Genomic DNA, 104,695 nt, shown 5'->3' with positions numbered 1-104,695 from the left:
CATACTGCTTGAGAATTTCATAATCCACTTTCAGTTGGATTTACAAATGCCATCCACCAATACCCTTTATAACATCGATTGGACTAATAGGTGCCAGCAAAACTATTACATATCCACGTATAACTTACAAGTGCCATCTCAGCCTTTCTTGTGTTGAATCCCTAAACACTTGAACATAGCTCATCTATAATCCCTTTACCCACTTGATAGTAACCACTCTCTTGCAAATACAAGGCAAACAAACAATAACAACATAGAAGCTCTTGCCTTTACAAGGCCAATATAACAATACAAATCAAACTATTCAATATGCAATAAAGGTTTGATGTAAAACCATGGCGTAAGAGAACTTGGGGCTCAATGCATTCACAATTTCTTTCTCTCAAGGCTCTCACACTAAAAATTTTATCTTACTCCCTATTTCCAACTCTTAGTCTATGGTTGGTTTGAAGGAAAATGTAGGGAAAGGAAGGCAAAGGTAGGGAAACCTTTACAAGCCTTGTATTGGTTTCCCTGTCTTTCCCTTCCTTTCCCTACCATTTCCTTCAAACCAAACATAGCCTTAGGGATCTCTCTAAATTTATCATTAGTTCCCTCGTTGTCATCTCTTTTTCATCATTCCCAATTGTTTTCCTTCTTTGTTAACCACGAAGTTGTTATATCAATGATTCAAATATCAAGTATTGTTACCGCTTGTTCCATTGAATCACCGATTTTCTTTGATTGGAGAAGTTCATAGATGATTTCTAAATTATTTTATGACATCCCAAAGAGGAAAGAGCCATTTGAGCTCTTAAATAACCAAAGAGGAAAGGCTTATTGTGCCATGAAGTAAACTAGTTACATTAACTATTAGTTCTTAATCGTTTGAAGCAATAATCCTCTAATAGGCTAAGCAAGTAGTCAACTTCAGGGTTATGAAGTAAACTTCTAGGCAAAGTCAAAATTTTTATAACTTGCCAATCAGCTGGTTGTCTTAACTAGTTAATTCCTTAGTCACTATTCACTAAGCCAATTATATATAGTTGTCTCATTGCCTCGAGCAATTGACTCTAAGTTCATAACTTCATAAAACTCATATTCCTTAACAAGTTGATTCATAACCTTTTGGATTTAACTTCTTAGTCCACAAGAATGCGTAAAACAAAGCTTTTTTATCAAGTTCTTGAGCACAACAAGGTTTGGAAAATGCCTAAGAGTCTAGCAAATTAACCATTGGTTTGTAGATTGTTTGTTTAACCAATGTTGGTATGAGATAAATCCATTTTGAGTTTTTTGAAAGTGATTACATCAAACTCCTAAATGATACAACTTTTAATCTTCACTAGAAATTGATTTTTCTTCATTTGAGATATGGAAGTTCAAGAAACATGAATTTATTGGCAATTTGAAAATAATCAAATAAGTAGCCCCAACAAGTTTATTATCATCATCTTTGAATACTATTTATTGAAAAATAGAATGCCATGTGTCTAAATGATAAGCTTTATAGTTTAAGAGTTTTCCTTTAATATATACTAGCAGGTGGGGCCCTTGCATTGGGGTTTGGTGATGGGAGCTAGTTGCATGTGGCAAATGCATATGAAATTAGAGCATATCAAAAGTGCATTGGCTAGTGGCAAATGTCAACATAAGCAATGGGAAATGATATAAGAAGCAAAGAGATATATGGTTTGGGCTCGCTCGTTTTTGGGAAATCCAAGGGGGAAAGTTGGTCAACATGATAGTGATTCTTATTGACCAACTTTACATTGTTAATTTTTTTTTTAAGTAGGTTATGGGCTCTATGGTAAAGTTGGTTTTCCTATGTACCACTTAACCGAATAAGTGATATCCATCTCCCAGGTGGGTAAGTAAATTTTTCACTTTGGGGGAAATTTTCAAAACATAATAGGACACATTTGCCCATTCTAACATTGTTTTATGGGTAAAAATGTAATTATAGAACTTGCATGGGTATCAAGATAACATGGGTAAGTGTTTCCCAATAAATGTTTACTTGGATAAATGCGCTTATACCTAAGTAAGTTCACTTACCGAGGTAAGTGTTTCCAATAAAACATTAGGAATGATTTATGATTTATAATGGTTATTTTCATCATTTTAATATTTATTACTATTGGTCCATGTAGGTTTGAATATATAATTTAGCTAGTGGCCCAAGGGCAAAGTGCTTGGATGTAGAAATATGGAGAGGGATCTTGTCACAAAACAAAGTTTTGGGGGTTAGTGCTTACCACCCTGAAGTATAAGGTGGTTATTTGTAATTTTATCATGTTTTTAGGGTAAAAGACTTAAGCATGCCCCGAGTTTTAAGAAATTTACTTATAGATACCTTGAAGTTTTAAAATGGACTCAAAATACTATATAACTCTTTTACCCTTTTTATTATTTCAATTCTTCCAAAGAGAACCAAAGAAAAACAAACAAAAAACTCCTTCAAACAAAGACCGTACTGATAGAGAATCACAATTTTGCTATGGGCTGAAAAAAGTGGTTTATTTGTTTTAAAGTAAAAACAAAACGTCTATCTTGGAATGGTGAATTATTGTTTAAGATACATCGAGGTTTTAAAATAAATCGGTGAATTATTGTTCAAACAAAGTGGAATATCCGCCCCATTCAGGGGCATTTTTGTTCATAAAACTATAAAAGACAGACTAACAGAAATTTACTACTTAAAAATGGCATTTTATGTGAATGGATCATCAATTTTTTTTTTCCATTAATACATTGGCATAAACACCTTTCAATGGGACATAGTGACCATTGATGGCTTAAGTTTTGGTTGTAGTTTCACCAATGAGCTTTTCATGAAAGAAAATTTAGTAGGGTTTAAAACAAAGAAAACTTATTGGTAAAGATTAAAAAACAAATAACTCACCAATAGAGAACACAAACCAGTGGAGAATCAATGAAAGAAATTCCAATTGTTTTGGCTTAGTTATATTGAACAACAACTCAACAGTTGAGAATCCAAGTGTTTGATCTAATCCAACTATTCCTTATCATTTTGTTTCCATATTCTCCCCCGATTTCTGCATATCTTCGATCCTTGTTAGAATAAGAATAATGTCACCGGTTGAGAATCTCATCGAAGAGCATATGAGTGTAAAATAGTATTTTAATTTTGTTTGTAAGTTCGCAATGTGACGATGGTATATTTAAAACTAGTGGGGTAAGGGCACAAGGCATGTTTAAGTTTATTTTAAAAACTTGGGGTATGTTTGAGTCAATTTATGAAAACTTGATGAATGCCTCCATCTTTATCCCTTTAAAATAATAAATATTAAATAACATGGTAAAAGACTTAAACATACCCTCATATTTCACAAGTTGACTTACCAATACATTGAGATTTTAAAATGGACTTAAATACACCTTGTGACTCTTTTATATGTCATCTTCTTTCCATTTTTAAAAATTCTACACTACTTTAAAAAGCAGGAATAGCCATAAAAATATTTATGGAATTTTCTCAAGACAAAATTTACCCCTTCATATTTAAATTTATTGATAAAACAAGAGGGCAATTAGGGTAATCAGTTATTAATATTAAATGAGTTGAAAAAGATAATATTAAGGTATTCAATGTATTGAATTCTCTCTCATTAAATCCAACATTTAAGTTATTAACTCGCATTTACCTTCATTGAATCATATATTTAAGGCTTTTTGTTTCTTTTTGTCATTAAATTCTATTAATTAAATCCATACATAATAAATTAATAATTTCAATAACATACAAACTTATATTTTAAAATATACCTAAAAATATAGTGTTATGTGGTGGTAAGAAATTAAACCATTTTGAGTCAAATGGGCCAATCCATGTTTCCACAATTAAATAATAAAATTTAAAAATAGATGAAATGCAAAAAAAAATATAGAAAATTTTGGGTACACTTTTATCATAATATATTCAACATATTAAACAATAATAAGTATGATAAATAAGAAATGTTTTAATTAATGATAGTGATGGAATATCAAATTTAAAATCAATTGGAAATAAAACTATTTTTCATATTATCTCTCACTAAATCTAATATTTAAGGTATATTCTCTCATTAGATCATATATTTAAGATCACATCATTAAATTCTACTAATTAAATCCAGAATATTAATTTTAATAGCATAAAAATAAATACTTTGAAAAGTAATTTGAAAACAAAACCATTTTCTTCCCTCTTGGTGATGGATAAACAATTTAACCATTTGAGTCAATGGGTTAACTAATAATGCCATAATTAAATAATAAATAATAAAAAAATAAAATATCAAAATATAAAAAAAGAATTGAGTATATTTCTAATATTATATATTCATTATACTAAATAAAATAATTATTATATTTAATAAGTAATTTTATTAATGATGAAAATGGAATCTCAAATCTAAAATCAACCCATAAATGAAATGATGTCATAAATAAAAAGTACAAAGAATCACAAAAATAAAGAACAAATTAGAAAAAAAATTGGGGCACTTTTTTTGTTATATATTTATAAAAGATAAAAATATTGGGTACATTTCTAATATTATATATTAATTATATTGAAAAAAATAAGTATTATACATAAGAAATAATTTTATCAATGATGGAAATGTAATACAAAATTTAGTATTGACCAAAATTTAGTGTTATTCCTATCAATAAATTCTTGTAATTAAATCCGGATTATTAATTTTAATAGTATAAAAATAAATATTTTGAAAAGTAATTTGAAAACAAAACCATTTTCTTCCCTCCCGGTGGTGGGTAAGCAATTTGACCATTTGGGGTCAAATGGATTAATAAATAATGTCATAATTAAATAATAAAAAAATAATAAATAACTATGAAATCTAAGAAGTATTTTTATTAATGATGAAAATAGAAAGCCAATTTCAAAACTCTACCTAGAAATTAAATGATGTCAGAGTCAAATAATACATTTTTTTAATAATAAAAAATACAAAGAATCGCAAAATAAAATAAAATAAAAAAGATAAGAGAAAATTTTGGGCACATGACAAATGGAATACAAAATTTAATAATAATAATAATAATAATAATAATAATAATAATAATAATAATAATAATAATAATAATAATAATAATAATAATAATAATAATTATGATGATGATGATGATAATAATAATAATTGTTATTGTAATTTAAAATTTCCACATGCAATGCACACACACATTACTACATGCATTTAAATTTATTTTTAATCATATTATTACTTTTGTTAATTTTCAATTTATATCTGTAAAATTCAAGTAATTAATATGAAGAAAATTATCTCATGTGAACGCACGTGGATAATTACTAGTAAACAAATAAAGAGACAAATTCATGCATTTGATTTTACTTGCTAAACCAAAAGAGGAAAAACTACCAACTCTCCCTAAGAGATTGAATATAACTAAGGATACTTGAAACATTACAAAATAGAGTAAAATACAACTAGTGATTGGCAAATCAATGTGAAAAGAATATGCTTCCAATGAAAATGTTGTCACTCGTAAACTATATTTCATTTCACTGTGCCAATTTTAAAGCATGGCTAGGCTGTTTTAGCTACTACAACGATCCAGTGAATTCCATAACCATATTGATCATTCGAGTGTCATCACCAGGGCCCTCCATTTGGAAGTGGCTTGCTCCTTTAATCAAATGAGTTTTCACATGCCCTGTTGCATATTTGAGCATGTTCTCTAATTGTTTGGGTTGTGTTTGGTTGCAATGCGAGTAAATCTGCACTTATGCAAAATCATGGTAATGCAAATGCCTATTTTTGTTTTAAGTTTTAGCTTATTTTGTTTGATTGGAGTACAGATGAAGTAAATTAAGGCATGAAGTAGAATAAAGTAAAACCCAAAACAAAATTAAATGAGAATTTGCATTTTTTTTCATTTGCACTCCCATGCATTTGCACTAGTGCAAATAAAATTGTACTTCAACCAAACACAACCTTCATGTTTGTAAATCCAACCCTAGTGCCCAAAACAAATAGTTTGGGTTTGGGTGACTATAAGATGGCTTTATGATGCTATCCAAAGAGGATGGCAGTGAAACTAGAAGGGCATCTAAGACTTGTTCTACCAAATCAATGGCATAGCCTAATATATGGGTGCACTTACAAAAGAATCAACCAATAAAATCCTATCAGTGGGCAAGTTCTCAGTTACCCATTTGTAGATAGAAAGAACATCACGGTTTTCAAAAAACAAAACGATGATAAAAGTTCTTTTGCTCAAGTTTTCGACCCCTCTCATAACTCTGTAGCCTCTCATTGATAATTCAATTGCCATTCCCTTCCATATGCATTGACAACTACCCAAAACATGTAGGGATGGATCGTGGACGTTTCACTCATAGAGGGTAAAATATGATTTTAAAATTCTTTAGGTTGCATTTAGAAACAATGCAAATAAGTGTGAATGCAAATATGTAAAGTGTAAAACAGTTCATATAAATTGCAAAATTGGGTTAGTTTTGCACTGACAAATTTACTTTCTTACCAAACAGACTTCTAGTTGTAATTGATGCAAACATGAATTACAATAAAGCATATGTTTTTTTATCAAAAGCCCATTTGAATGCAAATTTACTTCTTTTTTATTGATATATTTTTACATCTTATTATCAATGTAAATATGCATTGGTCTGCCATTTGTCAATGCATAAATGTAATGTTGCCAAACACAAAAAAAAAGTGAACCAAAGTGCAAATTTACCCTGAACTGGGATGTACACTCCATTTGCATCATTTTACAAACGCAACCTTAAGTTCGGTTTGGATGGAGTACAAATACAAATATGTAGAGTGCAAAACCTTGTATTTTGTATCATTCTATATGTATTTGTATTTGCACTCTTTCCAAACTAGCCTTATGAGTTTATATGTGATGATTAATGGAGGGTATGTTTTAAGTCTAATGAAATCAACTTACAAGGTATATTTAAGTCCATTTCAATAGGATATGTAAGTCACTTTTTGAAAACTCATGATACTTTTAAGCCTTTTATCTTAAGGGGGTGTTCGTTTTTTAGATTTTGAGAGAGGGATAAGTTGAATCTTATTGATTAGGAAATCCATATTCTTTTTTTTTTTCAAATTTGTGTGGGGACTAGAAAAAAATTATTTTTTTGGGTATCATTTACCCGGGCAAGTGATACTCATCTCTCAATCCCAGTGGGTAAATAAATTCCCCACGTACGGAAAATTTACCAACACTTGGATATGACAAAAATATTTGTTTTAATAATGAATTTGTATGACTAAAATGATCATTGTCTTAATTACTTGAAAAATATAAAAAAATATAGATAAGGTTACATTTGGCATTACTTATTTTAAGGACTTATCTCCTTTTTAAAGTTTTTTTTTAGATTATCCTCCTTTTTAAAGTTAACTAGTAGAATGGCCCTTGTGATGCATGGGTATTTAAACCAGTGAACAATTAACCATAACCAGGTATAGAATTTACCAATTTGTTTGACTATTGAATCTTTGACCCAAAACGAAACTAAACTTCAATTTGTTTAATCCTAATTGAGCAGGATTGGTAAGGTTAAGAAAACAAAACTGAATTAGAACATGATTAATTATTCCACTTGATATATAATGTAAATGTGCATATATATAAAACTATGCAAAAAGTATAAATAGGTACCGTAATTGATGCATCTGTATTTAGCTTGTGCCTACAGTTGTATATGCATAAGGAGGTAATAAATTAACAAAAGCTTAACAAACTACCACGTGCAGTAAAGGATCATGCTTGCCATATTCATAGGTAATTCCAATAAGATCAATCCTTCCACAATAATTTGTATGAACCGTGTGAATGTGTATTTGCGAAAGAAAAAAAAAAAAAACAAGACAATTGTATGATATGTTTCATTTAAATTAAGGAAAGCAAAAATAGTAAACAAAAGAAAATTAAACTTCAATGTATTTTTATATATCAAACAAAATCTTTAATGGAATTAATTTAACTTGATAGATAGTTCAACTAATGGAATTATATTCAAATAAAGAATTCAACCTTGAAGCATTGAAATTCATCTTTCTTGCATCTCCTTTCCAATCAATGTGGGCATAAGAGACTACTAATTATTTCAATACTATCAATTGAAAAGAGAAGATTATTGATCTTGCAACTCACACATGCAGGAAGCACTCTAACAAAATTATCATTTTAAGAAATCACTCGTTTACCAGGTCAAAAAAATGATGGAAAGTAGCCAATCAAAGAGCATTTGAATTGGAAGGCTAGTAGGCTATAGTTGCTAAGGTATGTCTCCTCTTTGTGTGACTGTCATATGCTTGAAAAAAACATAAACATCAAATTAGTTGAAGTTAGGCTAGGTGGTTATGATTTTTTTGATTCAAGAATAGCAAGAAGTAGATAGGCAAAAGTTTAACATTGAGATTAATGGTGATAACAACATGCAATAAATTAACCTTTTCTTCAACGGTAACCATTCTCAGTGTCTGAAGTACAATTTTCCAAAGGGATAAAATTCATTTAAAATCATATTAATCTTCTGGAATAGATCTCTAATGTAAGGAAATAACATTTAACTATGCTACATGAATATAGGCAACTATCAAAATAGGGCATTGTACAAGGTTAAACAAACAAAAAATGATAATACTATGTATCAAGTATAAAGGGGATTCAGGGGGGCTTTGAGTTAGAGCAGAGATAAGGAGGTTTGGAAGGGTTATGATGGTTTCATTTGATCATAAAGAACTAAAGTGGAGAGGCAAATCCAACTTTAAAAACTAATAGTAAAAAACAAGAAAATTATAAAATGGCTCACCTAAAGCAAGGTTGAGTATAGAAATGGAACCCACATAATTCCCTTTATTCCCTAGTAGAGTCGCTATTCCGTTATTGCAAATATGACTCACTTCATGGCTGGATTTTGGAGTCACCATCCATCATAGACATAGATTTAGAAATTGGGAGTGATGGACCTCTTGAATTTTACAATTAAAAACTGTTTTGAATTGTAGTGACTCCAATTCCTCAAATAATTAATCCTATTTAAATAAGTTGAAAAAAGGAAGGTGTTAGGAATCCCTTTCTTTTCAAAATCCAAAATTATCTAAATTCTATTGTATGTAAATTGAACACATTCATAAACAACCTCATACACCAAACCCAACAAGTAACACCTTTGCCTAAGCTTACAACTCCATTTATCTAGCTAAACTATAATTGATTCAAAATACCAATCTAATCCAATAGTTTTAGCATATAGAGAGCCCATCTGTGCTCCTAAAAAGATGCCATCATAATTGAAGGATAATGTATTTCAATAAAGTGGAATTCTTTTGGTAAAAGAACATACATGACTAGGGGTGTCAATTGGATTGGATTTGGTCCAATCCGGTCCAGTCCATTACAAATGGACCTGGTCCAATCCAGTCCAATGAATATTTTGGACTGGTCCAGAGACTACCCAATCTGTTCAAATTCCTGTTAATTTAGATTGGTTTCAACTCAGACCTGGTCCATTGACACCTATGTTCTTATCTTCTATCAATGGACCAGATATTGGCTCAATCCAATATAAATTCATTATGGACGGACCAGGTCCAATCCAATATGTCATATCGGTCCATCCAAATTCAATGTCTTATTGGTCCGTCCAATCCATCCAAATGGATTTTGATTTGGATAGAGTCCAACCCAAAACCGGTCCATTAACACCCCTATACATGACTAAATTGAAATATGAACAGTGGCTATAAGGAGCTAATGGCCTGAATGTCGATTGGTTTCAACAGTGTCTCTAAGGAGCTAATGGCCTAAATTGACTTAGTTTTATAAGTAGTAGGATCCATTTCATTGATCGGGAGAAAAACTTCAAGATGCTCACACAAGAGGGCAGTTAGCCCATAAGAACAACCATCTTTTAACAACAAAAGGTAGAACAAAACAACAATAAGAAAGAAGAATTGGAAGAATAGAAAAAGCTGTTACACATTACATCCCAACCCAAGGTAACCCCATTCAAGACCATCTCTTCCAACCCCCACTCTTCCCAAAGAATCTTCTAAGACATTGGCACTCCTTGTAACTCATTTGAACGAAATGTTCAAATCGACACTTAGGAAAAAGCCATTCTCACATGGGAAAAGAATCTGTTATAAACATAACTAAATTGACTTATGAACTTGTCAAGTAGTGGTTCTAGTAAACCTTAATAAACTAATGGCCTTAATGCCAATGGGTTCTAGAACGTCCCTTACTTTTAGAGAAAAATAAAATTAAAATTAGGTTGAACAACAATGCAGATACTTTACATTCAACAGAAGCCACTCATCAATGCACTCCAAATGAAAATTGTGAGCATAAGGGAGTCCATGAACCAGCTAAAAAGCTTCTAATGAGCACTTGAATGGAAGGGGCAACATCTAATAAAAAAACAAGTTTTATGGTATTATAAATGCTTCTTTCAACAATACAAATGACACATTTTCATAGTTTGTTAGGACTTAGGAAATGGACCACCACAGTTCCTCTTGGATGCAACCCAAAAGGCCAAACGTCCCCAAGGTAGAAAGCACAAAGTATGCTGGCTTTCCATATGAATTAGGTTATGATGAATGGTCGAGTACATAGAAAACTTGGCTAAATAATTCTTAATGTCATGATTTTTCTTGCTTCTACAATCTACAAGAAGGACATGCATCTATTACATGGATCATGTAAAAAAAAAAAAAAAAAAGAAAGAAAAATGGTGTACCATGGGCATAGTGCACAACAAGGAGGAATCTGTCCTTATCAGAATACAAAATCTGCTTATAAAACCCATAAATCTAAACCTAGAATTCATTCAATATATTGTTAAACCAGAACCCTAATTAAAATCAATAGAATAATAAAAACAAGGAAAATAGAGACCACAGTCAAGGAAAAACAAAAAATAAATACTTTAATTAGAACCCATGACATTTCCAATTAAAAACTAACTGATCATCAGAGAACAAGAATAAAAGAGATTAGAAATGACGTCTTGGACTGGGAAAAAACACAACGTTGTTGAGAATTCCGGCATCCATTCCAGTTCAATCTTCATGTTACTACAAAAAATTCAATAAAAATCTATTGTTAATCCAGAACAGTAACTGATTAAAATTAATTAAATCACAAAAAGAAAGAAGAGGAAACACAAAATACAAAATCTGCTTATAAAACCCATAAATCTAAACCTAGAATTCATTCAATATATTGTTAAACCAGAACCCTAATAAAATCAATAGAATAATAAAAACAAGGAAAATAGAGACCACAGTCAAGGAAAATCAGAAAATATTGTAATTAAAACCTGTGACTTCCAATTAAAAACTAACTGATTATCAGAGAACAAGAATAACAGAGACTAGAAATGACCTCTTGGACTGGGAAAAACACAACGTTGCTGAGAATTCCGGCATCCATTCCAGTTCAATCTTCATGTTACTACAAAAAGTTATATTATCACCGAAATCCAAGAAACTAAACACTTGGAAGGAGTATAAATGCAAATATGTAGAGTGCAAAATCTTATATTTTGTATGTATTTACACAGTACATATTTGCATTTCTATTGCTTTCAAACTGAGTCTTAGTTTCTGTGACTTCTAGTCTAGCACAAAATATATTCATCCAAATCCCACTATTTGTCAGGGGTAATATCGGAAAATCAAAACAAAAACCCGCTATTTGATAAGGGTAAAATAAAAAAAATTAGGATCTTCGACCATTCAACTTGTTCCATTCTCATTTTTATATATGGGTCAATAGAAATAGAAATACCTTTATGAACACTGATTTTATAACTAAAAAAAAAAGATAAATCGTAAAATAAGGAACGCCAAATGCATTTACCCGGTAACGGGCCTAAATAGTACATTGATGGCATACACTGACCCGTTGACACGCAGGGAAATCGGTTTAACCCCTGAACCGGGTTTTAAAACATTTTGGTATTTGGGAGTGAGAAGGTTAAATGCGTAATTTTGATAGCGAGAAAGCTAAAGACATTTGATATATCTTTCTCGTCTATCATAATCCTCCGATCAGTTGCGTCAACTTTACCTCTATCATGGTTGCCGACGTTTTTATCCGGATCTACGGTTAGGAGTCTTTTAGTTCATACATTTGTGGTAGCTCGGCTTACACGGTTGCTTTAACATTTCTCAATATTCCCACATCTCCGTCATTCCTGAGTAGACAGAGGGAGAGCGGGGGACTTCACCCGCAACCTAACGAGGTAAGCAATCTCTCTCTCTCTCTCTCTCTCTCTCTCTCTCTCTCTCTCTCCATCACGCACACACACGCACCATGCTAAATTTGATATTTATTACGAGCTTCGCGAATCGCTCAACCGGTTTGTTCTCACAAGTCACAACCAGAAAAGATAATTTGTTCAGAGAAGAGGCAAACAAGATAAAGCAATTGCATTTCTATCTAGTTATTTTTGATTTATTGTCATTTTTCATCCTGTTTTTTCCGAGAAGGAACTATTGCAATTTAATTCGCCTTGAGAAGAAATTCCAGGGTTTGTTGGGTTTGATTTTTAGGTTTCAAGTTTCACTTCTCATACAATTTTTAGGTTTCGAGTTTCACTTCCCATACAATTTTTAGGTTTCGAGTTTCATTTTTCTTACACCGACTGAGACCTTTTTTAATTTTGGTTATACTAGCGTGTTACGATTTCGGTTCTCTAACATGTTACAAGTTGAGTATCATTATATATCATGGAAATCTTAAACACGAGGACTTAGAAAACCTCAAATATATCATATCGAGATGCTCCAAAACCCTAAATCGTGTCGTTTCGTTTGAGCTGAAATGATACCTGCCTAGTGGCTAGTGCAGAAAAATTCGAGGTTGATATACTTCCATTTCCCGATCCTCATTTGATCTGGACTTGATATTTGTTATGAATTTGCATTGAAATGATCTTCGTTGCCGTCTTGTGTAGTTCTAATGAGATGGCGTCCTCGCATCATGTTGAAATGGAGGCAGCGAAGTTTCTTCACAAACTTATTCAGGAATCAAAAGATGAGCCTGCGAAGTTGGCAACTAAACTTTATGTGGTGCGTGCTACTGGGTCTTATATACTATAATGTTTCTAGGTTCTTTCAGTGGACTGCCTTTTTTTTTTTTTTGATAAGTCAGTGGAGTGTAGCTATATCATTTTTTGATTACTGTGTGTATCAGATATGCCAACACATGAAACTGAGCGGGAAAGAGCACTCTTTGCCATATCAAGTAATATCCAGGCAAGGAATGTCTAACTCAATTCACAATTATCATGACTATTTAAGCCCTTCCTATTAAATTGATGACTGTTACACAGCATTTGTTCCATCAACTTCCAACTCCATTAAATTTCACATTTTTTTTTTTTGGGTTGCTTTGCTTCTTTTTGGGCTAATTAGATTGAGTTCTGTGGTTCCAGAGTCCAGACTAGATAACATTTAGAGGGCATCTATTGATTGAATACTCTTTCCCCCCTCTCTCTGGTTATATGTTTTTAAATCTTAACTTATCATTACCTTCCCTTGGTTAACAAATTGAGAATCTAATTGGGGAAGAGTAGCACTTGGATTGGTTCTCATTTACACTATATTTTTGGTGTTTTTGTGCAATCATTGACTGTTGTTCCTACTATTTTCACAGTCTTTTAAATTCCATGATCAGTTATCCTTCAGAGGAAAAAAAAAGCAAACTGGGAATTCAATGCTATATATATATATATATCTTTTATTTATTTAATTTCGTCCATCTGGAGTTAGTAACTGAACCATTTAATTTTCTCTGTTATATGCTGCTATAGCTGAAACAGTTGATACTAAACAGCATGAGTCCCATCCACTTGCTTTTACCTAATGAAGATTAGTGTCCAACTGACCATCATACTGATCGTGGTGTAAAAGTACAATACAATAAAGGTATTCCTTGGGTAGGGTAGCAGTTACTACCATATCCCTAGAATGTTTACAGGCAAGCCCAAAACAATTGATTTCTTTTAATCCCTTGCTTGGCTAGAGCATTGCCCCATCCATTAGCAGATCATTGTTCCCATTGTATTTTTGCACTCATGCTCCCCACCACCACCATCAATTTAATCTGTTTTAGTTCATTTCTGCAGATCAACACTGTACTCTCACCATTTCCCAGCCATCCAGTTACAACCTTGGAGTCACCCTCTATCATTAGATTAGTGAGATTTAGTTCCTTGGCCTACTGTAATCCTTGAAGCACATCAGAAAGCTCAGCCCTTGTGGAGTCTCCAAAGCCAATGGGTCCTGAAAACATGGCTATGATATGCCCTTGTTTCTGAAAATACCTCCTACACATTATCTCTCTGTCTTTAGGATACCATCTAGGGAAGCGAAGAAGTTGGAAAAATTAATGAGAGATTTTCTGTGGGAACCGGGAGAAGGTAAAAAAGACCATTTAATTAAGTGGGGGGTTGTGGGTAGAAGCAAAGAGGAGGGAGGATTAGGGCTCGGGAATGTGCTTAAAAAGAACTCAACTTTGTTAGGGAAGTGGTTGTGGAGATGGCCTTTGGAGCGGGATAGACTCTGGCACGAAGTAGTGAAGAGTATTCATGGATGTTCAGAGAGTGGTTGGGATGCTGGTGCATCAAGGAGGGCTAACCTAGCCACACCTTGGAAAGCAATTCACAAAGTTCTTCCGCAGTTCCTTAGCTGTGTCAGGTATGATGCTTGTTCAGGTAATTCTATTCGGTTTTGGGAGGACATTTGGGTTGGAGATCTCCCTTTGAAAGACCTTTTTCCTTCATTGTACTCTTTTTCCTTGCATAAAAATGAGGTGATCTCAAAATTCCTTCCGTCGAATTTATCCTTACCAACTTTGTCTTGGGATTTTGGTTTCTGTAGAGGATTAAGGGACGAGGAAATTGAGTGTTTGTCTACTCTTCTATGTCTCCTTGATAAGGTTTTGTTGGATCCCTCGAAACCTGATAAAAGGATTTGGGCCATTCACCCCAAAGGGTCTTTTTCTTGTGGTTCCTTTTTCAAGTTCCTCTGCCAATCTCCCTCTCATCAGAGTTTCCCTTTCAAAGAAGTCTGGTGTAGGCCGGTCCCCCCCAAGGTTATGGCTTTGTGTTGCAGATCTCATGGTGAGGATTGTAATCCTCTATTTTTATCTTGTAGTGTCACTACAGAGCTCTGGGCTTGGCTTCTATCTTTGTTTGGGTCTAGTTGGGATATGCCAGCAGAAGTAAGCACAATCTTTAACCCTTCTTTCTTTTCTTGGCCCCATAAAAGAGGAAGGAAAATGTGGAGATGCTCACGAGCAGCATTGTTATGGACAGTATGGGAAGAAAGGAATGCCAAAATCTTCCAAGAAAAAGGAAGAAGCAGTCAAACCTTAAAGGACTGCATTTTGTCCAGGTCTTTACATTGGTTAAAGACTCTAGAATTATTTAACCATTTTACTTTTGCTGATTGTTGGAAGGATTGGAAGTTGGCAGCAAGTTGTTCCTTCTACAAGGGAAGGGCAGTGACTAGCTAGGTCCCCCCTCCTCTTGGTTCTTTGAAGCTGAATTTTGATGGGAGTAGCCAGGGTAACCTGGGTCCCTCTGGGATGGGAGGTGTACTGAGGAATGAGGCTGGAGAGGTTGTCTTAATCTACTCTGGCCCTTTAGGAGTTGGGAACTCTATCCAGACAGAACTTCTAGCTGGAATACAAGGAATACTTCTTGCAAAAGAAGTGGGTGTGGAGCAGCTTCTGATTGAAGGAGACTCCAAGACAGTGGTGGACTGGTTAAATAATCCGGAGGATGCCACTTGGGGCTACAAAAATGAGTTAAAGAAATTCAAATGGCTGACAAGAAATATGTCTATAACAGTACAATGGGTTGGGAGATCAGCTAATGCTTTTGCTGATGTCTTGGCAAAACAAGGGATAAATAGGGAAACATTGTTCTGGGCACAATTGTAACTATTGTTTTAATTTCAACATTCATGTTTTCTCTGTTGTAGTTTGTGTATTTGCTGTTTGGAGAGGCTGCTCCTCGCGCCTCTAAGGGGATCTTCTTGTATCTATTCATTATTTTAATGGAATTGATGTTATTTATCAAAAAAAAAAAACCTCCTACACTCAAGGGACCTGGATTTCCTACACTACTTCCATCAAAGTTTAGCTTAATGAAACCCTCCTCCAATAATGTCCATTGTTTATGGACTTTTGGTTTTTTTTTTGAAGATGCGGCCATGTATCCCCATTTTCTCTACAAGTCATCAGGTGAAAAAAATGAGATAGCTTCATCGATTTAAACTCAATGCACCACTCTAGCCATTATACAATTAGAATCTACTACATGGTTTCTTTCTTCCTCAAATATTGTCGCAAAGGTTCAGTTGCTTTGTTTATGGTGTACTGGAAAGTTAGGACTATTTTATTAGGGTAAGGTCCTGCAGTGGATTTTATCTCATTAGGTGGTTAAGCACAGTTTATGAGAGCATTATATGATCCTTTACCATGATATTCCTTGTGGTCCATCTTTATATTTAGAATAACCAATTAAAATATGAGCTTAAGTTGCTTAATGATAAGTTTGAAGTTCTATGCACCCTTTACTTACTTCTGGTCATCATGTTTTGATTTTTCTTGATGCCAGGGCCATGGAAACTGTTATCAATCAACATGGTATTGATATTGAGGCATTGAAATCATCACGCCTTCCTTTGGCTGGTGGAACTCAAATAGGGGACCCTGGAAATTCAAAGGTGATGGAAAAGGAAACAACTGATAATACACCATCTATAGGTGCCAGTGATGTATCTTTTAGAAGTGGAACTTCCAGTGCATGGCATCCTGGATCAAGTAGTAAAACCAAGGAAGTTGTTTATGGAGGATCTAGCCAGGGGGTTGGGGCTTTAAAAGACTCTAAAACAAGTTTAGTTGACAATGAGATTCCCAAGCATGAGGCAACTATTCTAAACAGGCCACCTGTTGGTCCAAGCAGGATGGAAAATGTTGGACATGATCTTCATCAGGGGTCTCTATCTCAGAGAAGTGCCAAGTTATTTGATCATGAAAGTCCATCCAGTATGGATACTAGATCAGGAAACTCACAGGAAAGGCGTGATACGGCAATGCTTGATAAACAAGGACTTCAGAAAGATACTAAAAAAGGCAGTTCTAAGAGGAAGAGAGCAGATTCAACATCATCTGTTGAAGCACATACAGATTACGCCCAGCAGCTAGATACTTCCAGTGCTGGATTCACTCCAAGGAAGGGGAAGCCTATGAACAAAGGTGATTTAGATCCTTCCCAGAACAGTAGTCACGGGGAACATCTCTCACCTTTATCTGGTGGCATGGGATCGGTGTTTAGAGCAAAGCAAGAAAATCAGAATTTACATGATATTCTCAGTTCTAGGGGTCTCTGGAATCAGAGTAAAGGGGGGTTACAATCTGAAAATTCTCATGGCTCTAGGATTTCTCCTAATGTTGTTCCAAGTTCAACAGGAGAAATTTCTATGTCCCACTTATCAACTCCATCTCTTGCAGGAAGCAAAGAAGCTGTTAATAGTAGAAATGAGCAGAAGCATAACATTTATGACTCCAAGCTGTCTGAAAACCAGACCTTTGACTATTCTGCCCAGTCTTCTGAACATGGGGGTCCTGGAAGACCCCCAGGACCAATAAATAGTAGTATCTTGCAGGGTGCGACTGCAATATCAGGTGGTTGTGGCAAGGTTCATGGAGGCATGCCTGGTGCTTTTAGTTCATATGCAATGGCAAAACAGGGTTTATCTCCTCCAATACAATTCAACAATTCCTCATTTGATGGTCATGATTTGGCCTCAAAGTTGCACAAGGAAAGAAGCATAGATACTGCATCCGTTTCACAGTTGGCACAAAGAAGCAACGATAGAATGTCTATTGAAACTTCCATGAAAGGTCCTGCAATGGATATCTCCTCTAAATATTTTGTTGATTCTGAACATAGAAAGCATGGGTTTATGAAAGATGAAATGCCAAGCACTTCTGAGAAAGGTGTGGAAGCACAATTGTTTTCAGCTACTCGAGGGGAGGAAACATCAACATCTTTATCAGCTGGAAAGGTTGTAGAGCAGGATGGAGGCATTTCACATACACCATCCAATATATCTAAGATGGTTCAGGTATTGTTTTTTTTTTTTTGCAATATTGTTATCTATTTTTAATCTCTATGTGACACCATAGTGATGTGTGCAAAATTAGTAGACTTCAGTATGTGGGTGATAATATTGTTCAGAAAAAAATAGGCAAATTTAATAATAATCTCAAATCTTTGTATGCTCTATTTTATAAAATACTTCAGTTTCTAAGGAGTTTGCTATTGCTTTGTGCAAGGTATTGTTAGAGGTTTCTCCTATTTTTTCATGCTTATTGCTCTTTGTTATTGATCAATTGGTGGATTTTCTGTTGCATTGCTCTATGGAGTATTCGGCACAACTCTTTCCGTTCACTCAATTTTCTGCTTTGTTTATTTCTTTGCTCATTTGATTGTTCTCTTTCATAGGGGCCATTACTTGGTGTAATGGTAAAATCTTGGGCAGGCAAGTATGAGAACATAGGTTTGAGTTTGAGGGTGGCCACTATTTGTGAAAAAAATGGCAAAGGTTAGGAGTTAGGCTGTGCTCATTCTACCACTCCCAAGATCTTAGATAGCTTAATTAGATGCACCTAGATGCAAAGGTAAGGCATATTTCAAGGTATGTGCCTTGCCTAGGTCTAGGTGCAACTTCTTTGAAAAGGTGTGTGCCTCAGCCCAATTGTGTGCCTTTCAAGCATAGTGGCTGGGCTAGGGGCTCTGCCCTTAGACACCCAACCAAGCCCTTTGAGGCAGGGTGAGTTCTTTGTTGTCCACTGTCATCTAAGATGTTGTGCTAGTGATCAATTGTTTTCGCATTGCTTGCATAATGTCCTTTAGGTGGTGCATAGATAACAACTAGTGGATTGAAAAGTTACTTTGTGAAATTCAGTGATTAGGCAGCAGCTTTATTGAAGAGCATTGGGATGGAAAATATGGAGTTTTCTCTCTAGCAACAAAATAGAGAAGAAATTTCCCACTGGAAATTAAATCTTTATCTTAGAAGAAACATCAGGGCATGACCAGTTGGTGCTCACGATTAGAGAGGGAGAGGAACTATGTTTCTAACTAGTGAAGGTGTTGGAGCTAGTGTTGTAAAAGTGCAAGGCGCAAAAGAGTGCAAGGGACAATTTGCGCTTGAGGTGCAAGGCGGGGCATGTGCCTTTTTAAGAAAGGCGCAAAACTACAAAAAAAGCTAAAAATAAAAAAGAAGTCAGAAAATTCAAAAAAATATTAAACATAATGTTAATAAAAAATATAAACATAAATTTTAAAATAAATGTTTTAAAAAACAATTATCTAAAATTAAAATACATAAAAATAACATGTAAAGCGTTTTCAAATGAAAATTTAAAAATAGAAGCAAACATATACAGCATTTTCAAGCATGTAAAACCCACAATCTCATTTTTTCCTTAATTGCATTGCTTCAAGTAGCTAATGTGATGTAAAACATATTGCATTCTTGATTCTATGAGTCGCCTTTGTAGCACGCCCCTCGAGGCAAACCCATACAAGTCTATGTTAGGCTTTGAAATTCTTATTTCTCACATGAAAAATCATGATTTCATAACTTTAATTGTCTTTTAAGAAGATATTTTATTGGAATGAATGAATGAATAGACTTGTTTGGGCTTGCCTTGAGGGTGTGGTTGGGGGTCCGGGGGCGGAGCCCCCGGCCCGGCCGTTAGATTCAAAAAAAGGCAAAAAGCGCAAAATTTTGAAAAGGCGCACGTCTGGGATGAGGCACAAGGCGCATCAGGCGCACGTCTAGGCGTGATCCTAGGACCTAGGCGAGGCGCGTACCCCAAAATGCGCCTTGCCTGTATGCCTATACGTGCCTTTTAAATCACTGGTTGGAGCATTGTTAAAAGTGATGCGTTGGGGATGTTTAAGGAATTTTGGAATGAAAAGTTGGTGGGAAGGTGCTTGTAAGGTTCAAGATTTATGACCAAGAAGCTTAATATCCAACTTATATAGAACAATTGCAGAAGTCCTTTCAAGAAGATTAAGATCATTGTTACATGACATAGTGGGGCCTATCAAATGGCTTTTGTTGAGGGGACACAAATCTTAGATGCGGTGATAATAGCAATTGGGTTTGTAAATGCAAGAATTAGAAGTGGAGAAGGGTTTTGGGGAATGGGGTCTCTTGGAGGAGGTGCTGGAAATGATGGGTTTTGGGGAGAGATGGAGGAGTTGTATGTTTGCTTGCATTTCCACAGCATCCTTTCCGATTTGGTTTAATGGTATTTCAACAGAGTTTTTTTTTTTTAGCTACAATGGGGCTGAGACAAGGAGATCTACTATCTCCATTATTGTTTGACATTGTAGCAGAAGTGTTAAGCATACTGGTAGGGAAAGACCCCCATTTTTTTGATAGGAAATGGTAACTTTCGTTAAACTTAAAAGAAATTTAATACAACTATCACCTTCCAAAAGAAGGTAATCCCTCAATCCACAAGTCTTACAAATGGCAACTTTTCTTTTCTTTTTTTTTTTTTTGTTTGCTTTATTTGGGAATGGTTTTCTTCTCTTTTTGATTGTAGGTGGAACCCTCCTGGCTCCTGCCTGTTTGGATGGACTGTTCAGCCCTTCTGTTTTGAGAAACACAAAATTAAAAGAGGTAGGATTTTGTGTAGATGTACAAGGGCAGTGGTAATTTGGACAGTGTGGGAAGAAAGAAATACAATAATCTTTTAGGAGGAGAGGAGGTCGGAGAAGGTAATTGAATGTATTATTCTTAAAATTGCACATTGGTCATTGTGTTAAAACCCTGAAACTTTTTTATTCAGACTTTAAAGCAGAGGGGTTTTTTCTTTTGTTTTGTTTTCTGGGAATTGGGGGGCAATTGCTGGCTCTTTCTCTAGGAAACAAAAACCTCTAGAGGTTTGGTCATCCCCAGTGTCTGGTTGGAAGAAGTTGAACTTTTTTTTTGATACTGTAAGGTAATCTCATTAATAATCTTAAAACCATACAACTATGCAAATCCATGTACAAAGAGAATCTGTACAAGAGGAAAGAACCAGTATACCTGATACAACCAGCCCCAAACTGAAAAGACTATAAGCTCCTCGCAAAGAGGAAATCTTGATCAGAAAAAGAACATGAGTGCCTGTTTTTGAACAATGGGTGATTTGCCAACCAGGAATGCACCATTCCCAAAATCCTTCTATGCACCTTGTATGTGCCGTTTTAGAAATAAGGAGTATGTAGCCTTCTTCCCACAAAGGGGTGCTTGGCAGTATTCTTCTAGTCCATTTTTTTTACGTAAATTAGTAAGACCCTTTTGATTGTTACCTATAAAAAATGATATATTGTATGTGAACTTCTATGGATATTTACAGTCATTTTGGTTGGCCTTGATATACTTGCTTCTATGATAACCTTGTTCTGTTCTGAAGTTATTTTTTTTTCCTGTATTTGTTCTGCACTTTTCCCTTATTTCTAGCTTATGATGATCATTGTAAATAAATAATTTTTAAATTAGGGTGCCGAGTCAAACAGTAATGTGGAAATGATCTCAGTTCGAAGTGGAGCTCCTAGGAATACGGGAAAAATTCTGGTACATGAATCTCCTGCTAGCTCTTCCATGCCCTTTAAGGAACAACATTTGAAACAACTCAGAGCTCAGTGCCTTGTTTTTCTGGCATTCAGGTATGTCATATCCCCAATTAGCTATCCCTAGCTTGTTTAAATCACCATTTATCCAATGCAGGCTCTATCCTTGATTACTTTTTTCAACTTATCTTGCACATGCAGAAATGGTTTGGTGCCTAAGAAAGTTCATCTTGATTATGCTCTTGGTGGCATCACCCCTAAAGAAGGTTAGAAGTAAAGACTGTTTTCCTTAAATTTTGCTTGTAGTTGCAATTTCTCCCTCTAAAACAATTGTTTGTATCTATACCCAATAAAACATTGTTTTCTTGTAGAAAGATAATTATATCTAGCTCAACCAGTAAATTTACCACATGGCCCTCAATGATACAGAATATAATCAATTCACAACTGTCTGCTTTCCAGGTATTTCCCCAGTACATATCTTCTCTACTTGCTCCTTCCTTTTTCAAATGCCAATCAATCTTCCAATGGAATTTGTAGATCTTGGGATCCATTCAAGTGGAATACTTGAACTGAATATGCAAGACCTTGCCTCTCTTATCATATTAGATGTGTCCAATGATCTAAATCATTGCCTGCTATCCACTTGATAATGACCTGTGAATTTCCTACAATCAGTCCTTCGTAGCCCAATGACTTGGCTAACTGCAGCCCTTGAAGTAGGAATAGCATTTCTGCACGTATCCGAGTTTCCATTTCCATAGGACTTGTATGGATCACTAGAATCTAACCCTTCACTGGTTTGCTGAAACTGTAGGAGTAGAACATTCCACTTTCAGGGTTCCATTATTTTATTGGAAAATCTATTGGCCTTCTGGCTTCTGTGGTGAAAACTCAAGGGTTGGCTTCTGTAATTGTACTTTAATTCTTTGGTTATAGATACAACATACAAGTATGCAAGTTGTAGGGAAGAAACTGTAGTTACAGGAATAGAAGGAAGAAGATTATCTTTGATTGTTTTTGTTATCAGTTAACTCATTTATTTAATTTACTTGGGATGTAATAGGTGTTAGTGTAGATGGGGCCCGCAGAGAATTGAATGATGCTAGGGGAAAAGAGCTATCTTCAAAAGAGCCAACTGGCAATAATGAAGTTGGGGCTGCGTCTGGAAGATCAAATGATATCAGGGAAACTGAAAGGGTTGCTCCAGGTTCCTCCTCTACAGGAAGTTTAATAGAAACTGACTCCTTGTCCAAAGACATGGAGAACCAAATGATGGTGAAGGGTAAAAAGGGTCCACCATCTGACTGGGCTGCATTTGCAGAAGAAAGGAAACGGCTTTTAGCTGCAAGAAGAAAAACTGAGGCTGAAATGCAAACCCAGGAGGTGGCAGAATCACAAGGGGCAGTATCTATGATATTGGAATCTGATTCTGCGAGGAATGGTGGAAGGTTTTCAGCTGAGAATAATCATGAAAAAGGTGATCCCGACAATAGCCATCGGTTATTTGGAAGAGCAAACCAGATTAGCTCTTCTGTCCTGGGGGTAAATAGACAGCAGAAGCCTGAGATTACCAGTTGGACCGGAATTGGAAGCCATAATGAGGCTCCTAGGGCAACACTAACATCCTCAGCTGTTCTGCATGAACAATTGTCAGAAAGGGTTGATATTTCTCTAAACCAGTCTCAGATTCCAGTTAATGGCGATAGAGTGAACAAATTTTTGAAGGCAGACTCTCCTGTTATGCAAACAAATCAGCATGCAGATAAATATGCTTCAGCTTTTCCATTAAAAGAGCAGATTAAACCTTTTTCAGGGAAGGATATTGAGCCTCAAACCACAATGCCTTTGAAGGATGTCAGTCAGTTAAGTTCACATGTATTGCAGGGAGAGAATGCTACTTCTAAAATGGAGCCTGTTGTTTTTAATAGCTTTATGGATTCTTCAGTCAGTGGTGGAAATAGTTGTACAAGTGATCAGAGGGTTTCTGAGGGCCAAATGCAACGAACTTTAGAAGTATGCAAGATGGTTACCCCCAATGAGACACTAAAATATGGGAATTCAGTTACAATGTTGGACAAGAGTACAGAACTGGAAGATGATGAGAACTTAAGTTCAGCTGACATGCCACCTTCTCCAAAGTACACCACTTCGGAGAAATGGATTACGGATCAGCAAAAAAGAAAACTTCTTGAAGAGCAAACTTGGGCACTAAAACAGAGGAAGATGGAGGAAAAAATATCTGCATGTGTTGATAAACTAAAGGTATGCACTGAAATATCAATATTGTGCTTAATGATATGTTATTTTAAATTTCATGGTTGCTCTCCTGTTGGTTTTCTGTTTCTGTTTCTGTTGTAGTTGCCTCCTCTTGAGGTCTTGGCTTTGATTGTTAATGATAAAAACAGCTATTTATATTGCTTCTTTTTTATATTTGAAGTTTTCTTTTTCTTTTTTTCTTTTTTGTGAAAAAGTATTGTATTATATTGAGTATTGAAAAAAAAAAGTTTTTTTATACATAGGGCTGGCTATACAAAAAGTTTTGCATACAGAGTTAAGAAAAAAAGTACCAACATTGAAAAAAAGATTGTGGTTGGACTCCTTGAAATTCCTTTTGAATACTTAGGCATTGACATAGTATTCCTTTGAGGTTCGTTTTTACCATTGCCATTTCATTCATCTTCATTTAAAAAATTTTGAGGTTTTTTCCTTTCATATCGTAAAGATATAGCCACAGGAAATATATTCCAAAGAACTTTGCCTTACCATATTTGAAGTTTACTTGTATGGTGATATATGCTAATAGAAGATGAAGGGTTGTTGGAATATTCTTTTGGCATTTTTTACCGTGTGCCTTTTGTACCATCTAAATGAATTCCTAACATTCTTAAACTCAGTCCTCCGGCCTGTCAAATCAAAGTAAGGTTTGCTTTCCTGATAGTCAGAAATGATTGTCAGGTTGCTAATGATACATGATGCTAGATCCATGCAAACAGTAACCAATTTAGGTGGTTGTTGTTGGAATTGTGATGATTTTATTTTATCAAGCTGGAATTAGGCAAGTAGGCCCTCATCTTGCTAACTTTGACACCTAGCTTAGGTATTTTTATTCCCAACAAAAGGGGTTGAAAAAGTGTAGAAGAGCTCTAAAATTTAAGAAAAGGGGAGAGGGAATTGTTATGTAAAAATGATTCTAAATAGAACTTAAAGGTTGGTCCAATGAATAAGGGCTGGTTAATGGTTTTGGAAAGGGCCTGGTTGTCTGAAATGAGGATGGCTATTTTACCATTAAGAGAGGATTAGAGAATTTCAGTAATAAAAAGCACAAAGGGAAAGGAAACAGAGATTGCTAGAGAGCTGAATTTTGAGAATTTTAATTGAAGGTGACTCTAAACTGGTAATTGGGTGACTGAAGGAACTGGAGATAGTAGCTTGGTCCTATAGGGGGGCTATGAGAAGATTCAAGTGGCTAACTTCAAATATAACAGTTAGAGTCCAAAGGGAAAGCAGATTGACAAATGGGTTGGCGGACTTTCTAGCTAAGCAAGTGGTGCATAAGGATCAACTATTTTGGGCTCAATTGTAATTCTGCTTTTGTTTTGAGGCTGCATCTCATGCCTCGATGTGGGAAATCTTCATTTGTGTAACTCTCTTGTTTGATCATTAATAAACTGCTTATTATTATTTATCAAAAAACACAAGGGAAAGAAAGGAAAACAATGGGACAGTAAGAAGAGAAATGAATTAGTTAAGGAGATAATTCAACGATGTAAAAAATAAAGAAAAATAAGAAAATGGAACCTGAAATACTAGAGCAGGTTCCATAGACTAGGATTTGACAAATGAATAAAATACCTGCAACAAATCAAGGATAGGTCATAATGGAGTTAGCACTATTAGTTTTCTCTAGGAGTCAGCAGTCAGCACCTTCATAAGCTTGGAGTCAGCAGCAAACCATAAAAATTCTAAGAACAATTTAACTTTCATTAATTCTCAAGAGATTTTTTTTATCAGCAAAGAAATCTATTTATTCAATTAAATATTTGAAGATAAGTTACAGGTATATGGATCCCATAAACACTAGGTTAACAACAATTCCCAAAATAAGGATGGTCTATTAGCTCCCTGCTTCGCTAACACATCTGCCAACCCATTTGCTTCCCTTTTAACCCATCTAAAATTAGAGTAACTAGAGTTAAATTTCTTTCCAAGTTGGTCAATCTGTCTGAAAATGAATCTGAGTTTCCAAGGTGTTGACTCAATTTGCTTTTCCTATGTTATGATCAGGAGGGAGTCTCCTTCAATTTCCAATTCTCTTGCCCCTAATTGTTCAGCAAACTTCAGTCCTTGCAACAGTGCTTTTGATTCAGCATTAATTGAGTCACCAAAACCGATTGGTCCTGAGAACAAGGCCATCACTACTCCTTGATGGTTTCGAAAAACTCCCCCTATTCCTAATCTTCCTGGATTTCCAAACGAACTACCATCAAAATTTAGCTTTAGCTTATTTAAACCTGGTGGTTTCCACTCCATTCTTATATTTTCTCTAGGTGGTTTTGAGTGTGCCATTTCTCTCCAATTTCTTAAGGAAGTCATCAGTAGGAATACTCATGAACAGTTCCAAGGTTTTAACCCAATGTATTGGTATGATTTTAATGGCTTCAACCACCCCCTCTAAGCATTTACTTTTCTCATTGAAGATCCTTTGATTTCTTTCCTCCCAAATATATCAAACCAAGGCTGCACGTACTACCTTCCACATACATCTTCCCCTTTTCTTCAGTTGCCTCAGGAAATTTGGGTTGAAAAGGCTCACTACGTTTTGTGGGGGAGCCCATCTGCAATCAAAGAGAGAACAGAAATAGTTCCAAATACAGAAACAAATGAGCAGGAGAGAAGTAAGTGAGAAAGGGTTTCACTACAAGCCTTGCAAAGAACACACACATGAGGAGAAAGGCACAAATTTGGCCTTCTTTTCTGTAGTATGTCATAGGTGTTTACCTTCCCTAGGAACATTTCCTAGCAAAGAGCTTGCACTTCAGGAGGAATTGGTTTGCACCATAGTTCTCTCGCAGGGAAATTTGGCCCCACAAAGTCTGGCTGGGCAAGCACATCAAAGAAAGAAGCACAGGAAAACAATCCATCAGAAGTTGGATGTCAAATTCTATTATCAAGGCCATTTTCATCCAGGTAAACCATTTCTAATTTTGACAAAAGGACAAGGAGAGAATCACTCATTGTCTCTCAAGCCCCTTCTGAACGCTAAGTCCCAATTTATACCAGTTTCTGAGGGCGTAGCAACCCTAGCTATAGTTTCAGTCTTTAAGTTTGACAGAGAGTAAAAGTTGCAAAGTGGTTGGTCCCCAAGCCAAAGGTCTTCCCAGAATAAGATCTTATTCCCACACCCAATGTCAAGATGAATGAAGTTAGTAAATAAAGACAATATTTCAGAGATTGCTTTCCAAGGGGTATTTGAAACTGCATTAGCTGCTATTTATGCTTCCCAGCCATTATCTACTGCACCATGAATGCTTTCAATGACCCTGTGCCACTGTTTATCCTTCTCACGGGGAAACCTCCACAGCCATTTTCCTAGTAGAGCTGTATTTCTGTTCACTAAGTTCCCAATCCCTAACCGGCCTTGCTCCTTAGGCCTACAAACCTGTTCCCTTTTTACTAAATGGTCTTTTTCTCCCCTCTTGGCTTCCATAAAAAATCCCTCATTATCTTCTCTAGCTGTCTAGCTAATTTTGCTGGGACTCTAAAGATGGACAGAAAGTAAGTGGGCAAGTTTGCTAAGATGGACTTAAACAACGTAATCCTCCCCCCCATTGAGATGTAGTTTCTCTTCTCAAGAGAATTTTTACAATGATATTATTGATGTACATCAGATCTCTTTGAGATCTGTAGAATAATTAAGTTCCTAATAAATGCAACAAAACAAGGAATTCACAAGTGGTAATTGGCTGGATAGAGAAGACAAATGATGGGTTATGGACATACATTAATGAACGAAGGCAATTCAGGTGGCTAACTCAAGGAATGGATGTGCGTGCCCAGCGGGTTAAAAGATGTGCCAATTCATTTGCAGATGCTTTGGCTAAATAGGGGGCGGAAGAAGTCATTTGTTTTGGGCTACACTGTAATTTTCTTTTTGGAGGTGAGGTAAGAGGGTTTACCTCCCCCCACCTTTGTATTTAAACTTATTTCTTAATTAATGAAAGTTTTTTGTTACTGATAAAAAAGTAACAATTAAAAGAAATTCAGATGCAAATAAATTTCAAAGTTTTTCTCATTCTCTGTCAAATATTGATTGATTTGCTATCTAGTCAAATCTCTGATTGATATGGTTGAAGGTCTTCTCAGGCATTGTTATAGCTGGCCAAATCTGCCAGAATGGGTCCAAGTTCATGGGCTATTCTGGGTGTCCTTAGGGTGACCCTGCAAGTATAAGTTTTGAAGCCCATGACAATAAGTTTGGTTTACATGGATGATGGATCTGTAAAATTCTGATTACTGTCCCATTGATATTGCCACTGGAGAACCATATAGATGTTGAGGAAGGATTGTGTTCGTATCCCTTAACCTTGATTGCATTATATATTTATATAGGTTTCCATGAATACAATGTCTTAAAGTCAGCTTTACAACATCTGATTGAGATGATGCACCGTCTCTGGTAGTTGATCATGCAACAAACAAAGAATAGTCTTAATATCTCCATGAAATGGAAAACTGGTTTTGATCTCAGTAGAAATGGAAAAAAGACCATGAAGAGGGAGGGAGGAGATACTTTATATCATTTTGTTCCCAAGAATCTTGACATAACCTTAAGACTGACTAAAAAAGTTTTAGTTTCAAGCTGTAATTGAGGAGAGGATTAGAAGTTGAAAGGAACTCCTGAAAGATTTCACTATTTTACTCGCTTAGTTGGCATTATTAAGGTTAAAGGTTGTCATGTCACCTTTCTATTTCAATATGTTAAACCGTGCAAGTATTGCTTAAGGAAAAGCCCTGAATGAAGCCCACAAAACATAACTTCAAACACCATATGAAAAAAATAAAATGGGGAAAAAAGATTTATGAGGCTGCTTTTGGTTCCTCAGAAAAAGTGAGAAGGGGAGAGTTGCGGGAAGAAAACCTCCTAAAGGTTTTCCTAGAACTTTTTGTTTTTCACTTAATTTTTTAAGAACTAAAAACAGCTTAAAAAGCCTTCTACTTAAGTGCACAAAAGAGGAAACAATTCTTTGGCCTTGGTACAGAAGCAATCTGTTTGCCCTTTTTTGCTTTTGAGAAGAGTTCCTTGAAGCGACTTTTGATGCACTCTTTGATTTTTTGTCTCTGGTATTCTGTTGTCTAGGATATGATTTTGGGTGGGGGGTTGAAGTTCGTGCATAATGGTAAACACCTAGGAGTTTCTGTTCTGAGCAATTCAGCTATCAAAGAATTTCCAACACCTGGTGATTCAAAGTGACACTCCCTGCCTGATTTCTTACACCTCCTATTGATGAAGCGCCTTGGTTTACTAAGACGGATTCTTCCCTGATTGAAGTTGTCCATGACAATAATACCTGCTTTCTTGTTGGAGCATAGCCAGGCACTGTAGGCTATTCTTTCAGTATAGAATCCGAAGGATCCTATTGAAATCTTCTTAGTTTAAAACCCAATGCATGACTTTACCTTCATTAGATCTATCGGAATGTTTACATCTTGTCCTTTGTCATTGCAAACTCCAAAGTATGTTTACATCTTTCACACCATAGGCTCCAAAGAATGGCTGCTCCAGTGCAATGTCATGTGATCTTTCCACTCTTAGTAAAGAGAGGGATCACCTAGGAATAAAAACAAAGCTAGTACATTCAATAGTAGATTCTAAACATAGCTGAAAAGAGGGAAAAGTGGTTCCATATCTTTGAAGTAAAGAAGTAAGAGGGAAAAGTGGTTCCATTTCTTTGAAGTAAAGAAGTAAGAGAGGTTTTTATTTCCACTCTCACCTTCTTCAAGGCAAAAGACAAACACATGAAGGAATGGACACTGGGTTTTCCATTTTCATTGAAGCATTTCTCCATTGTTGATGTGGGATTTTTTTTTTCTTTTTGATGAATGACAATTAAATAAAGAAGGTTTTATAAGATAAAGAGAATAGAGAATAAACCCCATAATTTGAACAAATACCAATATACAAGATGGTACACAGCATGGGCTGCCCAACAAAATTGCAAAGGAAATGAGCAAGTGCACTCAACCTCTAAGCTGGACCCTAGTCTTGTTCCCCATTCAATGATGGCTCTGTCCAACTTGCAAGTAAATCTTCGAGGTCATTTTATGGTATAGGTATTGAAGTTATGGTTCAAAGTATCAATACACTTGATATGCAAAAATTGCATATCGGATGCTTCAAACAGCCAGAGTACTTGGAAATATAATCAAAGGTTCAAGAATTGAGTCAGTACATCTCCAGTGGGAGGTGTTAACCTCTAATACTGGCCAGATGTCCAAACTCCCTCTATTTAGCATATTAGTAACCTAAAATTACGATATGTAATGCCCAATATGGGGCATATTGTATCGATATTTTAAAGTTTAAACATTTTGAAGTGAAAGAGCTGTTCAACCTAAAGGTCAATGCCTTGGCTTCTCTTGTGTAGTGCCATAGGGTCCGTAACCACTCTAAAGTCCCCTGTAAGCAGTGCTATCCCACCCAAAGAGAAGGAATCCCAACAAACAGTGCCTTAGGATCCATAATCACTCTAGACTCTCTTACAAGTAGTGCATTCTACCTGAAAAACTTATTTCCTTTTTCAACAGATGGTAGTAATTAGAAGTTGGAGAGTAGTGGTGGATTCATCATTAAAATAGAACATAGTGTGCAGAAGTTGGATATCACCAGGGAAAGGATTCATGAAACTAAACTTTGATGGACGCTGTGGGGGGAATCCAGGACCTTCAGGTGTGGAAAGTGTTTTCAGAAATGATGAACTTCATATTGTGGCTATGTTCTCAGGCTGATTGGTTTATGAGACTCATTAAGAGCTAAAATTATGACAATGATAGAAGGGGTTCAATAAGCAAGACATATGAATGTGGATAAGTTGATTATTGAAGGTGATTCCATATTGGTAGTTGGGTGGTTGCAAGATGGAGAAGAAGCTTTATAGGTCTATAGAAATAAAATTATTAAGTTCTTTCCTTTTTCTTTTCTTTTACTCTTCAAAAAAAAAAAGAACAAATGTTTTGGGCACAGTTGTAACTAGTGTAAATGTAAAAAGGAGATACAATAGAATTATTTCTCAATAGGGAGGATGTATATATGTATACTTAATGATTCTATAATTTTAATAAAATTGATGGCTATTGATAAAAAAAGACTACCAAGGCTTGTGGCAACATAGGCACATCATGAGGGAAATCACACAATTATTAGGAGAGCTGGAAGCCAGTTTCACTTGTGTTCAAAGATCAGCTGTGTAGCTGATTCTTTGGCCAAACAAGAGGTTAACAGGGGGAACTATTCTCAGGGGTTGCCTTGTATTAATGTGAGAAAAAAAGATTGACAATGGATAGGGTTGCTGTGCTAGCCCAAACCCTGGGGATTTCTAGAAAGCTAGACACATGGCAATTTTTGAGAAATTCCTGATAAATTTAACATTATTGATTCCATAATGTAAATTTAACATTACTGATTCCCCGTAGTTAGTACGGGGTCATTCACTAGTGTACAATAACACTTGTGTCTATTTGTACATATAAATAAATACACAAACTTTATCTGTTCACACCCGTATATTTGTATACATTTATATGTAAAATAGTTTTAAGCCCTAAGTTAATACTTGTATACATCAAATACTTGTATTTAGTTATATGGATCCAAGAACAATTGACTTCCAACACTATGCCCCATACGGGATGGCTGACCTTCTAACCCTTGTAATAGTCAATAGATCCAAAAAGCTTCTAAACTCTGCAAATAGTTGCAATAAATTGCATTTATACATCATACTATGCTTTACTTTGTATATTGCATATCTGAATTGGTGCAAGGTTGTTCTATGATTCCATCTGCCAAAAAAAAAGCTTTTTCTAATGGAATTTCTTTATTAGTTCTGCTTCTGTTTCTTTATTTCACCGGTATGCTGAATTATCTGTTCTTGCATGTTTGAAAGTTGAAACTCAGAGGTTTCTCTGTCAATTGCTATTGGAAGTGCATTAGAGAATACTAATAGTTTAGCTAGTATAGGGTTGATTAGTGCTCTGATTATATTTCATTTGGACTAAAACTTGTTTTACAGGAAACTGTGAGTTCATCTGAAGATATTTCTGCCAAGACAAAAAGTGTCATTGAACTGAAAAAGCTTCAACTGCTCGAGCTTCAACGCCGTTTGCGGAGGTATCTGTAGTATTATCATGGCATTGTTTTCTTTCCTATTTGTTTTTTTTCTTTCCTTTTTCTATGGAAAAGATCATTGTGGCACTGTAAGTCCACGTTTTTAGTTTTATCTTCTTGGTGAACTTCATCATATTGTTCTTCCTCCCTCTTCTATTCTCCCTGTTTGCACTTTTATACTGTTAAATGAAATGATTGTCTGTATTATTGCTGTTTATCTGTTCTGCCTGTTCCACTCATTACTGTATTTTCTCTGTTTGAACAGTGATTTTCTGCATGATTTCTTCAAACCTATTGCATCTGACATGGAGCGGTTGAAATCAATTAAGAAACATAGGCATGGACGGCGGTTGAAACAGCTCGAAAAGTTTGAACAGAAAATGAAGGAGGAGCGGCAGAAGAGAATTCGTGAGAGGCAGAAGGAATTCTTCAGTGAAATAGAAGTTCACAAGTGTGTCTCTGCATGCTTGATCATTTCAATGATTTACTTTTCTTTATGTCCTTTCAAAGAACCATATCCATTTTGGTTCTGTCTGAGTTAAGGCTGTGTTTGGTTTGGAGGAAAAGGTAGGGAAAACCATACAAGCTTTGCTTGGATTTTCCCTACTTTCCCTTCCTTTCCCTACCTTTTCCTTCAAATTAGACACATCCTAAGGGTGAAATGGGGTAATTAACCAATCTGCCTCTGAAGTTCCTGGGTTCTGGCATTTGACTCCAAAAATAGGGTGATGCAGAACCTAGCAATTTTTCCAATTTAAAGATGCTGTTTCTGCTATTTTTGGTGGCTTTGGATTTATTAGATGAGGTTTCTTATTTAAATTCCTAAGGTTTTAGTGGAAGGCAGAATTAGTTCTCTTTCAGCCTCTGAATTTCAGGCTAATTAAACACAGCTTGCGTTTCTTTAGAAATTATGATATATCTGTGCTGATTGCTATTCTTTCAGTATTGCATTCTCTCTTTCCTATGTTGTGTTTATCTTGCTGTTGTACCAAACAGTGTTTTCTTAATTAATTTAGTTTAAATCCAATGTCAATAAAAACCTTTTTTTGTATTTGTCATTTACTTGCTTTATCACTATCTTTTAGGGAGCGAATGGAAGACTGGTTTAAAATTAAGAGGGAACGTTGGAAGGGTTTCAATAAATATGTAAAGGAGTTCCATAAGAGGAAGGAAAGGATACATCGTGAGAAGATTGACAGAATCCAGCGTGAGAAGATTAACCTCTTAAAGAACAATGATGTGGAAGGTTATCTACGAATGGTTCAGGTATCCTCACATTTGCAGTTTCTTAGTGTTTTCTTGAAGTATTGCTGCTGTTGTTCCTTCAGATAATGTTATTTTATCATCATATAGGATGCAAAATCAGATCGTGTCAAGCAATTGCTCAAGGAGACAGAAAAATATCTTCAGAAGCTGGGTGCTAAACTACAGGACGCAAAGGCCATGGCAAGGCGTTTTGAGATGGAAATGGAAGAGAACCGAGCTGCAAATGTTGTTGAAAAAAATGAGATTCCTGCTGATAATGAAGATGAGAGTGACCAGGCTCAGGTAAGTTTGCTCTTTGTGCACTTCCTGAAGTTATTTTCTCTTCTATCTAATATTTGTAAATCTTTTTTGCAGCATTATCTGGAAAGCAATGAAAAGTACTATATGATGGCTCACAGGTAATGTTATTATATTTTACTTGAATGCTACATGTAGTTTACCAGTCACGAGCGGAATTAACTGGGTGTCTTCCCACATGCAGACGAAGTTTTTTTATTTTAATTATGTAAAAAAGAATTTGGGTAAATTTACTTGGTTTAAGTAAAATATAGTTATTTCTTCCTTGATAATTGTGTGTAAATCTTTCTTTCAGGAATGTAATACATTAAACATTGTTTTGTTGCAGTGTAAAAGAAAGCATAGCAGAACAACCAACTTGTCTTCAGGGTGGAAAACTGAGGGAGTGAGTTGAATTTTCATTTGGTCATCTGTTCTATTGTTATTCTTTCAGGCGTTTCATGTTTATTGTCTTCAATTGGATGGTTAAACTCATGTTGGATTGTATTTTGGATAAACCAATCTTCCATGAGCTTTGGTGGAAGATTAATGCACTTCATTTTATGTAGGTACCAAATGAATGGCCTTCGGTGGTTGGTTTCGTTATACAATAATAACTTGAATGGGATTCTTGCTGATGAGATGGGTCTTGGTAAAACTGTTCAGGTATGGTATGGGTGCTATGTGTCTAAGCTCTAAAATAATCTAACAAAGGCTCCTTTCTGATATTTTATGCATCCTGGGAGTTTTTGGACTTGATATAGCAGGAATCTAATGAGTTGAGTCTTTGCAGGTTATTGCTCTAATTTGTTACTTAATGGAAACCAAAAATGACAGAGGACCCTTTCTGGTGGTAGTACCATCATCTGTTTTACCTGGATGGGAGTCAGAGCTTAGCTTCTGGGCACCTGGTATAAATAAAATAGCTTATGCTGGTCCTCCAGAGGAGCGTCGCAGATTATTCAAGTAATGGAATATCTATATGAATATTTTTGTTTTTCTTTCTTTCTTTTTACTTTTGATTGTGTAGATAATCATTTGGACTTTCCTTTGTCCTGCAGAGATATGATTGTCCATCAGAAATTTAATGTCCTTCTGACAACATATGAGTACTTGATGAACAAACATGATCGGCCAAAGTTAAGCAAAATACAATGGCATTACATTATAATTGATGAAGGTCACCGCATAAAGAATGCTTCCTGCAAACTGAATGCAGACTTAAGGCATTATCAGAGCTATCATAAATTGCTGTTGACTGGAACACCTCTGCAGGTTAGGGATGATCCTTGCTCTCCTGTTTATTCTTCTCACTCTTGCTCTTTGAATTGCTTTGCCATCTGATGTTCATATTAATCTAATTTTCTTTTGACTCTGAAGCTTTATAACTTTGAATCCTCTGTGATGGATTATCTTTTCTTCCTTTTCTTTTGGTATAGAACAATCTTGATGAGCTGTGGGCACTACTTAACTTCCTCTTACCAAACATTTTCAACTCATCAGAAGATTTTTCTCAATGGTTCAATAAACCATTTGAGAGTAGTGGTGATAATTCACCTGATGAAGTAAGTCTTGGTTTTATCTGCTTTTGTGATGTAAAAGTAAACTACATCCTCTTTTTCAAAATAGATCACTTTGTGAGACTCATAAATCATTGTTCGTGGTAATTATTGAGCAGGCTTTACTATCCGAGGAGGAGAATCTATTGATTATAAATCGTCTCCACCAAGTTCTTCGGCCCTTTGTGCTCCGTAGGCTGAAACACAAGGTTAGGACACAAATTGCCTTTTCCTTTTTCAATTATATTTGTTAAAAACTAGAGATCATGCATGCTGGCTGGCTATTTGTTAGTTAATCACAGTATCATCTTCTCTAACTTTCCTTGATTCTACTTTTGTGGTTCTGTTGAGAATTTAAGTTACATTTGAACTGGAAACCTCCTGTAAAGAGGAGCAAGCAAAGGAGAAAAATTACCATGTAAAGAGGAGAAAGCAGTGGAGGAAAAATTGCCTTTCAAAAAAAAAAAAGAAACTTAAGCTGAGGATTGATGTGCAGTGCCACCATTTTTTTAATTAGCAATAGGAATATTTTTTTTGATAAGTTAGTAATAGGAGTACTATTAAGAATCAATAATTCGGCAAGAAAAATACACAGTAAAAGCTTCCCACAAAGAGGTGCGAGATGCAGCCTCAAAACAAAAAAAAAGAAAAAACAAAATTGCAGTTGAGCCCATAATAACTGATTCTTATGTACCCTTTGCTTTGCTAAACAATCTGCCACCCCAATTTCTGATCTCCTTTCCCATTGAAAACTAACTACCATATTTTTGTGGTTAGCCACTTGATTCTTCACAAAGCCCCTGATGTGGACAGAAAGACAAATTACATGCAGGACCTCAAGTATACATCAATAAGCACGAGAAATACCAAGCTGAAAACAGCAAAATAAGTTGGATTTTTAGGGATTTCAGACCTGAACCTGAAGTAAAACCCCTCCTGGAACAGTTCCGCTACAGTAACAATGGCAGCAAGCTGGCCTCCCGTGCGGTACGCAGCGAAGGAGGGATTGGAAGGTGCCAAAATGGGTTCCTCAAAACCCAAGCTCCCAATACTTGAAAACCCTAGCTGGGGCTGAGCTACAGCTCAAACAAGAGAGAAAGAACCAAAAAAAGCCCCTACATAAACAGCCCCCTTCTCTTTTATAAGACTCACTGGCTTGCTGGACAAGCTAGTTAAAATATTTACACATAAGCCCCTAGAATGTTTCCCTCTCACCAACAACTCCTTAGGAGCAAAACTAACTTCAAACGAACACCTAAAAGATAATTTTTGTTACAAAAAGACCCAAGAGACCAAAATCCAACAAAAATGCACCCAACTGCCCCTGACAAAAAACCTGACTTATAAAATGACGAAAGTACCCCTGGTTCTAAACTGTTCACAAAGCTACCCAAAAACAACAATTTGGGATCCTACTACAAGAAAAACATGCAAAACAGAATACATTCACACATTTTTTTTTCTTTCTTTTCTTTTTTTCCTTTTTTTTCTTGCCTCATCATTCCTGCCGGGTTAAAAAGAGCTCGATCCTGTGCGAGCAGCAATTTTAGCAGCCTTGCACATGTTTCCATCTAGCTTCATAAACTCCTTTTCACTAATCCAAGAGTTCTCAATTTATGGTTTCCCTTTCCACTTGACCAAAAACCTAAAATAGGCCCCATTTCGAGTGTTGGTGACTCGGACATCTTCTACACCCTCTACTTGTTCAAACTCATTAGAACTACTGGTCTTTTGTGCTTGTCCTCGCCCATCCTTTGTTGTTGGTTCTAGGTCCCCATGGTAATCAAAGAGGTCCGCTACATTAAAAATGGGTGAAATGGACAAATCAGTTGGTAGCTCAATTTCATATGCATTGTCACGAAACCGTCTCAGCACTTGACGTGGACCGATCTTTTTCTACTTCAACTTATGGTAGGTTCCAACAGGAAACTTCTCAGGCCACAAATAAACCATGACTAGATCGCCCTTATGAAACTCTTTCATCCGGTAATGCTTATCCTTAGCTTTGTTATACCTTTAGTTGCTTTCTTTTAGCTTATGTTGTACATTCTCTTGAATCTCTCGAATGGATTCAGTTAAAGCTTCGGCATCATCACTCATTCGCCGCAACCCTGTTATAGGAGCTAGATCAACAACACTTTTAAGTAACCGACCGTACACAACCTCAAAAGGAGTCTTCCTTGTAGATCTATTAACTTAATCATTAAAGGCAAATTCAGCTTGTGGTAGGATAAGATCCCATTGCTTTATGTAATCTCCAACTAGGCTCCTCAACAAGTTGCCTAAGCTTCGGTTAACCACTTTAGTTTGTCCATTTGTTTGTGGGTGAAATTTACTGCTATATTGTAGGGTAGTACCCATACACTTCCATAAAGTTCTCCAAAAGTGGCTAAGGAATCTTGTGTCACGATCTGATGTGATAGATCTTGGCAGTCCATGCAACTGAACAACTTCTTTGAAAAACAATTTAGCTACATGAGAAGCATCAGAAGCCTTTTGTTAACCAATAAAGTCGGTTTATTTAGAGAAACGATCAACCACAACAAAAATAGAGTCATTACCCCTAGCTGTTCTTGGCAACCCTAACACAAAATCCATAGTAATATCAGTCCATGGTGCTTCTGGTATGGGTAAGGGAAGATACAAACCTGCAATTTGATGTTGACCCTTAGATGTTTGGCACTTGTGACATTTATCAACATAATAGAACACATACTTTTGTAGCCTTGGCCAAAAGTACCTTTCGGAGACCATTTCAAGTGTCTTCTTGCGACCAAAATGTCCTTTGCTATGCAAATCAGCATTGAGTAATGCCCTCAAGGATCTTGATGGAATACATAACCTATTTCCCATGAATATCCTTGTCACCTGCTGTATAGCTTCTACAAATAGGGCCAAAATAAGGGTCATCTTGGTATTGGTCTTTGATGGAGCTGAATCCCACAACATTAGTAGACATTGTTGACACCAAGTGAACTCTCCTACTAAGAGCATCAGCTACCTGGTTTTGCTGTCCAATCTTATGCTTCAAAACAAAATTATATTCTTTTAGAAAGTCAACCCATTTAGCATGTCTTCCCCAGTGATTTAAAAGGCGCGCTCAGGCGAGGCGCATTTTGGGTTATGCGCCTCGCCCAGGTCCTAGGCGCATTTTGGGGTATGCGCCTCGCCTAGGTCCTAGGCGCACCTCTTTCAAAAGGCACGCGCCTGATGCGCCTCAGCCCAGCCCAGGCGTCCGCCTCAGCCCAGTCCAGGCGTGCGCCTCAGCTCTAAGAACCCCTTATTTGCTTACGTTGTTCATTCATTTATTGCAATAAAATATCTTCTTAAAAGGCAATGAAATTTGTAAAATCATTATTTTTTGTGAGAAATAAGAATTTCAAACCCTAACATAGACTTGTTCGGGCTTGCCTCGAGGGGCGTGCCACAAAGGCGACTCAGAATCAAGAATGCAATATGTTTTACATCACATTAACTACTTGAAGCAATGCAATTAAGGAAAAAAAGAGATTGTGGGTTTTACATGCTTGAAAATGCTTTATATGTTTGCAGATTGTGGGCTTTACATGATTGTGATTAGTAGGATCATTACTAAGGTTGACAGTGAAGATGCCATTAGGGGTTGGAGAATAGGGAGACACCAAGTCCCCGTCACCCACCTTCAGTTTGCAGATGACCTAATGATCTTTTATGAAGGAAGTTTTAGCGAAAAGGTAGCAAACCTAAAGGAGCTAATCGAAGGATTTGAAAGTATTTCTAATTTGAGAATAAATTTGGAAAAGAGCTGCATAGCGGGTATAAATTTGGAGGTAGGGGAGGTCGAGGCTATTGCGGAGTGTCTTGAGTGTTCCACCTCTGCTTGGCCTATGTCATATTTAGGGCTTCCTTTAGGGGCAAATCCCAGGGAGAGTAGATTTTGGACCCCGGTGATAGAAAAGTTTGAGAAGAGATTAGCCTCATGGAAGAAGAATTATATCTCTTTAGGAGGGAGAATTACCCTAATAAGAGCTACCTTGGCTAACTTACCTACCTATTATTTGTTTGTTTTTAGGATATCAGTTAGGGAAGCTAGGAAACTGGAGAAGTTGATGAGAGATTTCTTATGGGAGCCGGGACAAGAAAAAAAGGATCACTTGGTTAATTGGGAAATTGTGTGCAGAATTAAAGAAGAGGGGGGTTTGGGACTTGGGAGGGTAAATAGAAAAAATCAAACCCTGTTAGGGAAATGGTTATGGCGATGGCCTTTGGAAAGAGAGAGATTGTGGCATGAGGTGGTGGGAAGCATTCATGGGAGGTCAGAGAATGGATGGGATGCTGGTGTATCGAGGCAAGCTAACCTAGCAGCACCTTGGAAGGCTATTCACAACACCCTTCCTCAATTCCTCAATTTTATCAGGTATGAAGTTTGTTCTGGCAACTCTGTCCTTTTTTGGGAGGATATTTGGGTAGGAGACACACCATTAAAGGATTTGTTCCCTTCGCTTTTTTCTATTTCTTTGTACAAAAAAGAGGTGGTCTCAAAATTTGTCTCACCTTTGGGAACACCCTTAGATCCTACTTGGGATTTTGGGTTTCGTAGAGGTCTTAGGGATGTTGAAATTGATTCTCTTTCTGCTTTGCTTGGTTGTCTTAATCAGGTTTGTTTGGATCCCTCCAAGCCAGATAAGAGGGTTTGGACTCCTAGACCCAATGGAACCTTCACTTGTGCTTCTTTCTTCAAGTCCATCTCTCAACTTTCTACTCACCAACCCTTTCTGTCAAAAGAAATTTGGTGTAGGCTAGTTCCTCCAAAAATTATGGTATTTTGTTGGGAAGTATTCCATGGGAAAGTTAACACTTTCGATAACCTACAAAAGAGAAGACCTTTCCTTTGTATTCTCCTAATTGGTGTATCCTCTATAGAGCTCACGGTGAGGATTGTTACCATATATTAATATCTTGTCCCTTTTCTACCGACCTTTGGGCTTGGCTACTTTCGTTGTTTGGGGGTAGTTGGAGTCTACCAGCAGAAGTTCACATGCTCTTCAACCATTCTACCTTTTATTGGCCTACAAAAATAGGGAGAATTATGTGGAGATGTGCTCGTGCTGCTTTGATTTGGACTCTTTGGGAAGAAAGAAATCTTAGAATTTTTCAAGAAAAGGAAAGGAGCAGCCAGGATTTGAAAGACTGTGTGTTAAATAGGGCAATACATTGGTTGAAGACCTTGGAAATCTTTCATCAATTCTCCTTTAATGACCTCTGGAGAAATTGATCAGCAGTAGCGAGGTGTTCATCTCTAAAGGACAAATCAATTACAAGCTGGTCTCCTCCATCCGAAGGCTCACTAAAGTTGAACTTTGATGGAAGTAGCATGGGTAATCCAGGATTATCCGGAATGGGGGGTGCTTTGAGAAATGAGAAGGGAGAGATTTTGTTGCTCTACTTAGGTCCCTTGGGAATTGGGGACTCCATCAGGGCAAAACTTTTGGCTGTTGTACAAGGGGTGCAATTTGCAAACCAACTGGGGATACAACACCTAACAATCGAGGGGGATTCCAAAGTGGTGGTGGATTGGTTGAAAAATCCTGAAGTGGCTATGTTGGTTGAAATGAAGAAATTTAGTTGGTTGACAAGGAATATGTTGGTCACTATATAGTGGGTGGGGAGATCAGCAAATACTTTGTCAGATGTGTTAGCTAAGCAAGGGGTGAATAGGGAAGAATTGTTTTGGGCTCAGTTGTGATTCTTGCTTTTCTTTCCTAGTTTACTTGTAAGATTCAAGGAGGGGCTGCAGCTCGCGCCTCTCCCTGGGATGTTGTATGAACTCACTCTAAATCTGCTTCTGAATTAATAAATTTATTGTCACTCATCAAAAAAAAAGATGGGAAGGAAATATGGTGGCACCACATTTGGGATTATACTATTAACAATGCTATAAATCGGATTAAAGCCCCGAACTTGTTTTCACACTTTTCCTTTGGTGATGTTTGGCAGTATTAGGAAGTGGTTGCAAAAAGTTCTATTGCCAAAGATAAACCTGTGATAGATTGGAGGCCCTCTGAAGAAGGATTTATCAAGCTAGATTTTGTTGGCTGTAGACCTGTAGTCTAGGCAATCCTGGGTCCTATGGTATTGGGGGAGTGTTCAAAAATGTAGTAAGGTCAGATTATAGAATTATTCTCGGGTCCCATATGAGTGGGGGTGCTGTTAATGCAGAAAGTCCGTAGTCCTGCAGAGAGCAGAGATTGCTAAAGAGCTAGGCTGATTGAAGGTGACTCCAAACTGGCAATTGGGTGGCTGATGGAACCAAAGACAGTGGCTTGGTTCTTTAGGGGGGCTGATGAGGCAAGAAAAAAAAAAGAAAAAAAAAGTGTGAATGTATTCTGTTTTGCATGTTTTTCTTGTAGTAGGATCCCAAATTGTTGTTTTTGGGTAGCTTTGTTGATAGTTTGGGACCAGGGGTATTTTCGTAGTTTTGGACAAAAAGTTCAAGCTATTCAAGAGTGGCCAAGACCAAAGACCTTAACTAAAATTTGTAGTTTCCATGGGCTAGCAACATTTTATCGTCGGTTTATAAAGAATTTCAACACTATTATGGCACCCATTATTGAATGCTTGAAAGGAGGTGAGTTTACTTGGATTCCCGCAGCTGAGAAAAGCTTCCAAGAGCTAAAGATGAGGATGACAAAGGCTCCAATATTGGGTTTACCTGATTTTAACAAGCTCTTTGAAGTTGAATGTGATGCATCCCATGTAACAACACAATATCGGGTTATTCCCTTCGGAGTAGGTCTTTGATCACCCTTCTCTTTCTTGCACTCCCTAACCCTCTTACATTCCAGTTAATAATTTTCATCGAGACAAAATAGCAATAAAAACCCGTGAAAAGGCCATAATCTCCTCATTTTAGGCCCTTCCTCCTATCTCTCTTACCACTGAATTCTAAATTCCCCTCAATGTCTGAGATTAGCCTTTCCACTTCAGATCTTTTTTTCTTCTTTGTTCCTTTTTTCCCCCCCTTCTTAATACAACAATCATCCTTTTTCTTTTTTCCATCCTTTCCAGCCAATGTCCGTGGAAGAATTTTACCCTGCTCACACTTATTTTGGCTACAACATGTCTCTAAGAATCCTTCCTTTTTTTTAGTTCCTCCATCAGTGTACAGATCAACTCCCAAATTCTGTCCGCCTCCCCCTTAATACTTCCTTCCATCACCCTCTCTCCTCCTTCCACTATCAACCTCTCTCTTGCATCAGAACCTCCTGGATGGGAAGCTAGAATATCTGTTACAAGCATAGCAGACAAGTCAGTACCTAAAAAAGAATTGACACCCATACCTGGTAGGACGGGGGTAGGACTAGAATCACTGGAATTGAATTGCTGACATGTGACAAATGGTTTTAAGGCCTTTCCCCTTTTTGGACAAAGTTGTGAAGTAGACATAGTGAAAGAATCACTTCCTGACGACCTACCCACTTGAAAACCTTTCTCTGTGTTTCCGACACTGGAATACCCACATCCATCCTCACGGCTGATTCTTGTCCCTCTCCACCAACATCCTGTAATTCATTAGACTCAGGGTCAGCTCCCTCGACGAAGGGAAGAGGAGTTTTCACAGCTTTAGGACCATTTTCTTCACCATTTCTAGTCTTCCCGCCACCTGCCTCTTCAATCTCTTCCTCTAAAAACAACAACTCTATATGCAAACTGTCTATTTCAAGTAAATCATTGTTGCTTTTCGGAGACAGACTTCCCAAACTTAAAGTTTCGTCTCTATCAGAATCGTCACTGCTGTTTTGTTCACTCAACCAATCTTCAAACCCTGTTATGTTCAAATCACTAGGCTTCAGGTATCTCGGGTTGCGCCTATCTGGTGAGAGACGGTTTGCCAGGTTCGATGGGACCCAGTGTAGAAAGCCTCGAGACTGAGAGTCTTGAGATTTTGCGCCTAAACTGTTCGATTGAAAGGAGGGATTCGGGGTAGAAGAAGATAGATGCTTAATCTCGTCTATCAGCTCATCCCTCCTCCCAGTCACATGCTTACTTAAAGGGTCCCTTGGCCCATCTGTCTTGTAATGGGCCTTGGGCTCAAAACTTGTAATATAAGAACCCAACTTTAAAGCCTTTATGTGAGTTGCCTTCTCCGGCCCACCAGAAAAGGGATCCACTCGACTGGGCCCATTTTCTAAGTCTTTTTGTCCCACGTGACGTCTTAACAAATCACGCCCCCTGTTTTAATGGTCGAACCAGCAACCCTCCCTGTCTGAGGTTGCTGGTTCAACCCTCTCTCTTTAGACACTGGTAAATTTTTGTCTATTTCCCCTCACACCACCTGCACAAAAGATTTGCCATTTGTCATATCCTTTTCTTGCTTTCTACAGGTTTGACCTTCCATCTGCCCCAAAGCTTTTTGGCTTCCCAGAATTTGTTGGCCCTTTTTAGTGAAACATTCCTTCCCATTTGAATTAACCAATCTCACAAGTCCACGTAATGCTTCTTCTTCCTCCTCCCCTCCTACCATACGAGCCTTCTTCCACAGCCCTGCTTCAATGGAGGATGCTAGCCACACAGAGACAAAACTCTCCTCTATTCGTACCTCTACCTTTCGTGGAATGTCTTCTGGCTTCACACCACTTAGCAGGATTGCTACTGAATAAAGATCGCCCCAGAAAGCTCCTTTCAAGATTCCTCCACACAATACTGCTATAGACTCTGCTACTTCTTGTTTCCATAGATGAAATGGCAAGCCTATTACACGCACCACCACACTATCTTCAACAAATAAATCCTTGGAGTTGGATGTTGGATTCCATTTAAAGACTGTGAATGATCCAAAATCAGCCTGAACATTGATAGCTGATATTTCCAATTCATTCTCTATTGGATCTAGGAGGGCTTTACAGTTATCAAAGGGGGTTGCTATGAAGACACTCTTCAGCTCCAACCTGGTTGCCAGTAAGTCAGCTACCCTCCTCCAATCATTAACCTTTTCCTTGGCTTGTATCACAAACTTACTATCCCACTCTTCTCTCTCTAGACCTCCCACCATTCTGCATTGGCCTTTTGTTTTTGCCATGACCACTGGCCATTGTTCTACCCTGCTGTTGCTGAGATATGCCTTCTCCTCCCTTATGGAGGCTTTTTTATCATTTGCTACTCTTTGAGCTAAAAACTCTTTGAACAACCAGTCAACTTCCCCCCATCCTTGGTTCTGTTTTCCTGCTGGTAGACACGCCAGTTGCCTTCGTCCCTTACCAAAAAATTCAGCCAAAGCTATGAAGAAGCCTTTTCTATTCCTCTTACATTCAACAACATATCTTCTCCCTTCTAATGTACTAAAATCCTGCCAGTTTATCTGCTTACCTTTTGAACAGGCTCCAGCTATGAACTCTCTTAGCCACTCGATCACTTCTAATCCTTCCAGCAATATTGTACCCTTTTTCGCTTCCCTTACCTTCAGGCTTACCTTCCCCTTGATTCTCATCTCTTCGAACAGGATTTTTTTTTGCTTCTATCTTCAAGGATCTCCTCCACTGACCTGTCTGCACGAACTCCATTTCTCTAACGAACTCACCTCTGGAAGGTTTTCTTCCCATCAACCCAACTTCTTCAGAGAAACGTTCACCTTCCCATCAACCCAACCATTTCCTTCCCATCTTCTGACTATAGATTCAATCATGTATTCATACCTGATAAGTTGAGAGGGTGGGACGATGGTATCAATTGATTTCATTGAGCATGCCAATGTGGTTCTGTGTGCAGGACCTGTATCATGTCCATATTAATTGGTTCCATAGGTGCTGGAGATAACAGAATGTTATGAACTTTTACTTGCTTGGTAAAGCCTTTTCATATCAATGGCATTGTATTTCTGTCTTTCATTTTTTTTTTATAAACGAATAGTAGTTTTATTAAAGAGAGGAAAAAAGTGTACAAACACCCTAGGAGGAGGTGTGAGCTGCTACCTCCCCTTAGGGATGAGTACAAAACCAATCTCTTATCAGAATGCAATTTATAAGGTAGCCCAATTTATAAGGTATTTCTGTCTTTTATTCTTTGTATGTCTACCCTACTTACCTCATTGAAAAGGGAAACTGTATCCTAATTGATAGAATAACCCTTTTTCATTTCATTCTGTTAAGCAAAAACTCTGCTTATTCTCTAATCTGATTTGTCATTTTCTTTCTAGGTTTTGTATACTCCCCAGGTTTAATTCTTTTAGGAAAATTTGTGTAATAGTTCTAATCTATCTGAGGACTTTATTATTTATTTTTATATATAGATTATTTTTATCCTGCATTGTGTTTTTACAAAATTTTGCAGATTAGGAGTTTTTCTTCAATGTTAATGTGTATCCTTAATGCTGTGTTGGTAGGTTGAGAATGAACTGCCTGAGAAGATTGAAAGACTTGTAAGATGTGAAGCTTCTGCTTATCAAAAGCTATTGATGAAGAGAGTAGAAGATAATCTTGGTTCAATTGGAAATTCAAAGGTTATTCCACTATTTCTTTCTTTTTTATTCTATTTTTCATTCATGGAGCACTATTCAAGTTTGTAACTGTTTTCATTTGTTACTCCTTTACTAAACCTATTAACAATTTTATTTAGGGCCGATCGGTGCACAACTCTGTGATGGAATTACGTAATATATGCAATCATCCGTATCTCAGCCAACTTCATGCAGACGAGGCATGCTATTTTCTTGTTCTTCACTGAATTTTATTTCCCTGATGTGTTAGCTTTGATATTTCTGACTCTTGCCTCTTTTCATATGCATCTTACAGTCTGATCATCTTTTGTAGGTTGATAGTTTTATACCTAAGCATTATCTTCCACCAATTGTTAGACTTTGTGGAAAGCTTGAAATGTTGGATCGATTGCTACCCAAGCTAAAAGCAACTGATCACCGGGTATGCAAAAAATGTTCACATATAGTATTAGGTTGTTGCAATATTTGAAGCAATAGTTTTGTCATTTCCTTTATTTGAATCCTCTCTTTTCCATTGTTGTGGCATTTATTTTTTTTGAAGGTAAAATAAAAACCAAGCATGTTATTAAAAGAAAAAAAGGAATACAAAAGGTGTTATGAAATCACCCAATAACGGAACTGCAAAAAACGATCACTCAAAACCACCAGAAGCCAGCACCAAACAGAAGCCAACACCAAGCAACTCACTAACTCCACCCCCACCGAGGGCATAGAAGGTGATACAAAAAGAAAGACAAAAGTACAAAACCACCTCCAAAAAATGCTCCACCACCCAACTCAGAATCCACTTTGCCAATACACAACTTACCCTGCTGCAAACCTTTTGATATCCTTTCAATTTTTCTTCACCTTCTTGTTTGGTGCAATACAAAATGGATCCCATTTCTATCTGTCAAAATCCTTCAAGCCTTGAACAATTCTTTGATTTTTTATTGTCTTTTAAATTGCTTAGCTGCATTTGGGACCTCTTCCACTTCTGTTCTGCCTTTAACAACACTCTTATCCTTATCCAGCTTCTCACTATGTAGGTTTTTTAATGGAAGCAACATCCTCGAGTGTTTTATACTTTATCTCCACCCTACTGGTCAACCCTTACAAACGTATCTGATTTCTGAGAAAGTTGGGCACCTCCATTCACATGTTTTTTTTTTTCTTGGAAACTATGTCACCAAAATTCTCTGTTTTTTTGAGGAAAGTTTAACCAAATTTTATTAAAAGAAGAAAAGAGTACATGAGATGTACTACACAGGGAAACCCCCCCGAAAAGCTTACAAGGGGGGAAGCCTATTGCTATACAGATTTTATAATCCTGCTCCAATTTTAGCTAATCCATCTGCAATGTGATTTAGCTCCCTCGGGATCCAAAACAAGTTTGCATTTAAATATTCCAAGGAATCTCTTGCCTCTGCCAAGCAATGACTCAACCTCCAAGGACCCCCCTCCTTGTCCTTCAGCCTTTTATGATGTTTGCTGAATCTCCTACAATAGATAAATTCTGAATACCCTAGCTTTTTACTATTCTGATTTCAGTGAGAGCAGTCATCACTTCATCCTTAGTTGAGTCAGCATAGTCGATTGGGCCACTAAAGATCCAGCAGATACTACCCAATTCATCCCTCAAGATGCCTCCAATTCCAGCCAAACCAGGATTGCCTGCAGCACTTCCATCGAAGTTTAAAGTCATCCCTCCTTCATTAAAAAGTATAGGCTGTCTCTGGATGGTTTAAGGGAAGTTTGGAAGGAAGAGAATTGCTTGAATATTTCTGTTAAGGTCATTGGTTGAGAGGTCTTGAAGTTAGGGCTGTTCATAAGAATGCCCAACCTGACCAAACCGACCAACCCGGACCGACCCAACCCGAGTCGGCCGGGTTTTCATCAGTACCGGTCGATTTCGGGTTGGGAAAATATATAAACCGATATATTGGGTCAGTTTCGGTTTTCTTGTGTGAAAACCGAAACCAACCCAACCTGAACCGAACTAGTAGACTAGTTCGGTAGTTCCTAGTTTGAGTAGTTTCCTACTTAACTATAACTAGTCTTCTACTAGAACTAGAAGGCCCATTAGGCAATTACAATTAGAATAGGCAATCTATCATAGTTTCTAACTTTCTATAATCTTTTACACCAAATAGGCAACCCATTAGACAATTACAATTAGAATTCAATTAGGTGTCCTTTTGTACAGGAGAAAAACCAAAACCGACCCAACCCGACTCAAACCGACCAGGTCAGTTTGGCCTATCAGTGGGTCGGTTTCGGTTTCCACGTCAGGTAACCCGACCAGGTCGGGTCGGTTGGGAAAACCCCAATAAACCGACCCAACCCGACCCGTGAACACCCCTGCTTGAAGTGATGGATACTACCTTTTTCCAACTCTCTTTCTTGCAAACTCCTTTCCTCCCAAAAAGAATAAACCCATCTTCAACTTCGGTTTCCATCACTTCAATGGATTGTAGGGACAGCGGGGTTAAAAATGTTGATTTTAAGATTGACCTGGGAGTTTGGGCTTGAAGGTGTAGGGACATTTTGGGCTACTCCTAGCCCTTGTTAACAGAGTATTTTAGAGCAAAAAAAGGAAGGCTCAGGAATTTGAAATGATTTTGGTCCAAGAAGAAAATAGTTGGAGATTCAAGGAGGTAGCAAACTATTAATTGTATCTTGACAAACTAGTATTGATATTTGTGTTGATTTATTCTGAATGCCAAATTGCCATCTGTTCAGTTCCTTGAGATTATTCAACTCAGTGCCAACATTGTCAAAATATTGGTTCTCATGTGTTTTGAAATGCTATTTCAAACACTTATTATTTTTTCCCCATTTTGTCAAGTTTTTTTCCTGATTCTTGTACTATTACATAGTTTATTGGTCTCCATTTGTTTGGGTGAGCCATTCAGTGTTATCTTGGACCGATTATTCTGCAGGTTCTCTTTTTCTCTACAATGACAAGACTGCTTGATGTAATGGAAGAATATCTCCACTGGAAGCGTTACAAGTATCTTCGGTTAGATGGACATACTTCAGGAAATGAACGTGGAGCTCTTATTGAAGAGTTCAACCGACCTGATTCTCCTGCTTTTATATTTTTGCTCAGGTGATTTTTTTTTTTTTTTGCTTTTGGTCCTGGGTGTTTGATAGAGATAAAAATCTTTATTTGTTTTTGTCCTGTTTCAATTCTATCGTAATGTATAAAGTGTGTGCTATATTTTATATTTCTAGATACTAACCTTTCTATCTGTGGTGTTAGTATTCGAGCTGGGGGTGTTGGAGTGAATCTCCAAGCTGCTGATACTGTTATCATTTTCGACACTGATTGGAATCCACAGGCAATATGCAAAAGACATTTCTCCTTTGAATTATTAGTTAGTTGGTGTCCATTTTAGCTTCATTTTAAGCTTGATGGCTTCTTGATGGTTCTCTCCAGGTTGACCTGCAAGCTCAGGCAAGGGCTCATAGGATTGGTCAGAAGAGGGATGTACTTGTTCTGCGGCTAGAGACGGTAACTGTTGGTTTATTTTTCAAGTCTACTGATTTTATTGGTTTTGGAGATAGGATACATGATGCCATGGCAAGAAACTGGTATTTTTTGCTTCAGATGTTTCTGCCTGTATTCCTTTCATCATTTTTGAGTGTTGTCTTTGTTTTATATTTCAGAGTTTGCTTTCTTCGATTGACAGGTTCTTTACAATGAATCATTTGTGGCACAATTTTACAAATGATATGGTCACCTAGTCTAATATCATATTTCATAGGGATCTCTCGTATGGTCATTTAGACTAATGTCCTATTCATAGGGAGCTCTACCCTGATCCTGTTATTTTATATTTTCCCCTACGTCATCAAGTGGATATCCATCAGTCAACCAAGATTGAGGAGATTAATTGCATTTTCTGGTTAATTTTCCCCATTGTTACTTTTTCATAATCCTCCTCAAAGTTGTTATCATACTTGTTAAGTGAAGTTATACTTCGGCTCTTTTTTTTTTTATCACTAAGAAGAAATATTTTATTAAAATAATGAAAAGAAGAGTATCTTTGGAGTAGCCTTGGCTACCCACCCCAAATCCTTAGTTTATACAATAAGTTTACAACAAAATCCAAACTATGAGAGAATAGCCCCTGTTAACCTCTTGCTTGGCTAGATCAGCCAAGCTATTTGCTGATCTTGGTACCCATTGAATTGTCACTTGCATGTCTCTTGAGAATCATCTGAATCTTTTAATACCATTGCTGAAAATCCATGGTGCACTTTCAGCCTGCAGTAACCAGCTTATAACAACCTTGGAATGTCCTTCAATTACAAGTTTCCTCACCCTCATCTCCATTGCTTTCCACACCCCAAATTTTGCAGCCATTATTTCTGCCCTTATTGAGTTCCCTTCTCCTATTGGCTCCGAAAACATATCTCGTGTTAACACTTTTTTCATCTCTTATCACCACTCCAACTCCTGAGGGAGCTGGGAAGCCAAAGAAGCATTTTCAGGAGGGTTCCAAATTTTAATTCCTTTGGCTCTTTTTGCCTGATACATCTGAAAGCCCTAGGACAGGACACACCTTGTTTTCAGTTTATCCATGCTGTCAAATTCTCCAAGACACCCACCGTTCTGTTTGTTAGTTCTCCTAAACCCTCCCAAGTTGAAGTTTTTCTCTTTTAAAAGAAAAAATGTTGTCTTACACAACATGTCATATTTTCACTATTATATCTATAGTAGTAGGTTTTGTATCCCTATTGGGCTGGATCAAGGTACACCAGTAACTACCCAGTTACTATTGGGTCTCACAAATTGGACTCATTATCAACCTGTTTGAACTAGGACCTCTTCCAGCCCCCCTAAGTAGTAGGGTTGGAATTCGTTGGGTCTGTCAGGTCAACCTGGCTCATTGACAGATTTGGCACAGATAGGAATAGGAAAACCTTCTTTATTGTGAAGTTTCTCAATGGATTAAGTTTACTATTTTATAATTGATATTTCAGATTATTTTTTCTTAAAGCTATTGCAAGGGGCTGGCTACTTCAATAAATGTATGAAGAGGCCTCTCTGTGTAATGGGCAGGTTATGACTATGGCTAACCCCTTGGTCGTTGGGTGGTATTTTTTTGAAGCAAAAAAAAAATTGAAATATGGGTTAGATACATGGAGCACAAGGGAATCTGATAGAGAAAGAACTGAGATGATATTGAAGATAATAAGGATATATTGGATATGATTTCTGTGTTGTTCTTTTTGTCAATTTTAGAAACTAGATGTAAAACATCATTGCCAAACACGATTTTTGTGTAATGTTAATTATTATATTATATTTGCTGTTTTAAGGTTCGGACTGTAGAAGAACAAGTTAGAGCTGCAGCTGAGCACAAACTGGGAGTTGCTAATCAGAGCATTACCGCTGGTTTTTTTGACAACAATACTAGGTATTATTGCTGTCCTTGCTAGCCCATAAAACATGCCTCATGAATTTGTGAAGAAGGCCAAAAATTTCTCTCTAGTTTTTGATGAAGATTTCTTTTTTTAATCTCCAGTGCAGAGGATCGAAGGGAATATTTGGAGTCCCTCCTAAGGGAGTGCAAGAAAGAAGAGGTTGCCCCAGTTTTAGATGATGATGCTCTCAATGACCTTTTAGCACGCAGGTAAATCTGATATTTGATTTCTATCTATTATCCATCTTTTATTTATTTATTTTTGATCAGAAAAAGGATTTTGTTAATAAGGAAGAAGTGATAATGAAGATACTTAGTTGGAATGTGAGGGGTATAGGAAGTGCAAGGAAAAGAGCAACGATTAAAGAGGTGATAAAGAGGTTTGACCCAGACATTGTACTAATACAGGAGTCCAAGAGAATGGAGTTTGACAATAGATGGGCAAAGAGTGTATGGAAAGCCAGGGGGATTAGTTGGGTGTCTGCTCCCTCATGGGGAGCTTCAGGGGGATAGTGACAATGTGGAAGAGGGATGTGATTGAAGGATTGGAGGAACTGATCGGAAAATACTCAGTCTCCCTGAAGTTTAAGCAGCAAGAGGATCATTATGTGTGGGTGCTAACACAATGTTTATGGACCAAATGATTACAGAGAGAGACGAGAATTGTGGGAGCAACTGGCTGATATCAGAGGGCTATGGGAGGAGCATTGGTGTGTGGGTGGGGACTTCAATGTGATTAGATTCATAGAGGAAATCAATAATACTAATCAGAGGGTGACAACTAGTATGAGGAAGTTTAACTGGTTTGTTGATGCCTTTGAACTCAAATAGATACCCTTAGTCCACAAGACATTCACTTGGTCCATTCAAGGAGGGGCTGCAGCTCGCGCCTCTCGTTGGGATGATGTATGAACTCACTCTAATTTGCTTATGAATTGATAAACTTATTATTATTCATCAAAAAAAGACATTCACTTGGTCCAATCTCCAATCGAGTCCCATATGCTCTAAGCTGGATCGGTTTCTGTTCTCTTTGGATTGGGAAGACCATTGGGGGAACTTAGCCTCTAGAGCTCTTCCTAGATTGACCTTTGACCATTGGCCCATAGTGATCTGGAAGGAGGATAGGAGGAGTGGAGGACCTACCCCTTTTAGGTTTGAAATTATGTGGTTACTCCATCCTTGGTTTATTAAGGGAGTAAGGGAGTGGTGGAATGAGAAGGTATGAGGTTCCATAAGAAACTACAATTTTTGAAAGCTAAGCTTTAGGAGTGGAATCAATTGGAGTTTGGAAGGTTAGAAGAAAGAAAGAGAACCTTGATGGACCAACTTGAGCTCCTTAACTTGAAAGAAGAAAGGGGAGAATTTGGAGAGGCAAACAAGGAACAAGGAAGAGGTTTGAGAATACAACTAGAGGATTGTCTACATAAGGAGGAAATAAGCTGGAGGCAAAAATCTTGATGTAAATGGATGCAAGAGGGAGATAGAAATACTAAGTTTTTTCATTCTATGGCAAATGGGAGGAGTAGGAGAAAGTTTATTTCTAGACTGGAAGTGGATGGAGTAGCTCTAACACAATAGGGCACTTTAAGTCCATCTTAAGGCCTTTAAGTAGGGGGTGTGGTTAGAAGGATTGTATTGGCTAGATGTAGGGGTAGACAACAGTCAGAGATTGGAAAGAAGGTTTGAATTGGAAGAGATTAAGGAGGCTGTGTTTTCTATGGACAAAACAAAAGCTCCAGGCCTAGATGGTTTTACAATGGCTTTTTACCAAGACTGCTGGGATATTTTGGAAGGGAACCTCCTGCTAGTGTTGAGGAATTTCATAGGAGAGGAGTTGTTAACCCGGGAATGAATTCCACCTTCTTAGCTTTGGTTCCAATAAAGAAAGATGCATTCCATCCAAAGGATTTCATGCCAATCAGATTGGTAAATAGCTTGTATAAGATTTTAGCAAAGGTTTTGCCTTTGAGATTGAAGGAAGTACTGCTAGTAATCATTACACCAAATCAGGGAGCTTTTGTGAGTGGAAGACAAATTACTGATCAAATCCTAATTGCCAATGAAAATGTGGAGAACTTCATGAAGGATAGAAAGAAGGGAGTGGTATGTAAGTTGGATTTGGAAAAGGCTTATGACTTGGTGGACTAGTCTTTCTTGCTGAAAGTTATGACCAAATTTGGGTTTGGGGCTAGATGGTGCTAATGGATTATGGGGTGTGTTCGGAATTGTCATTATTTTGTGCTAGTGAATGGGACAATAGTAGATTTCTTTCCAACTATTAGGGGCATAAGACAGGGGGACTCCCTATCTCCCTTTTTGTTCACTCTGGTTGTTGATGTTCTGGGGAGATTGATTCACAGAGCGAATTCTAGAGGCCTCTTAAGTGGATGGAGACTTGGAAGGGAGGAAACCCCCCTTACCCACTTATAGTTTGCAGATGACATGATTTTGTTTTGTGAAGGAGGAAATTTGAGGTACATCAGGAACATGAAATTGGTGATATAACTCTTTGAACAAATTGAAGGGATGAGAGATCCATCATATGGATGGCCGAACCCTGCAGGAAGGTTGGGTGAAATTTCAAAAAATTATTTTCTCCCATCCGGGAATCACATTCCCTAATTTAGAAAACTGCATTTTCAAGGTTCGTTCTTGAATCCAAAATTAGAACAGATCAATAGGAGGTGAGGGATATACCTGATACGAAGTAGCAGTAACTCCCAACGCTGGTGTTCACGCCCGAAGAAAAGACCAAAACCCGCTTCTACTGAAGATGACACAGTGTGTAGTGAAGCAGGTTCAACAGGATGGTTCTTCAGCAAGAATCGAGCAAGGGTTGGTGAGCACTACTTCGGATTGTTTCTTCTAACAAGAAACAATATCAAGAACCTTTCTTGATCAGAACCACTAGTGGAGATCGAATTGGGTATGGGCGGCAATAATTGGAAAGAATTCTACAGTTTGCTGTTGTGTGTTTAATTTGAAGAATTCGCCCCCTATTTATAGCCTTCTCTGGATCAGCCTCCTAATCTAATTAGGAGAGAGTTTCCTAATCCAAATCTTATATTTGGATCTGGACTCTTAAATGGATAAGACTTATCTTATCCTTCAGCTAATCCTAATCAGTTCAGAACTGAATTCGCCCCCTTTTAATTAACTAACTTAAGCCCAATTCGAATTGGGCCTTAGGCCCATTAAGCTTATGTGCTCACTTACTCTTTAACCTGTTGCCCAGTTGGCTCTCTTTGTATGGCGTGGGACCCTAACATTGATCTACACATAAGCCACATGGGTTCAGCCCAACCTTTGTTACAAAGCCTGGCTGAATTCACTGTAGGAGACAGTGAACCCTTGAGTCCATCACCATTGGCTCTTAATGGGCCCAACATTTACACTAAATGGTTTTTGGATCTAACCCCCTTATTAAAACCCAAGAACTATTGGCAGATGCAAGATTAATCTATCAGGTATTATCCTCAATGGTCTTATACTTAACCTCTCAGCCCATAATGATCAAACACTGCCCGACAAGAGAGGACCTCTCCCTCGGCTACAAGGTACAGTGCTGCATTCTCTACTCACATTTGAAATCAACTGCCGGCAGTTTAGTTTCCATAAGAGAGAGTGCATTCCCCGATCATTCACTTTGTCCGACAAAGGGGCTGATCCTGTCATTATGATCACCCACTCAGGTGAATTCTCGGACTGTCCCAACATCCCCAGGTTTTGATCCCCTCTAAGGATTTCACTGATTGGCATAATAAAGACAACCCAATCCGGCACCTAGTGTAGTACCATAATCGAGTCTAGGGGTCAGGTGCATATTCTAGTTTTGCCCATCTATCTCCAAGGTCCAGGGCAATACTGGAATTCGGTCCGGTTCAGGGTTTCAAGAAAAACCCACACTGCATGTACCTCAGGTCTCACCCTGGCAGCTGAGACAAGCCACCCCAACCAAGTTGGTGACACATCAGTGTCAGCCTTGGCAGGATAAATCTCCCAGATCTATTCAACGGCTATGAAGATTCTAAACTAACACGAGTCTCATAAGTGTCCAGTTTAAGGGTATTACACAAAAACAGACCACAATGACATAAATCAATTATGTACTTTATTCATTTACAATAAATATCAAAAGATACATCAATCTGATTGGAGCTAAGGACATAACTGTCTAACACAAATATCCAATCTAAAGGTGAATTTTGAGAAAAATTGTGTAGTAGGTGTGAATTTGGAGGAGGGAGAGATTAGGGAGAATGCAAAATTGCTGGATTGTGAAGTCTTAGGGTGGCCATTGAATTATTTAGGGTTGCCATTGGGTGATAACCCAAAGAAAGAGATTTTCTGGAATTTGATGGTAGAAAGATTTGAAAAGAGACTTGTCTCTTGGAAAAAGAATTACCTTTCCCTTGGAGGGAGGATTACATTGATTAGGGCTACTCTAGCCAGCTAACCCATTTATTTCCTATCAATGTTCAAAATCCCAACTGAGGTATCTAACAGATTGAAGAAGATGATGAGAGATTTTCTTTGGGAGCTAGGAGAGGAGAAGAGGGACCGTAGGGTGAGCTGGGAGGTGGTGACCAGGAGCAAAAACCTAGGTGGTTTGGGGCTTGGGAACATTAGAAAAAGGAATTTGGCACTTTTGGAGAAATGGTCGTGGAGGTTTCCACTAGGGAAGGATAAGCATTGGGCTAAAGTAGTGGTAAGCATACATGGGCTAGAGCAAAATGGATGGGATGTTGGAATCCGAGCTAGGACTACAAGCGTGTCACCTTGGAAAGCCATTCATGATATGCTACCAGTCTTCGCCCCTCTTGTCAGGTATGATTTGAATTCAGGTAACTCCATAAAATTTTGGGAACAAACTTGGGTGGGGAATGCCCCTCTAAAGGACCGTTTCCTTCCTTGTATGCCCTATCTGACTTGAAAAATGAGCCAGTTTCTATTTCATTACCCCTTCCTCTTCCAATTCTGGGTTTGGGTGGAATTTGGGCTTGAGGAGGGCTGTGAGAGACTTAGACCTTGACAGTATTTCGAGTCTCCTTGGACTTCTTGATAATGTTTTCTTAGACCTTGCTAAGTTGGACTCTAGAATCTGGATCCCCACCCCCACTGGCCCATTCTCCTGTGCCTCTTTGTTCAAAGTCTTAAGCCAGTTCTCTAGTCCTGTAGCCCTCCTCTTCCCTGTTAATGAGGTTTGGTGCAGACCAATTCCTCCTAGGGTTCGTAGTTTTTGCTGGGAGGTGTTTCTGGAAAGAATGAATATTGGTGATCTGCTCCAAAAGAAGAGACCCAAGACATGTTTATCCCCTCACAGGTGTGCTCTTTGTAAAGTGGATGGGGAGACTGGTTTTCACCTATTGGTGTCATGCCAGTTTGCAAAGTCTTTTTTTTTTTTGATAGGAAACAATAACTTTCATTAGATAAAACCAGAGGAACAACTGTCACCTAAGTAAAAGGTGACCCCTGTATAACAAATAACTTACAACACTACACAAAACAAAACCTCTCGATTCACCCCTTGTTTTGCTAGGTTGTCAGCTAAAGCATTTGCTGACCTCCTAGACCAATACACTTGTGCATCCAGTTCCCTTGTGAGGCTCAATAATTCCCTTACATGTTGTCTAAGGGGCCATGTTCCCAAACTATTTGATTGCAGCCAACCTACTACTAATTTGGAATCCTCCTCCACTTCTAACTGTTGAAAACCCAATTGCTTGGCCCATCTGAGCCCCTGGAGGAGAGCCAATACTTCAGCTCTAAGCGAGTCCCTCAAACCTATTGGACCAGAATACAAAGCTAGGATTTTTCCTTCCGCATCTCTAAACACACTCCATATTCCGGAAGGTCTGGGGTTCCCAATAGAGCTGCCATCAAAATTCAGTTTGACATTACTCTGCATAGGAGGGGACCAAACTGCTTGTATCGTAGGTGATGAAGTAGAGACATCCTTGAACAGTTTACAAAGTCTATTTGGGAGTGGGCTTTCTCCCTCTTTGGGTGTAGTTGGAATCTTCCATCAAACTTGCAAAGTCTTTTTTCCCTTCTTTCTTCAGGTGGCATATGAAAAGGGGAAGGACCATGTGGAGATGCCTGAGGGCTGTGGTATGCTGGTCTTTATGGGAAGAAAGAAACTCTCCAGGCTATTCTTTGAAGTAGAGAGAGGTGCTGAAGAACTGAGAGAACTGATCCTTATAAGGGTTGTACAATGGCTGAAGTCTTCAGAGCTGTTCACAGATTACACAGTGGATGATATGTTGAAGAAATGGGGTGAGATTGATAATTGCACCCAGACTAAAACAGTAATGAGTGTGTCTTGGAACCCCCCCATGTGAAGGGTGGATTCTACATCCCATGTGAAAATGACATGGATGCTTCTGCATACTCCACTTTGCAGAACTTATATTTGTTTTCCATTATTTTTACTTTTATTTTTGTATATTCAGTCTATTGAATTTGTTGTACTCTTTTCTTCATTGGCAGTGAGTCCGAACTGGATGTTTTTGAATCAGTTGACAGACAAAGGCGGGAAGAAGAGATGGTATGTACTTGTTTGTCCACATAATTTTTTCTTCCTTTCTTCAGATGCAATGGTAGGCCAGGACTTTTATTGTTTTCCTGTAGAGTTATGTTATAGTGAATGAATTCTGCAGGCAGCATGGAAGAATTTGGTGCAGGAACAGGATAAAGATTGTTCTGAATCTTTACCCCCCATGCCTCCACGTCTGGTCACAGATGATGACTTACTGACATTCTATAAAGCTATGCAGATATTTGATGCATCTAATGTACCAGCAAAGCGGAAAAGTGAATATCTTGGTGGGCTTGATACCCAACAGTATGGCAGGGGCAAACGGGCCAGAGAGGTTTGTAGATTATGCTATATTCTTATATGTAAAGCAAGTCTTTATGTGATAACCTGTTTCATTAATATGTTTACCTTTTCTAAGATAGTTTCTTTCCATTGTATAGGTACGCTCCTATGAGGACCAGTGGACAGAAGAAGAATTTGAAAAGATGTGTCAGGTGGATTCTCCTGAATCCCCCAAACCCAAGGAAGAAATAATTGAAGGGAATGTGGCAACAGAAACCAGTGGATCTAAAGCAGTCGTAGGGACAACAGAACCACTGACTTCTGTACCACCGCCACCTCCATCCACAGAGCAGCCACAGGTACCAGGTAAAGAGCAACCACCAGCATCCAGACGAGGACGGGGTAGGCCAAAAAGAGCAACAGCAGATATTTCAGTATCTCCAGGGATTGTTTCCACTCCTGAGAGTACAAGCAAACTGAATATGGGACAGAAAACAGTGGTTCCAAGTTCCACTGCCACCCTTACCCCTGATGGTTCGGTTCCATTCTCTACTACCACTGCTATCCCAGATGGTTCAATTTCAAGTTCCACTGTTACCCCTGCTTCTGGTGGTTCAATTCTTAGTTCCACTCCAGCCCCTGTCTGTGATAGTTTTCCTGGTTCTGTTACTGTCAGGAGTCTGAGTGGAACCACACAACCAGGATTAAGCTTAAGCACTGCCCCTGGTTCTTTAATCACTACTCCTATTCCATCTGCTCCCATGCCAATTAAGGGACAAAACAGGAAGACTCAAAGTGGATCAGAAGCACCTCGTCGTAGGGCAAAGAAACAAACTTCTGGATCATCATCAGTTGGCCCTGATATTAGTCCCATTTCAAGAATGCCAAAGGAAACAAGTCTAGCAACAGATAGCTCTCTAACTTCTTTCACACAAGAAAAGCAAAAGGCAGCAAGCAGATCACCTGCAATTACAAATCCACCTGCTGTTGTTGGCCCTGAAACCAACCCAATTTCAAGAATTCCAAAGGATATAAGCATGGTATCTGAAAGTTATCCAAATTCTACTTTTGCCATACCAAATGTTGTAAGTAGACCACCTGGAACGTCGAATACGGCTACTATTGTTAGTTTTGAGGTTAACCCAATCTCAGGATTACAGAAGTTAGTTGAATTGGTTCCAGTTCGAACTACAATTCCGACCTTTGTTCAAGATAAATATACAAGTGTGGTCCCTGGCCTGGACAAAAAGGAAACTGAAAGTAAAGTTGAGAAAAAACCCAATTCTATTGGGGCCACCACTACTACAGCAAGAAAAGATAGCGTGGAACCCAGAAAGAATGATGGCCTGAAGGGCAGCATGTTGTATGCAGGACAAGAGCACAAGGTTGACCAAACATCTGCACCTGTTGTGTCCACATTGGCACAAGATTTGAGGGAAAGGAGGTCCCTTCGTATGGGGTCCATAGATCATCAAAAATCAACTGAAAAACCAGAATCTGCTTCTGCCCTGAGTGTGCAGAAAACTGTACCTGTTTCTGATGCCTCAAAAGTAGCAACTTCAGGTAATATAAGAGGTGATGGAGATAAAACCCTGGGTCATCCTACCGTCAAGCCAGTTGGATTTGCTACAGGCCAAGGCAACATTCACACTGCCAATGCATCAAGTTTGAGCACCCAGGACACAAGGAGAGAAATTCCTTCGATCCCTGCTCCATTGCGTCAAACTAAATCTTCTGCAGAGAAAGATAAGTGCAAATCATCTGTTCCTGCTAAGAGGGGTTCTAGAAAGAAAGACTTAAGTGCTCCCAATAATAAACCAGCTGCTGTTGTGATGAATGATGCTTCAAACATCATTGAGACAATACCGACAGCACATTCAACCTTGGTTGGCCCGTTGGTGGCTGAAAGCAATAGGAGCACTAAGAAAGCCAGCACTGTTAGAGATAAACAGGATATTACTGCAAAGAAAATGCGCAGTGTAGCCCCTGATGTGGCTTGTCAAACCAATTCTCTTGTTGTAGTATCTGATCAAAAGCCAAGTGCAACTGATAAATTGGAACTTTCTTCCCAAACCAGCCAGCAAGTGGGTCCTTCAGTATTGCAGGAGAATATTCCCATGTCCATAGAGAGGAACTCTGCTGCCATAGAAGCCAGTGGACCAGGAAATGTCACCCCTGAGAAAGATAAGATCAGCCCTCCTGATGTCCCAACTGACAAGAGTGCAACCTCAACTGAGAATTCAAATATTTCTGCTCAAGACAAGCAGCTGACTCAGTCAGCAGTAGGGAGGAACTCTTCAGCCAGAGAAGCCAGTGGACCAGGAAATGTCACCCCTGAGCAAGATAAGAAGATTACTCCTCTTGAGGTCCCAACTGACAAGAGTGCAACCTCAACCGAGAAATCAAATATTTCTTCTCAAGACAAGCAGCTGACTCAGTCAGCGGTAGAGAGGAACTCTTCAGCTGGTGAAGCCAGTGGACCAGGAAATGTCACCCCTGAGCAAGATAAGAAGATCAGTCCTCCTGCAGTCGTAACTGACCAGAAGCTAAAATCTACTGAGAAATCAAATATTTCTGCTCAAGACAAGCAGATATCTCGGTCAGCAGAAGATGTGAATGCTGCAAATCCCATATGCAAAAGTGTTGCATGCATAGAATTGAGTGATGTCAAATCTTCATCTGCGTCAGAGGACGGAAGCTTGCCATCCCAAGTTGAGTTCTCTCAAAAGCCAGCAGCATTTGTCTTGCAATCTGGGGAGACCCAATCAAGTGGCATAAATGATGCTGCTTCTGTAAGGGAGGTTGGAATTTGCTCCTCTGAAACTACAATTGTCTTGGGTGGCAAAGATGGGGCTTTGACATTGTCTCCAGTTTCAAACCTGCCAAATGAAAAACTTGAAAACCCATCTGCCGAAATAAATGCTGCAAAAGCAGTACAAGATAAAACAAATGTCCTTGTGATTCTTGAATCAACATGTAAAGATGCTTCTGCACTGTTGGGTGATATGACAGTTAATAACATACCAAAAGAATCTCCACATCTCAAATCGTCTAATGTTGTCCCTGAAGCAATAGTGGAAGGCAAAGTGAGTGAGTATGAAGATCTATCAATTTCTGGGCCTGTTAAAAAATTGACAGATTCAGAAAAGCCTATTGAAAGTAAGTCTCTGGTGGAGGAAAGAGGAGAGATCAATTCTGATCTTGTTACTGAAGGGGTCTCAAATGTTTCTTGTACAGGTGCTTCTAGTGTGAAGATGGGTAAAAATTTGGAGTCAAATGATTCTGATGGTTCTCAACTGACAGAGAACAACGCAAACAATGCAAAATGTGATATTGAAGAGCCTCTTCAATCTGCTGAAACTTCAGCAGCAGGTCTCCAGTTGGCTGAATCTTCATGTCCAGCTGGTCTAATTGCAGTGGAAACACCACTTTCTGAAGTGCTAGTGGGATCCACTGAAACTTGTAACAGAAATGATGCTGAAAATGCCTCTGTGGTGATACAGCCAAACATGCAAGTGGTTTTGGAGGACCAAAATAAGACCGGTAACAAGAATAGTGAGGTGGAGGAGACTGTAATCTCAGATGTTGGCGTTGTTTCTGGATCCAATCTCTCTGAGTCAGTTCTTGTTTCATTTCATAAGAATAGGTCTGCTCCTGGGGTTACTGAATGTGCATCCAAGGAACCAGAAAAAAACCTTGCTGTTGATGAAGTGGTAGTAACTAGGTTAGTGGCTGACATTTGTACAGTTCCAAAGAACTCTGAGAAAACTGAAGTCTGCACAGTACTTGGCCAGAATAAAGTACCAGATCCACCCATGACTGCCTCAACTGCATCTACTGGTGTCCAACTTCCTCAATCATGTGAGCAAATTCCAATTTCTTCTATTGCCCATGGTGTACCAGAGGATTCTGTAGCTTCCATGATCTCAGAGAAAGCAGATGACAATAAGAAACATGAAGGTGCTGCTGCACTTATTGAGGGAAAGAATCCAGATGAACATGATCTTGCCTCCGTTTTTACTGTCCAGGTTCCTCAGCAAATGGAACAGGTCCCAAATCCATGTAATATGGCAAGCTTTGATTCTGGTATTTATTTTCTTTAGCTACCTTTTTTCCATTGCTTTATCTTTTATCTATCTTTCCATATCTTTATTAAATTTATTTAATTCAATTTTTTTTTGAGAACGATAAGTTAAATTTATTGCTGAAAAGAAATAATGATACAGCAGGCCACCTGATTGAGCTCAAAACTAAAGAGCCCATAGACACTGGTGGCACACATATCCAGACAGAACCAAATCACCTAAATACATAATCTGGTCAAGAGAATTTTGGGAGACAGCAAATGAAACCCAAAACCCAGACCTTATTCTGCCAACGGTCAAGTTGATGAGCTCCTCTACAGACCTTGCCTTGGATGTAAATATTCTGCTATTTCTTTCTGTCCATTTGTCCAGATAGTCCACAGAATACAAGCCTGGTCCTGTATCAGGCGATCAGCACACCTCTTGGGTTCAGACTGTCCCTAGTTAGACACTTTCCCAGGGCTGTAGACCAAAATCACCAAACAAAAAACCAATTGTTAGGAGGTACTAAAGGATTCCTGACTAGTTTGCTGGGAAAGGGAGAACTAGTCTGAGATCCCAAAATTCTGCGGGAACAACTAACGGAAAAACCTGTGTTTTCCCTTTTCCATCTCCAATCATCCATCTGGTTCATTCCTATCTGTTGGCCATCCAGGTTTGTGTCAGCCTTAAGAGTTAAGACACTCTCCATCTCCCAATCATGTAAGTTCCTACGAAACCTTGAAGACCAAGTCACTCTATCTGCCTGAACTGAATAAGACTCCAACACCATGGCATCCTTATTTTCCACAAGCAAGTAAAGATGAGGGAATATCTCTTCAAGGGACCTGTCCCCACACCACTTATCCTTCAGAGTCGGTCTGTCCCCTCTTGAGCAGCCCAAAGAAGGTAAATGGTCTCCAGTAATCCAATTTCTCCTGTCCATAACCAATCTTATTAGCAATCACATTTCTCCACTGGCCTTCTACCTCTGTACCTAACCTCCACATCCATTTACTTAAAAGAGCCAAACATAGTTGTCAAGGCAACTAGGCGAGGCTAGGCGACCATGGGGCGCCTAGGTGCCTAAGCGGGCGCCTAGGCGATGGAATCTATAAATATATTAATTTATGGATTTCTATACTTCCTAAAGGACCTAAACTATTTTATAAGATATATTTGCTAACTAGCTACATATTACACTAAGCATAATCAATAAAATCTAAGTATAATTTTCATGTGAAAACATAAAAATTAAACTAGTAAAGTGAGAAAAAAGTCTACTAACATGGCAAGTTCCAAGTTGGCAACACTAAAAAAGTAAACTAGTAGATAGTACCATACCTTTTGGATGATTGAGTGTTGATCTTGAGTATTCTTTTTTCTGCAACTTTGCCTTCAATAAGAAAACAAATTAAAAGAATTAATCAATCAATAAGAAATCAACCTTATCAATCTATCATTAGCAAATGGAAGAAGAAGCACTACAACAAAAATACAAATATTCATAAGAATTCAATACATACCTTGGTTGATGCTTGGTACTTTAAGAAATAATAAGATTAAACTATGAAACTTGAAAGTCATGAAACCATTAAAAAATAAAAAGCATAATAGCATATAATCAATAAGTATAAAACTAAATTATAAATCATCATTCATCTCCAGTTCCCCACAAGTCCACACCACAAAAAATAAATATGAAGACTGAAGTTTAAAACTTCAAATGTATCATAAACAATACAATCCATAAAGAAAATTCTCTATTCCTAATTAATTGGAGTGTCTAATAAGTAAGAACCACCAACACCTCCATTGAATGCACCAACATCATTAGCACCATAATCAACATCTTCATCCTCATCATCATCCCTGTCATCATCATCATCATCTTCTTCAACATCAATATCTTCTTTTTCATCTTCATTATCTTCCATATCATTGTCCCATATCTGCTCTTCTTCTTCTTGAACAACTCTTTTGCCTTTATCTTGTCTTCTAGACTCACCTCTCCCACGACCACCTCTACTTCTACCTCTGCCTCTACTTGGACCTCCACTTGCATTTCCACGCCTATGTCCATTTCTCCTTGGCCTATTTGACCCTTTAAGGATTTTAGATGCCCCTAATGCTTCATCAACTTGAGTCCATGTAAGATCACACCCTTCATGGACCAAGTCATTTGAGGGGTCTTTCCTAGTCAACCACTCACTGGTTTCATCTACATCATCAAAGCAAATAGGGTCAAATTGCTTTGGATTTGCACGCCTTGTTGTAAATCTTTCTCGGAGGCATTGGTTGTATTGAACAAATACAAGATCATTGAGCCTCTTTTGATCATGCCTATTCCTCTTTTTTGTATGAATCTACATTCACAACAAAATAAGAAAAATTATAAAAATAAGCATCTTAAGTTCTTAACTTTCATAAATAATTTTATCACAAAATCAAACATTAGGTCCATTAGTTAGAACTTACATGCTCAAAAGTGCTCCAGTTGCGCTCACAAGCAGAAGAAGTGCATGTAAGACTTAATATGCATAATGCAATACGCCTAAGGTCTGGGGTGCAATGTCCATAGCTATGCCACCAATCAACTACAAAATAGAAAAAATGAATTAAAGCAATATAAATTTAAAATAACGGGAATAAAATGTAAATATAAGTTTCAAGAAAAGAGAGCTTTAATTACTTGGTTGCTTCGTTTCATGTTGCCTAATTGCCAATTCTTTAGAGAAAGCACCACGAGCGTGCTTATACTCTTCCAACTGATGAGAGGTCTTGTCTTGAATTTCAATATCACTGACCATTCTCTCAATGCAATCTAGAAAGCTCATTTCAAATTTTCCAACCGATGCTTCATCTTGTGCTTTAGCCTTATAATAAAGGGTTGGATTAAGAAAGAAACCAGCAAGGTGCAACGGATGTTGCATCATATTAGTCCAACGCCTATCGAAAATGTCTAAAATTGGCTTATACTCCCCTTCTTTCCCACTAAATGTTTCTTTTATTTTTTCTCTTGCTCGCTCCATTGCATAGTAAAAATAACCCATTGTGGGTTTCTCATCACCATCAATCAATTGTAAAACCTCCACAATCGATTGAGCAGCCAAAAGAGCAACTCTTACATTTTTCCAAAACCCAACAGAAAGCACAGTGCTTGATGCTCTTAGTCCATCTGATTTGTTAACCCATTTACTATTGTTCCACACATCACCAACAAATAAAGCACGCAAGGGCTCCTTGAAAGTATACAAACTTTGTAAAGTTAGAAAAGAGGTAGCAAACCTTGTGACTGCACATCGTACAAGATCTCTTCCATTTGTTTTTTCCCTCATGTGTGCAAGAAGAGGATGCCTATAAATAAAAGCAGTCACTTGTCTTGCCTTGGCAATACAACCTTTTGTAGACCTCAATTCTCCAATGTCTTCCAACATAAGGTCTAGACAATGAGCAACATAAGGAGTCCAAAATAAATTCTTCCTCTTCAATCTTAAAAGATCACCGGCTACAACATAAGCAGAGTGGTTATCAGTAACCACTTGCACCACATGCTCCTCCCCTATCTCCTCAACAACTTTATCAATCAGCTCAAACAGATAACTTGCATCATGGACTTCATTTGATGTATCAACTGATTTTAGAAAAAATGTTCCTTCGAGAGAATTCACAAAAAAATTAATCAAAGATCTTTGCCTTTTATCAGTCCATCCATTAGACATGATGGTACAACCATAAGTCTTCCAAGAAGCCTCATACTCCTTGTACATCAGCTTTGTTTTCTCAACCTCCCCTTTCAAGAGTGGCTCTCGTAACTCGTGGTAACTTGGAGGCTTGTATCCGGACCCGAATTGTGCAATTGCTTCAACCATAACTTCAAAACTTTTCAACTTCACTGTATTGAAAGCAATCCTAGCTTGATAAAACCACTTTGCTACATATTCATGTACTTTTCTTCTTTCTTCCTTCTTCAACGACTTTCAATGCTTGTTTGAACCAATTGTCTTTTATGCTTTGCTTCAACAACTTCTTCTGGACTTGGTCTGACAAAACTATCCATAGGCCCTCTAACATTTTCCTTCCTTTTTGGTGGAAGGGAGGAATTTGAAATTGGAGTGCTCTTACCTCTTGAAATGGAGACACCTTCTATGGGTTGATCACTTTGATTGTTAGAACCCCTTTCAGATACAATCTGCTACCATGCCCCACGATTATCTTCAACTGTAAAATCATCCAATGGTTTCTTCCTCTTATTCTTCTGCATATATTCTTGCATTTCCTTGGCAATACTTTCTGTAGTTTTGGGACATTTAGTCACATCCCCATAACCCCCAATCAAATGTTGTTTTATCCTTTTTATTCCCCCTTTAACAACTTTACCACATAATGAGCATGAAATTGCATTTTTATCTTCTAAATCATGCCAAACTGCATATATGCAAGGTCCTTTGATTGAGCCTTACGCCTAACACTGCCACTTTCCTCTTCAGATGTCATCCTCTATTTCTATTGAAAGAAAACCTAATCAGCAAATAAAATAAACAAAAATGTTATTATGTTAAACTAGAAAATAGTTAACAATTAACAAAGCAAAGCAAGAGATGAAGTTTCAGCCATAATGCCAAAACTACTATTCATCCAAAATAAAAAGAAATAAAAACAAAAGTTACAAAACTGATAAAAAATCAGCCATAAAAAATGCCATATACATATAATCAGCCAAAATAAAAAAATAAAATAGAAAACTGATAAAAAATCATCCATAAATAATGTCATATACATATAATCAGCCAAAATAAAAAAAAGTAAAAACAAAAGTTACAAAACTGATAAAAAATCAGCCATATAATCAACCATATAATCAGCCAAAATAAAAAAAATAAAATAGAAAACTGATAAAAATCAGCCATAACTAGTGCCAATATGCCATATACATATAATCAGCCAAAATAAAAAAAATAAATAAAACAAAAGTTGCAAAACTGATAAAAAATCAGCCATATAATGAGCCATATAATCAGCCAATAAAAAAATAAAATACAAAACTGATAAAAACCAACCATATTATATAATCAGTTAATCACTTAATCAGCCATTGAGCCAAAAAAAAAAATAAAAAACAAAACTGATAAAAAAATCACTAAATCAACCATATAATCAACCAATCAACCATTATAATCAGCCATTTAAGATTTTCAAAATAAAGCATTTCACACTCATACATAACTCAGATAATCAGATTTTCAATTCAGCAAAGCCAATCAGCATAGTAGCATACAATCAAATTCAAAATAAAACATTTCAAAAAAAAAAAAAAACAAAAGAATGGATTATTAGATTCAAGAACTCAAAGGGGCAGACGACTGTTGGACTGAGTCAGAATGGAAGAAGAAGAAGAAGAAAAAGAAGAGTGGAGAGAGTACTGAGTGAGAGGACAGAGGAGTATAGGGGCAGAGCCCCTGTTTTTGACTTTTTTTGAAAAAAAAGGAAAAGAGAGTTTGGCAGAAGAAGAAGAAGAAGAAGAAGAAGAAGAAGAGGTCTGCTGTACGGCTGTGGAGTGTGGACTGGTTTTCTCGAAAAAAAAAGGAAAAGAAGAAGAAGAAAATTGAAGAGTGAAGTAAGAAACTTGCTGCTGCCGGAGCTGAGGTGAGGTGGGCTGGGGCTCGAGCTGGTGTTCGGTTCTCCCCCCTCTCCAATCGAAAAATCCTTTTGAGACAAAGAAAAAAAATATTATTAACTTGTCTTAATACTTAAGAGACAATAGTTAAGTGATAGATTGATAGTGTTATACCAGGTGTATTTTAAAACAATACAACCGCCAATAAAATTGCAAAACAATAAATTAAATTATAAAATAATTTTATTGTAAGTAAATAGGCGCCTGCCTAAGTCTCTGGGCGGGCGCCTAGTATGTAAAACTTGGGGCGTCTGGGCGAGGCGACCATGAAAAACCGCCTAGTCGCCTAGGTGTTGCCTAGGCGTCGCCTGGACAACTATGGAGCCAAATTAAATTATTTGAATTTCCTTGTACCCAAACCCCCTTCACTTTTAGGTAAACAGATTTGGTCCCAGTTCACAACATGCATCTTCTTCTTTTCTTGCTAACCATGCTACAAAAAATCCCTTTGAAGTTTTTTTAATGCTTCTAGTCACTTTTGCAGGAATTGGGAGCAGAGATAAATAATATATTGGCAGATAAGAGTACTCTGCCTCCCTTGGTCAAATATTTAGCCTTCCAAAGAGCCAATTTGTTCTCCATTCTCTCCAAAACTGGTGTATGTAGCTGTACACTTAGCACCTAATGGTAGACCCAGATATATTATTGGGAGTGTAACATTTCTGCTGACACATCCACCTCCTCCACCCACCCAACTGGAATAAGTGAAGTCTTCCCTAAATTAACCCTCAACCTTGTCACAACTTCAAACCGGATCAACATTCCCCTTAAAATTTTTAGCTGCTCTCCATTGGCACCCAAAAAAGAAATGCATCATATGCAAAACGAAGAACCTGGACCCTTTCATCATGCAAGCCCATTGTGAAACCTTCCAACAGGTCTTCAGCTGCCACCTTAACAAATTGAGTTAGAGTTTCCATATTACACAATAGGATAGGTGACAGGGGATCATCCTGTCTGATACTTTTTGAGCTTTTAATGAAACCTGCTGCTTGACCATTCACCGATACTGAGAGTTATTTTTTGAGTAATGGAAAAATCTTGTATTCATTTATAAACTGGACCCATGTACAACATGCACAGTGAGTCACTATACAAAAACAGCTAGGTTCCTATGACAAAAGGTCTGAACAATTTCAGGAGAACAAAATATCAGAATAAAAAAAAGATTGATGGGGGATATTCTTGAACAGATCCTGCCAGAAAAGAGTGAACTGTCCCCAAAACACTTCTAGTGACTCCCTCGACCAAACAGCTCTAGCCCTCAAATGCTCTCTGATTTCTTTCACTCCAAATGCACCATGAAACTGCAACGAGGATGGAGCTTCGCAACCTTAAAGATCTTGGTTGACATCAATTGAGGTTTAGAATTTTCAAGAAATGATTATAGACCCCCTTGTCAGACTAGAATGGAGAAACTAATGATCTACAGTCTCAAATCTCAATATCCTTGCTACATAAAACACAGTTGTAAGACTACAAACTTACACCTCTTCTTTGCAGGTTATCTCTGGTTAGACATTTTCCAGAACAGCAGTCTAAATTAGTAGTTTTTTTTTTGTTTTTATTATTTCATTTTTAGTTAAGAATTATTTCAGGTTGGTGATCTAGGCACATCCCATTTTTGACAAACAAGGCAAGGTCCTAATTAGTAGTTAAAAAGTATTCATGAGTACTATTAAAAATAAGGTTTGCCTTTTGTCTTTTAATGCAGGTTGTACCCAAATCAATGTTTTTGTTATATTCTATTTAACTAATAATGAATTAAATGATCTTTAGAACTTAATCAGTTAAAATTATTTGTTTTGTTTTTGTGTCAAGGGAATCCACCGGAAAGCAGTGATTTGAAGAAACATGACAGTGTTACCACACTAGGTAAGGTTGAAGCAGATGATATACCAAACACTTCATTGGTCAGTGAACATTGTCAGGGCAGAATTTCAGATGATAATCCTTCTGCATCTTCAACAGTTCAGGTTTCTTTGGCTGATGAGCAGGTCCCCTGCTCTTTCACTCCTGGTGAAAACACTGGTTCTGGTATATAACAAGTATCTCTATTCCCACTTATTTTCCAATTCCTCTCCTCCCCCACCCCAAGAAAAAGGAAGTATTATTCATGCTCATTTAGTTATTATAGGCAAGGGCTTCATTTGTATTTTAGACAGGGAAGCACATTATTTACCAGAAGGGAATTCTCAAATCAGCACCTTTATTTGATTCAGTTATAATTAAAACTGGTTTTGATGAATTTTTTAATAACTGGGTAAATAACAATTGTAAATTTATTTGTGTATTCGTTTTATCCGTTTTGAATACAGGGGAAACGGATAATTTGAAGAAACATGACAGTACTACTGGACTTGGTCAAATTAAAACAGATGATCTGCCAAATGTTGCCCAATCTCCGACTGTTAAGATTCCTCAGCCAGATGAGCTTGTCCCTGATCCCAGTATTAATGGTTCAAGTGCTATTGCTGGTATTTAACAAATTTCTCTACCACCTTTTCTTTGTTTTTTTTTTAAATATTTTCAAATATCTCCCTTGTAATGTTTGGTTCTATTTATTTTTGATTGAATTATTAATTTGGAGGTACAGCTCATTTGTTGAGAAACCAGTCAAATCCCTAATAAATGGTGAAAATTTGCACTCTTGGATAGGAAAAAAAATCATCTTTATATACTAATATTGTTTATTATAAATAGGCATTTTTTTCCTTTCAATGGGGATGTGCTCAAGTCAGTTTGAAACTTGAATTCAATGTGTGTTAGCTAAAAGCAATATTTTTTATGGACAACGGATACACACGATGCAGAATTCTGAATTCCAGCCCCCCCCCCCCCACCACTAGCTCTCTCCCCCCTATAGACCACATCCTGCCCGTGAATTTGGCATCAATTCACGGTCAGGATGCATTCCCCCTGTACTTTGGGGCTATAAAATTCTGAACTGGGCTGATTGGTCATTCTCCCTATTTTTTATTGTGTGGTTGTTTTGTTTTTGAATCCAGGTGAAATTGATGCTTTGAAGAAACATGACAATTCCACTGGAATGAGTCAAGGCAAAATCTCAGACGAAAATAATCTTCCTCCAGCTTTTACTGTTGAGGTTATTGAGGCAGATAAGCAGGTCCCCAGTCTTAACGTTCATGGTGCAAATGCTGATGCTGGTATTTTATATGTTACTCTACCCACTGTTTTTCATTGTTTTTTTTTCTATTTTTATTTTTTCCAAACGTACCTCCACTTTCTCAATATACTAGGAGGAATTTTCCTATAGTCATAGATTTGCATGGTTTTGTGCCCCATTCATAAAAAGGAGATATGCTTAAGTCAAAATCCCTATTTATTCTATTTAATTAAATCTGAATTTAGTATATTTTTGATACTTAACTTTTTTTGTATCTATTTGTTATTGTTTGTTTTGTTTTGGTATCCAGGGAATCGAGAGGAAACTGATAATTTGAAGAAACATGACACTGCAACAGGGATGAGCCAGGTTGAAGCAAATAGTTTACCGAGCACAGACTTGGCTACTGGTTTCAGTCAGGGAAAATCTCCAGATCCTGTTCCATCTTTAACGACCCAGATTATCTATCCTGATGAGCAGGTTCCTCCTTCAAGTACTTATGTGGCAAGTGTTGATGTTGGTGCTTCCATGAATCCAGGGGATACTGTGGACTTAAAGAAACATGACAGCTCTACCACACTTGGTCAAAATGAAGCAATTGATCTGCCAAATACTGCCTTCACTCTATCCACATCTGGTCAGATTTCTCAATTAGAAGAGCAGGTTCCCTGTCCTTTGAGCACCCATGTTGCAACTTCAGATGCTGTAGTTTCCATGAATTCAGAGAATCTAGAAATTGGAGATCACTCAGAAGAACCCATCAATAATAGCATTCCTAGTAAGAATGAAGTGACAAAAGATGAGCAGAACACCTGTCCTTCAATGTCTCATGATACTGGTCCTAGTAATGTACTTCTCATTGATTCAGAGAGTCCAGACAAAAGAGATCATTTTGAGAAGCCTAATGTAACTTGCGTACCTGGTCAGAGTGAATCATCAGATCTACCTGATACTGCAAATGCTACTTCCTTATCTGCCCAGGATCCTCAACCAGATCAGAAGATTCTCAGAGTTGGGACCTGTATTGCTGATGCTGAAGGTTCAGTGACTTCAGAGCAAGCACATGGTTCTACTGGAGTAGGTAGCTCTATAGGCCAGTGTGGGTACACAGTTCCATATTGTGCAGATGATGTTGCCTTGCATGCGGTTTCAGCTGATAACAAGTTGGATGACAATGCTCTTCATTCTACTAAAGTCAATAATGAAGTTATTCAAGATCTTGCAAACCCCACTGTTGCTGGTCAAGGTGAAGATATTCTTGATGTGGCATTACCTGACCATAATACTAATGCAAATACCAATAACTTTCATGGGCATACTTCGGGACTTACTGATAGAACTGAAGTCTGTTCTGAAAAAGCTGATGGCACTGGAGATCATCCTGGCATTGTGCCAACTAGATTTGCTTCTGCACAGTGTAATGATATTGATGACCGGAATTTGGAAACCCCATGTGCTACACGTGAAGATGAGACTCATGTTTCAGTGGATGTGAATCCTGATGCCATAGTTGGAAGTGCTAAGGACACTAACAAAGTATATTCCTTGGAAACACAAGCATCTGCTGATCAAGATCCTCCAGATCTTAGCAAGCATCATGAAGCTGTGGATGTGCAGAACAACTCCGTAGCTGAGGATGGCCAAATTGGTCATTCACAGACCAGTGGTTTAGAGGAAGAAAAAGAATCAACTGTCAGTAAAACAGATGAGTGTGACCCAATGAATGTAGACAACTTAGCTGTAGTTCAGGAAAATGAAACACCAGCCGTTTCTAAGGCTGAGAATGAAGATCTGCTGGATGCTTCTCTCAATAGTGTAGTGAATGAAAAAGAAGCTCCGGTGTTACATCTGGAGTCCTCATCTTCTTTGCCAGGACTGGAAGATGACAAGATGGCTAATATGTCTGAAAAGATTGATATGATGGATGCTTCCCAAATTACTGGAATTGAAGAAAAAGAAGCACAAGCTGTTTCTAAAGATGACAAAGAAGATAAGATGGATGCTTCTCTCACTAGTGGAGTGGATGAAAAAGAAGCTCCAGCATCAGACATGGAGTCCAAATTTCCAGGAGTGGAAGATGAGAAGATGGATGGCATGTGTGAGAAGGCTGATCCAATTCCAATGGATACTTGCTCGATTATTGGAATTAAGGAACAAGAAGCACCAGATATTTCTAAAGATGACAATAGTGACCAGATAAGTAGAATGAATGGAAATGAAGCAGCGGTGGTTTCTAAAGATGACGAGGGAGATAAGTTGGATTCTTCTTTGGATAGTAGAATGGATGTAAAAGCACTAGATGTTTCTAAAGATGACAAGAATGATCAGATGGACGCTTTTCTGGATGGTGCAATGGATGAAAAAGGACGGGCTTCAAACACGGATCCATCCTTATCTCCTTTACCATCCATTGAAGACGAGAAGATTGATGGCACGTCTGAGAATGTTAAAATCGAAAGTTCAGGAGTCTTGGCAGGGTCTGAATAGAACCAGGCAGAGGGGAATATCTGAAGCATGCTGTGTAAATGACATGGTCGACCCATTTTAGTTTTTTCTTCAGATGGGTCAGGTGAAGCTCGGTGTCAATATTTCTAGTTGAACCTCCTATTTTCTGCAAGCAGGAAAGCGAATTCATCCTTCCAGTTTCATATACGATACTTAAACTTGTATATAATTTACATAATTTTTGGGTATCAATCAGAATCTCTCTATATAACGTGAGTTTGTGCAACTGTAACATGGGTGCGTTGTGTCATGTGTGTATGGTGACATTTTTACATTCCATGGGGCTACACAACCGGGGGTGGGGGTAGCCAGGGATAGGGGTGTCAATGGACCGGTTTTGGGTTGGATTCCATTTCCATCCAAATGAAAATCAATTTGGACGGATTGGGTGGACCGATAAGACACATTATATTGGACAAGTCTAAACTTAATGATCCAAAGTATTAATCGGATTGGATTGGACCTGGTCCATCCATAATAGATTTATATTATATTGGGTTGAATTGAACGAATATCTGGTCCATTGATGGAATATAAGAATAAAGGTGTCAATGGGTGTCAATGGACCAGGTTGAATACAAATACAAAGACCAGGTTTGATGGGAAACAATCTAAATTAAAATCAGTTTGAAGGTCAGACCATGAGACGTTGAATTGGACTGGTCCAAAATGATCCAAAGCAGCCATCATATTGGGTTGGACTTGGTCCATCTACAATGGACTCGTATTGGATCAGATTGGACTGGACCAAATGTGGTCCAATTGATACCCCTAGTCAGGGATGATCATTTATGACTGGCCTGGCTCGGCCTGCAAATTTCCAGCTTAGCAGGTCCGGCCAGACCCAGAAATATATATATATATATTGTAACATTTATATACTTATAATCTCTTACATATATGGTATATAGTATAATATTTTACAATATATGGCATAAGTATGGCATGTTTATGTGGCATATCTATGTATACATGGTATGGTGGCATATGCATATGTGGTATTTATGATATTTTACCAAATATACGTGGCATGTATATATGCTATTATATACTAATATAACACAACCGGGTCAGGACTACCTTATTGACATTAATTCATTTAACTGATTATAACGGTTTTGATTCCATGATTTTGTCCCGATTAATAATTAGGTTGGTTCCAGGATTTTATATTTAATTAAATATATAATATTTTCTTAATCTTATTATAATTTTTTGTCATATCTTATGCTTGAATTGTGAAATGGCAAATTTGAGATAATAAATAAGATTATATTAATAAAAATGTTTAATTTATTAACATGTAAATAATTTAGTATTTTTCTATCATTTCCATAAAGGTCATATTATCAAAATTTAAATTTCAGTTATTATTTAAATAAACAAATATAGTTTTCACTGTAATCCGGTCTGGACCCGATAGATTCGATTATTAATCGGGGTAATTTTGTATATGTGTTTTTGCCTTTTAATAATCGGTTTGGAACTGGTTCTACCTAGACCCAATCTAGACTTGATCTGTTACCTTGTAAAAATCCAGCCTGGCCTGACCCATGATCATCCCTTGGGGTAGCCAATCCTCCAAACCCTTAACCCCTAATCCTAGTGCAGATGGGATTCAATACCGAGTCTCCACTACAACCAGCAAGGTAGTCCCCTGTTTTTGCACATAAAATGCAATGAACAAATAGATTTTCCTTAAAGGGGAGTTGCCTAGCTGTGGCTGATGTAGCAGCGTTTTTAGGAGAAACAGCTACGGAACTAAACACCTAGGTTGTGTTTGGTACCATTGCTGTTTTTACCTGAAACATTTTGGGTAGAGTCAATGGGTTAGGTCTAGGTAGAATCAGAACCGATCTGACAAGAAATACTAAGGACCCGGAACCGAACTAATTGGGTCTGACCAGATGGACTTGATTATAATAAACCTACTAAAAATATTATATATAATATTAATTCATTTAATATATATAATTATATTATATACATATATATATTTTAATATATTATATATAAATTAAATATGTATTATACATTTCATATATATATATATATATATATATATATATATATATATATATATATATAGGTCGGGTTGGATCTGAATTGGTTTGGGATTGGGTGGAACCGGTTCCGAACTGATAAGAATTGGGACAATATATAAGAAACCGAAATTGACCCACCGGTTCCAGTTCCTAGAACCAGAGCCGACCTAATCGTTTTGGGTCCATTGAGTCTAACCCAACCCATTAGCCCTAATTTTGTGTTGATCAATATAGATTGGAATGCAATTGTTATTTGAGGCTATTTATAGTTAAAATAGGCATACCTTAAAAATACATATACGAGTGTTAACCCGAAACATTTCAGGTAGAAACACCAAACACAACCTTATCTCAACTGGCTTCCTCCTTCCTCTCTTTCTTCCTTTTAACGTCACTGTTCTCTTGAGAGGCTTTGTTCGTCCAATTTAGCAACCAACTAGACCGAAATCAAAACTGACAGCACCAAAGCCTTCTCTGTGAACTGGTTGGTATGGGCATTTTTGCTCAAAACAACAGAAATTTTTTTTCCTGCTTTAGAAATGCCATAGAAAGGGTTTCATCAGTTCGAGATTTCGGATCGATGGAATATCTGATGTTATTGAATATAGAAAGTATAGCATATTAGGAAAACCACCTACCATTCACAAATTGCTTCTGTTAGGCGAATGGTATTAGACAAATTATCATTACATTCACCTTAACAGGTAAATTCTCTAGTAGTGATCTTGTGGAGGTCGCTTGTTTTAAAAAATCGAGATTTCTGGTTTCGACGTTCTTGCCAAACAGCTCTTGTTCACATCTAAAAAAAAAAAAACAAAACTGTCGAAATCTTTGTTTGGGAATTGGATGTTCTTTTGATCATTTACTAAATAGATTAGTTCTCTGAGGATATGAGAATGAGCCCCCATCTTAGGGGGTTATGAAGCTATTCTCTCTTCTCTCTTTCTACATCTCCTTTACAATACTACATTTCCTGCATACACTCAAGCAGTGATCTGTTCTTGTTATCTCACTAAATACTGTTATTATCTTTTTCATGAGAAATTAGTAGAATTTAAAGGGTAAATATTTCATTTTCTTCTCTTTTAAATTAGAGATCAAAGAACTACATTTTTTTTTTTACTGCAAGGGTGTAACCAATCCTCAATTCAGGTGCAAGCGGAGTTCGATCCCAAGCTACGTCCAGCCCAATGTGATTCCATTACAAATGGATCAGGCCCAATCTAATCCAATGAATATTTTGGACCAGTTTAATTCAATGTTTGGATCATCCAATCTGTTCAGTTTTGTTTTAATTTAGATTGGTTTCAATCCAAACCCGGTTCATTGACACCTATGTTCTTATCTTATACCAATGGACCAGATATTGGTTTAATCCAACTCAATCCAATATAAATTTATTATAGATGAACCATGTCCAATCCAATATAATAAATATTTTGGACTGGATAGGTCCAATCCAATATGTCTTATTGGTCCGTCCAATCCATTCAAATTGATTTTGGATTGGACCCATCCAGTCCAAAACCGGTCCATTGACACCCTTACCTTATCCCCTCTATTAACTTTCCTGTTGAAAATAGATTTTGTTGATGCACGGATGCACCCTTGCTTCAGGTTGTATTTCTTTTAAATATTGGCTAGATGCTGAATCATATTTGCCCATGCCTCTATTTTTTCAAAATGCTCAATTTAGGCCCATGCGAATTCTTGGGAACTTTGACATCTTATTCTTGTAATAACTTCCATGCAATATCCACACAGATTTTGTTTAGCAGGTTGGTAAGGTTTCCTGTTAATCGTAGTAGAGACTTGTGATGAATCCTGCCTGCATCTAGATTGGGGGGGGGGGGGGGTGTTATGAGTTTTGGGATGGGTTACCCATTGTTTAACCCTTTAAAAGAAATAAAAAAAAAAAGAACTGAAGTATTTCTTGGGTGTAGTTTACAACATCCACTCAAATTTGTTTTTGTGGATATTTTCTATTTGAATATTTCTCATATGATGTTTGAATATGTTTTCTGGTGGGACATTCGTTCCAAATCACTATAGCTCAAATGAATATTTTCTGATGAAATGGATCAACCTAACAGTTGTCCAAGTGTCTCTCCAGTCAAAGTAGATGATATTATCAAACAATTTATGCTATTAGGTGAGGTTTTTGAATAGATTTTTGTTCTCTAACACACCCCCTAACTCACATAAAAGTCCATTAGGTTTGAAGCGTGGACAATCACAGGCCTACTTACACCCTATACTGAAATTTAATTAATTATAATGTAGGTGACAAAGATCGAACATTAGATCACTTGGTTGAATAGGCTCTAATACCATTTCAAAGAACAACTCAACTTAAAAGTTTAAGTGGTGAAATCCTTGAATAGGTTTTTATTCTCTAACAGTTTTATCATTACTTCAATTATAAGAGTTAATTAGTTTTACTACAAAACTATCTTATCAATTGGGTACTTTCCTCTTGGATTTCTCTTGCCTATGTCCCCCTATTTATTAAATAAAGTATTTGCTTGCTTCTGTTTTTTTTTTTTTTCTTTTTTCCTTTTGATTTTTCTGGAGTTGTCAAACATCTCTTTTTCTGAGACATGTTCAGCAACTTGGAAACTGGTTGCTTGCTAATGCACACACAAACAGCAGCTAAAACCTCTAATACTCCCCTCATTCAATATATCATTGTCCCTTCCCTGTCCCTTAAGAATGCTGCTTCTATTTTTAGTATTTGTTTCTTTACTTCTTGAAATATTGAGGGAAATTTCTAAAATTGCTAAGTTTGGTGAAATGATCTGTTTACAATACTTATCTGTTTTCATTTTGCAAAAAAAAAAAAAGAAAAGTAAAAAATAAACATAATTGAATATAAGTTTTTTCCAAAATAAAGTGAAAATATTTTCAGTTTGATTTTCAGATCATCCAATCGGATTCTCTATCAGAATATTTTATATTTTTTTGGTGAATTGAATATTTTATACTTTATGAAACATATCACCAGAGAAAAATAAGTTTTTAAACCAGTTCAGTACCATGTTTTTAGATGCTCTGTTTGTTTGCAATGCAAATCTGAATCAGATATAAAATTTACACCTGATTCATTGTGTTTTGCACTTGTAAGATACAAGGTTAATACTTTTTGTCTCATTAGCAGTGCAAATTTTGCATCTAAAAAATTGATACAAAATTTGCACCACCTTCCACCTACTTCTATTTTCTCCCATATAAAGTGGGGATCTCATCGTCTTGCTTCCCACCACACTCTTAAACAAATAACCCTCCTCTTACAAGCTTAGATTTATTGTTCGTCATGCTGTGTATAAAAGGCTATACATAACGAGTCCGGAACTTCTCCTCACACAGCGCACCTCACACTTTGTCATTTTTTACCAACTGGAGCATGAAGCTACAAAAAAAATCATGTCATAATCAAAATACTAGTCAAACATCCATGATAATCCAGTGAGTTTTCTTTCTCATTTTTAACCAAAAAAAAAGTTTAGGTTTGCTTTCTCATTCAGGAGCAAAGCAACAAGCATAAGAGGTTTACATGAAAAGTTCATAGGCTGAACGTGACATTTATGGATGTACTCTCCTCACTAACCTTCCTCATTTATTTCTAAAGAAGTTTGAATATGCATATGCTTACCCAAAAACGAAAAATGAGTAATAAAAAGAAGAGGTGTCAAGAATCAAGACAAAAAAAAAAAGATGACAATATAGTAGAAACAATAACATGAATCAGGTTGTGATAATAGGACAATGAGGTGGGAACCTCTACACAAAGGAGGGAACACATAGGTACATATGGAGTATATATTGTAATCTGTTGGGATCTAATTAGACTAGAATCATGAGTTTTCCTTTTCATTCTCAAATGCACAATGTCCTCATGCGATTTTTTTTTTCAACCCCAGCTTTACACCCATGTTTGATTCATGGGTCTTTTCATGTTTCATCTTTGAAACACAAACTGCATTTCATTGTTCTTTGGGTGTGGTTTGAGATTTTGAAACCACAAATTGTCCCATTTTTTCAAAACTCAAAGACTTTATATTCTAAAGGAATCGTCACTAATTCAAGCAAGATGTTATTGGTGATCCATTGATCTCATGATTTAAGCCAATTTTTATTCATATGGATTTTTCAAATGTGAAATTTTGTATAAAACACATTATTTTGAGTTGTATGGTTCAAATTAGTGTTTTAAAAACTAATCTGGAATCGGAATTGCTTTGGCTATTGGTTTTTGGGTTAGCGGTTCGATAGTCCAATTCGAAGGGACAGCCTGTTCCAATTAAAGAAAATAAAAATAGATAAACCGTTGTCCGGGTCAAACGGGTTGGTGGTTTGATCACCCAGGTCAACGAGTTGTTGACCAAGTCTATGGTTTTGGCCAAAAAACAGATTAATTGTGAAATAGAACCGATTGCCTGAACTGTTCTCGGGCCAAATGATCCAACCATCCAGGTCAATGACAATTTCAAAACATGATTCAAACACAACTAGCAAAACAATACCTTCAATGGGTTCTATCTTTCAAGTAAAAAAAAAAAATCCAATTTTCACTTTGAGAATATTGGGATCCAGTTTTCAAACATATTAAAGCTTTTTCAAACTACCAAGAACAGCACCTAGAAGAACATTAATGTGGTAGGACTCTTAGGCTGTGTTCGGTTTGACAGAAAGTAAGAGAGAATCGGAAAGTTGAGAGTAAGTCCTTAAGAAATTTCATGGAACCCCTTGAAAACTTTCTATCGAATTTCTGTTTCTATCTTATTTTCAGTCAAACCAAACATGACCTTAATTCAATCACATAATTACTTACTTCATACTAAATAATTGTTTAAAGGTATCCTAATTGGATTAGGTGCCCTGGCGTCTATAGACAGGCCCTACTTAATAAGTTCTGTCACTATGACATATTCAATCCAAACCATTTATCAAATAGGGATCCATTGGATTGGTCACTTGTGTCTTATGTATTATACGAATATTGGTCACTTGCGTCATATTCAATCCAACTGTTTGATTGAGTGGAATTGGAATCTCATTCCCATTTTCATTTCTATTGGAATGGGCATTCCCTTGTATCCAATTGATTCCAATTCCCATTGATCCCCCAAATCTCCCAAACCCATAACCTCCCCCCCACCCCAACCCAACAGGGACCAACCTCATAACTTAATTCTAAGGTTATTTTTTTTGAAGGTTTCAATCATGTTTCATTCATTTAAGAGATTTGGTGATGTCCTATAAAGCCCTTTTCATTAAGATAAACACATCAACCATTGAGATTTCGTGATTGGTGATGATATCCACTAGTTATGATGGTCATTCAGTGTCCCTCCAACAATATATCAAACCCATATAACTGTAGGCTTGTCGTGAACTTGTGATAAGGTTAATGAATATAATGTGCACCCTAATCTGTTTCCACCCCGTAATCCCCTTCTAATTAAGGGTGTCAATGGACTGGTTGGATTGGACCCCATCCAGTCCAAAATCAATTTGGATGGATTGGACAAACCAACAAGACATATTGGATTAGATCAATCCAGTTCAAATTAAATAATTATTAGACTGGATTGGACCTGGTCTGTCCATAACAAGTTTATATTGGATTAGGTTGGGTTAAACCAATATCTGGTCCAGAGATATAAGATAAGAATATATGTGTTAATGGACTGGGTTTGGGTTAAAACCAATCTAAACCAAAATGAATTTGAACAGATTGAACGGTCCAGACATTGAATTGGACCGATCCAAATTAATCCAAAACATTCATTGAATTGGATTGGACCTGGTCTATTTATGATGGACTAACATTGGATTGGATCGGATTGGACCAAATTCAGTCCAATTGACACCCCTAGTTCTAATGTGTAGTAAATAATACCAAAAAAGGGGTGTAGCACCATGTTTGTCTAAAATAGCTTTGGATATATCATGACCATACGTGGCATCTATAGAGGCTATATCTCTATAGTCGTTAAAAATAGTTTCGTCATATCATCACCGTATGTTTCATTCCGGGACCCCTCTGATACACCCCTACAGTGGTGTATCGGAGGTCCGACTGGTTGAGGGGGTAGAGGAGACCTAAACCGCCCCCTGAACTGGTTGCAAAAAAAATAAAATAAAATAAGGCAATAAAAATGTGTATCGATTCACCCGTTACACCCTTATCAGTTTATTGGGTATATAGATATTTTGAACAAGCTGATTGATTTTTTATACAGACAGACTTCCCTAGCCTTTTAAACCGCGGGTTCCACGCTAAGGTGTCTACATCCTCTTAAAATGCGATGTATGCAAGTTATGATTCATGAGGGACTAACTGGATAGTAACAAACTGCCTTTCTGCTGTAGAAGTCCTCGGATCTTATACATATTCATGGATTAAGAACTGGTAATTGATCTAGGAACTGTGTTTTGTTGCTATCATGGTTTTCAAACTGCTGTTGATTTGGATGGTCTGACCGTTTGGCCTGAAAACTGTCCAGGGAATTGGTTCTGTTTTACTGATCATGAACCATTTGAGTGGTTGAGTTGTCAACCCATTTAATTTTAACAATGATTTTGGTCAATTTTATTTTAATTTTTTTTTATTTTTTAAATTTCAATAAATCATCTATTCGGACCAAATGGTCAAACCGCTGACCCAAAAACCAGTGGCCAAAGCAGTTCTGATTTCAGGTTGATTGCTATAATGAGCAAGGGCATGCAACTGTGAAATTACGAGGGGAGATGATATGGGTTTAATTGCAGAAGGATAAAGCCACAGGCAAGAGATCATAGTTTTACCCAAGACAGTTGAATCTTTTTGATCCCTAATTTATAGCACACCTAATGGGATACACAACGAGGGTAGTGTAGGATTCAATCCAAGTCTCCGCTACAACCAGCCATAGACCTTACAGTAAGATAACTGGCACCTTGGAAATTCTACGTGAATTGTGGATTGTATTGTGGCTTTGGCACACATAGAGACAAGGTGATGTATGTTAGACCCAAGTCAATGGGTTCTCAAGAGACACACAGGACGCTATTGTCTTACTTCAGGCTGAAAATTGGGCTGGGTTTGCTCGGGTTCAGGTTAGGGTTGAGGGCCTTGGCCAACCCGAACCCAACTTGAATTCATGTACGAGTGTGTATAACTATAACTATAACTATAACTATAACTATATATATATATATATATATATATATATATATATATATAATCTAAACATGTATGTGTATTTCTATGCATGTATCCATCGAGTTCAAATCAGCCCCCCATGAGATTGCCCCCCACAACGTCCCACAACACATCTTCGCCATGTATTGAGAGCATCTCCCGATGATGACATCATCATTTCTGAGATTATCATCGGGAGATGTTCCTAATACATGGCGGGGATGTGCTGTGGGACGTATCGGGCGTATCGGGCCATATCGGTACTTGATATATTCAAGGTTCAAAATATTGATATGCCTGATACGCTGGTAGGGGCGTATCGGGCCATATCGGTACTTTTTTTTAATTTTTTTCAAAACCGGTTCAAGGGGACCGGTTTAAGGCTCCTACACCCCCTAAACCGGTCAGAACCCAGATACACCCCCAATACATGTCGATACTTTGAACTTTGGTGATACTTAACATGTTAGTGGGACTTTCAAATTTTTGGGGTTAGGGCCAAGCACCCCCCACTGTCAAGTGGCAAAATTTTGTTTTTGTTTTTTTTTTGTTAGACGGAGACCATGATAACCATGTCCTTTTATATACGATAATGCTAAAACTGAATTAACCTCAACCTTTGGATCATCTCCTACACTTGGTCTTATACCAAGGCATATACTAACCAATGAAAATTCATCAAAATTCAGTGGGGGAAGGGGTGTTCTGGTTGGTCAAAGTTCTTCCATTATCATATCCTTCCACTATATATGTTTGAGATTGCCCAATCAAACCCCATTGAATTTTGATATATTTTTTTTATTAAGCCTTAGTATAAGGCATAAATATTGGAGGTTTTTATGTGGAGTTGAATTTTCACTTTTTTTTTAACAGTTTGGATCTCCTACCGACAAGAATCCTAGCCAGACCTACCCACGCCTCATTACAGTTGTACATTGAGAACATCTCCCATATTTACATGTTACCATTTGTGGGGAGATGTTCCCAATATACAACTATACTGTCATGTGGATAGGATATCTGAATTACTTTTTCAATTGGTTACAATTCCTAAAAAGTGGCCATAAATACAAATATCAATTGGTCAGGTTAAATGGTAAATCATCACTAACCCAACCCTATCAGTTTTTTTTTTTAATTTGGTAAAAACCCTATTAGGTTAGGGTTTGATTGATCGGCCTCAATTGAGCTTTTAGGTTTTGAGTCGGGTTTGGTGGGTTTAGGTATTGCTGAACCTGATTCTTTGACATTGCAGCATTGAAAATATTTGTGAATAGGGGTGGATTCGAGCCGAGCTGAGCCAAATAGTACGAGGCTCGAGACTGTTCTACAAGGCTCGAGTTTGAGCTCAATTTGAGCCAAAACCTTGAGCTTGAGCTCGGCTCGAGTAAAAAATTCATAAGCTCGAGCTCGATTTTGAGAAAAAATATTTTATAAAAATAAAAAATTATATATAAAAATATTTTTTATTTGATATTTAAATCAATTAAGAGTTATAATAATTAATAATTATAATATTTTATTATATATATTATTTTCTATAATTTTATTATATATACACTATTTTCTATAATTTTATTATATATATATTATTTTCTTTAATTTTATTATATATATACATATATTTTTTTTATATATTCGAGCATGCTCACGAGCCTTACGAGCCGAGCTCTAATAGGCTTGAGATCGGCTCGAAGTTCGGTTGAAACCAAACCGAGTCGAGCTTTTCATGAGCTGAGCTCGAGCAACTCGTGAAAACTTTGGCTTGTTGCCACTCCTATTTGTGAATACAAGTTTTGTTGAGAATAGGTGTATCGGGTATTGTATTTAGGATGGTTGAGTGGGATCGGGTTTGATATCCTCATTCGGGGCAGCTTGGATTTGAATTTGACGTAGCTGGCTATAAGAGATATAGAGGAGTGTACAGACTCTTTCCTAATATAGTAGGTTTTGCTAATGGAAAAAAATATAGTCCCCTCATATAGAAAAATATCATTCCTTGAACCCAACCATCTTAAATAACATGCTATAGGATGAAAGTATCGGTATTGGGTATTGTATCGGACAACTTGGATACGGGTACACTTGGAAAATGCATGGATACAGACAAAAATATGGAAACGCTTGAATACACTAGGGAAATGCACAGAAATTCTATAAATATATTAATAATATTAAGTTTACAACTAACATGGCAAGATGCATAGATATTATGCAATTTTATTGATAATGTATCAATCAAGAATCTAAGACATATTATATAGATCCTTAGAAATTAGTACATGCACAAAGCCATTAATATTTTATTTTCTTGTAAAGTCCAAGGCACAAAACATATGCAACTATTCTGTTTGAATTACAATATCAATATTTCTATTTTACTATTTTTATTTTTTAGCATGAATAAAAAAATCAATTCTCAAATGTTTGGTAAACAATATTTTCATTTTTTTAAAATAAATATGTTATTATAAAATGTAAAGTAAAGTATTAATTAATAATTAATAAAAAATATATTATCTTAAATTAAAATATATCAAATCTATTAAAATTTTGAATATATATATCATATAAAAATTCATAAATTTTAATTACTAAAATAATTGTTCCATTATTAATATTTTTGTTTTATAAAATTTCTAAAATACAAAATTATTTTATTTTTATGTAAATGTAGGTTAGTGGAGTTGACCAATTCAATTTATGTTATATTCTCAAATATTTTGTAAATAATATTTTTATTTTTGTAAATAGTAAATACATTATTATTTAATGCAAATTAAAATATTAATTAATAATTTATAAAAATGTGAATATACATATAATGCACAAATTTATATATTTTAAGTATTAAAATAATTATTCTATTAATAATAATTCTATTTGTATAAATTTCTTGAAATTAAAAATCATTTTTTGGTATATATGTAGATTTGATAAATTATTTATTCCATTGTTCATAAAATACTAATTTTAAAAATTATTCTTTTTAATTTATAGTTGGAGTTGTTGAATATTAGTATATATTGTTTATTTGGGTTGTATGTAGACTACTAAACTTTAATGTTGATAAAGGTTAATGTATTTTTTTTATTATCAAAAAGTAGTAAGTGGCTTGTTGTCAGACGAAGGCATTGAGTATACTATACGATACGCCCCATATTGAGTGTATCATGTCAATATTTTAATTCTTGATTTTGTCCTTTCAGAAATGTCCTCGTAGACTTTTGCAGTCGATCTGGATCTGCTCCTCATACCAATCTCACCACACGTCTCAACCGTATATTGGAAACACCTTTCGTACTTGTGTATAATAATTCATCGAAGGTGTTCCCCAGTATACGGTGAGATATGTTTGTGAGGTCGGTATGAGGTGTGTTTTTGAAGAATAAATCCCAATTTTTCGCAGTCATGTATGGAACCGTACTTGTATATTTTTATTCATGTGGAGATATTCTAAATGCACAGCTGCAAAAAATTAAAAAATGGTTTTATGAGGACCAAATCCAATTTCTACATAATCAACATTGTATTAAATGCTTGAATTTTTTTTTCTCAAGTTGACACTCAAATTGATTATTTGTCTGTTATTTAAAAGTTTCAAGACATTTCCATGTAAGGCTCAAAATATCAGTATATCCAATATGCATGAACTTGTGTATTCGGTGTTTTGACAGGGAGCCTATAATTTTTTTTTCCAAAAGTTGTCAGGGCCATTGGTCTTGGACCTGCCTATCCCCTAAAAACACCAAAAAAACGAAACAGTTTTATTTCTCTATCGGCAATCTCTTAATTTGATATGATATATAAGGCATATTGTATCAAAAATTTGAACCTTGTTTGAGTCCTAAATTTAAGGAAGGAGACAAGATAAACTCCCTATATATGTGCTTTATAATTAGTGGACTGATTTTACATCTTTGCCCCACAGGGGGCCGCCCCATAACGCCCCACTGCACATCCTTGTCATGTATTGGAAATATCTCTTGATGATAGTATTAATCCCGATGATGTCTTCATCGAGAAATATTTTCAATACACGGCAGAAATATGCTGTGGGGCGTTGTGGGGTGGAGATGTGATCTGGGGTAGACTTTGTAATGGAACAGGCAAAATTGGCGATAAAAGATTGTGTAACGGTATTGAGTCTATTTCAGTAAAATAAGAAGCAATGATCATGTGAGGGGACTTTCCCTCATTCCATCAAATTAAATAGACTTCCATATATAACTGTGAGAGTTCCGTTATTAGATCTTAAGTCTCAGCATAAATGAGGCAATTGTGAACAAACACCCTTATAACATAAATGAGGCAATTGGAAACCTTATTAATATGGTATTAAGCAACCATATTAATACCAACTGAAATGCATATTAAGCAACCAAAAATACATGGAAACCTTATTAATATGGTATAATTATGAATAAAAATATGCATAACACAAAAATATCATGATATAGACATTTAGAAGACAATGAGAAGTAAGACAAAATTGCTAAATAAGAGAAATAAATTATATTGTGATAAAAGAATTGTGTAAGACCTGACTCTAGTTTCTTCTTAGGGGCTACACTTTTTATTCCCCTCCCAAAATGTTTCTTTTTTTCCTGATATTAACCATTTTAGGACTCTCAGTTGAAAGGGTGGGTAGGAGGTCCTTTGTACCATAGAATTGGATAACTTCTCACTAAACCCTTACAAGGAGGGCAATAGGTCTTTAAGTTCTCTCTTTGATTTTTTATTTTTTATTTTATTTTTGAAGGCAGTTCTCTCTCTTTGATTATTCCTTGTGTTTCTTGCCTAAAATAATAATAAAAAAAAGATTAATCCATTAATATTGCATTTCATGTTAGTAGTGTTTCCTTGTAAATAACAATAATATCACATCACCCCTATCCCCTACAAGGAGGGAATGAAAGAGATCTTTAGGCTCAGTTTGGAAAGAGTACAAACATGGGTATGTATAGTATAATTAGAAAATAATACAAAATATATGGTTTTGCACTCTACAAATTTGTATTTGTATTCTTTCCAAACTGATCCTTAGGTTATTTCTCTTTTATTACACCTTGTTTTCTTTAGTAAAGAAAAATAAAATATATTGTATATTGTTGTAGGGTTATCAATGGTTTCTGGTTATTTGGATCTTTAGTAATCAAATTTGAATCCAACCCAATCTTTTTTGGTTAAGATATGAGTTTGATAATATTAATATTTATATGAAATTGGCATATATTTATTAGTAAAATTGGATTAAATATCATATTTTCATTAAAACACTCATCATAAGTTCAAGTCTCATGAAATTATTTTTTAATTCATTATTTATAATAAATAATGTCCAAGTTTTTCCTGTTCAATTTTATTAATTAATATAATATTTGGCTAATTTTATTTATTAACGATAATATTCAAATTATTAGAAAATAAAAAAATATTTAGAGACCTCACCTAACGGCTTAAACTTTTAGGTCGAATGTTTTCTTGAGACAGATTTCATCCGAGTCTGATCAAGTTTTAAAGGACAAAGTTCAACCCGAATTCAAATAGTAAAAGGGTTGAATTCAAATCATGGCAGGTAGGATTCGAATCTAACCTATTTATAAGCCTAGGTTGTTTTTAGTAATGACATTAAGGTTTCTTTATGCTAAGGAATATTAATAATAATATTGTAATTAAATTTTGACTTCAAAACAAATTTACTAAGAAGGAAGTTAGAGTGCTATGTCATACATATCTATTCCAATTGTCCATTGTCCTTGTTGGAAAAACTCTGTACAATAGAGGAAGTATACTACACATGGCAACGAAGAAGACTGGAGTTCGTCGAAACCAACTCTTTCGCCCGTATTAATTTTAGCTAGGGATGAAATTAAAGCCTACAGACCAGAATTTCTAGGTAAATGAGTAAGGACAACTTGTAAAATAAACTCAAGCTTTAATTCTAGGTAAGTTGCCATACTTGTTTTGTTAGCATGGTTTTTAAAACCGTCTCGGAGATCGAATCGGTTAGGGATCTGGCTATCGGGTTGAACTGTCCGACCATTCGAACTGAATGGTTAGTCCGTTTTAACAAAAAAAAAACAGTCAAAACCATTCGAACGGTTAATCGCCCGGGTCAGCGGTTTGCTGGCCAAAATCAACGGTTTTTTGAGAAATTCTGATTTTAAAGAAAAACAGAACCAGTCACCTATCCGGTTACTGGTTTTTCCGGTCCGACCGTCCGGTCTGATCCAGTTTTAAAAACCATGTTTGTTAGTACCAGTCTAAGAATCAATTTCCATCTTCTCTCTCTAAAATGCCGTTTTAACAATATCTTAAACGGCATGTAATAACAGTGTTTGCTAATCGTTATTATTATTCGTAAGTTGCCGCTATAACAATCGTTATTAATCGTCAGTCGTTAATATAGAGGTAAAAGGAATATATATATATATATATATATATATATATATATATATATATATATGGAGTAAACCTTGTATGCTATTTAATTTTTTCTATAGAAATTAATTAATATTATTTAAATACAATTTGCCATTAGAATTTGTAAAAGTCCACATCAAAAGAAAACCTATAATATGGCTTACATATTTCTTAATGGAACATAAAAACAAATATATATATATATAATTTATTTCCTTGAAAATGGATCTTAAGTACATGTGAATATATTTGACTAATATCATAATTGGGTAAAATATAAAAGTTATCAAAGCTAAATATATTTTTCTCTTTTTAAATCCTCTTTATTTTGATAATATTGTTAAATGGAATTATAGTAATTTGGCCCCCCTATGAGCGTTATACCTGATAATTATAAAAAAAAAGGTAGATTTTTAAATTCTCATGAGCAAAGGACAACATACACATACACAACATGCAAATATAAATTTTTTCTTTCAAAAAAAAAAAAACATGCAAATATAAATTTAGGATGTTGTGAACTCACTAACCTTGAGTGTATAAATATTCTTATTAATACTCAATCATATATACATGAATATTACCTTAATTATGCATAGATTTCTAATCTATTTACCTTTAATATACACATGATTTTTTGAGTATATGATACATGATTACTTAATCTAGTCATATTACTTAATTATTAAGTAATATGATTTGGTTATATGTATATATGAATACTTAATCATATATACATGAATTTTTGAGTAATTCTTTTGAATCTAGATTTGGTTCAAGTGGTTCTGATGGCATTGAATAGTGTATTGCAAATATTGATCCTTGTATAAATGACTCAGTGAATCAGTCCATCATTGCTGAAGTTACAGATGAAGAAATTCTCTCTCCACCCTCCTTTCTATGAAAGATCTTAAGGCTCCTGGGTCGGATGGGTTAAATGTTCTTTTCATTAAAAAAATTTGGCCTATTATTGGAAGGTCAGTTTGTAATACAGTTAAAGTTTTCTTTCACTCAGGAAGAATGAATAGGATCCTTAACAAGACCTTCATTGCTCTCATTCCCAAAATTCAGAATCCTGAGTATGCAAATAATTACAGGCTAATAAGTCTATGTAATGTTATTTATAAGATTATCTCAAAAATCTTGGTTAATAGGATCAAGCCTTTCTTAAGTGACATCATTTCTCCATTTCAGAGTGCTTTTTGTCTCAAACAAACAAATCACTAATAATATTCTTGTAGCCCATGAAATGTTTCACACCATGAAAAGAAAAAAAAAACGCAAAGAAGATTTAATGGCTTGCAAAATTGATATGGAAAACGCTTATGATAGGCTAGAATGGAACTTTATAAAAAAGGTTTTGATTAAATTTGGGTTCCATGAAAAGTGGATTGGGTGGGCTATGGAGTGTATTAAGTTGGTAACTTACCAAATTCTTTTAAATGGGACTCCCACTAGAAGTTTTATTCCTTTTAGAGGTATTAGACAGGGTAACCCCCTATCCCCATATATTGTTGTAATTTGTGCTGAAGCTCTCACTAAGAATTTGGTTAAGGAGGCGGAATTGCCAAAATCCCCGATTGGTTATAAAGCCTCAAGAAATGGGCCCAAAATTCCTATATAGATGATTGTTTCATCATTGCAAAAACATCGATTCTTGCATGTCTAAAAATTAGGGGTCTTCTAGAAAAATTTGTGCGAGCTTCTGGCCAATCTCTAAAATTTTCGAAATCTAATATTTTCTTCTCAAAAAATATCCATCATATAATAACAAAAAAAGTTTTATAAAGAGTCATTAAAATTCTGGCAGAGAGGAATAAGGACCCTTACTTGGGAACTCCAGTTTTTAATAGTAAATTCAATAAGGATACCTTTGAATTCCTCAAGGAGAAAATTTATGGAAAAATAAAGGGGTGGAAAAAGAACTCTCTCCCTTGGTGGAAGAATCACGCTAATAAATTCATCAATTAGCATGATGCCTCGATTTATAATAGTGAGAGGAACATGGTTCAATGGGTAATGATGCTCTAGCTAATTGGACTCGTGTATGTACCACCAAAAAATGGGGTGGTTTGGGTCTCAAAAACATTCAATGGGTAATGATGCTCTAGCTAAGGAACATGGTTCCATACTGATGAAGGAAGATTTGGCCCGACCTCATAATCACTTAATACGTGGCAAAGGCAACAGCTTGATACAACAACTCGCTAAGGCGTGAGCTCCGAAAGGAGGAATCAGCGGTCCGAACTCTCTGCAAGGAGCCCGAACTCCCAGTACGGAGCCCGAACTCTCCCTTAGGACCCGAGCCTTATGAACACAAAGGGCAACAACCCGAACTGGCTTGCCCCATGGTAGTTCGAGCCACACCTCTGTCCGAACTCAAGACTTCGCCTCGCACACCACTCCAGCACTTCGCCCCCAGGACACCGAACTGAACAAACCGTACCTGACACCAAAGGAGTCCGTATCCAGGGGCGACGCACCTGATTGACTTGGGATCTGACGCTTGACAGCCGCATTCCAACGGCCACCTGCCATCGCCACCTACCACTGCCATCTCCAGTTACAGAGACGGTTCCGACAAGGAGCAGTGGTGGTTCTGTTCCAGTAGAGGTGATGACACCCGAACTGGCAGAAGCACAAAAGTAATCATACCCGACCTGACAGAAGCCACGGAGTGAGTGTGCGAAGTGGTTATAAAAGGCTCTCTACCCCCCGAGGACAAGGTATGTGAACTTTGCGCCATCTGGTTTTATCTTGCCTTTGAGAGAATACTAACTTGAGCTTCGGAGTGATCTCGCCGGGTTCCTCCCAGGAGATTCCCCACTTTCTTCTCCGTTTCAGGCCCCCCTGTTGCTCCAGTCAGAGGCAAGGTCGTTGACAGCTAGGACCGGCCGGATTGCGCACCATCAATTGGCGTCGTCTGTGGGATACGCTTCTAAAAGCCTCCCTCTAAAACTCTCATAACCTCTTTTCTCCAAAAAACCCTAACACTCATGGCTTCTTCCAGCAATGTCGGACATAGCACGGAGATGAACACCACCGGGGAACAACTTCAAGTCCCCGTGGTGTGCATCGGACAGTTCACCATCCCCCTTCCGGTGGATGGGATCCCCAGCTTGAATGCGCCACAAACAGTGGCGCCCGTAAACCTTCCTGCCATGAGCACCCCCTTTCCTCTCTCTATCGAATCAACCTTTACTGAACCAACTGTTGTCCCCCTGGCGACCAGCCAGAACCAGTCGGACGACCTAATGCAATGCATGCGGGCAATGCAAGCCCAAATGCAACAATTCCAGCAACATCAGCTCCAGCAGCACCAAGTACTGCACCACATCTCCCAGTATCACTATCAGCAGCAGTTCTCCCAATTGCCTCTAAACCAACTACTGCTTCCACCTCGGCACCCTGCTCCAAAGCCAGTTAAGCCCTCCCCTCATGGTGGACGCCGTCACCGAGGAGAGGCCTCCCAACCTCAGAACCCCCACACTCATCCCCGGGCCGAGGGGAAAGAAAGATCACCCTCGCCTCGTAGCTCGCCGGCGGGTCGGGCACCTCGCCCGCCAAGTCAGTATCCCGACACTCCAAGTCTAAGCTCCCACTGACAGAGAATCGGTTCAGCGTCCTGGCGGCAGATTACCGACAGCCCGGGACCATCGAGCTCGGCAACACAGAGGCCAGCAGCGCCAGCACCAGGCCAACTCAGCAACGAAGGCGTCGGTGAAGTTTCCGAACTGCCACCCGTGTCCTGCCCGAGCTCAGAGGTAAAGAAGAGACGTGCTCGGACGAGGTAAAAGCTGCCCCAATTCTCTTAGTTCCTTCCCCCCTCGCCTCAGAACTCCTGGTAGTCCCCATGCCCAAAGACTTCAAGCTCCCACCTTTGGACAAGTATGATGGGTCCTTTGACCCCAACGACCATGTTGATGCTTTCCAGTCCCAAATGCACCTCGCTAGGGCCAGTGAATCGTGCATGTGTGGCCTTCACCACCACCTTCAAGGGGGTTGCCCACACTTGGTACAGGAACCTGGCCCCCGGGTCGATAAGATGCTGGGCCCAGTTCGTGCAGGTCTTCACCGCACACTTTGTCACCAGTAAGCGGTGCCCCAGAACCGAGGAAATCATCTTCGGAGTAGTCCAGAGAGAAGGAGAATCCATTCGGGGCTACATCAAGCAGTTCAATGAAGCGTGTTTGCAGATACCGCGATTAGACCCCGCGGTGCAACTCACGGCGACCAAGAGAGGAGTAACGCACAAGGAGTTCAAATGGCACATGGTAGCTAACCAGCCCGCAACCGTGGCCAAATTCCTCAAGCTCGCGGATAAGTTCATGAGAACAGAGGAAGAAATCAACCAAAGGACCAAAAGCAGGATCGAGAAAAGAAAGAGGGAAGGCGAGCCCTCCAACCCAGTCGACAGAAAAAACTTGGCCCGGGAGCCAAAGCCGAACCAGCCATTCCGAGCTCCCTTAGCAGTTCGGACAGATTACACACCGTTAAACACGAGGCGGACCGAGATCTTGATGACGATCAAAGACGCCCCATACGTAAAGTGGCCACCTCGCCTAAAGGGGAATCCAAACGAGAGAAATAAAAATTTGTACTGTAGTTTCCATAGAGACCACAGTCATAGTACCGAACAGTGTAATAATCTCCGGGACGAGATAGAGGGACTCATCCGTCGCGGATACTTGAGGAATTTTGTACAGCATGATAATAATAATAACAATAAGGCATGTCGGCAAGGGGAGCACGGAAAGGATGCCCCCGAATCCAGCAGCAGGCCAGCCGAACCGTTGCAGCGACAGCCTCCGGAAGAGAGGCCAGTTCGGGGAACCATCCATGTGATAGTGGGAGGTTCGGTGGTAGCAGGGTGTACTTCGGCAGCGGCTCGGACGTCAGTTCGCGAAGCAGCCCGAGAAGAATAGAACCCTCCAAAGAGGCCGAAGATTGAAGAACCGATCTTCTTCACGGAAGACGATGCGCGAGGGGTCCACTACCCCCACGATGACGCGCTTGTCATAAAACTAAGGATTAGCGACTTCGAGATCAGGTGCGTACTCGTGGATTCGGGCAGCTCGACAGACATCATCTTCAAGTCAGCATTTGACCAGCTACAGTTGCAGAGAAGCGAGTTGAAACCCGCAAACACTCCTCTGGTGGGCTTCAGCGGAGAGGAAGTCAGGCCCCTCGGGAAAATAACAGTACCTGTGGAAGTTAGCACATGGCCTTGCGCAGTCAGACTCAACCACGATTTCTTGGTGGTCGCGACCCCCTCCCCATACAATGCCACAATAGGGCAGCCAATTACGCATATCCTGCGGGTAGTGGTCTCCACATACTATTTGGCAATGAAGTTCCCTACAGACTTCGATGTGGGGATAGCGCGGGGCGACCAGCTTGAGCCCCGCAAGTGTTATGTTGCCGCCCTAAAGGGAAAAACCATGGCGGCCGACGACCTTGAACTAGAGCGGCCTACGGAGCAAGGTGAGGAACGAGCTTCGCCCACAGAGGAAACGGTCGCAATCCCGACTTCGGCTACAGACCCAGTTCGCATGCTACAGATCGGTGCTTTTGTCAATGAACCTCAACGAACCGAACTGGTGAGTTTTTTACTTCAAAATTTAGATATTTTTTCCTGGTCCGCGGCTGATATGCCCGGTTTTGACCCCAGCCTTATAACTCACAAACTTAATACTGACCCTGTAGTCAGACCCATTAGACAGAAGAAACGCAACTTAGCCCCAGAGCGCTGGAGGGCGGTCGACGAGGGGGTCAAAAAGCTCCTTGCAACAGACTTCATAAGGGAAGTTCATTATTCGAGCCGGGTAGCCAACCCAGTGCTGGTGAAAAAGGCAAACGGCAAGTGGCGCATGTGCGTCGACTACACCGACCTGAACCGAGCTTGCCCGAAAGATTGCTTCCCCCTCCCTAGAATTGACCGCCTAGTGGACGCGACCTCGGGACATGAGTTGCTAAGCTTCTTGGACGCCTACTCGGGCTACAACCAAATTAGGATGGACCAATCCGATAAGGAAAAAACCAGCTTCATAACCGAGTTCAGCCTGTACTGCTATAAGGTCATGCCCTTCAGATTAAAAAATGCTGGGGCGACCTTCCAAAGACTTGTAAATAGGTTGTTTCAGCCCTTAATTGGCACGAAAATAGAATGTTATGTAGACAACATGGTCGTGAAGACGCAGTTTTCACTGGAATTAATACAAGACTTAGATTCTGTCTTCCAAATTCTGCATCAATTTAGCATGAAACTGAACCCAAACAAGTGTGTCTTCGATGTCACCTTGGGTAAGTTCCTAGGGTACATTGTCAACCGGCGCAGTATTGAAGCCAACCCGGACAAAATAAAGGCCATCCTAGAAATGAGACCACCTAGAAAAGTAAAAGAGGTTCAGAGGCTAAACGGCTGCATAGCCGCTCTGAGCCGCTTCATGTCCAAATCGGTAGACCGTTGCCTACCTTTCTTTAAAGCAATCAAAGGCAAAGGGTTCGAGTGGACCCAAGACTGCCAGCTCGCGTTCGATGAGCTAAAAAACTACCTCGCTAGTGTGCCGATCTTAGCCCGGCCTGAGGAGGGCGAGGTCTTGGAACTGTACCTCTCGGCAAGCGACGAGGTGGTCAATTCGGTACTAATAAAAGAAGTAGATCGGGTCCAACGACCCATCTATTATGTTAGTAAAATTTTGCAGGGAGCCGAGACAAGGTACCCGCAGATAGAAAAGCTAGCATACGCACTGGTAGTAGTAGCTCAGAAACTCCGCCCATATTTTCAAGCTCACACTGTCATCATCTTGACTGACAAACCTCTGAGGCAAGTTTTACTCAAGCCCGAGGTTTCCGGTTGGCTGACGAAATGGGCCATCGAACTCAGTGAGTATGACCTTCAGTACAAGCCACGAACTGCTATTAAGGCCCAAGCCTTAGCAGATTTTATCACCGAATGCATGTTCAGCCTCGAAGTCCCTAGGCCGGTCGAGTCCGAGATCCCCAGTTCGGGTGAGCATGAAGCTCCCAAGCCAACAGAGTCTGAACCCCGTGAAGTAGCAGCCAGTGTGGCATCTCTCCTGGTTAGGACAAACGCGAATTGTGATGAGGAGCCCTGGACCCTTCACGTAGATGGCTCCTCAAACCAATAGGGCAGTGGGGCTGGAATAGTACTACGCGGCCCAGGTGGCACGAAACTGGAATACGCACTACGCTTTGAGTTCGCGGCATCCAACAACGAGGCGGAGTATGAGGCACTGATAGTCGGACTGAACCTAGCGCAAAGAGTAAGGGCAAAACACATAGTTATTTGCAGCGATTCCCAGCTTGTAGTCAACCAAGTTATGGGCGAATACGAAGCACGCGAGCTGACTATGATCGCCTACTTGGCAAAAGTAAAGGAGGCTCTGCTCAACTTCCAGTCACACTTTATCAAGCAAATACCGAGGTCAGAGAACACTGAGGCCGACGTCCTGTCCTGGTTAGCCAGCACGAGTCACAACACCATGAGAACCGTGTACATAGAGGACTTACCTCGGCCTAGCATTCTCGGTGGGGCAGAGGAGGTCGCTCCTGTCCTTGAAGTAGAGCCAAGCTGAATCGACCCACTTGCAAGCTTCTTGTTAGATGGAACCCTCCCTGCGGACCGCAATGCAGCCAAGAGGGTGCAGCGCTAGGCAGCCAAATACGTCATAATAGACGAACGGTTGTACCGACGGTCCTACACGCTGCCCTACCTGCGCTGCTTGTGACCTACCGAAGCCGAGCTCGTGCTCCGCGACACTCATGAAGGTCTGTGCGGCGGACACTTGGGAGGCAGAGTCCTCGCTCAAAAGGCACTTCGACATGGATACTACTGGCCAACGATGAAGGCAGAGGCCATCGAGCTCGTCAGAAAATGCGACAAGTGTCAGAAGCATGCCAACATCCACCATCAGCCTGCTGCCGACCTCAAGTACCTCACTAGTCCATGGCCCTTTGCGCAATGGGGCATCGACCTCCTGGGGTCATTCCTGTCAGCAACAGGTGGGAGGAAATTCCTAGTGGTGGCGGTAGATTACTTCACAAAGTGGATAGAAGCTGAACCTCTGGCAACAGTTACAATCCGAAACATACAGAACTTCTTTTGGAAGAACATAGTATGTCGCTTCAGTCTACATCGGGTACTGATCTCCGACAACGGCAAGCAGTTCGAGGATATCAAGTTCCAAGAATGGTGCCAAGATATGGGAATTCGTCAGAACTTCACATCGGTCGCACACCAGCAGGCAAACAGTCAGACAGAAGTAATGAATAGAGCCATCCTCTGCGGACTGAAAGCACGACTAGACTGAGCTAAAGGGTTGTGGGCGGACGAGCTACCAAGTGTTCTATGGGCTCACCGAACTACGGAAAAAACCGCCATGGGAGAGACCCCCTTTAACCTCACCTATGGCACTGAAGCGGTAATCCCGGCAGAGATCGAAATACCTACACTACGACTAGAAGCATATGACGATCAGACAAACGGAGACGAGTTACGTACCAACCTCGACCTACTGGATGAGGTAAGAGATCTCGCGCACATCCGGACAGCAGCCTACCAGCAAAAAGTAGCTCGGTACTACAATGCCAGAGTAAAGAAGCGGAGCTTCCGCGTCGGCGACCTGGTTCTCCATAAGATCATGGTACCCGAACCCGGCATGGGAAAACTTGGACCAAATTGGAAAGGGCCATACAGAGTAAAGAGAGCGCTCGGGGGGGCATACGAGCTCGAAACCTTAGAGGGCAAACAAGTACCCCGAGCGTGGAACATCGTCAACTTAAGGCGATACTACCTATAACCACCAAGCGAAGTGGACAAAATCGCTACCAGAGCCTAAGGACTAGGATGCCGAGCTAACGAAGAAACCTCGGCATAGGCAAGCAAAGAAAAGTGTTGACCAAAGGCTCAGGCGAAGTGGAGACAACGAACTAATAGGGACATCGGCATCTCAGAGACTAAGTATTAACACCAAAACAGGTCGTGCGTGTGCAGTAACCCGGGCAAGAAACAGATCGGGCATATGGTTAGTTCGGAAAATACGGTCAGTTCGGGAGAAAAAACAACCAACACGTAACCAAAAGAGTCATTCCATTTCAAAATAAGGGAGTGTACATTTCGAACAAAAAAAAATACATATCGAGCTCACAGGCCCGGAGATGCTTATTCTTCATCAGAAGGCACTTCAACAACACCTGAAGGTCATGCCTCGCCCTCGGAATCCGGCTCACCATCAGCGGCGTCGGCCATCTCTTGAGTAATGCGCGAGGTGGATATCACACTAATATCAAGCTCAGGGTATGTATTCTGGATCATCCACCGGCTTAGTTTAAAGCCCTTTCTGTATGAGTCCACCATCAGGTCATCAAAGTGCAGCGAGGCGATGTACTCATCAACGACCTTCTTCTTGGCGTCCTCAATGCCTTGAGTAAAAATCTGCGTCCTCTCCCTGATATCCTCTTGAAGATATTCAACCTGATGCTACAAGTCTAGCCTCAGGTCCGCCATATGCTTCACCACAACTCCCATGGCCTCAGCATCTCTCTGAGACCTCGCTTGCTTGGCCTGTGTAGTGCAAGCAGCCGCCTCAGCAGCTCGGGAAGCCGCCTCTGCAGCACGAAAAGCCTCTTCGGCAGCTCGCGCCTGCCTCGGGCTCCTTTCCACCTGGGCCGCCAAGGCATGGATTGAAGAATTTACCTACCAAAAGGGAAGAACAAAATGATCAAAAGAACGACAACAAGAAGGATAAAAGCAAAGAGCCGGACAAGAAATTTGACTTACCACCATGGCATGAGTGGCAGCGCGACAAGCTACCTGGTTCAAAGGAAGCATGGACCATGCCGCGACCTCCTCAGGATAGATAGCCTCCCTACTCTTCTGCAGAGCGTGGTTCAGTGACAACACGCTTTTGAACTTGCCTTGGGCCCCCGAGCCTGAGGGCCCAGCTCACGTGTAAGCGGAATCAGAGTAAGCAGGAGCCCCCGTGTAAGTAGCTTCGGCATAAGGGGCCCTTGCCGCCTCATGGACTGGAGGGGCCATCTCGGGCTCCCTAGGCGGATCCACAGACGGGTAGTTTGGTACTTTGGGCTCTGCGTCTCGGGGCACCTCGGCACGAGTTCGTTTGGCGACTCGCTTCCTCCTCTTCATGCCGTGAAACAGGTGCCCACCGTGAGTCCTCTCTAAGTCCATCACACCTGCAAAATGAGCTCGGCATTAGGAAAAAACGAAAGAACAAAGCAAAACAAAAGACAAACCTGAGTAAGGAACCTACCCGAACTCAAACCGGCCTCAATGAACTTGGCCTCTGACAGATAATGATGGCATTTTAGCCCAAGTCGTGCCCATTGTCGGAGGCCCTTCGCCGTCTCTTTATCAAGCGTAACACCGGAGTTAGGGGCGGCCATCCCCCACCCGGTTTGAAACGGCCACCCCAATACACTTTGCACCTCGAAGTATTCTCGCTTCCACGCCGAGACCTTGTTGGGAAGTTCATGTAAAAGCTTAAAACCCGGGCGGGGAGACAGGTAATACGCCCGCCTACGCCCGAGAAGGGGACCTACTTGCTTCTTAAGCATTAAGATGGAAGAGAAGATCTCCAAGTCTAAAGGAAAGCCCTGTTTGCAAAATAGGGAGATTGTCCCCACCAAGTTACGAATGGAGTTCGGGTGAAACTGGCCGACAACAACGCCGAAGTAGTTCATGACCTCGACAAGGAGGGGGTGGAAAGGCAGTTGCAGCCCCGCAGCGAGCTGCTCCCGGAATATCATGATCTCTTCAGGACCGTGTTCCCAAGGAAAGCTACCCGAATGTATGAAGTAGGCGTACTCCCCAGGCAAGTTGTAATAGGTAATAAGGGATTGGAGCCCCTCAGGCGTCATGGTCGAGGGACCAAACTTGTCTAACGTTCGACCTTGACGAGAGGTGGACGGCAAACTACCCAAGGCGACTCGGCCTACGGGTTCGAACTCTTCCTCGAGCTCTACCTCCGGTTCGCTAGGACCATCAAGGGATGCAACTCGGTTCGTAGAACCTGCATCTGACCCCCTTGAAGAACCGTCTGAGCTATCCGAGCTAGACATCGAGGAGAGAAGATGGATTCCAGGAAAGTAGTCACCCGGAAAAAGGCTTGAACGGACTACGGGAACTTGAACACGAGCAAAAAACCTTGAATGCGAACTAAAGGCTTGGACGCGAGCTCAAGAAGCAAAGCGCAGAAGTGACAAAAGCAATTGGGGTCCCCCACTATTTATACCCACAGTAACCAAGAATCAACGACTCAGATCAAAGCCAATCCGACGGCCCACAGTCGCGTTGACCGCACGTCTCCTGAGACCAAGACGTGACTGGCCACACGTCTCTCGAAACTGACCGCACGTCTCCTCACATTAAAGGCAGCAGCGGCACGTTTTCAAATTTGAAAAGACGCCCGCTGTCACATCTTCTAGCGGCGCGCTTTTTGAATTTTGAAATAAGGCGCGTGTTGTCACGTCTGTCAACATTTGTAGGCAGATCGACGCATTTCCCGTCTTTTGGGCGCTCGAGAAACCCAAAAGAATCCTGGCGACGCACCTCACGCTATCAGTCAACTGATTCGAAGTACGGGACAAATCCACCCGCCACCTCGCAAACTCCCCGCGCCAGGGCAAGACCCTTAGCATGAGGAGTGGGGGGCAATTGATGAAGGAAGATTTGGCCCGACCTCGTAACCACTCAACACGTGGCAAAGGCAATAGCTCGACACAACAACTCGCCATGGCGCGAGCTCCGAAAGGAGGAACCAGCGGTCCGAACTCCCTACAAGGAGCCCGAACTCCCAGTACGGAGCCCGAGCTCTCCCTTAGGCCCTGAGCCTTATGAACACAAAGGGCAACAACCTGAACTGGCCTGCCCCATGGCAGTTCGGGCCACACCTCTGTCCGAACTCAAGACTTCGCCTCGCACACCACTCCAGCACTTCGCCCCTAGGACACCGAACTGAACAAACCGTACCTGACACCGAAGGAGTCCGTATCCAGGGGCGGCGCACCTGACTGATTTAGGATCTGACGCTTGACAGTCGCATTCCAATGGCCACCTGCCACCGCCACCTGCCACCGCCATCTCCAGTTACAGAGACGGCTCCGACAAGGAGCAGTGGCGGTTCTGTCCCAACAGAGGTGATGACACCCGAACTGGCAGAAGCACAGAAGTAATCATACCCGACCTGACAAAAGCCTCGGAGTGATTGCGCAAAGTGGTTATAAAAGGCTCTCTACCCCCCGATGACAAGGTATGTGAACTTTGTGCCATCTGGTTTTATCTTGCCTTTGAGAGAATACTAACTTGAGATTCGTTGTGATCTCGCCGGGTTCCTCCCCAGAGATTCCCCACTTTCTTCTCCGTTTCAGGCCCCCCTATTTTTCTAGTCAGAGGCAAGGTCATTGACAGCTAGGACCGGCCGGATTGCGCACCACCACATACCAAGTGTGGAAAAAGATAAGGACAAATTTCTTTCCTTTGGCTCCTAAAGAAGATAGATTAATGTGGAGACCAAATACGGATAGGGTGTTCTCAATTAAAACTGCTTACTTAAAGGTAAGTACTTTAGATAGTGTTTTGCAAAAGTATGGAAATATTTTGTAAATATTTCTGGTGAAAGTGAGGGGGCTATGAACCACATTTTTGTCAATTGCAACCATGCAAAACAGATGTGGTTGATTACCCAAAGTACATTCAAGTTCACAAGTGAATTAATTTTCTCATTTCAGGAGGTGTGGAAAAAGTTGAATGATAATGATCCAAATATCTGTCAAAATTCAGATATTAAGGGAAATTTTGTAATTTTATTTTGGCATATTTAAAAAAAATAGAAATGAGAATTTTCAAAAATAATATCTTACCTATGGCTATCATTCTTGATAGAGCTCTCAGCTCTTTTTAGGAGATTAAATCAACTCCAAAGGAAAAGAAAAAAGAAAAAGGGTTGGATGCCGGTAAGATGGATGTGTCTATGTTTAGATGCTATTAAAATAAATTTTGATGCCTCGTGCATAAATGATCACTGCTGGTTGTGTTGCAAGGGATCACTTGGAAAATATTCTTGACCTAAAAGCCTACAAAATCGGATTTACCTCTGCTAACTTAGCTGAAGCTTGGGCTGCTTGGGAGGCCCATAATATAGCAAGCAATTTCAGAAATAGGTACATCGTTATTGAAGGTGATTCAAAGCTCGCCATCAATTGCCTCAACGACAAAACCAAACTGCTGTGAAAATTAAAGCATATCGTTAAAGACTGAATGACCATGAGATATAGTTTGGAAGGAAAAATTTCAGTATAAGCATGTTTTCAGAGAAGCAAATATAGCTAAAACTTGATTAGCTAACAAAGCTCATAAAGTTTCTATTTTGAATGAACTGATTTCGAGACATTTAACATTAATTTATTGCTTAGATTGTTGGGAACGTACTACCCCAGAGCCCTCTGTTATTGTCCCGTTTTAATTATTTTAACTCCACTCACATGTTTTCAAGCTAACTTTACATGGCAATTAGACCTGTTCATGGGCGGGCCGGGTTGGGCTTTCATTTTGTATTAACAGATTTTTCTAAGGCCTGAGCCTGGCCCGACCATCGGGCCTACAATTTGGGCCCAAGCCCGACCCTCATAGAAAGCCCGAAGCCCAGGCCTGGGCCTGAGCTCGAAATTTATCTCATGTTGTTACTATTGCTGAAGCGGCTGAAGAGAGAGAGAGAGTGAGAGACAAATTATAAAGAAAAAAATAAAAAATGTATATATTAAATTATAAATATATATATATATATTTCAATAAATATTATACTATTTATATATTTTATATAATATATAAATATATATTATGTATTTTATAAAATATATAATGCTGAATCGGGCCAGGCTTTTTTGATAAATCTCGAGCCCGGCCCATAATACAGTCGGGCTTATTGTATTAGGCCCGAAGTCAGGCCCACGGGCCTAATTATATGACTAAGCCCGACCGGGGTGCAGGCCGGGCCATCGGACTACCCAGCCCATGATCTAATGGCAATGACAATTAATTATAATCAAATCCAAAATTACTTATCTCTCTCCTAATCTTCTTCTCTTCTGTCAAAAGAAATAATAATTCTTACATTAATTAAGTTACTATATATGAGAAAAATCAGAGAAATAATAATTACTTTACATTAATTAAGTTGTTAAGTAGAAGGGAAAAAAAGTAATTTCATCCACCCAAAAAGTGCTGAAACCAAAGAAAAGAGCAAAGCTGATTCTCCGTTTGATGTTACCAATTATTGGCAATGATAAAATAAGACATAAATAAATCTGATAATTATTGAATTGTCCTATATTCATATATTTTATTATTATTTTCACGCAATGGAGTTTCGTGCCTCACAATTTTCAAATAATAAAAAGTGTTCGTAACGGATCTATGCCGGTGGCTTCGGAAGGAGGATGTGACAAGGGTGGTAGCAAAACTCGCGTGGACTTACAATGGATGGCGCGAAAGAATCGTAACGGCTGTCTCTATCAACCCTTTTCAACCCTTCCCTACGACACGTGGCTCTACCGGGATTAACCTCTTTTGGGGACCCACACTGCTAGCCAAACAGACGACACTTGAGGAAAGTAACGGCGCTGTGACTTGTGACTGACGTGACGACTGTTGCCGTTTGTCCATGTGACGGCGGGGTTCACGGCGCTCGCACCAACGAAGGAGCCGCCTTTTGCATTCAATGCCCCGGCCGGTTCGATGACGTGTCTCTTTTCTTTCAATTTTGACAACTCGTCGAACAATTCTTACGTAAGAGGGAAGACTCCCCGTAGGAATAACTACACGTGTGCTGTACATTATTCCAATCCAATGGTTATGAGAATGAATTTGTGACTTCATGGGTTGTCGTGATACCGGTGGAAACGCAGGATCACAACCATTTGTGGGTTTCTGTATATGTTGCAGCACTGAATCAAATAAAGGTGTAAGAGGCGACGGAAATGTGGGCAAAACCGCCGGCCGACGGTGAGATGACAAGCTAACCACGGTTGAGGGCGAGTGTACGTAAAGCTGAATCGTGCTTTTAGTTAGATGAATGTACGGTGGCAAAGATGAGGGAAAGCAATTTTATCCTACGGTCCTACCCCGGTGGGAACCCGCTTCTACAGGGCGGGTTTTTTTCCTCAAGACTATGTGTTTGGTTGCATTTGAAATTTATTTATACTAGTACAAATGCATGGCAGTGCAAATGTAAAAAAATGTAAATTATTATTTAATTTTGTTTTGACTTTTACTTTATTCCACTTTGTCTTAATTTACTTCATTTGTATTGCAATCAAACAAAATGAGATAAAATTTGAAATAAAAATGGGTCAGAATTTACAATTAAATCATTTACACTGTCATGGTTTTGCATCAGTCCAAATTTATTTGCATTTCAACTAAATACAATCTCAAAGACAGATTTTGGGGCTAGGACGGGTTTGGGGAATTCCCCTTCGGTCAATACAAGCCCATACTTATACCATTTGAACAGCCTCTTGCAACCTTGCATTGAGAATATCCCCATGAGTATGGAGATATTCTCAATGCAAGGCTGTAAAAACTATTTGAACAAGAGTTGCACTAATCGAAGCCGAACTTGGGTTTTTGGATTCTACGATCTGGTATGGATAGGATATGGTATTGAGTTAACCGACTTATATATTGTTAAAAATCATATAAACTTTATGTATTAGATATTAAATTTAACATTATTTTGAATTGTATGCA

At 38.4% G+C, this 104,695-nt stretch overlaps 2 protein-coding genes across 5 annotated transcripts; one reads left to right on the top strand and one right to left on the bottom strand.

The window, feature by feature from the left end:
* Nucleotides 1–12,078: 12,078 nt before the first annotated feature.
* On the top strand, nucleotides 12,079–73,477 carry SYD (P-loop containing nucleoside triphosphate hydrolases superfamily protein). 4 transcript variants are annotated; one of them, XM_010248815.3, is made up of 33 exons: nucleotides 12,079–12,271; nucleotides 12,986–13,100; nucleotides 13,225–13,286; nucleotides 16,658–18,170; nucleotides 21,612–21,778; nucleotides 21,884–21,948; nucleotides 22,749–23,947; nucleotides 31,975–32,072; nucleotides 32,335–32,520; nucleotides 33,155–33,335; nucleotides 33,423–33,617; nucleotides 33,690–33,733; nucleotides 33,961–34,017; nucleotides 34,181–34,277; nucleotides 34,405–34,577; nucleotides 34,673–34,886; nucleotides 35,051–35,176; nucleotides 35,290–35,379; nucleotides 45,528–45,644; nucleotides 45,761–45,841; nucleotides 45,955–46,062; nucleotides 48,563–48,732; nucleotides 48,886–48,964; nucleotides 49,063–49,137; nucleotides 50,952–51,049; nucleotides 51,158–51,265; nucleotides 57,548–57,605; nucleotides 57,718–57,930; nucleotides 58,037–61,940; nucleotides 69,441–69,656; nucleotides 69,938–70,096; nucleotides 70,628–70,786; nucleotides 71,057–73,477. In XM_010248815.3, exons 2-33 carry the CDS (start codon nucleotides 12,996–12,998, stop codon nucleotides 73,231–73,233), a joined length of 12,294 nt encoding a protein of 4,097 aa, XP_010247117.1. In that variant the 5' UTR covers nucleotides 12,079–12,271; nucleotides 12,986–12,995; the 3' UTR covers nucleotides 73,234–73,477. The 4 variants fall into 4 exon arrangements, with proteins under 4 accessions (XP_010247117.1, XP_010247116.1, XP_088756790.1 ...); XM_010248814.3 differs by having other exon boundaries at nucleotides 58,037–61,964; XM_088900663.1 differs by lacking the exon at nucleotides 12,079–12,271 and adding an exon at nucleotides 12,705–12,890 and having other exon boundaries at nucleotides 58,037–61,964.
* LOC148801765 (uncharacterized) lies at nucleotides 64,265–65,953 on the bottom strand. The gene is made up of 2 exons (XM_088900665.1): nucleotides 64,635–65,953; nucleotides 64,265–64,539 (listed from the first exon to the last, which is right to left on the bottom strand). Exons 1-2 carry the CDS (start codon nucleotides 65,812–65,814, stop codon nucleotides 64,406–64,408), a joined length of 1,314 nt encoding a protein of 437 aa, XP_088756791.1. The 5' UTR covers nucleotides 65,815–65,953; the 3' UTR covers nucleotides 64,265–64,405.
* Nucleotides 73,478–104,695: the final 31,218 nt, after the last annotated feature.

Source organism: Nelumbo nucifera, chromosome 3, assembly GCF_055504915.1.
Source record: "Nelumbo nucifera cultivar China Antique chromosome 3, China Antique-T2T, whole genome shotgun sequence".
In the NCBI taxonomy this organism is placed as follows: Eukaryota; Viridiplantae; Streptophyta; class Magnoliopsida; order Proteales; family Nelumbonaceae; genus Nelumbo; species Nelumbo nucifera.
The sequence above is the reverse complement of the archived record's forward strand: the minus strand, read 5'-3'. Positions and strand labels throughout refer to the sequence as shown.

What these genes read in the sequence shown, in the direction of transcription:
- SYD (XM_010248814.3), top strand. Translation starts at nt 12,996, where the DNA reads ATGGCGTCCTCGCATCATGTTGAAATGGAGGCAGCGAAGTTTCTTCAC. An exon ending in CCATATCAAGTAATATCCAG is followed by an intron (nt 13,287 to 16,657) that starts GCAAGGAATGTC and finishes TCTTGATGCCAG; the next exon opens with GGCCATGGAAACTGTTATCA. An exon ending in GTTATCTACGAATGGTTCAG is followed by an intron (nt 33,336 to 33,422) that starts GTATCCTCACAT and finishes ATCATCATATAG; the next exon opens with GATGCAAAATCAGATCGTGT.
- LOC148801765 (XM_088900665.1), bottom strand. Translation starts at nt 65,814, where the DNA reads ATGGTTGAAGCAATTGCACAATTCGGGTCCGGATACAAGCCTCCAAGT. An exon ending in ACATGAAACGAAGCAACCAA is followed by an intron (nt 64,540 to 64,634) that starts GTAATTAAAGCT and finishes TCTATTTTGTAG; the next exon opens with TTGATTGGTGGCATAGCTAT.